The 127,087-nt window shown below is 51.7% G+C and overlaps 1 protein-coding gene across 2 annotated transcripts; it reads right to left on the bottom strand.

The window, feature by feature from the left end:
- Positions 1 to 5,454: 5,454 nt before the first annotated feature.
- SLC38A3 (solute carrier family 38 member 3) lies at positions 5,455 to 95,584 on the bottom strand. 2 transcript variants are annotated; one of them, XM_069736026.1, is made up of 16 exons: positions 95,380 to 95,584; positions 55,067 to 55,176; positions 54,880 to 54,958; positions 54,447 to 54,562; positions 47,930 to 48,003; positions 47,759 to 47,851; positions 47,599 to 47,680; positions 16,237 to 16,319; positions 16,043 to 16,101; positions 15,277 to 15,453; positions 13,833 to 13,912; positions 11,220 to 11,320; positions 10,660 to 10,784; positions 8,904 to 9,048; positions 8,583 to 8,686; positions 5,455 to 6,133 (listed from the first exon to the last, which is right to left on the bottom strand). In XM_069736026.1, exons 2-16 carry the CDS (start codon positions 55,153 to 55,155, stop codon positions 6,029 to 6,031), a joined length of 1,512 nt encoding a protein of 503 aa, XP_069592127.1. In that variant the 5' UTR covers positions 55,156 to 55,176; positions 95,380 to 95,584; the 3' UTR covers positions 5,455 to 6,028. The 2 variants fall into 2 exon arrangements, with proteins under 2 accessions (XP_069592127.1, XP_069592128.1); XM_069736027.1 differs by lacking the exon at positions 95,380 to 95,584 and having other exon boundaries at positions 55,067 to 55,271.
- Between the last annotated feature and the right edge of the window lie 31,503 nt (positions 95,585 to 127,087).

Raw genomic sequence — 127,087 nt, 5'->3', positions numbered from 1 at the left:
GTTTGTTTCTGACCAAATACTTATTTTCCACCATAATATGCAAATAAAATGTTAAAAAAACAGACAATGTGATTTTCTGGATTTTTTTTCTCAGTTTGTCTCCCATAGTTGAGGTCTACCTATGATGTAAATTACAGACGCCTCTCATCTTTTTAAGTGGTGGAACTTGCACTATTGCTGACTGACTAAATACTTTTTTGCCCCACTGTATATATACACAGCTGTATGTGAGGAGCCCCCTCTAGTGGTGACTGTATATATATATATATATACACATCTGTATGTGAGGAGCCCCCTCTAGTGGTGACTGTATATATATATATACATCTGTATGTGAGGAGCCCCCTCTAGTGGTGACTATATATATATATATATACACATCTGTATGTGAGGAGCCCCCTCTAGTGGTGACTATATATATATACACAGCTGTATGTGTAGTGGTGGTACATACACTAGCCCACATGGTGATATGGTGGCTCAGTGGTTAGCACTGTAATATATAGGGCATCACGGTGGCTCAGTGGTTAGCACTGTAATATATAGGGCATCACGGTGGCTCAGTGGTTAGGCGCCATAGTGTATATACAGAATCCTTCTTTGGCTCAGTTCACTTTCATTCATTGCTTTCCAATGAAAACTTGACAGTTCCATTCCCAGTGACTCCATCGGCTTCATTAAAGTGAATGGTTCAGCGGAGAGAAGTGCTGACATTGATCCGCGGTTACAGCTGACCGTGCGCTGACGTTCATTTTTTTCACTCGCATATTCCGCAGCTTTACAGCATTGGCTTCAGCGCCATTCATTGACAGCAAGTGGAAATCTTTAAAAATCAGCCATTAATGTTTGTCACAAAGTTGCAGAACGTTGTCATGTGATTATTTCTTTCCTGAGTTGTTTGCTGACATTTGTCGGTGATTGTGTAGAAGAGATTGTCAGCTCCGTGGGCGAGGACCCGCTGCTGCCCCTATAATTAATCATTAACAGCTTGTGAGTTTTGTGCCCGTCAATCCGCAGCTTATCTCGTTATTAGGAAACAAGTGTCGGGTCAATGGAATGAAGGACGAGCCAGAGTGAGGCATCATGGGAAATGGGACAGAGAGATGTGGACCCCCACCAGCCGCACCATGTGTGGGAACATCTCCCCTCTGCCCACATTAATGCACCGACACTGCGGTACCCAAATCCTGCCCTGCACGCGCACCGTCCACATCTGCATCATTCACATCTGCCCAGCACCGTCCACATCTGCCCAGCACCCGCCCTGCACCGTCCACATCTGCCCAGCACCCGCCCTGCACCGTCCACATCTGCATCATTCACATCTGCCCAGCACCGTCCACATCTGCCCAGCACCCGCCCTGCACCGTCCACATCTGCCCAGCACCCGCCCTGCACCGTTCACATCTGCCCAGCACCCGCCCTGCACCGTCTACATCTGCCCAGCACCCGCCCTGCACCGTCCACATCTGCCCAGCACCCGCCCTGCACCGTCCACATCTGCCCAGCACCCGCCCTGCACCGTCCACATCTGCCCAGCACCCGCCCTGCACCGTCCACATCTGCCCAGCACCCGCCCTGCACCGTCCACATCTGCCCAGCACCCGCCCTGCACCGTCCACATCTGCCCAGCACCCGCCCTGCACCGTCCACATCTGCCCAGCACCCGCCCTGCACCGTTCACATCTGCCCAGCACCCGCCCTGCACCGTCCACATCTGCCCAGCACCCGCCCTGCACCGTTCACATCTGCCCAGCACCCGCCCTGCACCGTTCACATCTGCCCAGCACCCGCCCTGCACCGTCCACATCTGCCCAGCACCCGCCCTGCACCGTTCACATCTGCCCAGCACCCGCCCTGCACCGTCCACATCTGCCCAGCACCCGCCCTGCACCGTTCACATCTGCCCAGCACCCGCCCTGCACCGTCCACATCTGCCCAGCACCCGCCCTGCACCGTCCACATCTGCCCAGCACCCGCCCTGCACCGTCCACATCTGCCCAGCACCCGCCCTGCACCGTTCACATCTGCCCAGCACCCGCCCTGCACCGTCCACATCTGCCCAGCACCCGCCCTGCACCGTCCACATCTGCCCAGCACCCGCCCTGCACCGTCCACATCTGCCCAGCACCCGCCCTGCACCGTCCACATCTGCCCAGCACCCGCCCTGCACCGTCCACATCTGCCCAGCACCCGCCCTGCACCGTCCACATGTGCCCAGCACCCGCCCTGCACCGTCCACATGTGCCCAGCACCCGCCCTGCACCGTTCACATGAGCCCAGCACCCGCCCTGCACCGTTCACATCTGCCCAGCACCCGCCCTGCACCGTCCACCTCGGATGTCCATGAAATGTCAGTGCAGCACATCCTCAGTGAGGAACGACCGCAGCACCGATCTCTCTCCTTTGTTACAATGTGTCAGTGCCGATGACGGATCAGTCTGAATCACAGACCGAGTTGCTGACTGATCGCCCCGATCCCTCACAGTCAGCACCCGACTCCTGACCTGATAGGAGTAGTGGGGTCAGTACATGATGGGGGGCGTAATAGGAAGACGCGGAGGGTCCAGCAGATCCTGTTAGATTTTATTCACATGATTCGGTAAATTCTTGGTACAAACTGTTCCCTTCTCCCGAATACGAACCTCAATGTTCACCCGCTGCCCCTCCCCCGCCACACACCCGCCGGGGGGAGGGGCCTAATCATCTGCTATACATTAATACAAACTAGTTACAAAATGTAAAAAGAACAAAACATTAAATTACAGTTTCCAGCGTCTCCTAGTGATGAGGTCGTCGGTGGCGCCCACCCTGGAGTGGATGCGGGTCACACCGCGCTCGGTCACACGATTCGGCCCCGCCGACTACGATGCAGGACGGCGACTCCCCCGATCCTCGATCATTAATGCTGCCCCGACCTGGTGCAACCTGGGAAAACTAAAGGGTGACTCCACCCAGTTGGCCGTTAGGAGGGGAGTTCTGCCATAATCTGCGCCTCACTATTGTCTGCTGGTTGCAGCCAGATAATAATAATAATAATATTATCACCTCTGCAATAAATACAGAGAAGCTGATTCTGATGGGAGGGGGACATATAGGCTAATGGCTGAAGGTGATGAGCTCGGGGCATCTGTGGAATTCAACCTCTGATCTGACCTGGCTGATAACAGGGAATAATAGCCTGTCAGTACAGAGCCTGTGTATATACCCTGTGTATATACCCTGTGTATATACCGCAGAGCGGCCGTATACCCTGTCCCAGGTCCCGGACGGCGGCATGTGACACGTTGTGATCAGCGAGTCCATGTGAAGAGCAGCCGACCGACCCGGCACTGCAGGGGTTACTGGATTTTGGCTCCTGTCAGCGGCCCCCCGGCCCCCCCGGCTTTTCTTCCACTCACAGGAACTTCGACAGAATATTAAACAGTTTCCAATTGTTCTGCTGAGTTTCACTGAGGCACGAAATGACCCAGGGCGACACCAGGAGCCCCCGCGAGGCTGTCAACACAGGAGCCCCCCGCGAGGCTGTCAACACAGGAGCCCCCCCGCAAGGCTGTCGACACCAGGAGCCCCCGCGAGGCTGTCAACACCAGGAGCCCCCGTGAGGCTGTCGACACCAGGAGCCCCCGTGAGGCTGTCGGCGACATCAGGAGCCCCCGTGAGGCTGTCAACACCAGGAGCCCCCGTGAGGCTGTCGGCAACACCAGGAGCCCCAGTGAGGCTGTCGGCAACACCAGGAGCCCCCGTGAGGCTGTCGGCGACACCAGGAGCCCCCGTGAGGCTGTCAACACCAGGAGCCCCCGTGAGGCTGTCGGCGACACCAGGAGCCCCTGTGAGGCTGTCGGCGACACCAGGAGCCCCCGTGAGGCTGTCAACACCAGGAGCCCCCGTGAGGCTGTCGGCAACACCAGGAGCCCCCGTGAGGCTGTCGGCGACACCAGGAGCCCCCGTGAGGCTGTCGGCGACACCAGGAGCCCCAGTGAGGCTGTCGGCAACACCAGGAGCCCCCGTGAGGCTGTCGGCGACACCAGGAGCCCCCGTGAGGCTGTCAACACCAGGAGCCCCCGTGAGGCTGTCGGCAACACCAGGAGCCCCCGTGAGGCTGTCAACACCAGGAGCCCCCGTGAGGCTGTCAACACCAGGAGCCCCCGTGACCCCCGTGAGGCTGTCGACACCAGGAGCCCCCGTGAGGCTGTCGGCGACATCAGGAGCCCCCGTGAGGCTGTCAACACCAGGAGCCCCCGTGAGGCTGTCGGCAACACCAGGAGCCCCAGTGAGGCTGTCGGCAACACCAGGAGCCCCCGTGAGGCTGTCGGCGACACCAGGAGCCCCCGTGAGGCTGTCAACACCAGGAGCCCCCGTGAGGCTGTCGGCGACACCAGGAGCCCCTGTGAGGCTGTCGGCGACACCAGGAGCCCCCGTGAGGCTGTCAACACCAGGAGCCCCCGTGAGGCTGTCGGCAACACCAGGAGCCCCAGTGAGGCTGTCGGCGACACCAGGAGCCCCCGTGAGGCTGTCAACACCAGGAGCCCCCGTGAGGCTGTCGGCGACACCAGGAGCCCCTGTGAGGCTGTCGGCGACACCAGGAGCCCCCGTGAGGCTGTCAACACCAGGAGCCCCCGTGAGGCTGTCGGCAACACCAGGAGCCCCAGTGAGGCTGTCGGCAACACCAGGAGCCCCCGTGAGGCTGTCGGCGACACCAGGAGCCCCCGTGAGGCTGTCAACACCAGGAGCCCCCGTGAGGCTGTCGGCGACACCAGGAGCCCCAGTGAGGCTGTCAACACCAGGAGCCCCCGTGAGGCTGTCGACACCAGGAGCCCCCGTGAGGCTGTCGGCGACATCAGGAGCCCCCGTGAGGCTGTCAACACCAGGAGCCCTCGTGAGGCTGTCGGCAACACCAGGAGCCCCAGTGAGGCTGTCGGCAACACCAGGAGCCCCCGTAAGGCTGTCGGCGACACCAGGAGCCCCCGTGAGGCTGTCAACACCAGGAGCCCCCGTGAGGCTGTCGGCGACACCAGGAGCCCCCGTGAGGCTGTCGGCGACACCAGGAGCCCCCGTGAGGCTGTCGACACCAGGAGCCCCCGTGAGGCTGTCGACACCAGGAGCCCCCGTGAGGCTGTCGGCAACACCAGGAGCCCCCGTGAGGCTGTCAACACCAGGAGCCCCCGTGAGGCTGTCGGCGACACCAGGAGCCCCCGTGAGGCTGTCGGCGACACCAGGAGCCCCCGTGAGGCTGTCGGCGACACCAGGAGCCCCCGTGAGGCTGTCAACACCAGGAGCCCCCGTGAGGCTGTCGGCAACACCAGGAGCCCCCGTGAGGCGGTCGGCGACACCAGGAGCCCCCCGTGAGGCGGTCGGCGACACCAGGAGCCCCCGCGAGGCTGTCAACACCAGGAGCCCCCGCGAGGCTGTCAACACCAGGAGCCCCCGCGAGGCTGTCAACACCAGGAGCCCCCGCGAGGCTGTCAACACCACCAGATGTGCCTGGATTTCATACACATTGCCTTTTGTGTGCCCCTCACAGTCCCCTTCCCAGAGCTCGGCCACCTCTGCAGGACGTCTTCAGATGGATTTCCTCTTGGCTTCCTTCATTCTGTGCCCCCGCTGTATGAGAAGCCCCCACATCTATGGGGCATTTCATTGGAGACCTTGCCAGTGTGACCCCTGCACTGGGCTCCATCAGATCGGGGGGCTCCAATGTGATGACATCATGTGACTGAAGCCCATTATATCCATCATCTTCCTAGGTTCTTTAGTAAAGTTCCCTCCTGTTAGTCTCCTTTTGCGGAGGTCCTTATTCCGTCAGACCACCAGGAACCCTTAATCACCAGCCCTCTGGATGACAGGAGGACAGATTTTGGGTGCATATGTTAGTTCTGTTACTTTACCCCCCACACCTCCGGGGACACGATATGGAGCCCTTCCCCACCATGGCGGCAGATGTCCCAGCAGCGTAGTGACAGTGCGTAGCTAAGTCCTGGGGTGCGGAGGGGTTCGGGATGCCGGGGTGGTCTACGGGGACTACGGGTTAGTGGCTTCCACTGCTTTTGCTGTTTCCACTCGTCCAGTCGATGATGATAAAACTGAGGCTCATGATCATGAAGAGAACACCGAGGCCGGCAAAGCAGGCAGCCTGTGAGGACAAGAGGAGTTGTCAGAGGCTCGTCCCGAATACGGGGACATGCGGGATGTAGGGAGGCGCTGGTCCGGGATACAGGGAAATGCGGGATGTAGGGAGGCGCTGGTCTAGGATACGGGGACATGCAGGATGCAGGGAGGCGCTGGTCTGGGAAACGAGAACATGCGGGATGTAGGGAGGCGCTGGTCTGGGATACGGGGACATGCAGGATGCAGGGAGGCGCTGGTCTGGGAAACGAGAACATGCGGGATGTAGGGAGGCGCTGGTCTGGGACACGGGGAAATGCAGGATGTAGGGAGGCGCTGGTCTGGGACACGGGGAAATGCGGGATGTAGGGAGGCGCTGATCCGGGAAACGAGGACATGCGGGATGTAGGGAGGCGCTGGTCCGGGATACAGGGAAATGTGGGATGTAGGGAGGCGCTGGTCCGGGAAACGAGGACATGCGGGATGTAAGGAGGCGCTGGTCCGGGAAACGAGGACATGCGGGATGTAAGGAGGCGCTGGTCCGGGAAACGAGGACATGCGGGATGCAGGGAGGCGCTGGTCTGGGACACGGGGACATGCAGGATGTAGGGAGGCGCTGGTCCGGGACACGGGGAAATGCGGGATGTAGGGAGGCGCTGGTCAGGGATACGGGGAAATGCGGGATGTAAGGAGGCGCTGGTCCAAGATACGGGGAAATGCGGAATGTAGGGAGGCGCTGGTCCAAGATACGGGGACATGCAGGATGTAGGGAGGCGCTGGTCTGGGACACGGGGACATGCAGGATGTAGGGAGGCGCTGGTCCGGGACACGGGGAAATGCGGGATGTAGGGAGGCGCTGGTCAGGGATACGGGGAAATGCGGAATGTAGGGAGGCGCTGGTCCAAGATACGGGGACATGGGGGATGTAGGGAGGCGCTGGTCTGGGATACGGGGACATGCAGGATGCAGGGAGGCGCTGGTCTGGGAAACGAGAACATGCGGGATGTAGGGAGGCGCTGGTCTGGGATACGGGGACATGCAGGATGCAGGGAGGCGCTGGTCTGGGAAACGAGAACATGCGGGATGTAGGGAGGCGCTGGTCTGGGACACGGGGAAATGCGGGATGTAGGGAGGCGCTGATCCGGGAAACGAGGACATGCGGGATGTAGGGAGGCGCTGGTCCGGGATACAGGGAAATGCGGGATGTAGGGAGGCGCTGGTCCGGGAAACGAGGACATGCGGGATGTAAGGAGGCGCTGGTCCGGGAAACGAGGACATGCGGGATGTAAGGAGGCGCTGGTCCGGGAAACGAGGACATGCGGGATGTAAGGAGGCGCTGGTCCGGGAAACGAGGACATGCGGGATGCAGGGAGGCGCTGGTCTGGGACACGGGGACATGCGGGATGTAGGGAGGCGCTGGTCCGGGACACGGGGAAATGCGGGATGTAGGGAGGCGCTGGTCAGGGATACGGGGTCATGGGGGAACGTAGGGAGGCGCTGGTCAGGGATACGGGGACATGGGGGGTGTAGGGAGGTGCTAGTCCGGGATACGGGGTCATGGGGGATGTAGGGAGGCGCTAGTCCGGGATACGGGGACATGGGGGGTGTAGGGAGGCGCTGGTCCGGGATACGGGGACATGGGGGATGTAGGGAGGCGCTGATCCGGGATACGGGGACATGCGGGATGTAGGGAGGCGCTGATCCGGGATACGGGGACATGGGGGATGTAGGGAGGTGCTAGTCCGGGATACGGGGTCATGGGGGATGTAGGGAGGTGCTGGTCTGGGATACGGGGTCATGGGGGATGTAGGGAGGCGCTGGTCAGGGATACGGGGACATGCGGGATGTAGGGAGGCGCTGATCCGGGATACGGGGACATGGGGGATGTAGGGAGGTGCTGGTCTGGGATACGGGGTCATGGGGGATGTAGGGAGGCGCTGGTCAGGGATACGGGGACATGCGGGATGTAGGGAGGCGCTAGTCTGGGATACGGGGACATGCGGGATGTAAGGAGGCGCTGGTCTGGGATACGGGGACATGCGGGATGTAAGGAGGCGCTGGTCTGGGATACGGGGACATGCGGGATGTAAGGAGGCGCTGGTCAGGGATACGGGGACATGGGGGCTGTAGGGAGGCGCTGGTCCGGGATACGGGGACATGCGGGATGTAGGGAGGCGCTGGTCTGGGATACGGGGACATGGGGGGTGCAGGGAGGCGCTGGTCAGGGATACGGGGTCATGGGGGGGTGTAAGGAGGCGCTGGTCCGGGATACGGGGACATGCGGGATGTAGGGAGGCGCTGGTCTGGGATACGGGGACATGCGGGATGTAGGGAGGCGCTGGTCTGGGATACGGGGACATGCGGGATGTAGGGAGGCGCTGGTCTGGGATACGGGGACATGGGGGGTGTAGGGAGGCGCTGGTCAGGGATACGGGGTCATGGGGGATTGAGATGCTCGCCCGGATGAGGGCACCTACCAGGATTTTGGGCGGAGATTTGGTCGGTTCTTTGTCTTTGGGCATTATACGAATGTAGAAGATGGCAGGGAAGATGAAAATCAGACACGGAGCGGAGGTGGCGCCTGCAACGAGAGGAAGATGAAGACATGAAGAGACCAAAACAGACCCATCTCAATGATGGACGCTATATCCGATCACTATAGCCTTGCAGACCTCGGCCCCTGGGGGCCAGACCGGTTATAGGCCGCCTGACGCCCCCATTGTATCAGACCCCCCGTCTGACTACAGTCCATCGTCTCCGGATGCAGGAAGGATCACAGCGTCTTATCTACTTCTCACCGATGACGCCGAATATTCCCAGGATGGTCGGGGCAAAGATAACCAGCAGATTAATGAGAGTCAGCAGCACCACGGCGATGAGGCTGTGCCGGAGCCAGCTGAACTCCTTGTCCTGGAAGAGCATGTGCTGAATGGCACGGCGGACCTGGGGAGGGTAGGAGAGAGCGGCATTAATGAGGAGAAAGACTGCACATCGTGCTGCGCCATCAGAGCCTGCACCACCTCCTATAGTTTCCACAGAATACATCACACCTCCAGCCAGCACCCTCCCAATACACATTACACGCCAAGCCAGCGCCCCCCACAAGATACAGTACACCCCCAACCAGCACCCTCCACAAGATATAGTACACCTCCAGCCAGCACCCTCCCAATACACATTACACGCCAAGCCAGCGCCCCCCACAAGATACAGTACACCCCCAACCAGCACCCTCCACAAGATATAGTACACCTCCAGCCAGCACCCTCCACAAGATACATTACACCTCCAGCCAGCACCCTCCACAAGATATAGTACACCTCCAGCCAGCACCCTCCCAATACACATTACACGCCAAGCCAGCACCTTCCACAACATACATTACACCTCCAGCCAGCACCCTCCACAAGATACATTACACCTCCAGCCAGCACCCCCCACAAGCTACAGTACACCCCCAGCCAGCACCCTCCACAAGATACAGTACACCCCATCCAGCACCCTCCACAAGATACAGTACACCCCAGCCAGCACCCTCCACAAGATACAGTACACCCCAGCCAGCACCCTCCACAAGATACAGTACACCCCAGCCAGCACCCTCCACAAGATACAGTACACCCCAGCCAGCACCCCCCACAAGATACATTACACCTCCAGCCAGCACCCTCCACAAGATACAGTACACCCCAGCCAGCACCCTCCACAAGATACAGTACACCTCCAGCCAGCACCCTCCACAAGATACATTACACCTCCGGCCAGCACCCCCCACAAGATATAGTACACCCCCGGCCAGCACCCTCCACAAGATACAGTACACCCCAGCCAGCACCCTCCACAAGATACAGTACACCCCAGCCAGCACCCCCCACAAGATACATTACACCTCCAGCCAGCACCCCCCACAAGATATAGTACACCCCCGGCCAGCACCCTCCACAAGATACATTACACCTCCAGCCAGCACCCCCCACAAGATATAGTACACCCCCGGCCAGCACCCTCCACAAGATACAGTACACCCCAGCCAGCATCCTCCACAAGATACATTACACTTCCAGCCAGCACCCCCCACAAAATATAGTACACCCCCGGCCAGCACCCTCCACAAGATACATTACACCTCCAGCCAGCACCCCCCACAAGATATAGTACACCCCCGGCCAGCACCCTCCACAAGATACATTACACCTCCAGCCAGCACCCTCCACAAGATACATTACACCTCCAGCCAGCACCCCCCACAAGATATAGTACACCCCCGGCCAGCACCCTCCACAAGATACATTACACCTCCAGCCAGCACCCTCCACAAGATACATTACACCTCCAGCCAGCACCCTCCACAAGATACATTACACCTCCAGCCAGCACCCTCCACAAGATACATTACACCTCCAGCCAGCACCCCCCACAAGATATAGTACACCCCCGGCCAGCACCCTCCACAAGATACATTACACCTCCAGCCAGCACCCTCCACAAGATATAGTACACCCCCAGCCAGCACCCTCCACAAGATACATTACACCCCCAGCCAGCAGCTCTTACCGGGAATAAGACGATGGGCACAGTGAGGGTGACGGCGGTGAGAACGGCCACACGTACACAGAGGATCAGGATGTCGAATGTATCCACGTAGCTGTAAGTGTGCAGGAGCTCTGTCTCCACATGGTCTGGAAACGTCAAAGAAGAAAGTGAGGGAGGATGGGGGGAGTAGTTCTATAGAATCTCCATAAACTCTCTAAACACTGGTTCAGTGTCCATATCCGATTGTAGGGCAGCTATTTCCACCATCAGAGTGTTGGACAACAAGCTTGCTGACTGTTTCCATTAACCTGCTCACACTGCTGACAGATTCCCACGCTGGATTCTGTCTGGACAATCTCCCGTGATAGTTTGCTACAATGTGTCAGTGCAGGAAACATATGAGGCTTTTTCCAGTCCTGTTCCCTACGTCGTCCTCCATGACGGGAGACGCATCGCATGGATGCAGTATATAAGAGCCCTGCCGTCGCCTCGGCCCCGGCTCCTGCAGAACATCACGCTGAGCGGCATGACACCGTGTGCACCCTCCTCCCGGGTCCCCATCCCATGAACTCACAACCTACCATAGAAGGTGAGGTATCCGAAGAGAGCGGCCAGGAAATACATGCAATACATGACAGCGATGGACACATTGGACACTTGCTGCATCTTCTTCTTGGAGGCGCTGACAAGAGAAAACCAACAATCATCAGGCACCTGCCCGTAATAAGGGATTGGAGCGGTGAGGGGTCATAAGGGGTCCGGAGCAGGCTGTCAGCCCCAGGCTCCAATGCACAGGCCCTACATGTCAGCGCACAGGAGGGTCAGGGGCAAATCCCATGCCTGGAGCCCCACCAATCCCAGAGAAGCTGCGCTCCCGGCCAGGACAGGGCTCTGGGTCACGACAGGGCTCCGGGACAGGACTCCAGGACAGCACAGGGCTCCGGGACAGGACAGGGCTCTGGGTCACGACAGGGCTCTGGGTCACGACAGGGCTCCGGGTCACGACAGGGCTCTGGGTAACGACAGGGCTCTGGGTCAAGACAGGGCTCCAGGACAGGACAGGGCTCCGGGACAGGACTCCAGGACAGGACAGGGCTCCGGCACAGGACAGGGCTCCGGGACAGGACAGGGCTCTGGGTCACGACAGGGTTCTGGGTCACGACAGGACTCCAGGACAGGACAGGGCTCCGGGCCAGGACAGGGCTCTGGGTCACGACAGGGCTCCAGGACAGGACTTCAGGACAGGACTCCAGGACAGCACAGGGTTCCGGGACAGGACAGGGCTCTGGGTCACGACAGGGCTCCGGGACAGGACTCCAGGACAGGACAGAGCTCCTGGTCACGACAGGGCTCCAGGACAGGACTCCAGGACAGGACTCCAGGACAGGACAGGGCTCCGGGACAGGACAGGGCTCTGGGTCACGACAGGGCTCCGGGATAGGACTCCAGGACAGGGCTCCGGGTCACGACAGAGCTCCGGGACAGGACTCCAGGACAGGACAGGGCTCCGGGACAGGACAGGGCTCTGGGTCATGACAGGGCTCAGGGACAGGACTCCAGGACAGGACAGGACTCCAAGACAGGACAGGGCTCCGGGCCAGGACTCCAGGACAGGACTGGGCTCTGGGCCAGGACAGGGCTCCGGGACAGGACTCCAGGACAGGACAGGGCTCCAGGACACGACAGGGCTCCAGGACAGGACTCCAGGACAGGACTCCAGGACAGGACAGGGCTCCGGGACAGGACAGGGCTCTGGGTCACGACAGGGCTCCGGGACAGGACTCCAGGACAGGACAGGGCTCCGGGACAGGACAGGGCTCTGGGTCACGACAGGGCTCCGGGACAGGACTCCAGGACAGGACAGGGCTCCGGGTCACGACAGGGCTCCGGGACAGGACTCCAGGACAGGACAGGGCTCCGGGACAGGACAGGGCTCTGGGTCATGACAGGGCTCCAGGACAGGACAGGACTCCAGGACAGGACAGGGCTCCGGGCCATGACAGGGCTCCGGGACAGGACTCCAGGACAGGACTCCAGGACAGGACAGGGCTCTGGGACAGGACTCCAGGACAGGACAGGACTCCAAGACAGGACAGGGCTCCGGGCCAGGACTCCAGGACAGGACTCCAGGACAGGACTGGGCTCCGAGCCAGGACAGGGTTCTGGGTCACGACAGGGCTCCGAGACAGGACTCCAGGACAGGACAGGGCTCCGGGCCAGGACAGGGCTCTGGGTCATGACAGGGCTCCAGGACAGGACAGGACTCCAGGACAGGACAGGGCTCCGGGACAGGACAGGGCTCCAGGACAGGACAGGGCTCCAGGACAGGACTGGGCTCCGGGCCATGACAGGGCTCTGGGTCATGACAGGGCTCCGGGACAGAACTCCAGGACAGGACTCCAGGACAGGACTGGGCTCCGGGCCAGGACAGGGCTCTGGGACAGGACTCCAGGACAGGACTCCAAGACAGGACTCCAGGACAGGACTGGGCTCCAAGCCAGGACAGGGTTCTGGGTCACGACAGGGCTCCGAGACAGGACTCCAGGACAGGACAGGGCTCCGGGCCAGGACAGGGCTCTGGGTCATGACAGGGCTCCAGGACAGGACAGGACTCCAGGACAGGACAGGGCTCCGGGCCATGACAGGGTTCTGGGTCATGACAGGGCTCCGGGACAGGACTCCAGGACAGGACTGGGCTCCGGGCCAGGACAGGGCTCTGGGTCACGACAGGGCTCCAGGACAGGACAGGACTCCAGGATAGGACAGGGCTCCGGGCCAGGACTCCAGGACAGGACAGGATAGGACTCCAGGACAGGACAGGGCTCTGGGTCACGACAGGGCTGCGGGACAGGACAGGGCTCCGGGTCACGACAGGGCTCCGGGTCACGACAGGGCTCCAGGGCAGGGCAGGACTCCAGGACAGGACAGGGACTCCAGGAAAGGACAGGACTCCAGGACAGGACAGGACTCCAGGACAGGACAGGACTCCAGGACAGGACAGGGCTCTGGGTCACGACAGGGCTCCGGGACAGGACAGGGCTCCGGGTCACGACAGGGCTCCGGGTCACGACAGGGCTCCAGGTCACGACAGGGCTCCAGGTCAGGACAAGGCTCTGGGACAGGACAGGGCTCCGGGCCAGGACAGGGATATGGGTCAGGACAGGACTCCGCACCCCGAGCTCCAATATACTCACTCTTTCAGCTCTGTGTATATAGGGAGGACCTCGGGGTGACACACAAAGGCAAACGCCATGATGGGAATGGTGTACGCTGTCTACAGAAAAACAAGATACAGAAATAAGCACCAAGAAAGGACATCAGAATGTGTAAAAGATGCTGTACACACATCACACGACTACACACATCACAAGACCACATACAAAACTACACACACACCACACGACTAAACACATCACACTGTACACACACCACACATCACACTGTACACACACCACACGACTAAACACATCACACTGTACACACATCACATGACTACACACATCACACTGTACACACACCACACGACTACAAACATCACACTGTACACACACCACACAACTACACACATCACACTGTACACACATCACAAGACTACACACATCACACTGTACACACACCACACGACTACAAACATCACACTGTACACACACCACACAACTACACACATCACACTGTACACACACCACACGACTAAACACATCACACTGTACACACATCACATGACTACACACATCACACTGTACACACACCACACGACTACAAACATCACACTGTACACACACCACACAACTACACACATCACACTGTACACACACCACACGACTAAACACATCACACTGTACACACACCACACATCACACTGTACACACACCACACGACTACACACATCACACTGTACACACATCACATGACTACACACATCACACTGTACACACATCACAAGACTACAAACATCACACTGTACACACGTCACACGACTACACACATCACAAGACTACATACACGACTACACACATCACACTGTACACACGTCACACGACTACACACATCACAAGACTACATACACGACTACACACATCACACTGTACACACGTCACACGACTACACACACACATCACACTGTACACACGTCACACGACTACACACATCACAAGACTACATACACAACTATACGCATCACACTGTACACACATCACACGACTACACACACACACCACACTGTACACACGTCACACGACTACACACATCACAAGACTACATACACGACTACACACATCACACTGTACACACGTCACACGACTACACACACACACCACACTGTACACACGTCACACGACTACACACATCACAAGACTACATACACGACTACACACATCACACTGTACACACGTCACACGACTACACACATCACAAGACTACATACACGACTACACACATCACACTGTACACACGTCACACGACTACACACACACATCACACTGTACACACGTCACACGACTACACACATCACAAGACTACATACACAACTACACACATCACACTGTACACACATCACACGACTACACACACACACCACACTGTACACGCACGACTCTACAAGTCGGTATTTTATGGCCGCCGCAGTCTCGTGATTGTTACCTGTGAGTTCAGTGTGAACATCTTGGCTGAGCATTCTCCGCTCTCTGGCTCTGCTACATCTGTGTGACCGTTCTGATAGATGTAGTCACCGGACGTCAGGCTCGTGTTCCCGAGCATCGTGTGGTTCATGCTGTCCCAGGACAGGGGACATGGGATCTGGAACTTCTTATATATGACCTGAGATAGGTGAAATGTGGACGTCACACGGGGACTCGGCACCGCGGCCATACAAGAAGTGAGTTCCCAGTCACTCAGGAGAAATTAACAACACCATGGTATATTCAGTGCAGTGAGGGTCACGCTTGCTCTGGAGTTGCCATGGCACTGCAATGTTCTGACTCCGTTATCACTAAGAAACACAGGTCACATGACAGGAAGTGCACAGAGTCACTCCTCTGATGCTATGGTGACCCCAGAGCGAGCACAATACTTCACACCCGGAGCTGCAAAACGTAAAAAATAAAAACAATAGTATAAAATCTTATTATTTTCTCCTCTGGGTGTCAGTTACATCCAATGGAGGAGAGAGTGAAGCAGCCATTGATTTCCTGCAGAGCTCTCATGACATGAAGCCACACGAGCCCCGGGAGACCCTGCGCCAATATTGTTGGAACAACACTGGAGACGAGTATAGTGGCTATTATTTTACATTGGGGAATATGATGACTGAGAGATGAGTTGTCTGAGTAGTCGACGGCCCTCTTAAGGAAGACATTCTGGAATCTGTAGTCCCCCTTGTGTGCTGTATAGTACACCGTTCACTTACGGAGCACAAGAAGAACACCATACAGCTGAGGGAGAAGCCGCTGGCATATCCGAGGTAACCTGGGGAGAGACAGAAGGCTCGTAATCAGCAGATGTTCATCACTCGGCCATTATACTGCAATCAGCCTGCCTGGAGTACAGTACTCTCTGTTATCAGCCCGGCTGGTTATCTGTCCGCAGACACTGTACACTCACCCAGCTGCTTCATTAACGCCAGTGGCAGGATGATGGAGATCGATACTATAATCACCAGATAATTTCCGTCCATGTACCAGTCCCTGCAAGAAGACGAGGCAAGAGCATGAGATGGAGGAGAAGAAGAAATAACGAGAGGACAGAACTCAAAGAGAACAAGATGGCGACAGGTACAGGTAGTGCAAGACAGCTTTATATACAGTGTGACCAATATACGGAGTAACACGGCTGTACATATACAGTGTGACCAATATACAGAGTAACACAGCTGTACATATACAGTGTGACCAATATACGGAGTAACACGGCTGTACATATACAGTGTGACCAATATACAGAGTAACACGGCTGTACATATACAGTGTGACCAATATACAGAGTAACACAGCTGTACATATACAGTGTGACCAATATACAGAGTAACACGGCTGTACATATACAGTGTGACCAATATACAGAGTAACACGGCTGTACATATACAGTGTGACCAATATACAGAGTAACACGGCTGTACATATACAGTGTGACCAATATACAGAGTAACACGGCTGTACATATACAGTGTGACCAATATACAGAGTAACACAGCTGTACATATACAGTGTGACCAATATACAGAGTAACACGGCTGTACATATACAGTGTGACCAATATACGGAGTAACACGGCTGTACATATACAGTGTGACCAATATACAGAGTAATACGGCTGTACATATACAGTGTGACCAATATACGGAGTAACACGGCTGTACATATACAGTGTGACCAATATACGGAGTAACACGGCTGTACATATACAGTGTGACCAATATACGGAGTAACACGGCTGTACATATACAGTGTGACCAATATACAGAGTAACACGGCTGTACATATACAGTGTGACCAATATACGGAGTAATACGGCTATACATATACAGTGTGACCAATATACGGAGTAACACGGCTGTACATATACAGTGTGACCAATATACAGAGTAACACGGCTGTACATATACAGTGTGACCAATATACAGAGTAATACGGCTGTACATATACAGTGTGACCAATATACGGAGTAACACGGCTGTACATATACAGTGTGACCAATATACAGAGTAACACGGCTGTACATATACAGTGTGACCAATATACAGAGTAACACGGCTGTACATATACAGTGTGACCAATATACAGAGTAATACAGCTGTACATATACAGTGTGACCAATATACGGAGTAACACGGCTGTACATATACAGTGTGACCAATATACAGAGTAATACAGCTGTACATATACAGTGTGACCAATATACGGAGTAACACAGCTGTACATATACAGTGTGACCAATATACGGAGTAACACAGCTGTACATATACAGTGTGACCAATATACGGAGTAATACGGCTATACATATACAGTGTGACCAATATACGGAGTAACACGGCTGTACATATACAGTGTGACCAATATACAGAGTAACACGGCTGTACATATACAGTGTGACCAATATACAGAGTAACACGGCTGTACATATACAGTGTGACCAATATACAGAGTAATACAGCTGTACATATACAGTGTGACCAATATACGGAGTAACACGGCTGTACATATACAGTGTGACCAATATACAGAGTAATACAGCTGTACATATACAGTGTGACCAATATACGGAGTAACACGGCTGTACATATACAGTGTGACCAATATACGGAGTAATACAGCTGTACATATACAGTGTGACCAATATACAGAGTAACACGGCTGTACATATACAGTGTGACCAATATACAGAGTAACACGGCTGTACATATACAGTGTGACCAATATACAGAGTAATACGGCTGTACATATACAGTGTGACCAATATACAGAGTAACACGGCTGTACATATACAGTGTGACCAATATACAGAGTAACACGGCTGTACATACAGTATGACCAGTATATGGAGTAACACGGCTGTACATATAGTATGACCAGTATATGGAGTAACACGGCTGTACATATAGTATGACCAGTATATGGAGTAACACGGCTGTACATACAGTATGACCAGTATACTGAGTAACACGGCTGTACATATAGTATGACCAGTATGTGGAGTAACACGGCTGTACATACAGTATGACCAGTATACTGAGTAACACGGCTGTACATATAGTATGACCAGTATATGGAGTAACACGGCTGTACATACAGTATGACCAGTATACTGAGTAACACGGCTGTACATATAGTATGACCAGTATACTGAGTAACACGGCTGTACATATAGTATGACCAGTATATGGAGTAACACGGCTGTACATATAGTATGACCAGTATATGGAGTAACACGGCTGTACATACAGTATGACCAGTATATGGAGTAACACGGCTGTACATACAGTATATGGAGTAACACGGCTGTACGTATAGTATGACCAGTATATGGAGTAACACGGCTGTACATACAGTATGACCAGTATATGGAGTAACACGGCTGTACATATAGTATGACCAGTATATGGAGTAACACGGCTGTACATATAGTATGACCAGTATATGGAGTAACACGGCTGTACATATAGTATGACCAGTATATGGAGTAGCACGGCTGTACATACAGTATGACCAGTATACTGAGTAACACGGCTGTACATATAGTATGACCAGTATATGGAGTAACACAGCTGTACATACAGTATGACCAGTATACTGAGTAACACGGCTGTACATACAGTATGACCAGTATATGGAGTAACACGGCTGTACATATAGTATGACCAGTATATGGAGTAACACGGCTGTACGTATAGTATGACCAGTATACAGAATAATACAGCTGTACATACAGTATAACCAGTATACAGAGTAGCACGGCTGTACATACAGTATGACCAGTATATGGAGTAACACGGCTGTACGTATAGTATGACCAGTATATGGAGTAACACGGCTGTACATATAGTATGACCAGTATATGGAGTAACACGGCTGTACGTATAGTATGACCAGTATATGGAGTAACACGGCTGTACATATAGTATGACCAGTATATGGAGTAACACGGCTGTACGTATAGTATGACCAGTATATGGAGTAACACGGCTGTACATACAGTATGACCAGTATATGGAGTAACACGGCTGTACATACAGTATGACCAGTATATGGAGTAACACGGCTGTACATATAGTATGACCAGTATACTGAGTAACACGGCTGTACATATAGTATGACCAGTATATGGAGTAACACGGCTGTACATATAGTATGACCAGTATGTGGAGTAACACGGCTGTACAAATAGTATGACCAGTATGTGGAGTAACACGGCTGTACATATAGTATGACCAGTATATGGAGTAACACAGCTGTACATACAGTATGACCAGTATACTGAGTAACACGGCTGTACATATACAGGTCCTTCTCAAAAAATTAGCATATAGTGTTAAATTTCATTATTTACCATAATGTAATGATTACAATTAAAACTTTCATATATTATAGATTCATTATCCACCAACTGAAATTTGTCAGGTCTTTTATTGTTTTAATACTGATGATTTTGGCATACAACTCCTGATAACCCAAAAAACCTGCCTCAATAAATTAGCATATCAAGAAAAGGTTCTCTAAACGACCTATTACCCTAATCTTCTGAATCAACTAATTAACTCTAAACACATGCAAAAGATACGTGAGGCTTTTATAAACTCCCTGCCGGGTTCATTACTCAAAACCCCCATCATGGGTAAGACTAGCGACTAGTGTTGAGCATTCCGATACCGCAAGTATCGGGTATCGGCCGATATTTGCGGTATCGGAATTCCGATACCGAATTCCGATACTTCCCGCGTATCGGATACCGGAATCGGAAGTTCCCAGAATTCAAACAGAACGCAGCAGCCAATGAGGAATGATTGGAAGTGTGGGCACATCCTGTTTAGCATGGTGGGCATGTAAGTACTGGCAAGGCTGTGATTGGCTGCTGAAATGATGTCACTCTGCACTATAAAAAACGCTGCCGCCATTTTGCGCTCACTCTGCTGTGATTTCAGTTAGGGACAGGACGCTGTGTTCTAACTGAGGGCCAGTTGAGCTTGCTAATTGCTTTATTTTCCTTTCCAAAGGCTAATTTAGCAAAACGCTGTGTGTTCTTCACTGTTCACCTTGCTCTTGCCTTGCAGCGCTGTTTTAACAGCGTTCTGCAAGGTCTCTGTGTGTGTGTGCAGCTCACTCTGTAGTCTGTGTGCAGCCATATACCCGGTTGTATTCAGCTCAGGGGGGGTTCACACTGCCTCACACAGTTGTCCTTTTTTGCTCATAGTGCAGCCTGCTGCACATTTTTTCTCAAATTTCCTATTAGTGTTTTTCCACCAGTCTCCAGCTCAATTGTGGAAAAACACTACATAGGATAACCTAGAGGGTTTTTTTTGGGCCTTGCAGCGCCGTTTACGGCTGTCTGCACGGTCTCCGTGTGAGCCCAGCTCGCCCTGTAGTCTGTGTGCAGCCATAGCCGGTTGGATTCAGCTCAGGGTGCGTTACTGCCTCATACCTTGAAAAACAATTTCCTTTTTTTCAAATAGTGCAGCCTGTTTAAAATTTAAAAAAAAAAATTCCTATTAGTGTCTTTCCACCCGTCTCCAGCTAAATAGTGGAAAAACACTACATAGGATAACCTAGAGGAGGGTTTTTTGGCCTTGCAGCGCCGTTTACGGCTGTCTGCACGGTCTCCGTGTGATTTAAACTAGCTCTGTAGCCCGATCTGCACAAAAAAAAAAGTAAAGTTCACCAAACACAACTTAACACTTGTGTAGGCCACATTTGAAAAATAATAAAGTTTAGTCCACAATTTACAACATTAGTGTTTCTTACACCTGTTAGGAGGAGCATTACAGGAATAAGCACACTAAGGCCTTAGTACTTTTCTGCTTATCTTTATCTGTCAACCAAGATGAAGAGGGCAGGGAGTAAGGCACGTGGGCGTGGGCGCGGAGCAGGGAGAGGAGCAGGGAGAGGACGTGGTGATTCTGTGCCTGCTGCGGGCGCCGGTGACTCGTCGTCACTCAGTTTCAGCAGGGAACAGTCCTTCATGCGCAGCTTTGTCGGAGAGCGCCGTGCACCGCTGCTGCGTGAAGACCAAATTGAAGCCGTTGTCGGGTGGATGGCAGCTAACGCCTCGGCATCGACTTCAGTTAGTGCCACATCCTCTCAGGCACAGAGCACTGGAGAGCAGCCATCTGTCTCTTCACCACCTGCCAAATTGGCCAGGCAGTCAGAGAGCCCAGGACAGGAGCCGTCTCTACTTCTGTTCTCTGAATCTCTTGGCTTGGAAACAGGGGGCCAGCCAAGCAGCATTGGAGAAATGGAAGAAGAGGCAGTGTGCAGTGATGCCCAACAGCTTTTTCTCTCTGACTCTGAAGAGGCAGGTGGGCCAGTGCCTCCGGTGACCACAGCGCAGTACGCATCTGATGATGAAACTCAGGTGCCGCTTTCTGATGCGTACTGTGCTGCCGAGACTACCCAGGAGGAGCAGTTGGTGGCAGAGGGTAGTGGAGATGATGAGGTCCTTGACCCATCGTGGCGTGAGGAACAGGAAGGTGGTGGGAGCAGCTCTGAGGAAGAGCTTCCCCTTACGGGCCAATGAGGGAGAGGGAGGGGGAAGACTGCGGAGCCTGTAGCCTCCACTTTGGCACCCGTTAGGAGCCTGTCTCTTTCCAAAGCCAAAAAGGGCGCTCTCAAGACTTGCAGTGCCTGGTCCTTTTTTGACACAGTTGCAGATGACATTTGTTTTGTCAAATGCAAGCTGTGTCATCATAAAGTAAAAAGAGGGAAAAATGTCAGCAACCTCAATACCACAAATATGTGGAAACATGTGCGGACCAGGCACGCGGTGGAGTTACAGAAACACAGTGAAGACGTAGGCCAACCAACAGCGGCAGCTACCACCTCTTCATCTCGTGTTGCCTCTTCCTCCACTGTTGTCCAGAGACCTAGTGTAATTCCACCCACAGCACCACCTTCCCAGTCATCCTCACAATCCCAGTCTACTCTACAGCCATCGGTAGTACAGGCATGGGAGAAAAGGCGGGCATTCTCGGCCAACCACCCCCGAGCACAGGCTCTGAATGCAGGCATTGCCAAACTGTTGTCCCTGGAAATGCTCTCGTTCAGGCTGGTGGAGACTGACAGCTTCCGTGACTTGATGGCATTGGCAGTCCCACAGTACAAGGTTCCCAGCCACTTTTATTTCGGCAGGCAAGCTGTCCCTGCCCTGCACAGGCATGTTGAGGCAAACATAAAACATGCGCTACTGAACGCCGTCAGTAGCAAGGTCCACCTCACCACCGATGCGTGGACCAGTCAGCATGGACAGGGGCGATATGTTTCCCTCACTGCCCATTGGGTTAATGTTGTTGAGCCAGGTACAGATCGTGCGAGTGGCGCAGGACGTGTCCTGCCCACTCCAAGGATTGCAGGAATCCAGTCTGTACGCATCGACTCCTCCTCTTACACCAGTTCCTCAGATTCCTCTCTGCAGGATCCGTCACAGTCCACCTCCACATGGACCCGTGAACGTTTACCTATGACCGACATGAGCACAGCCGTGGCCAAACGTCAGCAGGCCGTCTTGAAACTAGTTTCATTGGGGCATCGAAGCCACACAGCGCAGGAGCTCTGGAATGCCATCAAGCAGGAGAGCGATGTGTGGTTACTGCCAGCGAATCTCCAGCCAGGCATGGTAGTGTGTGACAATGGCCGAAATCTGGTGGCAGCTTTGGCCCTTGGCAACCTCACTCACATCCCATGTCTGGCACATGTGCTCAATTTGGTTGTGCAGAGTTTTCTGAGGGACTATCCGGATCTTGATGCCCTGCTGCAAAAGGTCCGCCTAGAGTGTGCTCACTTGCGGCGTTCCAGCTTGGCCAGATCCCGCATTGCTGCTCTGCAGCGCCGATTCCGCCTTCCGGAACACCGTATCATATGTGACCTACCTACCCGGTGGAATTCCACGTTACATATGTTGGAGCGGTTGTGTGAGCAGCAGCAAGCAGTTATGGAGTACCAGCTGCATCAGGCGCAAAGAAGTCGCAGTCAGCGCCGATCAGACTTCACAACCACAGAGTGGGCCACTATGAAGGACGTCTGCCAGGTTTTGCGTCCTTTTGATTATTCCACGCGGATGGCAAGTGCAGATGATGCACTAGTCAGCATGACTGTCCCCCTTATCTGCCTGCTTCAGCAAACTTTGCAAGGGTTAAGGGATGATGTTGTGGAAGAGGTGGAGGATGAGGAGTCACCTTTTCCATCAGCTTCTGGAGAGTCAGCGCCACGTGGTTCCTCACAAAGGGGTACGCAGGGGCCAATTTGTGAGGAGGATGAGGAGGAGTCAATGGAGGAGGAAGAGCTCCGTCCAGAGGAGGGAGCGACACAATTGTCCAGTGGTCAGTGTGTACAGCGAGGGTGGGGTGATGACGAGCGGGCAGAGATCATGTCTCAAGCAGGGGACAGCGTTTCTGGGCCAGTTGGCACTCTGCAGCACATGGTGGATTTCATGCTGCAGTGCCTGAGAAACGACCGCCGCATCGACCACATTCTCAACATGCCTGATTATTGGGTGTTCACCCTCCTCGATCCTCGCTACCGGGACAACGTCCAAAACCTCATCCCTGCGTTGACCCGGGAGCGTAAATTGCGGGAGTACCACGACACACTGGTGAATTCCATCATCTTCTCCTGTCCAACTGAGAGGAGTGCTGCTAGTGCTTTACAAAGCAGCTCAGTGCGTCGAGGCAGTGGGGGAGGCTCTGCCCAAAGAGGGAGCAGAAGCAGTGCCTCTGCCCAAGGCAAGACCAGTATGGCACAACTGTGGCAAACTTTTGTGTGCCCGCCCCAAATGTCTACACCATCACCGGCGGCTCCAGTCAGCAGGAGGCAACGGTTCCGTCAGATGGTGACAGACTACATGGCTTGCCCTCTTACTGTACTCCCAGACGGCTCTTCCCCGTTCAAGTTTTGGGTCTCTAAGCTGGATACATGGCCAGAGCTAAGCCAGTATGCATTGGAGGTGCTGGCTTGCCCTGCGGCTAGTGTCTTATCGGAACGTGTCTTTAGTGCCGCAGGTGGTGTACTAACAGACCGTCGCATGCGACTATCCTCCGATAACGTTGACCGGCCTACTTTCCTGAAAATGAACCAGGCCTGGATCTCGCAGGAATTTGCCACTCCTCTGCCTGATTAAGTAATTGGGTGTCATCCAGGTCTCCTGCTGTGTTCATCTTTCTACCACCTGAACTGCTATTCCTGGGCTCCAACACCGCCAGTTGCGACTCAGAAGTGCAGGCTGCACAGTAAAAACATACGACCCAGTGTTATTGGGTTTCAGTAACGTCAGCTGATCCCCAGCTGTGTAGCCGGCAATGTGTCCTGCGACCGCCACGCTGGCACAACAACCTAAATGTAAGGGAACCTGAACCCTCCCCCCCCCCCCGTCGTTTGTTACTGAAAGAGCCATCTTGTGCAGCAGTAATGCTGCACAAGGAAAAGGTAGCTCTTTTTTTTTAGCTCTTTGCACACGCAGAACTTAACACTTATAAAACGTGTTCACTGATACCGTTATACTGTCCCGGAGCTGGGACTTTCCTTCGCAATGTGACGCAGCACAGCCGTCATTCCTACCCCCTTGGTGCCATGTGCTGCCTCCTCAGCGTTGTTTTAAGCTGTCACGGAGCCTGCGCTGTTCTGTTATCCCTTGGGCATGCCCTATTTGCGCTGCCTGTCTTCTGACATAATTTGGTGTCAGGCTGGCTGCGCCTGTGCGGCCGCGCTGCCCGAGATCCCGCCTCGCTGTGTCTTCTGATTGAGTCACACTGCGGGCCTGGGATCCATGGCCATGCGCAGTGCATATCTTCCCCTCGGGCTCTCGCTCATTTCCCTCCGCCTTCTTTAGACTGTGCGCCGTCAGCTGATCCCTAATAGCATGCCACGGCCGTGACACCGCACAGTCTGAAGAAGAGGGAAGGAGGGGAGTGAGAGTCGAGGATATGCACTGTGCATGTCCATGGTTCCAAGGCCCGCAGTGGGATTACGTTGGACGAGACTGCGAGGTGGGATCTGGAGCAGCGTGGACGCACAGGCAGTAACAGCCTGACACCAAATTATGTCAGAAGACAGGCAGCGCTAATTGGGCATGGCCAAGGGCTAACAGAACAGCGCAGGCTCCGTGACAGCTTAAAACAACGCTGAGGAGGCAGCACACGGCACCAAGGGGATAGGAATGTCAGTTGTGCTGTGTCCCATTACGAAGGAAATTCGCACCTCCGGGACGGTTTAACGGTATAAGGGGACACATTTTTAGTGTTTACTTCGGTGTTTGCAAGGAGCATAATTAAAAGAACCACCTTTTCCTTTTGCATCGTTAGTGCTGCACAAGATGGCTCTTTCAGCTACAAACGTCTTGGGGGGGGGGGTTAAAGGTTCCCTTTCAACTTGCTCCAATCAGGCTTCGGCCTACACTCTGTTCCTCTGCTCCTCCTGCTGTCCCTGGGCTCTAACACCGCCAGTTGGTGCCTGGAAGTGCTGTATGCACAGTCAACAGTCGCTCCTCTGTTATTGGGGTTCAGTAACGTCAGCTGATCCCCAGCTGTGTGTGCGGCAATACCTCCAATCTGCTCCTCCTGCTGTCCCTGGGCTCTAACACCGCCAGTTGGTGCCTGGAAGTGCTGTGTGCACAGTCAACAGTCGCTCCTCTGTTATTGGGGTTCAGTAACGTCAGCTGATCCCCAGCTGTGTGTGCGGCAATACCTCCAATCTGCTCCTCCTGCTGTCCCTGGGCTCTAACACCGCCAGTTGGTGCCTGGAAGTGCTGTGTGCACAGTCAACAGTCGCTCCTCTGTTATTGGGGTTCAGTAACGTCAGCTGATCCCCAGCTGTGTGTCCGGCAACGTGTCATGCGACCGCCACGCTGGCACAACTAAAATGTAAGGGGACCTGTCCCCCCCCCCCCTAGGCGTTTGTTACTGAAAGAGCCACCATGTGCAGCACTAATACTGCACAAGGGAAAGGTCGCTCTTGAAATTATGCTCCTTGCAAACGCTGAACTACACACTCATGTAATGTGTCCCCTCACACCGTCCAACCGTCCCGGAGGTGGGACTTTCCTTTGTAATGTGACGCAGCACAGCCGTCATTGCTACCCCCTTGGCACCGTGCACTGCCTCCTTAGCGTTGTTTGATTCCGTCATGGACCCTGCGCTGTTATGTTATCCCTTGGCCATGCACAGTTTGCGCTGCCCGTCCTCTGACATCATTTGTTGTCGTCCTGGCTGCGCCTGTGCGTCCACGCTGCCCGAAATAACACCTCGCAGTGTCGTCTAATGTGATCCCACAGTGGGCCTGGTATCCATGGCCATGCGCAGTGCATATACTAGCCTCTCACTCCCCTTCTTCACGCTTCTTCAGACTAGGTGGCGTCAGCTGATCCCTAATAGCATGCCACGGCCGTGACGCCGCACAGTCTGAAGAAGCAGGAAGGAGGTGAGTGAGAGGCGATGATATGCACTGCGCATGCCCATGGATCCCTGGCCCGCAGTGGGACTACATTAGATGACACTGCAAGGTTGGATCTAGGGCAGCTTGGACGCACAGGCACTGCCAGCCTGACACCTACATGATGTCAGAAGACGGGCACCGCTAACTGTGCATGGCCAAGGGATAACATTACAGCGCGGGCTCCGTGACAGAACCAAACAACGTTGAGGAGGTGGCGCCCGGCACCAAGGGGGTTGGAATGACGGCTGTGCTGTGTCACATTACAAAGGAAAGTCCCACTTCCGGGATGGTTTGACGGTGTGAGGGGACACATTATATGAGTGTGTACTTCAGCGTTTGCAAGGAGCATAATTTTCGGAGCCACCATTTTCCATGTGCAGTATTACTGCTGTACAAGATGGCTCTTTCAGCAACAAATGCCTGGGGGGGGGGGTTAAAGGTTCCCTTTCAACTTGCTCTACTGCAGGCTTCGGCCTACACTCTGCTCCTCTTTGATTCCCTGGGTTTCAACACTGTCAGTTGCCACCTGGAAGTGTTGTCTACACAGAAAAAACACTAGGTGATGTGTCAGTGGGGTTCAGCACCGCCAGCTGTTCCCCTGCTGTGTAGTCGGCAACGTGTCCAGCACAAGCCACGCTGGCACAACAGAACAAAAGCTGCCACCAGTGCAGGCTTCGGCCTACACTCTGCTCCTCTCCTCCTCCTGCTGACCCTGGGCTCAAACACCGCTAGTTTTTGCCCGGAAGTGCTAGCTGCACAGAGAAAAACACCAGCCAATGTGTTAGTGGGGTTCAGCACCGCCAGCTGTTCCCCTGCTGTGTAGCCGACATCGTGTCCAGCACAAGCCACGCTGGCACAACAGAACAAAAGCTGCCACCAGTGCAGGCTTCGGCCTACACTCTGCTCCTCTCCTCCTCCTGCTGACCCTGGGCTCAAACACCGCCAGTTTCTGCCCGGACATGCTAGCTGCACAGAGAAAAACACCCACCATTGTGTCAGTGGGGTTCAGCACCGCCAGCTGTTCCCCCGCTGTGTAGCCGGCATCGTGTCCAGCACAAGCCACGCTGGCACAACTGACCAAAAGCTGCCACCAGTGCAGGCTTCGGCCTACACTCTGCTCCTCTCCTCCTCCTGCTGACCCTGGGCTCAAACACCTCCAGTTTCTGCCCGGAAGTGCTAGCTGCACAGAGAAAAACACCAGCCAATGTGTCAGTGGGGTTCAGCACCGCCAGCTGTTCCCCTGCTGTGTAGCCGGCAACGTGACCTGCAAACGCCACGCAGGCACATGAACTGAAATTGAAGGGAGCCTGCCCCACCCCCCCAGGTGTTTCTATGTATAACAGCCACCTTGTACAGCAGTACTGCTGCATTTGTACAAGGTGGCTGACTTTTTCTCCTTGCCCACGTGGAACTCAACACGTACAAAATGTGTCTCATTAGAGACCATTCCACTGTCCCTGAGGTGTGACTTTCCTTTCTAATGACACGCAGCACCCCCATTGTTAGCGCTGCCCGTCTTCTGACATCATTGGTTGGCTGGCTGTGCCTGTGCGTCCGCCCTGCCCGACACAACGCCCCTCGTTGTCTCATATATTTTGACTGCGAGGGTGTGATTGATGGGCACGAGCAGTGCATATCTTCGCCTGTCTTAACTCATCTCCTTCCACCTTCTTCAGACTGTGCAGCCTCATGGCCGCGGCATGCGAGAAGGGATCAGCAGAGGCCGCCCAGTCTGAAGCAGGTGTAAGGACGTGTGTGAGCGGCCAAAATATTTACTGCTCAAGGCCACGAATCCCAGCACCGCAGTGTGACTTTATGAAAAGACACTGTGGGTCTGGGATTTATGGCCATCGTTAACCGCACCGGCCAACATGAAATGAGGTCATAAGACGGGCAGCTCTAACAGGGCATTGCCAAGGGATAACACAAGAGCGCAGACTCCTGTACAGCAAATAACAACGCTCAGGAAGCTGCGCCAAGCACCAAGGCGTTATTTGGGACACCTGTGCTGCGTCTCCTAAAAAAGCCAAGTCACGCATCCACTACAGTTGTACGTGTACGTCTTTCATTCAGCGTGTGCAAGTAGACAAATTAATAGAGCAACCTTTCACTTGTGCAGCATTAATACTGCACAAGGTGTGTCTCTTGTAGTTTGTAACACCTGAGGGGGGGTTAAAGGTTTCCTTTGAAATTGGTTCAACTAGGCTTCGGCCTACACTCTGCTCCTCTCCTCCTCCTCCTGCTTCACCACGGGCTCTAACATCGCAAGTTTTTGCCCGCAAGTGCTAGCTGCACAGAGAAAAACACCCGCCATTGTGTTAGTGGGGTTCAGCACCGCCAGCTGTTCCCCCGCTGTGTAGCCGGCATCGTGTCCAGCAAACGCAACGCTGACACAAAGCTGCCTCCAGTGCAGGCTTCGGCCTACACTCTGCTCCCCCTGCTTACCCTTTGCTCCAGCACCGCTAGTTGGGGCTCTAGGAAGACAATCTTTAATAGGCAACGCATCTGGGTTCCAGCACCGCCAGCTGGTTCTCGGCAGTGTTTTTGTCACTGGTACTCCCTCGTGCCAAACCTGGTTCCAGCACCGTCAGCTGTTTCCGGGTAGTGTCAAGCTCACTGAGACGCCTATGCTTGCCCCGTCGTGGTGCTGTCGGGTTAGCCAACTCCAGGGTGCCTCCAGTTTAGGAGCTTCCTATGTGGGCTGTGTGAACTGGTAGTCAAGGCTGGTTCTGTAGTGCCAGTAGGCCCAGCTCCCCCTGTAGGACTGTTGGGGTTCGGTAACTGCGGCTGCCTCGCGGCCTAGCTGTTCTCTCCTCTCCTGTGGACCTTCGGGTCCACCACCTGGTTCCAGCACCGTCAGCTGGTTCCAGGCCGAGCCTTTGGCTTAGGTGCCTCCTCCTGGGTATCCGAGTTCCGCCAACGCCAGGCGGTCCTTGGTAGTGCTTTTAAGCGCGGGCACCTACAGCTTAGTAACCGGGTTCCAGCACCGCCAGCTGGTCCTCGGTGCCATTGGCTCTTGCACACTGGGGCAACGCATCTGGGTTCCAGCACCGCCAGCTGGTTCTCGGCAGTGTTTTTGTCACTGGTACTCCCTCGTGCCAAACCTGGTTCCAGCACCGTCAGCTGTTTCCGGGTAGTGTCAAGCTCACTGAGACGCCTATGCTTGCCCCGTCGTGGTGCTGTCGGGTTAGCCAACTCCAGGGTGCCTCCAGTTTAGGAGCTTCCTATGTGGGCTGCGTGAACTGGTAGTCAAGGCTGGTTCTGTAGTGCCAGTAGGCCCAGCTCCCCCTGTAGGACTGTTGGGGTTCGGTAACTGCGGCTGCCTCGCGGCCTAGCTGTTCTCTCCTCTCCTGTGGACCTTCGGGTCCACCACCTGGTTCCAGCACCGTCAGCTGGTTCCAGGCCGAGCCTTTGGCTTAGGTGCCTCCTCCTGGGTATCCGAGTTCCGCCAACGCCAGGCGGTCCTTGGTAGTGCTTTTAAGTGCGGGCACCTACAGCTTAGTAATCGGGTTCCAGCACCGCCAGCTGGTCCTCGGTGCCATTGGCTCTTGCACACTGGGGCAACGCATCTGGGTTCCAGCACCGCCAGCTGGTTCTCGGCAGTGTTTTTGTCACAGGTACTCCCTCGTGCCAAGCCTGGTTTCAGCACCGTCAGCTGTTTCCGGGTTGTGTCAAGCTCACTGAGACGCCTATGCTTGCCCCGTCGTGTTGCGGTCGGGTTAGCCAACTCCAGGGTGCCTCCAGTTTAGGAGCTTCCTATGTGGGCTGCGTGAACTGGTAGTCAAGGCTGGTTCTGTAGTGCCAGTAGGCCCAGCTCCCCCTGTAGGACTGTTGGGGTTCGGTAACTGCGGCTGCCTCGCGGCCTAGCTGTTCTCTCCTCTCCTGTGGGCCTTGGGGTCCACCACCTGGTTCCAGCACCGTCAGCTGGTTCCGGGCCGAGCCTTTGGCTTAGGTGCCTCCTCCTGGGTATCCGAGTTCCGCCAACGTCAGGCGGTCCTTGGTAGTGCTTTTAAGCACGGGCACCTACAGCTTAGTAACCGGGTTCCAGCACCGCCAGCTGGTCCTCGGTCGTGCCATTGGCTCTTGCACACTGGGGCAACGCATCTGGGTTCCAGCACCGCCAGCTGGTTCTCGGCAGTGTTCTTGTCACAGGTACTCCCTCGTGCCAAGCCAGGTTTCAGCACCGTCAGCTGTTTCCGGGTTGTGTCAAGCTCACTGAGACGCCTATGCTTGCCCCGTCGTGGTGCTGTCGGGTTAGCCAACTCCAGGGTGCCTCCAGTTTAGGAGCTTCCTATGTGGGCTGCGTGAACTGGTAGTCAAGGCTGGTTCTGTAGTGCCAGTAGGCCCAGCTCCCCCTGTAGGACTGTTGGGGTTCGGTAACTGCGGCTGCCTCGCGGCCTAGCTGTTCTCTCCTCTCCTGTGGACCTTCGGGTCCACCACCTGGTTCCAGCACCGTCAGCTGGTTCCAGGCCGAGCCTTTGGCTTAGGTGCCTCCTCCTGGGTATCCGAGTTCCGCCAACGCCAGGCGGTCCTTGGTAGTGCTTTTAAGCGCGGGCACCTACAGCTTAGTAACCGGGTTCCAGCACCGCCAGCTGGTCCTCGGTGCCATTGGCTCTTGCACACTGGGGCAACGCATCTGGGTTCCAGCACCGCCAGCTGGTTCTCGGCAGTGTTCTTGTCACAGGTACTCCCTCGTGCCAAGCCTGGTTTCAGCACCGTCAGCTGTTTCCGGGTTGTGTCAAGCTCACTGAGACGCCTATGCTTGCCCCGTCGTGTTGCGGTCGGGTTAGCCAACTCCAGGGTGCCTCCAGTTTTGGAGCTTCCTATGTGGGCTGCGTGAACTGGTAGTCAAGGCTGGTTTTGTAGTGCCAGTAGGCCCAGCTCCCCCTGTAGGACTGTTGGGGTTCGGTAACTGCGGCTGCCTCGCGGCCTAGCTGTTCTCTCCTCTCCTGTGGACCTTCGGGTCCACCACCTGGTTCCAGCACCGTCAGCTGGTTCCAGGCCGAGCCTTTGGCTTAGGTGCCTCCTCCTGGGTATCCGAGTTCCGCCAACGCCAGGCGGTCCTTGGTAGTGCTTTTAAGCGCGGGCACCTACAGCTTAGTAACCGGGTTCCAGCACCGCCAGCTGGTCCTCGGTGCCATTGGCTCTTGCACACTGGGGCAACGCATCTGGGTTCCAGCACCGCCAGCTGGTTCTCGGCAGTGTTCTTGTCACAGGTACTCCCTCGTGCCAAGCCTGGTTTCAGCACCGTCAGCTGTTTCCGGGTTGTGTCAAGCTCACTGAGACGCCTATGCTTGCCCCGTCGTGGTGCTGTCGGGTTAGCCAACTCCAGGGTGCCTCCAGTTTAGGAGCTTCCTATGTGGGCTGTGTGAACTGGTAGTCAAGGCTGGTTCTGTAGTGCCAGTAGGCCCAGCTCCCCCTGTAGGACTGTTGGGGTTCGGTAACTGCGGCTGCCTCGCGGCCTAGCTGTTCTCTCCTCTCCTGTGGACCTTCGGGTCCACCACCTGGTTCCAGCACCGTCAGCTGGTTCCAGGCCGAGCCTTTGGCTTAGGTGCCTCCTCCTGGGTATCCGAGTTCCGCCAACGCCAGGCGGTCCTTGGTAGTGCTTTTAAGCGCGGGCACCTACAGCTTAGTAACCGGGTTCCAGCACCGCCAGCTGGTCCTCGGTGCCATTGGCTCTTGCACACTGGGGCAACACATCTGGGTTCCAGCACCGCCAGCTGGTTCTCGGCAGTGTTTTTGTCACTGGTACTCCCTCGTGCCAAACCTGGTTCCAGCACCGTCAGCTGTTTCCGGGTAGTGTCAAGCTCACTAAGACGCCTATGCTTGCCCCGTCGTGGTGCTGTCGGGTTAGCCAACTCCAGGGTGCCTCCAGTTTAGGAGCTTCCTATGTGGGCTGCGTGAACTGGTAGTCAAGGCTGGTTCTGTAGTGCCAGTAGGCCCAGCTCCCCCTGTAGGACTGTTGGGGTTCGGTAACTGCGGCTGCCTCGCGGCCTAGCTGTTCTCTCCTCTCCTGTGGACCTTCGGGTCCACCACCTGGTTCCAGCACCGTCAGCTGGTTCCAGGCCGAGCCTTTGGCTTAGGTGCCTCCTCCTGGGTATCCGAGTTCCGCCAACGCCAGGCGGTCCTTGGTAGTGCTTTTAAGTGCGGGCACCTACAGCTTAGTAATCGGGTTCCAGCACCGCCAGCTGGTCCTCGGTGCCATTGGCTCTTGCACACTGGGGCAACGCATCTGGGTTCCAGCACCGCCAGCTGGTTCTCGGCAGTGTTTTTGTCACAGGTACTCCCTCGTGCCAAGCCTGGTTTCAGCACCGTCAGCTGTTTCCGGGTTGTGTCAAGCTCACTGAGACGCCTATGCTTGCCCCGTCGTGTTGCGGTCGGGTTAGCCAACTCCAGGGTGCCTCCAGTTTAGGAGCTTCCTATGTGGGCTGCGTGAACTGGTAGTCAAGGCTGGTTCTGTAGTGCCAGTAGGCCCAGCTCCCCCTGTAGGACTGTTGGGGTTCGGTAACTGCGGCTGCCTCGCGGCCTAGCTGTTCTCTCCTCTCCTGTGGGCCTTGGGGTCCACCACCTGGTTCCAGCACCGTCAGCTGGTTCCGGGCCGAGCCTTTGGCTTAGGTGCCTCCTCCTGGGTATCCGAGTTCCGCCAACGTCAGGCGGTCCTTGGTAGTGCTTTTAAGCACGGGCACCTACAGCTTAGTAACCGGGTTCCAGCACCGCCAGCTGGTCCTCGGTCGTGCCATTGGCTCTTGCACACTGGGGCAACGCATCTGGGTTCCAGCACCGCCAGCTGGTTCTCGGCAGTGTTCTTGTCACAGGTACTCCCTCGTGCCAAGCCAGGTTTCAGCACCGTCAGCTGTTTCCGGGTTGTGTCAAGCTCACTGAGACGCCTATGCTTGCCCCGTCGTGGTGCTGTCGGGTTAGCCAACTCCAGGGTGCCTCCAGTTTAGGAGCTTCCTATGTGGGCTGCGTGAACTGGTAGTCAAGGCTGGTTCTGTAGTGCCAGTAGGCCCAGCTCCCCCTGTAGGACTGTTGGGGTTCGGTAACTGCGGCTGCCTCGCGGCCTAGCTGTTCTCTCCTCTCCTGTGGACCTTCGGGTCCACCACCTGGTTCCAGCACCGTCAGCTGGTTCCAGGCCGAGCCTTTGGCTTAGGTGCCTCCTCCTGGGTATCCGAGTTCCGCCAACGCCAGGCGGTCCTTGGTAGTGCTTTTAAGCGCGGGCACCTACAGCTTAGTAACCGGGTTCCAGCACCGCCAGCTGGTCCTCGGTGCCATTGGCTCTTGCACACTGGGGCAACGCATCTGGGTTCCAGCACCGCCAGCTGGTTCTCGGCAGTGTTCTTGTCACAGGTACTCCCTCGTGCCAAGCCTGGTTTCAGCACCGTCAGCTGTTTCCGGGTTGTGTCAAGCTCACTGAGACGCCTATGCTTGCCCCGTCGTGTTGCGGTCGGGTTAGCCAACTCCAGGGTGCCTCCAGTTTTGGAGCTTCCTATGTGGGCTGCGTGAACTGGTAGTCAAGGCTGGTTTTGTAGTGCCAGTAGGCCCAGCTCCCCCTGTAGGACTGTTGGGGTTCGGTAACTGCGGCTGCCTCGCGGCCTAGCTGTTCTCTCCTCTCCTGTGGACCTTCGGGTCCACCACCTGGTTCCAGCACCGTCAGCTGGTTCCAGGCCGAGCCTTTGGCTTAGGTGCCTCCTCCTGGGTATCCGAGTTCCGCCAACGCCAGGCGGTCCTTGGTAGTGCTTTTAAGCGCGGGCACCTACAGCTTAGTAACCGGGTTCCAGCACCGCCAGCTGGTCCTCGGTGCCATTGGCTCTTGCACACTGGGGCAACGCATCTGGGTTCCAGCACCGCCAGCTGGTTCTCGGCAGTGTTCTTGTCACAGGTACTCCCTCGTGCCAAGCCTGGTTTCAGCACCGTCAGCTGTTTCCGGGTTGTGTCAAGCTCACTGAGACGCCTATGCTTGCCCCGTCGTGGTGCTGTCGGGTTAGCCAACTCCAGGGTGCCTCCAGTTTAGGAGCTTCCTATGTGGGCTGCGTGAACTGGTAGTCAAGGCTGGTTCTGTAGTGCCAGTAGGCCCAGCTCCCCCTGTAGGACTGTTGGGGTTCGGTAACTGCGGCTGCCTCGCGGCCTAGCTGTTCTCTCCTCTCCTGTGGACCTTCGGGTCCACCACCTGGTTCCAGCACCGTCAGCTGGTTCCAGGCCGAGCCTTTGGCTTAGGTGCCTCCTCCTGGGTATCCGAGTTCCGCCAATGCCAGGCGGTCCTTGGTAGTGCTTTTAAGCGCGGGCACCTACAGCTTAGTAACCGGGTTCCAGCACCGCCAGCTGGTCCTCGGTGCCATTGGCTCTTGCACACTGGGGCAACGCATCTGGGTTCTAGCACCGCCAGCTGGTTCTCGGCAGTGTTCTTGTCACAGGTACTCCCTCGTGCCAAGCCTGGTTTCAGCACCGTCAGCTGTTTCCGGGTTGTGTCAAGCTCACTGAGACGCCTATGCTTGCCCCGTCGTGGTGCTGTCGGGTTAGCCAACTCCAGGGTGCCTCCAGTTTTGGAGCTTCCTATGTGGGCTGCGTGAACTGGTAGTCAAGGCTGGTTCTGTAGTGCCAGTAGGCCCAGCTCCCCCTGTAGGACTGTTGGGGTTCGGTAACTGCGGCTGCCTCGCGGCCTAGCTGTTCTCTCCTCTCCTGTGGGCCTTCAGGTCCACCACCTGGTTCCAGCACCGTCAGCTGGTTCTCGGCAGTGTCTTTTGCTCTTGTACCTTCTGCTCCCCATCCTGGTTCCAGTAACGTCAGCTGGTTCCGGGCAGAGCCTTTGGCTTAGGTGCCTCCTTCTGGGTATCCAAGTTCCACCAACGTCAGGTGGTCCTTGGTAGTGCTTTCAGGCACGGGTACCTCCTGCTTAGTAACCGGGTTCCAGTAACGTCAGCTGGTCCTCGGTAGTTCCATTGGCTCTTGGACCTTCGGCTACCCATCCGGGTTCCAGTACCGTCAGCTGGTTCTCGGCAGTGTCTTTTGCTCTTGTACCTTCTGCTCCCCATCCTGGTTCCAGTACCGTCAGCTGGTTCCGGGCAGAGCCTTTGGCTTAGGTGCCTCCTTCTGGGTATCCGAGTTCCGCCAACGTCAGGCGGTCCTTGGTAGTGCTTTTTAGCACGGGTACCTCCTGCTTAGTAACCGGGTTCCAGTAACGTCAGCTGGTCCTCGGTAGTTCCATAGGCTCTTGAACCTTCGGGTAGCCATCCGAGTTCCAGTTCCATCAGCTGGTTCTTGGCATTTTCTCAGCCTTCTTGTACCTTCTGCTACATTTCCAAGTTGAAGACCCTAAAGTCGACGACCCGGAAGACCACCCCGATGACGACGACGACGACCCGGAAGACCACCCCGATGACGACGACGACGACGGCGGAGACGACGACGGCGGAGACGACGACGGCGGAGACGACGACGGCTGAGACGACGACGGCGGAGATGACGACACTGTAGACGACGACCCTGGAGACGACGACATGAAAGACCGAGAAGCAGAAGAACAAGAGGCTGCAGAACAAAGAGCAGAAGAACATTAAGCATAAGACTTAATATCAGAGCAAAAGATATTATCTAAATTATATGCAGAAGAAGACTAAGCAGTGTATGGGGGTGAGTCCGTTCCTCCTCGTGGTGCCCCTGGATAAAGCCTGATGCTGCAGGCCAAACTGAACGCGGACAAATGTAACTTTTGTGACTGGCAGAACGGAAGGTGTAATCTTCCAACTTTTATAGATAACAACTACGGGAATGCCTGTCACAAATGAGAATATGATGAAGAAGTAGAATAGGAAGAATAATATCAGTGGAATAAAAAGAATATGTAGAATAGGAAGAATAATAATAGTTGAATAAAATGAATATGAAGAATGTAATAAAAAAAAAAGGTAAAGGATGAAGAAGAAGATGAATAAGGTGAAGAAGAAGTTGATGTCAAAGATGCTGATGATGATGAAGATGAAAGTGTGGGAAAAGAAAAAAAAAAAGAAAAAAAAGAAGGGGAAGGGCGTGGAATAGTGAAACATCAATATCTGACAAAAAAAAAAAAATGTACATAGTCAATATCTTTGTCACTCCGAACGTCTTAAAAAAAAAAAAAAACATGCTATTCTATTTGATTGGGATAAACCTCATTGCCTTTAATGTCTCCGCCACCTCCCCAAATACATCTGGCATTATTCTTAGTTGTTTTCCTTCATGTAGAATGAACCTACAAGGCAAGAAAGGGTTTATTTTAATACCGATATTTTGGTCCCATTGACTTGCATTGGGATCGGGTATCGGTATCGGCGATATCCGATATTTTTTGAATATCGGCCGATCCTATCCGATACCGATACTTTCCGATATCGGAAGGTATCGCTCAACACTACTAGCGACCTGACAGATGTCAAGAAGGCCATCATTGACACCCTCAAGCAAGAGGGTAAGACCCAGAAAGAAATTTCTCAACAAATAGGCTGTTCCCAGAGTGCTGTATCAAGGCACCTCAATGGTAAGTCTGTTGGAAGGAAACAATGTGGCAGAAAACGCTGTACAACGAGAAGAGGAGACCGGACCCTGAGGAAGATTGTGGAGAAGGACCGATTCCAGACCTTGGGGAACCTGAGGAAGCAGTGGACTGAGTCTGGTGTGGAAACATCCAGAGCCACCGTGCACAGGCGTGTGCAGGAAATGGGCTACAGGTGCCGCATTCCCCAGGTAAAGCCACTTTTGAACCATAAACAGCGGCAGAGGCGCCTGACCTGGGCTACAGAGAAGCAGCACTGGACTGTTGCTAAGTGGTCCCAAGTACTTTTTTCTGATGAAAGCAAATTTTGCATGTCATTCGGAAATCAAGGTGCCAGAGTCTGGAGGAAGACTGGGGAGAAGGGAATGCCAAAATGCCTGAAGTCCAGTGTCAAGTACCCACAGTCAGTGATGGTGTGGGGTGCCATGTCAGCTGCTGGTGTTGGTCCACTGTGTTTCATCAAGGGCAGGGTCAATGCAGCTAGCTATCAGGAGATTTTGGAGCACTTCATGCTTCCATCGGCTGAAATGCTTTATGGAGATGAAGATTTCATTTTTCAGCACGACCTGGCACCTGCTCACAGTGCCAAAACCACTGGTAAATGGTTTACTGACCATGGTATTACTGTGCTCAATTGGCCTGCCAACTCTCCTGACCTGAACCCCATAGAGAATCTGTGGGATATTGTGAAGAGAAAGTTGAGAGACGCAAGACCCAACACTCTGGATGAGCTTAAGGCGGCTATTGAAGCATCCTGGGCCTCCATAACATCTCAGCAGTGTCACAGGCTGATTGCCTCCATGCCACGCCGCATTGAAGCAGTCATTTCTGCCAAAGGATTCCCCACCAAGTATTGAGTGCATAACTGAACATTATTATTTGATGTTTTTTTTGTTTGTTATTAAAAAACACTTTTATTTGATTGGATGGGTGAAATATGCTAATTTATTGAGACAGGTTTTTTGGATTATCAGGAGTTGTATGCCAAAATCTTCAGTATTAAAACAATAAAAGACCTGACAAATTTCAGTTGGTGGATAATGAATCTATAATATATGAAAGTTTAATTGTAATCATTACATTATGGGAAATAATGAAATTTAACACTATATGCTAATTTTTTGAGAAGGACCTGTAGTATGACCAGTATACTGAGTAACACGGCTGTACATACAGTATGACCAGTATATGGAGTAACACGGCTGTACGTATAGTATGACCAGTATACTGAGTAACACGGCTGTACATACAGTATGACCAGTATATGGAGTAACACGGCTGTACATATAGTATGACCAGTATGTGGAGTAACACGGCTGTACATATAGTATGACCAGTATGTGGAGTAACACGGCTGTACATACAGTATGACCAGTATATGGAGTAACACGGCTGTACGTATAGTATGACCAGTATATGGAGTAACACGGCTGTACGTATAGTATGACCAGTATGTGGAGTAACACGGCTGTACATATAGTATGACCAGTATATGGAGTAACACGGCTGTACATACAGTATGACCAGTATATGGAGTAACACGGCTGTACATACAGTATGACCAGTATATGGAGTAACACGGCTGTACGTATAGTATGACCAGTATATGGAGTAACACGGCTGTACATATAGTATGACCAGTATGTGGAGTAACACGGCTGTACATATAGTATGACCAGTATGTGGAGTAACACGGCTGTACATATAGTATGACCAGTATATGGAGTAACACGGCTGTACATATAGTATGACCAGTATGTGGAGTAACACGGCTGTACATATAGTATGACCAGTATGTGGAGTAACACGGCTGTACATATAGTATGACCAGTATATGGAGTAACACGGCTGTACATACAGTATGACCAGTATGTGGAGTAACACGGCTGTACATACAGTCTGACCAGTATATGGAGTAACACGGCTGTACATATAGTATGACCAGTATATGGAGTAACATGGCTGTACATATAGTATGACCAGTATGTGGAGTAACACGGCTGTACATACAGTATGACCAGTATGTGGAGTAACACGGCTGTACATACAGTATGACCAGTATACCTGTATATACAGTATAACCAGTATACTGAGTAACACGGCTGTACATATAGTATGACCAGTATGTGGAGTAACACGGCTGTACATACAGTATGACCATTATATGGAGTAACACGGCTGTACATACAGTATGACCAGTATACTGAGTAACACGGCTGTACATACAGTATGACCAGTATGTGGAGTAACACGGCTGTACATATAGTATGACCAGTATATGGAGTAACACAGCTGTACAAACAGTATGACCAGTATACTGAGTAACACGGCTGTACATATAGTATGACCAGTATGTGGAGTAACACGGCTGTACATACAGTATGACCAGTATACCTGTATATACAGTATAACCAGTATACTGAGTAACACGGCTGTACATATAGTATGACCAGTATGTGGAGTAACACGGCTGTACATATAGTATGACCAGTATGTGGAGTAACACGGCTGTACATATAGTATGACCAGTATGTGGAGTAACACGGCTGTACATATAGTATGACCAGTATGTGGAGTAACACGGCTGTACATACAGTATGACCAGTATGTGGAGTAACACGGCTGTACATACAGTCTGACCAGTATATGGAGTAACACGGCTGTACATATAGTATGACCAGTATATGGAGTAACACGGCTGTACATACAGTATGACCAGTATGTGGAGTAACACGGCTGTACATACAGTATGACCAGTATGTGGAGTAACACGGCTGTACATACAGTATGACCAGTATACCTGTATATACAGTATAACCAGTATACTGAGTAACACGGCTGTACATATAGTATGACCAGTATGTGGAGTAACACGGCTGTACATACAGTATGACCAGTATGTGGAGTAACACGGCTGTACATACAGTATGACCAGTATACCTGTATATACAGTATAACCAGTATACTGAGTAACACGGCGGTACATATAGTATGACCAGTATGTGGAGTAACACGGCTGTACATATAGTATGACCAGTATATGGAGTAACACAGCTGTACATACAGTATGACCATTATATGGAGTAACACGGCTGTACATATAGTATGACCAGTATATGGAGTAACACGGCTGTACATACAGTATGACCAGTATGTGGAGTAACACGGCTGTACATATAGTATGACCAGTATATGGAGTAACACAGCTGTACATACAGTATGACCAGTATACTGAGTAACACGGCTGTACATATAGTATGACCAGTATGTGGAGTAACACGGCTGTACATATAGTATGACCAGTATATGGAGTAACACAGCTGTACATACAGTATGACCAGTATACTGAGTAACACGGCTGTACATACAGTATGACCAGTATACTGAGTAACACGGCTGTACATATAGTATGACCAGTATATGGAGTAACACGGCTGTACATACAGTATGACCAGTATATGGAGTAACATGGCTGTACATATAGTATGACCATTATATGGAGTAACACGGCTGTACATACAGTATGACCAGTATGTGGAGTAACACGGCTGTACATACAGTATGACCAGTATATGGAGTAACACGGCTGTACATATAGTATGACCAGTATGTGGAGTAACACGGCTGTACATATAGTATGACCAGTATATGGAGTAACACAGCTGTACATACAGTATGACCAGTATACTGAGTAACACGGCTGTACATATAGTATGACCAGTATGTGGAGTAACACGGCTGTACATACAGTATGACCAGTATACTGAGTAACACGGCTGTACATACAGTATGACCAGTATGTGGAGTAACACGGCTGTACATACAGTATGACCAGTATACTGAGTAACACGGCTGTACATACAATATGACCAGTATATGGAGTAACACGGCTGTACATATAGTATGACCAGTATATGGAGTAACACAGCTGTACATACAGTATGACCAGTATACTGAGTAACACGGCTGTACATATAGTATGACCAGTATGTGGAGTAACACGGCTGTACATATAGTATGACCAGTATATGGAGTAACACAGCTGTACATACAGTATGACCAGTATATGGAGTAACATGGCTGTACATATAGTATGACCATTATATGGAGTAACACGGCTGTACATACAGTATGACCAGTATATGGAGTAACACGGCTGTACATATAGTATGACCAGTATGTGGAGTAACACGGCTGTACATATAGTATGACCAGTATATGGAGTAACACAGCTGTACATACAGTATGACCAGTATACTGAGTAACACGGCTGTACATATAGTATGACCAGTATGTGGAGTAACACGGCTGTACATACAGTATGACCAGTATACTGAGTAACACGGCTGTACATACAGTATGACCAGTATGTGGAGTAACACGGCTGTACATACAGTATGACCAGTATACTGAGTAACACGGCTGTACATATAGTATGACCAGTATATGGAGTAACACGGCTGTACATACAGTATGACCAGTATATGGAGTAACACGGCTGTACGTATAGTATGACCAGTATACTGAGTAACACGGCTGTACATATAGTATGACCAGTATATGGAGTAACACGGCTGTACATATAGTATGACCAGTATGTGGAGTAACACGGCTGTACATATAGTATGACCAGTATATGGAGTAACACAGCTGTACGTATAGTATGACCAGTATACTGAGTAACACGGCTGTACGTATAGTATGACCAGTATACTGAGTAACACGGCTGTACATATAGTATGACCAGTATATGGAGTAACACGGCTGTACATATAGTATGACCAGTATATGGAGTAACACGGCTGTACATACAGTATGACCAGTATACTGAGTAACACGGCTGTACATACAGTATGACCAGTATGTGGAGTAACACGGCTGTACATACAGTATGACCAGTATACTGAGTAACACGGCTGTACATATAGTATGACCAGTATATGGAGTAACACGGCTGTACATACAGTATGACCAGTATATGGAGTAACACGGCTGTACGTATAGTATGACCAGTATACTGAGTAACACGGCTGTACATATAGTATGACCAGTATATGGAGTAACACGGCTGTACATATAGTATGACCAGTATATGGAGTAACACAGCTGTACATACAGTATAACCAGTATACTGAGTAACACGGCTGTACATACAGTATGACCAGTATACTGAGTAACACGGCTGTACATATAGTATGACCAGTATATGGAGTAACACGGCTGTACATACAGTATGACCAGTATATGGAGTAACACGGCTGTACATACAGTATGACCAGTATACTGAGTAACACGGCTGTACATACAGTATGACCAGTATACTGAGTAACACGGCTGTACATATAGTATGACCAGTATATGGAGTAACACGGCTGTACATACAGTATGACCAGTATATGGAGTAACACAGCTGTACATATAGTATGACCAGTATGTGGAGTAACACGGCTGTACATATAGTATGACCAGTATGTGGAGTAACACGGCTGTACATATAGTATGACCATTATATGGAGTAACACGGCTGTACATACAGTATGACCAGTATGTGGAGTAACACGGCTGTAGATACAGTATGACCAGTATATGGAGTAACAACTGTACATGTCAGGAGGGACGAAGGGACGAAACACGCGTTGGGGTGCTTTGGGGATCACCACACGCAACGGACCACCCTAATGTAAGTGCTATTAGTTAATAGATGTTATTTTGGTCTCATGAGCACGTAGTATACAGCTAATATAGCGCAGTCTATGGGACTACATGATACAAGTATACTAAGCACTACATATATAGGGTTTCTTGGTCATGTGGGTGTTTCCCCACACTTTGGTTAAAGTAGTGACCTGAGTTGTCTTATTGAATTCTTTGATTCGCTTTGTACCATATTTGTCTAAACTTTGTTTAGCTTACCTTAATAAAGACTATATCTTTTACTTGGCACAGTATACTGGATTTCTTGTGATTATATACAGTGTGACCAGTATACAGAGAAACACGGCTGTACATACAGTGTGACCAGTATACCGAATAATACAGCTGTACATACAGTGTGACCAATATACACAGAAACAAGGCATACATACCGTATACAGTATGACGGGGATCCTATACACAGGCAGACAGTGACGCTATGTGACAGGTGAGGGGTTTGGGGCGCACATCGAAGATAAACTCTTTGATATGATTGGATGTGAAAAGGTGACATGCTAAATCATTGGGGGGTACTTGTACATTGTGGCCAGGCCCCACCGTGACTTTGGGCACACACATGGTGTCAGGACAGGGGGCAGCCACTAACTGGGCGTAACTCGGGCACTCCCCCGCCCCCATGGGTGCCTGCCAGCTTCTCTGTAATTTTCCACTTCTCCCCGTCTCATGTCTCGTTATTTTTAGGTGCTGTGAGTTAGTACAGACTGGACAGCATAACTGGATCTCACCAAGAAAATGCTCATTGGGGGCGACCAGTTACGAATCATACAACAAACCATTCACAACTATCACACTGTGCAAAACTCATGTGCACACTGTGCGGAGGACAAGAATGGGGATGAGGTGAGGGAGGGGGCAAGATATGATTTCAGGAAGGCAAAAAGATGGGACAGAAAACCTCACATAATACCAAGCCCAATAGAATTATTGGTGCTGAAGTGCAGACAATGCAACACTCGCTGATACAATGTAACATCCACAACACTCGCTGATACAATGTTACATCCACAACACTCGCTGATACAATGTAACATCCACAACACCCGCTGATACAATGTAACATCCACAACACCCGCTGATACAACGTAACATCCACAACACCCGCTGATACAACGTAACATCCACAACACCCGCTGATACAACGTAACATCCACAACACCCGCTGATACAACGTAACATCCACAACACCCGCTGATACAACGTAACATCCACAACACCCGCTGATACAATGTAACATCCACAACACCCGCTGATACAATGTAACATCCACAACACCCGCTGATACAATGTAACATCCACAACACCCACTGATACAATGTAACATCCACAACACCCGCTGATACAACGTAACATCCACAACACCCGCTGATACAATGTAACATCCACAACACTCGCTGATACAATGTAACATCCACAACACCCACTGATACAATGTAACATCCACAACACTCACTGATACAATGTAACATCCACAACATCCGCTGATACAATGTAACATCCACAACACTCGCTGATATAATGTAACATCCACAACACTCACTGATACAATGTAACATCCACAACACTCGCTGATACAATGTAACATCCACAACACTCGCTGATACAATGTAACATCCACAACACCCGCTGATACAATGTAACATCCACAACACCCGCTGATACAATGTAACATCCACAACACTCGCTGATACAATGTAACATCCACAACATCCGCTGATACAATGTAACATCCACAACACCCGCTGATACAATGTAACATCCACAACACTCGCTGTTACAATGTAACATCCACAACACTCGCTGATACAATGTAACATCCACAACACCCGCTGATACAATGTAACATCCACAACACCCGCTGATACAATGTAACATCCACAACACCCGCTGATACAATGTAACATCCACAACACTCGCTGATACAATGTAACATCCACAACATCCGCTGATACAATGTAACATCCACAACACCCGCTGATACAATGTAACATCCACAACACTCGCTGTTACAATATAACATCCACAACACTCGCTGATACAATGTAACATCCACAACACTCGCTGATACAATGTAATATCCACAACACTCGCTGATACAATGTAACATCCACAACACCCGCTGATACAATGTAACATCCACAACACTCGCTGTTACAATATAACATCCACAACACTCGCTGATACAATGTAACATCCACAACACTCGCTGATACAATGTAACATCCACAACACCCGCTGATACAATGTAACATCCACAACACCCGCTGATACAATGTAACATCCACAACACTCGCTGATACAATGTAACATCCACAACACTCGCTGATACAATGTAACATCCACAACACTCGCTGATACAATGTAACATCCACAACACCCGCTGATACAATGTAACATCCACAACACTCGCTGTTACAATATAACATCCACAACACTCGCTGATACAATGTAACATCCACAACACTCGCTGATACAATGTAACATCCACAACACCCGCTGATACAATGTAACATCCACAACACCCGCTGATACAATGTAACATCCACAACACCCGCTGATACAATGTAACATCCACAACACCCGCTGATACAATGCAACATCCACAACACTCGCTGTTACAATGTAACATCCACAACACCCGCTGATACAATGTAACATCCACAACACTCGCTGTTACAATGTAACATCCACAACACCCGCTGATACAATGTAACATTCACAACCGCTGATACAATGTAACATCCACAACACCCGCTGATACAATGCAACATTCACAACCGCTGATACAATGTAACATTCACAACACCCGCTGATACAACGTAACATCCACAACACCCGCTGATACAATGTAACATCCACAACACCCGCTGGTACAATGTAACATCCACAACACCCGCTGATACAATGTAACATCCACAACACTCGCTGATACAATGTAACATCCACAACACCCGCTGATACAATGTAACATCCACAACACCCGCTGATACAATGTAACATTCACAACCACTGATACAATGTAACATCCACAACACCCGCTGATACAATGTAACATCCACAACACCCGCTGATACAATGCAGCATCCACAACACCCGCTGATACAATGCAGCATCCACCACACCCGCTGATACAATGTAACATCCACAACAACCGCTGATACACTGTAACATCCACAAGACCCGCTGGTACAATGTAACATCCACAACACCCGCTGATACAATGTAACATCCACAACACTCGCTGATACAATGTAACATCCACAACACCCGCTGATACAATGCAGCATCCACAACACCCGCTGATACAATGTAACATCCACAACCGCTGATACAATGTAACATCCACAACACCCGCTGATACAATGTAACATCCACAACACCTGCTGATACAATGTAACATTCACAACACCCGCTGATACAATGCAGCATCCACAACACCCGCTGATACAATGTAACATCCACAACCGCTGATACAATGTAACATCCACAACACAACATATGTTACATTGTATCCGCTGGTGTAGTGGATGTTACATTGTATCATCGGGTGTTGTGTTGTGGATGACACATTATATCATCGGGTGTTGTGTTGTGGGTATTACATTGCATAAGCGAGTTTTATGTTGTGGATGTTACATTGTATCAGCGGGTGATGTTGATGTTACATTGTATCTGCGGGTGTTGTGTTGTAAAGGTTACATTGCATAAGCAAGTTTTATGTTGTGGATGTTACATTGTATCAGTGAGGGTTGTGGATGTTACATCGTATGAACGAGTGTTGTGTTGTGGATGTTACATTGTATCAGCAGGTGTTGTAGTTGTTACATTGCATCAGTGTTGTCGATGTTACATTGTATAAGCGAGTGTTGTGTTGTGGATGTTACATTGTATCATCCATAACGCAGCACTCACTTATACAATGTAACATTCACAACACCCGTGGATACAATGTACCATGCACAACACAACATCCGCTAATACAAAAGTAACAAGGCAGCCTTGTATTATCTCTGCTGATACAATGTCACCTCCCTTGTCATACATACAACCTATCGCTCTGGCGGGACAGACAGATATGGGGCACGGTGAGATTTGCAGGCTGAGGAGTGGGATCCATTCTGGTCACTTGCAATAAGAGAAGCTTTGAGGACAGGCGGACGTGCTGAGGGTTATTTATTTTTAGGGGGGCGGTGGAGTGGTTGGGGCTGGCCAGCAATCTGCAGCTCTTGGGTTTGAGGGAAGGTGTTGAGAGATCTCAGAGTCGCCAAAAAATCCTCTAATTAAAAGCGACTCTGCAGAAAGAACGGAGAGAATGAAACATGAAGCACCGAGAGCAGTCACTGTGCAGCACGTGTCTCCGGCAGAGGACACATCTGCCTGCCGGGGAAACCAGTCCCAAGAGATCATGCGTGACTGGTGCCGAATGCGAACTGGTGAGACCACAGGGTCTACACAGAATCACTGTGACCATGTGCACTCAGAGGTAAAGGGGCCGATATCCTGAATGTGGTCGCTGTGGATGTCAGGGTCTCGGCACCGGGTCTCGATGTTTTCAGCAGCTGCAGCATTACAGACCCTGAGGCCGGCAGCGTGACTTACGTGGTCTTCTCTGGCAGGTTCAGGAACGTCTGGATGACCAGGGGAAGCTCGGATTTCACGATGTACAGGTAGCTGGACATGGCTACGGAGAGACAGAGAACGGTGTGAGGTGCGCGAGCGCTCGTCTGCACAATGTCACAGCGACCTCTGCACTACTCACCTCCAATGTTCTGCAGAGTTATAGCAATGGCAGCCGCCAACTTTCCAGGGGTCCCGAAGGCTTTGTACCCCAACTGCTCATAGGCTCGTATCCCTGCAACACACAGGAGGCGATTACTCGCCAGGTCATGGGCCGAGACTATGGCGGAGGGGCATCAGAGGCCACACTCACCTACAATGCCCGAGGACTTGAGCAGCAAGTGGATGGAGTAGGTGGACAGCAGAGCCACGGCCGTGAGGAGGAACCTGCAAGATGGAGAAAGAAGAGCCAGTTAGGAGCCGGCGCCGCGGTGTCAGACGTACCCGGACATCTGCCCAGCATGGAGGCAAACCGCCGAGCTCAGGGTCAATTGGTGTCAGGGGCTACTCGCAGGGACGCGGAGCGTTACAGGGAGTCAGAGCTCTTAATACTGACACACTGTAACAAAGCCATCAGCTGGGAGCAGAACAAGGGCAGAGTGATGGCTGCAGATCTTCAGATTAAGGAGGAGGAACACTCGGCATGTGTAGACCGCTGCTCGTCCTCAGGTACCTCCAGTCATAAAGGGGGATATTCCAGACTCTCAGGATGAAGAGCGGAGACGAGCGGCGCCTGCGCGACGTTAGTGCCGCCAGATTATGTTTCTGTCCCTGAACTGTGGGAAAGTACAGCTGGCACTGAGAAAGCGGCCAGGAGATAAAAGGAAAACTGTGACCCGAACCCTGCAGAGGCCCCGCAGTGCAGCAGCCAGGTGTACACCGCTCCGACAGAAACACGGTGTCCTGATGCCACCACAAATCTCCCTCACACATTCTGGGGTCCACAGTACGAGGACACATGAAGAATCCCGGCCTTACATCACCAGACCCCTCAGCAACCACGCTCCGACCAAACAACAGCACGTCTCTAAACCCGAGCCAACCCAACAGCGCACCATCTGAGGACCGTACAGGGGCGCAACGATCGCGGATGGGGGCATTATACCAGGATGGGGAGGGACATTATACCAGGATGGGGGAGGAGCATTATACCAGGATGAGGGGGAAGGGGACATTATACCAGGATGGGGAGGGACATTATACCAGGATGGGGGAGGGACATTATACCAGGATGAGGGGGAAGGGGACATTATACCAGGATGGGGAGGGACATTATACCAGGATGGGGGAGGAGCATTATACCAGGATGAGGGGGAAGGGGACATTATACCAGGATGGGGGAGGAGCATTATACCAGGATGGGGGCATTATACCAGGATGAGGGGGAAGGGGACATTATACCAGGATGGGGAGGGACATTATACCAGGATGGGGGAGGAGCATTATACCAGGATGGGGAGGGACATTATACCAGGATGGGGGAGGAGCATTATACCAGGATGGGGGCATTATACCAGGATGGGGGCATTATACCAGGATGGGGGGGAAGGGGACATTATACCAGGATGGGGAGGGACATTATACCAGGATGGGGAGGGACATTATACCAGGATGAGGGAGGAGCATTATACCAGGAAGAGGGCATTATACCAGGATGAGGGGGAAGGGGACATTATACCAGGATGGGGGAGGAACATTATACCAGGATGAGGGGGGAAGGGGACATTATACCAGGATGGGGCAGGGACATTATACCAGGATGCAGGAGGGACATTATACCAGGATGAGGGGGAAGGGGACATTATACCAGGATGGGGTCATTATACCAGGATGGGGAGGGACATTATACCAGGATGGGGGAAGAGCATTATACCAGGATGGGGGAGGAGCATTATACCAGGATGGGGGAGGAGCATTATACCAGGATGGGGGCATTATACCAGGATGAGGGGGAAGGGGACATTATACCAGGATGGGGAGGGACATTATACCAGGATGCAGGAAGGACATTATACCAGGATGGAGAGGAACATTATACCAGCATGAGGGGGAAGGGGACATTATACCAGGATGGGGAGGAGCATTATACCAGGATGGGGAGGGACATTATACCAGGATGGGGGAGGAGCATTATACCAGGATGGGGAGGGACATTATACCAGGATGGGGGAGGAGCATTATACCAGGATGGGGGCATTATACCAGGATGAGGGGGAAGGGGACATTATACCAGGATCGGGAGGGACATTATACCAGGATGCGGGAAGGACATTATACCAGGATGGGGAGGAACATTATACCAGCATGAGGGGGAAGGGGACATTATACCAGGATGGGGGCATTATACCAGGATGAGGGGGAAGGGGACATTGTACCAAGATGAGGGGGAAGGGGACATTATACCAGGATAGGGAGGGACATTATACCAGGATGAGAGGGAAGGGGACATTATACCAGGATGAGGGATCATTATACCAGGATGGGGGAGGGACATCATACCAGGATGGGGGAGGGACATTATACCAGGATGGTGGAGGGGCACTATACAAGGATAGGGGAAGCAAATATTATAGCTTGATGCCCAGAATTGGGAAGGTCAATAAATGGGGGTGAATACGTATGTCTTTATAGGATCTAAAACACTACAAGGGTGCATACATATGACATATATGCAGTTGGGGGCAGAGGTCCAAATTTTTCAACGGGGCCCAATCGAACTAGTTATGCCAATGGAAGCTTACACCACCATCTGACGACGTTACCGTACACAAGGTACCAGGGCACCATTTGATAGCCTCACCCTTTGCATTGCTGCCCCTTATCCGTTCTGCCACCCTGCCATCGGCTTCAGTCCTGTGTCCACAGATCAGATTCATGTCTGATCAGTGCGGGGATGGCGCTTGGCTCCGCGTGGTTGGGCCGGGTATTGACATCAGACTTATTAATGACCGATGACAGAATCATGAACCTCGCTCCATCCTGCTCCCCGGAGCCGTCTCCATGCTGCATTGTGACTGCATCAGGAGGGTCTTCCCCACAGAGAGAGACTCCCAGACAAGGGGGCACAGAGTGACGGGCAATGATAGGGAGCAGCGTGACGGGCAGTGATAGGGAGCAGCATCACGGGCAGTGATAGGGAGCAGCGTGACGGGCAATGATAGGGAGCAGCATCACGGGCAGTGATAGGGAGCAGCGTGACGGGCAGTGATAGGGAGCAGCGTGACAGGCAGTGATAGGGAGCAGCATCACGGGCAATGATAGGGAGCAGCGTGACGGGCAGTGATAGGGAGCAGCGTGACAGGCAGTGATAGGGAGCAGCATCACGGGCAATGATAGGGAGCAGCGTGACGGGCAGTGATAGGGAGCAGCGTGACAGGCAGTGATAGGGAGCAGCATCACGGGCAATGATAGGGAGCAGCGTGACGGGCAGTGATAGGGAGCAGCGTGACGGGCAGTGATAGGGAGCAGCATCACGGGCAATGATAGGGAGCAGAGTGACGGGCAGTGATAGGGAGCAGCGTGACGGACAGTGATAGGGAGCAGCGTGACGGGCAGTGATAGGGAGCAGCATCACGGGCAATGATAGGGAGCAGCGTGACGGGCAGTGATAGGGAGCAGCGTGACGGACAGTGATAGGGAGCAGCGTGACGGACAGTGATAGGGAGCAGCGTGACAGGCAGTGATAGGGAGCAGCATCACGGGCAATGATAGGGAGCAGCGTGACGGGCAGTGATAGGGAGCAGCGTGACGGGCAGTGATAGGGAGCAGCGTGACGGACAGTGATAGGGAGCAGCGTGACGGACAGTGATAGGGAGCAGCGTGACAGGCAGTGATAGGGAGCAGCATCACGGGCAATGATAGGGAGCAGCGTGACGGGCAGTGATAGGGAGCAGCGTGACGGGCAGTCATAGGGAGCAGCGGCACGGGCAGTGATAGGGAGCAGCATCACGGGCAATGATAGGGAGCAGCGTGACAGGCAGTGATAGGGAGCAGCGTGACGGGCAGTGATAGGGAGCAGCGGCACGGGCAGTGATAGGGAGCAGCGTCACGGGCAGTGATAGGGAGCAGCGTGACGGGCAGTGATAGGGAGCAGCGTCACGGGCAGTGATAGGGAGCAGCGTGACGGGCAGTGATAGGGAGCAGCGTGACGGGCAGTGATAGGGAGCAACGTGACGGGCAGTGATAGGGAGCAGCGTGACGGGCAGTGATAGGGAGCAGCGTGACAGGCAGTGATAGGGAGCAGCGTCACGGGCAGTGATAGGGAGCAGCGTGACGGGCAGTGATAGGGAGCAGCGTGACGGGCAGTGATAGGGAGCAGCGTGACGGGCAGTGATAGGGAGCAGCGTGACGGGCAGTGATAGGGAGCAGCGTGACGGGCAGTGATAGGGAGCAGCGTGACAGGCAGTGATAGGGAGCAGCGTGACGGGCAATGATAGGGAGCAGCGTGACGGGCAGTGATAGGGAGCAGCGTGACGGGCAGTGATAGGGAGCAGCGTGACAGGCAGTGATAGGGAGCAGCGTGACGGGCAGTGATAGGGAGCAGCGTGACGGGCAGTGATAGGGAGCAGCGTGACAGGCAGTGATAGGGAGCAGCGTCACGGGCAGTGATAGGGAGCAGCGTGACGGGCAGTGATAGGGAGCAGCGTCACGGGCAGTGATAGGGAGCAGCGTGACGGGCAGTGATAGGGAGCATCGTGACGGGCAGTGATAGGGAGCAGCGTGACAGGCAGTGATAGGGAGCAGCGTGACGGGCAGTGATAGGGAGCAGCGTGACGGGCAGTGATAGGGAGCAGCGTGACGGGCAGTGATAGGGAGCAGCGTGACGGGCAGTGATAGGGAGCAGCGTGACGGGCAGTGATAGGGAGCAGCGTGACAGGCAGTGATAGGGAGCAGCATCACGGGCAATGATAGGGAGCAGCGTGACGGGCAGTGATAGGGAGCAGCGTGACGGGCAGTGATAGGGAGCAGCGTGACAGGCAGTGATAGGGAGCAGCGTGACGGGCAGTGATAGGGAGCAGCGTGACGGTCAGTGATAGGGAGCAGCGTGACGGGCAGTGATAGGGAGCAGCGTGACGGGCAGTGATAGGGAGCAGCGTCACGGGTAGTGATAGGGAGCAGCGTGACGGGCAGTGATAGGGAGCAGCGTGACGGGCAGTGATAGGGAGCAGCGTGACGGGCAGTGATAGGGAGCAGCGTGACAGGCAGTGATAGGGAGCAGCGTCACAGGCAGTGATAGGGAGCAGCGTCACGGGCAGTGATAGGGAGCAGCGTCACGGGCAGTGATAGGGAGCAGCGTGACGGGCAGTGATAGGGAGCAGCGTGACGGGCAGTGATAGGGAGCAGCGTCACGGGCAGTGATAGGGAGCAGCGTGACGGGCAGTGATAGGGAGCAGCGTCACGGGCAGTGATAGGGAGCAGCGTCACGGGCAGTGATAGGGAGCAGCGTCACGGGCAGTGATGGGGAGCAGCGTGACAGACAGTGATAGGGAGCAGCGTGACGGGCAGTGATAGGGAGCAGCGTGACGGACAGTGATAGGGAGCAGCGTGACGGGCAGTGATAGGGAGCAGCGTGACGGGCAGTGATAGGGAGCAGCATGACGGGCAGTGATAGGGAGCAGCGTGACGGGCAGTGATAGGGAGCAGCGTGACGGGCAGTGATAGGGAGCAGCGTGACGGGCAGTGATAGGGAGCAGCGTGACGGGCAGTGATAGGGAGCAGCGGCACGGGCAGTGATAGGGAGCAGCGTCACGGGCAGTGATAGGGAGCAGCGTGACGGGCAGTGATAGGGAGCAGCGTGACGGGCAGTGATAGGGAGCAGCGGCACGGGCAGTGATAGGGAGCAGCGTCACGGGCAGTGATAGGGAGCAGCGTGACAGACAGTGATAGGGAGCAGCGGCACGGGCAGTGATAGGGAGCAACGAGACGGGCAGTGATAGGGAGCAGCGGCACGGACAGTGATAGGGAGCAGCGTCACGGGCAGTGATAGGGAGAAGTGTGACGGGCAGTGATAGGGAGCAGCGTGACGGGCAGTGATAGGGAGCAGCGTCACGGGCAGTGATAGGGAGCAGCGTGACGGGCAGTGATGGGGAGCAGCGTCACGGGCAGTGATAGGGAGCAGCGTCATGGGCAGTGATAGGGAGCAGCGTGACGGGCAGTGATAGGGAGCAGCGTGACGGGCAGTGATGGGGAGCAGCGTGACGGGCAGTGATGGGGAGCAGCGTGACGGGCAGTGATGGGAAGCAGCGTGACGGGCAGTGATGGGGAGCAGCATCACGGGCAATGATAGGGAGCAGAGTGACGGGCAGTGATAGGGAGCAGAGTGACGGGCAGTGATAGGGAGCAGCGTGACGGGCAGTGATGGGGAGCAGCGTGACAGACAGTGATGGGGAGCAGCATTCTGACAGTGTCACAACCTCTGATTGCTGTCAGGGAATGGTAACATATAATGTACATAGTTAATGAATACCTACTCTGACCTTGTTCTGCTCGCACAGCTGAGGTTTGTTACAATGTATCTGTGCAGAGAGAACTAAACACAGCAGGATAAATGACTCTCCTCTCTGGACTCCAGGCTGATCGCTCCTACTGTACTGACACACTGTAACAAAGCCAAAAGATCTGGGAGTTGGACTTGGAGAAACAGTGTTCCCCCCCTTCCCTTAGGTTGCTTGTCACAGCCAGCAAGCAGAGGTATTGAAGATAGTAAGAAAGTGAAACAGTCCATGACAAAGTTGCAGAATTTTCTGTTAATCTATATTTACATGGGACTGCAGATGGGAGTATTGGCGGCTTCTACAGTCATACGACTGCATACAATGGGAGACACTTACAGGAAGAGAAGGACGCCCGTGTTTGCCATGGCATATGCCAGTCCCAGGATGCCGCTGCCCATGATGGCGTTGCTCAGGTTGAAGATGGACATTCCGAATGACGTCTTCCCCTCGAACTGTAAAGACACCATGATGAGAGTCGTCCATGAGCCATGGAGGCTGCGTGCAGCACACGGCAGGAGCAGGGTGTGTACCAGTCACAGCCACAGATTACGCCGACCGGGAGATGGCGCCCTGCTCTCCTGACACCACCATACTGAGCTCACTAAGGTGGTCGCCTCCCTCCCCCGCTCAGGTAGGCACAAGGGTAACCCCTGTGTGGGGAATTTCTCCTGAACTGCAGAGTGGTCCAGGATCAGTTCCTGAGCCGCCCCATCATGTGCAGAGGCTATGGGGTCTGGTCACACGGCTCCGGCCACCACTGGCTACGTACATCTGTGAATCGCGGCTTCTCTTTCCCGGATGGGTGAGGGAGGAACTCTTCCAACTCTTGGTTTTCGGCTCCAGTATAACTAAATAAAGCAGATTTTACTGTGGTTACTGTGGTGCGGTCTTGGGGGCACCAGGCTCATAGGGAGATGGCAGTGGTGCAGGAACACAGCGCACAACGCGCATCTTACCTTGGTTCTGGCGTCTCCGTTCCCAGCGCTCCATTGGATTTTTCACACAGCCGCATGTCCACCATTTCCGTCTGTGGAGGAAGCTCCATGTCTGGACACCGCTCACTGCTCTGTAAGAGATAATCACGGGTCAGAGGGTGGACTACTAAGGAAAGTGAGACACCACACAGGGCGAGCCACCACAGAAGGCAGACCACCACAGAGAGGAGACCACCATGGAGAGCGGGTTACTACAGAGAGGAGACTACCATGGAGAGTGGGCCACCACAGAGAGAAGACCACAGAGAGCAGACCATCATGGAGAGCGAGCCACCACAGAGAGCAGACCACCATGGAGAGCGGGCCACTACAGAGAGGAGACTACCATGGAGAACGAGCCACCACGGAGAGCAGACCACCATGGAGAGGGGCCACCACAGAGAGGAGACCACCATGGAGAGCGAGCCACCACAGAGAGCAAACCACCACAGAGAGTGAGCCACCACAGAAGGCAGACCACCACAGAGAGGAGACCACCATGGAGAACAGGCTACCACAGAGAGGAGACCACCATGGAGAGCGGGCCACCACAGAGAGCAGACCACCATGGAGAGCGGGCCACCACAGAGAGCAGACCACCATGGAGAGCGTGCCACCACGGATAGCAGACCACCATGGAGAGCGGGCCACTACAGAGAGGAGACTACCATGGAGAACGAGCCACCACGGAGAGCAGACCACCATGGAGAGGGGCCACCACAGAGAGGAGACCACCATGGAGAGCGAGCCACCACAGAGAGCAAACCACCACAGAGAGTGAGCCACCACAGAAGGCAGACCACCACAGAGAGGAGACCACCATGGAGAACAGGCTACCACAGAGAGGAGACCACCATGGAGAGCGGGCCACCACAGAGAGCAGACCACCATGGAGAGCGGGCCACCACAGAGAGCAAACCACCATGGAGAGCGGGCCACCACAGAGAGCAGACCACCATGGAGAGCGGGCCACCACAGAGAGCAGACCATCATGGAGAGCGGGCCACCACAGAGAGCAGACCACCATGGACAGCAAGCCACCACAGAGAGCAAACCACCACAGAAAGACCACCATGGAGAGCGGGCCACTACAGAGAGCAGACCACCATGGAGAGCAAGCCACCACAGAGAGCAAACCACCACAGAGAGCGAGCCACCACGGATAGCAGACCACCACGGAGAGCGAGCCACCACAGAGAGCAGACCACCATGGAGAGCGGGCCACCACAGGGAGCAGACCACCATGGAGAGCGAGCCACCACGGAGAGCAGACCACCATGGAGAGCGAGCCACCACAGAGAGCAAACCACCACGGAGAGCGAGCCACCACGGAGAGCAGACCACCACGGAGAGGAAGCCACCACAGAAAGCAGACTACCATGGAGAGCGGGCCACCACAGAGAGCAGACCACCATGGAGAGCAAGCCACCACAGAGAGCAAACCACCACAGAGAGCGAGCCACCACGGATAGCAGACCACCACGGAGAGGAAGCCACCACAGAAAGCAGACTACCATGGAGAGCGGGCCACCACAGAGAGCAAACCACCACGGAGAGCGAGCCACCACGGATAGCAGACCACCACGGAGAGGAAGCCACCACAGAAAGCAGACTACCATGGAGAGTGGGCCACCACAGAGAGAAGACCACAGAGAGCAGACCATCATGGAGAGCGGGCCACCACAGAGAGCAGACCACCATGGAGAGCAAGCCACCACGGATAGCAGACCACCACGGAGAGCAAGCCACCACAGAGAGCAGACCACCATGGAGAGGGGCCACCACAGAGAGGAGACCACCATGGAGAGCAAGCCACCACGGATAGCAGACCACCACGGAGAGCGAGCCACCACAGAGAGCAGACCACCATGGAGAGGGGCCACCACAGAGGAGACCACCATGGAGAGCGAGCCACCACAGAGAGCAAACCACCACGGAGAGTGAGCCACCACAGAAGGCAGACCACCACAGAGAGGAGACCACCATGGAGAACAGGCTACCACAGAGAGGAGACCACCATGGAGAGCGGGCCACCACAGAGAGCAGACCACCATGGAGAGCGGGCCACCACAGAGAGCAGACCACCATGGAGAGCGGGCCACCACAGAGAGCAGACCACCATGGAGAGCGGGCCACCACAGAGAGCAGACCACCATGGAGAGAGTGCCACCACGGATAGCAGACCACCATGGAGAGCGGGCCACCACAGTGAGCAGACCACCATGGAGAGCGGGCCACCACAGTGAGGAGACCACCATGGAGAGCGGGCCACCACAGAGAGGAGACCACGATGAAGAACAGGCTACCACAGAGAGAAGACCACAGAGAGCAGACCATCATGGAGAGCGGGCCACCACAGAGAGCAGACCCCCATGGAGAGGGAGCCACCACAGAGAGCAGACCACCACAGAGAGCGAGCCACCACGGATAGCAGACCACCACGGAGAGCAGACTACCATGGAGAGCGAGCCACCACAGGACTACCATGGAGAGCAGGCCACCACAGAGGGCAGACCACCATGGAGAGCAGAGCGGGCCACCACAGAGAGGAGACCACCATGGAGAGCGGGCCACCACAGAGAGGAGACCACGATGAAGAACAGGCTACCACAGAGAGCAGACCACGATAGTGAGCGGGCCACCACAGAGAGAAGACCACCATGGAGAGCAGACCACCATAGAAATCAGACCACCATGGACAGCGAGCCACCACAGAGAGGAGACCACCACGGAGAGCGGGCCACCACGGATAGCGGGCTACTACAGAGAGCAAGCCACCACAAAGAGCAGACCACCACAGAGAGGAGACCACCATGAAGAGCAGGTCACCACAGAGAGGAGACCACCATGAAGAGCAGGTCACCACAGAGAGGAGACCACCATGAAGAGCAGGTCACCACAGAGAGCGAGAGCGGAACAGGCGTCTTTGTACAATCTTCTCTCCTCCTGACCATTCCTGCTCCCTGAAAACAAACAAGATAAGGAGGGCGGAGAGGTGCGGGCAACGCACAGTGTTTCCCACACATATGGCGGCATTCTTACACTTGTTCAGATGGAGTTTTCTGGCCGCGCACATTAAATTGATAATCCCATGATGCACCTGGTGACCGAAGCTGCGCACACAATATTTCACACTGGTCTAGGCCGATCGTGGACAATGCTGGGAGTTGTGATCCCGGAAGAGAAGATCGGCGATAATCTGAATAGAAAGGTACTGCTGGGTCAGTTAAGCTCCAGATGCTCGGGGGTCTCCCTGGCCAGGGAACATATCTGACCACCAGAGACCCCCCACTACCTTACCTCAGCCGCTCTAACATTTTTTATTTTATTTTGTCCGCCTCCCACTATAACCTCACTTATAAAATCCAACCTCCGACATAGCCTCCTCCCATAACTCTAGCCATTATTATCCTTAGCTACTGTTTCTTTAAGAAGTGTCATGTGGGCACAATGTGGAATTATGGAACTGTGCAAACGTGAAAAACTGCAGCAAAAGAAGAAGAAAACTCAAATAGAAGAAGGGTTAATAGTCACTGATCAAGTTACAAAGTGACTAAAGAAGAGGGAAAGTAAATCCCATCATCAGTATATGGTGGCCGCCCATCATCTCCATCATCAGTATCTGGTGACTGCCCATCTCCTCCATCATCAGTATCTGTGACCGCGTGTCTCCTCCATCAACAGTATCTGGTGACCGACTATCACCTCCATCATCAGTATCTGGTGACTGCCCGTCTCCTCCATCATCAGTATCTGGTGACCGCCCGTCTCCTCCATCATCAGTATCTGGTGACTGCCCATCACCTCCATCATCAGTATCTGGTGACCGCCCGTCTCCTCCATCATCAGTATCTGTGACCGCGTGTCTCCTCCATCATCAGTATCTGTGACCGCGTGTCTCCTCCATCATCAGTATCTGGTGGCCGCCCATCATCTCCATCATCAGTATCTGGTGACCGCCCGTCACCTCCATCATCAGTATCTGGTGACCGCCCGTCTCCTCCATAATCAGTATCTGGTGACCGCCCGTCTCCTCCATCATCAGTATCTGGTGACCGCCCGTCCCCTCCATCATCAGTATCTGGTGACCGCCCGTCTCCTCCATAATCAGTATCTGGTGACCGCCCGTCACCTCCATCATCAGTATCTGGTGACCGCCCGTCTCCTCCATCATCAGTATCTGGTGACCGCCCGTCACCTCCATCATCAGTATCTGGTGACCGCCCGTCTCCTCCATCATCAGTATCTGTGACCGCCCATCTCCTCCATCATCAGTATCTGGTGACCGCCCGTCTCCTCCATCATCAGTATCTGTGACCGGCCGTCTCCTCCATCATCAGTATCTGGTGACCGCCCGTCCCCTCCATCATCAGTATCTGGTGACCGCCCGTCCCCTCCATCATCAGTATCTGGTGACCGCCCGTCCCCTCCATCATCAGTATCTGGTGACCGCCCGTCCCCTCCATCATCAGTATCTGGTGACCGCCCGTCTCCTCCATCATCAGTATCTGTGACCGCCCATCTCCTCCATCATCAGTATCTGGTGACCGCCCGTCACCTCCATCATCAGTATCTGGTGACCGCCCGTCCCCTCCATCATCAGTATCTGGTGACCGCCCGTCCCCTCCATCATCAGTATCTGGTGACCGCCCGTCTCCTCCATCATCAGTATCTGTGACCGCCCATCTCCTCCATCATCAGTATCTGGTGACCGCCCGTCTCCTCCATCATCAGTATCTGTGACCGCCCGTCTCCTCCATCATCAGTATCTGGTGACCGCCCGTCCCCTCCATCATCAGTATCTGGTGACCGCCCGTCCCCTCCATCATCAGTATCTGGTGACCGCCCGTCTCCTCCATCATCAGTATCTGTGACCGCCCATCTCCTCCATCATCAGTATCTGGTGACCGCCCGTCACCTCCATCATCAGTATCTGGTGACCGCCCGTCACCTCCATCATCAATATCTGGTGATCGCCCGTCTCCTCCATCATCAGTATCTGTGACCGCCCATCTCCTCCATCATCAGTATCTGTGACCGCCCGTCTCCTCCATCATCAGTATCTGGTGATCGCCCATCACCTCCATCATCAGTATCTGGTGACCGCCCGTCACCTCCATCATCAGTATCTGGTGACCGCCCGTCCCCTCCATCATCAGTATCTGGTGACCGCCCGTCTCCTCCATCATCAGTATCTGGTGACCGCCCGTCCCCTCCATCATCAGTATCTGGTGACCGCCCGTCCCCTCCATCATCAGTATCTGGTGACCGCCCGTCTCCTCCATCATCAGTATCTGTGACCGCCCATCTCCTCCATCATCAGTATCTGTGACCGCCCGTCTCCTCCATCATCAGTATCTGGTGACCGCCCGTCCCCTCCATCATCAGTATCTGGTGACCGCCCGTCCCCTCCATCATCAGTATCTGGTGACCGCCCGTCTCCTCCATCATCAGTATCTGTGACCGCCCATCTCCTCCATCATCAGTATCTGTGACCGCCCGTCTCCTCCATCATCAGTATCTGGTGACCGCCCGTCCCCTCCATCATCAGTATCTGGTGACCGCCCGTCACCTCCATCATCAGTATCTGGTGACCGCCCGTCACCTCCATCATCAATATCTGGTGATCGCCCGTCTCCTCCATCATCAGTATCTGTGACCGCCCGTCTCCTCCATCATCAGTATCTGGTGACCGCCCGTCCCCTCCATCATCAGTATCTGGTGACCGCCCGTCACCTCCATCATCAGTATCTGGTGACCGCCCGTCACCTCCATCATCAATATCTGGTGATTGCCCGTCTCCTCCATTATCAGTATCTGGTGACCGACTATCACCTCCATCATCAGTATCTGGTGACCGACTGTCACCTCCATCATCAGTATCTGGTGACCGACTGTCACCTCCATCATCAGTATCTGGTGACCGCCCGTCTCCTCCATCATCAGTATCTGTGACCGCGTGTCTCCTCCATCATCAGTATCTGGTGACCACCCGTCCCCTCCATCATCAGTATCTGGTGACCACCCGTCTCCTCCATCATCAGTATCTGGTGACTGCCCATCACCTCCATCATCAGTATCTGGTGACCGCCTGTCTCCTCCATCATCAGTATCTGGTGACCGCCCGTCTCCTCCATCATCAGTATCTGGTGACCGCCCGTCTCCTCCATCATCAGTATCTGGTGACCGCCCGTCTCCTCCATCATCAGTATCTGGTGACCGCCCGTCCCCTCCATCATCAGTATCTGGTGACCGCCCGTCCCCTCCATCATCAGTATCTGGTGACCGCCCGTCTCCTCCATCATCAGTATCTGTGACCGCCCGTCCCCTCCATCATCAGTATCTGGTGACTGCCCATCTCCTCCATCATCAGTATCTGTGACCGCCCGTCTCCTCCATCATCAGTATCTGGTGACCGCCCGTCCCCTCCATCATCAGTATCTGGTGACCGCCCGTCACCTCCATCATCAGTATCTGGTGACCGCCCGTCACCTCCATCATCAATATCTGGTGATCGCCCGTCTCCTCCATCATCAGTATCTGTGACCGCCCGTCTCCTCCATCATCAGTATCTGGTGACCGCCCGTCCCCTCCATCATCAGTATCTGGTGACCGCCCGTCACCTCCATCATCAATATCTGGTGATTGCCCGTCTCCTCCATTATCAGTATCTGGTGACCGACTATCACCTCCATCATCAGTATCTGGTGACCGACTGTCACCTCCATCATCAGTATCTGGTGACCGACTGTCACCTCCATCATCAGTATCTGGTGACCGCCCGTCTCCTCCATCATCAGTATCTGTGACCGCGTGTCTCCTCCATCATCAGTATCTGTGACCGCGTGTCTCCTCCATCATCAGTATCTGGTGACCACCCGTCCCCTCCATCATCAGTATCTGGTGACCACCCGTCTCCTCCATCATCAGTATCTGGTGACTGCCCATCACCTACATCATCAGTATCTGGTGACCGCCTGTCTCCTCCATCATCAGTATCTGGTGACCGCCCGTCTCCTCCATCATCAGTATCTGGTGACCGCCCGTCTCCTCCATCATCAGTATCTGGTGACCGCCCGTCTCCTCCATCATCAGTATCTGGTGACCGCCCATCACCTCCATCATCAGTATCTGGTGATCGCCCGTCTCCTCCATCATCAGTATCTGGTGACCGCCCGTCCCCTCCATCATCAGTATCTGGTGACCGCCCGTCTCCTCCATCATCAGTATCTGTGACCGCCCGTCACCTCCATCATCAGTATCTGGTGATCGCCCGTCTCCTCCATCATCAGTATCTGGTGACCGACTGTCACCTCCATCATCAGTATCTGGTGACCGACTGTCACCTCCATCATCAGTATCTGGTGACCGCCCGTCTCCTCCATCATCAGTATCTGTGACCGCGTGTCTCCTCCATCATCAGTATCTGGTGACCACCCGTCCCCTCCATCATCAGTATCTGGTGACCACCCGTCTCCTCCATCATCAGTATCTGGTGACTCTCAGTCTCCTCCATCAACAGTATCTGGTGACCGCCCGTCCCCTCCATCATCAGTATCTGGTGACCGCCCGTCTCCTCCATCATCAGTATCTGTGACCGCGTGTCTCCTCCATCATCAGTATCTGGTGACCACCCGTCCCCTCCATCATCAGTATCTGGTGACCACCCGTCTCCTCCATCATCAGTATCTGGTGACTCTCAGTCTCCTCCATCAACAGTATCTGGTGACCGCCCGTCCCCTCCATCATCAGTATCTGGTGACTGTCCGTCACCTCCATCATCAGTATCTGGAGACCGCCTGTCCCCTCCATCATCAGTATCTGGTGACCGCCCGTCCCCTCCATCATCAGTATCTGGTGACCGCCCGTCCCCTCCATCATCAGTGTCTGGTGACTGTCACGGTAATATGAATATGCTATGTTTTGAGTATATACCTAAAAGGTCCATGGCTTTCAGACACACTCACTGTGGACTTTTCCAACCCCCCATCGCTCTGCCTAGAAAGCTCTTCTGCTCTCTTAGCCTGCAGGCAACTCCCTCCCCCCTGCTATACAGTAGTAATGGGAGACAAGTGTGTCAGCAAGAGCAATTTTTTTGGCTCTGAGCTGCGAAAGCCAGCTTCTCCCTAAATCCCTCGTTCCCCCTCCCGCCTAATACTAGCTAAAACTGGTACAGCCATTCTCAAACTGCATGTATACTGGCACCGATCAGGGCTAGAGATATAAGGATTATATATTCCAGATGTCCACCGAGAGATCTATAGCTCACTGAAATCGTTAGGAGCTAAACCCAACGAGTTGCAAGGAGCGGATTTCTCCGTAAGTCATGTATCTATGTTGTGTTTACGCTTAAAAGAACCCCCCTGACGTGGTGAACATTCTGATCATTGTGTCGTTCTTATACGAGGTTCATAGAGCGAGTTATGTATAGAAATGGTTTGTCATAACTCTAAGAAAGGGGAGGATTCAGCCCTGAGTGAGGTCACCACAGGGGGAGCGCCTTGGTTTTAGGCTGGGAGATAAGTGAGTGAGACATCAGTCTTCACTAGTCTTTGTCCTGGATCTAGCTGCGAGACAGATGCATGATGCATCTAGATGTGTGCCCCTCCCCCACGATACTTGTCTACTTTTATAATACCTTTTTATACTTCTGTAAACACTGCCTATCTTTCTTGGAGTAAAATATATAAAATTACTAGTTTTGTCTCTCCTTGCTCTATAACATACTGTCACGTCCTCTGAAGTGAATTACACTACTAATTTGAGTTGACTCTGGACCCGTTATTAATTTAGAAATCAGAGCTGGTGCCAGCGGATTTGTTCTGTGCGCTTGTGAGGCTTTGTAGCCACTGGTGGCGTTGATAATTATTGTGCCCGCCTGAGTGGGAGTAGTTATATCGCCCTCGCTGCCGTGTGCCCCTTAGCCAGTACAAAGTAAGGCAGCCTTTCTGGTGACTAATTACCCTAGGTGCAGTACCTGGTCTGACCTGATGGTAAGGGGGGCGCCAGAGAGCTGCACGTTCCAAACCGGAACTGGGAAGTGGGATATAGATAAATCCCCTTCAGAAAGAATCAGGGGCAACCCAAACAACCCCGGCTCATGACAAATTTGTGTGAGTGGTGGGGATGATAAAGGTATCCTCCCCGTTGAACCGTTACAGCCATCCCCCCAGTGATGTCACACGACGCCCAACAAGTGATGTCACACGCCGCCCCCGAGTGATGTCACACGCCACCCCCCAGTGATGTCACACACCACCCCCCATTGATGTCCCACGCCGACCCCAGTGATGTCACACGCCGCCCCCCTGCGATGTCACACGCCGCCACCATGTGATGTCACACGTCGCCCCCCCCCCCGTGATGTCCACGCCGCCCCCAGTGATGTTAAACGCCGACCCCTGTGATGTCACACGCCACCCCGTGTGATGTCACACGCCACCCCCCGTGGTGTCACACGCCGCCCCAATGATGTCACACGCCGTCCCCTGTGATGTCACACGCCGCCCCCCGTGATGTCACACGCCGCCCCCCAGTGATGTCACATGCCGCACCCCCGTGATGTCACATGCCGCCCCCGTGATGTCACACGTCGCCCCCCAGTGATGTCACACACCGCCCCCGTGATGTCACACGCCGCCCCCGTGATGTCACACGCCGCCCCCCCTGTGAGGTCACACGCCGCCCCCGTGTGATGTCACACGCCGCCCCCGTGATGTCACATGCCGCCCCCTGTGATGTCACACGCCGCCCCCTGTGATGTCACACGCCGCCCCCCAGTGATGTCACACACCACCCCCGTGATGTCACACCCCGCCCCCGTGATGTCACACCCCGCCCCCCATGATGTCACACACCGCCCTCCCGTGATGTCTTACACGGCCCCCCGAGTGATGTCACACACCGCTCTGCACTCCCTAACCCACTGTGATGTCACACACTGCCCCTGTGATGTCACACACCGCCCCGCGCCCCCTCTCCCACTGTGATGTCACCATAAGGACGCGATGTTCCAGTCTAACAATAGTTTGGAGTTGTGAAAGCAGAACCTGTCGCCCCTGAACTCGTCCTGGCCGCTCCTCCCTGTTTGACACAAATTATCTGATCAAAATCCACTTGTATCCGGAAAACCAAGTGTCACTGGGTCACCACCAGCTGTGTACGATGGCCGCTGACCAGGGAGGCACTGCACGGGGGCCAAATACTGTCCAGAAGCTGAAATATACTGCACGGGGGCCCAAATACTGTCCAGGAGCTCATACATACTGCACAGGGGCCCTTATATACTGCACGGGGGCCCAAATACTGTCCAGGAGAACATATATACTGCACGGGGGCTCATATATACTGCACGGGGCCCAGATACTGTCCAGGAGCTCAAATATACTGCACAGGGGCCCAAATAATGTCAGGGAGCTCAAGTATACTGCACAGGGGCCCTTATATACTGCACGGGGGCCCAAATACTGTCAGGGAGCTCATATATACTGCACAGGGGCCTAAATACTGTCCAGGAGCTCATATATACTGCACAGGGGCCCTTATATACTGCACAGGGGCCCAAATACTGTCCAGGAGCTCATATATACTGCACAGGGGCCCTTATATACTGCACGGGGGCCCAAATACTGTCCAGGAGCTCATATATACTGCACAGGGGCCCTTATATACTGCACGGGGGCCCAAATACTGTCCAGGAGCTCATATATACTGCACAGGGGCCCTTATATACTGCACAGGGGCCTAAATACTGTCCAGGAGTTCATATATACGCACAGGGGCCCTTATATACTGCACGGGGCCCAAATACTGTCATGGAGCTCATATATACTGCACAGGGGCCCTTATATACTGCACAGGGGCCCAAATACTGTCCAGGAGCCCATATATACTGCACATGGGCCCTTATATACTGCACGGGGGCCCAAATACTGTCCAGGAGCTCATATATACTGCACATGGGCCCTTATATACTGCACAGGAGCCCAAATACTGTCCAGGAGCCCATATATACTGCACAGGGGCCCTTATATACTGCACGGGGGCCCAAATACTGTCCAGGAGCCCATATATACTGCACAGGAGCCCATATATACTGCACGGGGGCCCAAATACTGTCCAGGAGCCCATATATACTACACAGGAGCCCAAATACTGTCCAGGAGTTCATATATACTACACAGGAGCCCAAATACTGTCCAGGAGCCCATATATACTGCACAGGGGCCCTTATATACTGCACGGAGGCCCAAATACTGTCCAGGAGCCCATATATACTGCACAGGGGCCCTTATATACTGCACGGGGGCCCAAATACTGTCCAGGAGCCCATATATACTGCACAGGAGCCCAAATACTGTCCAGGAGCCCATATATACTGCACGGGGGCCCAAATACTGTCCAGGAGTCTATGGTGACTTTAATAAACCAGCAGGTGTTTCACTATTCAAGCAAAACAAAGAAGAAAAAGGACCAATAATGGTATGCACAGCCATAGTTTGTACAAAAAAAAGATATTTAGGCCTTTTTTAAATGGTTTTATTCTGTGTTTGTCTTTTTTTGAGGTGTGAATAAAGTATTATTTTTTTTGTACTATCTATGGGTGTGCATACCGTTATTGGTCTAGTCTTTTTACTTCTTTATTGTTTAACAGACCAGGATTTGCACCCTGTCTTATCATTGACACAGGGGTGCACCCCTTATCTGCATATTTATAGGTGTTTCACTATTCAAGAGTTCCTGTGTCTGACCTGAAGAAGGAGCTAAGCGTGTCAACCCCTCACGATATATATTTGTAGCCAGTAGATAGAAAAATATTTACATTTGAGAGTCCTCAGTGGTTGGCGTTGGCACTTTTCATGGCAAACTGAAAAGATGTTGACAAGCCGCAGCTTTAGAGGCTACTCAGGTCTCTTCATCAGGCTGAAAATAACACAAAATCTGAAGAATCACATATTTATACACAACAGGGCACAGGACTAATGCCATAGATAAGACAAGCGAGTGAAGCAGAACGATCATTATAGGAGAGGGATAAAAAGTTATGTCCATAAGTATTGGAACAGTTCATAGATAAGGAGGATGCAAGTTTTATTGTCCTCTGAATGTGATGCCCCCCAAAAGGTCTGAGGAGCAAATCCCTTAATTGATGTAAAAAGACATAAATCCATGTGACACATTCATTCCTGTCCTGAGTGTGTTGCAGGTTGTCATGAGCGTATATTCCCATATTCTTCGGTCTCTTTGAGATTTGAAGTTACCTTTTTATACAAGTAATTTCATGTCCATAATGCTGTGATCGGGGATACAGAAATGTTTGGCCACAGGTAGATCCATTATTTTTTCTCTAATTGTGTGGCGATGAGAGTTCATCCTTGTCCTCAGTTTCTGCCCTGTCTCCCCCACATACAGACCCCCAGTTGGACATTTAGTACAAATAATTAGGTACACCACATTAGAAGTGACGCAGCTGAAAGTCCCTGGGATCTTGTAGTCCTGATGTGAATTGTGATCTTTATCTTGTCCGTGGTCATTATAAATGGACAGGTTTTACATTTTTTCTGGTTACAAGGAAAGGTTCCTGTAGCTGTTGGAGAGGACAGGGAGCTTCTGACAATGATGCTTCTTAGATTTGGGGGCTGCCTAAAACACAGTAGTGGGGGGGTCTGGGGAAATGGATTGTAAGCGGCATCTTTTTGTAGTAAAGGTTGTAATTTCCGTGCAGCTCCCCTTAGCACCTCCAGATTTGGATTGTAGGTAACCACTAGAGGCAGCCGGTTATTTTCTTCTTTAGCTTTGTAATGTAGCAGGTGATTCCTTGATATTCTGGTGGTTCTTGTGATCTGATTTTCAATTGTTCTTGGATGGTAGTCCTGATTCAAAAAGGTCTTTCCGAGGCGACCAAGGTGTTCATCCCTGTCCATGGGTTGGAACATATACGATTGTATCTGATGGCTTGGCTGTAGATAATGGAGTTTTTTATGTGTTTTGGATGGAAACTGTCCCATTTAAGGTATGTTGGACGGTCGATTGGCTTCTGATACAGGGATGTCTCTATTTAATTGTTCTGAAGCTTAATGATGGTGTCCAAAAAGTTAATTTCAGTGCAGGAGTAGTTGAGTGTCAAGTTGATGGTGGGATGAAATTGATTAAACTGTTCATGGAACGTCTTTAGCTGCGGCTCAGACTCCGTCCAGATGATTAAAATATCATCAATGTAGCGGCGATAGACCTGAGGTCTGATGGGACAGGAGGACAAAAATTCTCTTTCAAGCTTGGCCATGAAAATATTTGCCTACTGTGGGGCCATTTTACTTCCCATTGCTGTGCCAGTCTCCTGTAGATAGATCTTACCAAATTCAAAGTAATTGTGGGTGAGGATGAATTTTATAAGTTTCACCACAGAATCCGCATCAGTCCCTGTGTTTTCCAGGAAGACTTTGCAGGCATGTAATCCATCCTGGTGTGGGATATTGGAGTACAGAGATTCCACATCCATGGTGGCCAGGATGGTTCCTTCTGGTAGAGGACCTGTTGCTGTAGGTCAGTTGTGCCCTGATTGAAGCTGGTGTAAGAATATCCTCTACCCATCTACCCTGCTCAGTAAGGTGCCCACACATGAAACTGTTCCAATATTTACGGCCAACTGTTTCTCCCTCTCCCATAATGATAGTTCTGCTTCACTCACTTGTCTTGTCCATTGCATTATTCATGTGTCCTGTTGTGTATAAGATGCGAATCTTCAGATTTTGTATTAGACTAGCCTGATGAAGAGACGGAGGAGCCTCGAAAGCTGCGACTTCTTACCATCTTTTCAGTTTTTTGTTTGTGCATTTACTTGTGTTTCTTCCTGAGGAAGAGGCCTAAGAAGTCTCGAGAGCTGCTGCGTCACATTTATTTTTGTTAGCCATGAAAATGGCTATCTTGTTTTTCCCACTGCCTAAAACGGTACCAAACACTTTTCTATTTTGCATTTAGCCCAGAGAGTTCTCCTTTGGTCTCATCTGACCAGGGCCCCATCTTCCACATGCCCGCTGTGTCACCTACATGGCTTTTTGCAAACTGCAAATGGGATTTCTTTTGATTTAAAAAAAAATGTTTTTCTTCCTTTCACTGTTCAATAAAGTCCAGATTTGTGGATTATATGACTAAGCCCACGTTCGCACTTTCAGTATTTGGTCAGTATTTTACATCAGCTTTTGTAAGCCAAAATCTGGAGTGGGTGATAAAGCAGAGGCGGTGGCGTGTTTCTGTTATACTTGTCCTCGGTTTGTTCCTCTCCAGGTTTTGACTTACGAATAAGTGACGTAAAATACTGAGCAAATTCTGAACGTTCCTTCCACTTGTCCGATGGACAGATGCTCCCACCTTAGCAGTGCACCTCAGCCGCTCCTTCCGGGATCTCCACAGTGACCCTCGGCCTCTCGGCTGCTTCTCTCATCAGTGCTCTCCTTGCTTGGGATGTCAGGTTGGGTGGACGGCCATGTCTTGGGAGGTTTGCACTTGTGCCATCCTCCTTCCATTCATGGATGATGGACTGATTAGTGCTCCGTGAGATGTTCAGTGCTTGGGCTATTTTCTATAACCCAATTCTGCTTTCCTCTTCTCCGCCACTTTATCCCTGACCTGTCTGGTGGGCTCCCTGGTTTTCAAGATGTTGTTTGATCCCTAATGTTCTCATACAAACCTCTGAGGCCTTCACAGAACAGCTGTAGAGGAAATCACACCCAGAGGACGTAATGTACTAATTATGTGACTTCTGAGGGCGAATGGTCACTCATAACTTTATTCAGGTTGATCAGACTACAAGGGGGTGAATACAAATGCACAATGTCACAATTCTCAGATTCATAATTGTAAATTGTGCTAATTAGAAAAATGCTTGTGACTGTGTTGCATCACAGAAAATCCCAATAAAATACATTTACGTTTGTGGGAGTAACATGAAAACATGTGTTCACGGGGTATGAAGACTTCGATACTGCCCAGAAGCTCATATGCCAAAAAGAAACTGTGTCTGTTCCCATAATTCACAGATCAATGCGATGTTCACTAATTTCAGATATTTCCAGAAAGTCCAACTTAAATGTCAGCAAATCACAAGAGGTGACGAAAATCCCAAGAGGCGCCGGGGTTATCAGCGTTCCCGGTATCGGCCAGTGGTCCTGGCAGTCTGCCCCCACAACAACCTGCCGCTGATGTCGCAACCTACAGTCAGGTGAAAGGAGCCAGAATAACAACTCTGGGGGCTGAAAACAAGGAGAGTATGGGCAACAAGGAGAGTATGGGCAACAAGGAGAGTATGGGCAACAAGGAGAGTATGGGCAACAAGGAGAGTATGGACGGTGCAGGCACAGGAGAATCAGTCAGATAAAAAGTCTATTGTCCCCTGGTATCAGCCACTCGGACGGTGCGGGCACAGGAGAATCAGTCAGATAAAAAGTCTATTGTCCCCTGGTATCAGCCACTCGGACGGTGCGGGCACAGGAGAATCAGTCATAACTACAGTCTATTGTCCCCTGTTATCAGCCACTCTTCTGATACATCAGTCAGCCAGAACATAACAGGGGCTCATGTCCTTGATAGCTCAATAAGACTGACTGGCCCTTTAAGAAGATTCTGCACAGTTTTGCTTTTTGAAGTTTTATTATTCAGATTTTATATGTTGAGTTTTATGGAGAAAAGAATTGTAAGCACTGGGGGGGGTCCAGGCTGTGCCAGAGGCTCAGCAGCATCGGTCGGGGGCTCAGGGGCCCCAGCACCTGTTCCATGAGAAAGCAGAGGGTTATGTCAGGGTGTCCCGGGGTTATACTGGGTGTTACTGGTCAGACATTTATAACCAGAAATCCTGTGCAGACCTGACACTTCTCACAGCTGAAGGTTTGTTACAGTGTATCAAAGGAGCAGGACAAATCCCTCGTGTTGTGATACTTTGTTACAATGTATCAGCGGAGGCCCCTGTGCTCACAGCCATTGTCTAGACTGGATACAACTGTGACAAACCCTCAGCCCTGAGAAGTATCATCAGTCAGGACTGGTTTCACAGCATCTGAATGTCAGGAAAAAAGGTTCCATGTCATTGCCAGCAAGCAGAGATCTTGAAGGTTATCCTCTGACGGGATCCAAGGGGCTGGGACCAGGCAGAGCGGCTTCTGGGTGCCCACCCAGCACAGGGGATGTAGCAGTGTCCCCCTAACTACGCTCCTGGTTACGTGGGTGCCGCCATGACACCATTCCATAAACCAGGGGTAACACAGCGTTCACTATGGAGCGCAGCCATGTGTCATACGACACCTCCAGGACCATCCTCGGACCCCCAGAACGCTGTGACCTAGTGTAACCCAGTCCTGCCTGTAGCTGGGGGGGTTGGATCTGCGCTCCCTGAGCTCCGCACTGACCCCATTCTGTATTTATAGGGAGGCATGGCTGCCAGGGACGCCCTCCGCAGTGACGCAGGCCTGGGTGCACGACCCGCAGCCTTCATGCTGATACATGGAGCCTTGGTTTTCCACTGCCAAAATAGGGAACACAGCCGGCATATTCCGAGAGACCCCGCAGCCACCCCAGCTCCACGGCCGCCATGCCCTAACAGGCAGAGGAATCCCGCCACCACTGGGGTCTGATCCTTACAGACCACCATAGACATAACGCAGTGATGAACACCGCGGGGGCGGAGAGCAGCGCCCGTCACTCACAGGAAGTCCAATGTGCGCAGAGGAATGAGCTCCTACAGTACACAACTGCACAAAGTCACCCGAGCAAAGTCTGTGCAGACACTGAACAAGCAGGGAATGCTGGGAGATTTCACCTCTGAACTCTGCAGAAAACAGAATACAGCTTAGTCCTGTATCGAAACTGTAAAATAGTCATCATAGCGGTAACACAATCTGAGGCATCTGGACGCCATGTTCTTCCCACATAGGGACTTTCAGCCAAGTAACGACAAATCAGTCAGGAAAAATGATATCTGCATGCACAGACTAATTATATCATCTCCCGCCCCTCTCACCTTGTCAAACGCAAATAGTGTCCCCCACCCTACTGACCCCCACCCGAATCACGAGCTCCAGAGGCCGACACCGGTGTGACAGTTCTCATATGTGCAAATACAGAGCAACCTTCACCGCATCTACCCTGCATGTAACACCCCGCACCCCAAACACAACACCCCCAGGCATCAACACTGGTAGACAGCGGCCATATACAGGGAACACACAGAGCGTACCTCTAGAAGCTGTGCAGTCACATAACTGACCCAGAGTTACATCCTGTATTATCCTCCAGAGCTGCACTCACTATTCTGCTGGTGCAGTCACTGTGTACATACATTACATTACTGATCCTGTATTATACTCCAGAGCTGCGCTCACTATTCTGCTGGTGCAGTCACTGTGTACATACATTACATTACTGATCCTGAGTTACATCCTGTATTATACTCCAGAGCTGCACTCACTATTCTGCTGGTGCAGTCACTGTGTACATACATTACTGATCCTGAGTTACATCCTGTATTATACTCCAGAGCTGCACTCACTATTCTGCTGGTGCAGTCACTGTGTACATACATTACATTACTGATCCTGAGTTACATCCTGTATTATACCCCAGAGCTGCACTCACTATTCTGCTGGTGCAGTCACTGTGTACATACATTACTGATCCTGAGTTACATCCTGTATTATACCCCAGAGCTGCACTCACTATTCTGCTGGTGCAGTCACTGTGTACATACATTACTGATCCTGAGTTACATCCTGTATTATACTCCAGAGCTGCACTCACTATTCTGCTGGTGCAGTCACTGTGTACATACATTACATTACTGATCCTGTATTATACTCCAGAGCTGCGCTCACTATTCTGCTGGTGCAGTCACTGTGTACATACATTACATTACTGATCCTGAGTTACATCCTGTATTATACTCCAGAGCTGCGCTCACTATTCTGCTGGTGCAGTCACTGTGTACATACATTACATTACTGATCCTGAGTTACATCCTGTATTATACCCCAGAGCTGCACTCACTATTCTGCTGGTGCAGTCACTGTGTACATACATTACTGATCCTGAGTTACATCCTGTATTATACCCCAGAGCTGCACTCACTATTCTGCTGGTGCAGTCACTGTGTACATACATTACATTACTGATCCTGAGTTACATCCTGTATTAATACTCCAGAGCTGCACTCACTATTCTGCTGGTGCAGTCACTGTGTACATACATTACTGATCCTGAGTTACATCCTGTATTATACTCCAGAGCTGCACTCACTATTCTGCTGGTGCAGTCACTGTGTACATACATTACATTACTGATCCTGTATTATACTCCAGAGCTGCGCTCACTATTCTGCTGGTGCAGTCACTGTGTACATACATTACATTACTGATCCTGAGTTACATCCTGTATTATACTCCAGAGCTGCACTCACTATTCTGCTGGTGCAGTCACTGTGTACATACATTACTGATCCTGAGTTACATCCTGTATTATACCCCAGAGCTGCACTCACTATTCTGCTGGTGCAGTCACTGTGTACATACATTACATTACTGATCCTGAGTTACATCCTGTATTAATACTCCAGAGCTGCACTCACTATTCTGCTGGTGCAGTCACTGTGTACATACATTACTGATCCTGAGTTACATCCTGTATTATACTCCAGAGCTGCACTCACTATTCTGCTGGTGCAGTCACTGTGTACATACATTACATTACTGATCCTGTGTTACATCCTGTATTATACTCCAGAGCTGCACTCACTATTCTGCTGGTGCAGTCACTGTGTACATACATTACATTACTGATCCTGAGTTAAATCCTGTATTATACCCCAGAGCTGCACTCATTATTCTGCTGGTGCAGTCACTGTGTACATACATTACTGATCCCCAGAGCTGCACTCACTATTCTGCTGGTGCAGTCACTGTGTACATACATTACATTACTGATCCTGAGTTACACCCTGTATTATACCCCAGAGCTGCACTCACTATTCTGCTGGTGCAGTCACTGTGTACATACATTACATTACTGATCCTGAGTTACATCCTGTATTAATACTCCAGAGCTGCACTCACTATTCTGCTGGTGCAGTCACTGTGTACATACATTACATTACTGATCCTGAGTTACACCCTGTATTATACCCCAGAGCTGCACTCACTATTCTGCTGGTGCAGTCACTGTGTACATACATTACATTACTGATCCTGAGTTACACCCTGTATTATACCCCAGAGCTGCACTCACTATTCTGCTGGTGCAGTCACTGTGTACATACATTACATTACTGATCCTGAGTTACATCCTGTATTATGCTCCAGAGCTGCACTCACTATTCTGCTGGTGCAGTCACTGTGTACATACATTACATTACTGATCCTGAATTACATCCTGTATTATACTCCAGAGCTGCACTCACTATTCTGCTGGTGCAGTCACTGTGTACATACATTACATCACTGATCCTGAGTTACATCCTGTATTATACCCCAGAGCTGCACTCACTATTCTGCTGGTGCAGTCACTGTGTACATACATTACATTACTGATCCTGAGTTACACCCTGTATTATACCCCAGAGCTGCACTCACTATTCTGCTGGTTCAGTCACTGTGTACATACATACATTCTCTGACCGATCCTTCACTGTATGTTTCGCTGGTTCCTCCTCCTCTCACCTTCCCCTTACTGTTGGGGTTCCTCAAGGATCAGTCCTAGGCCCCCTCCTCTTCTCTTTGTATACTGCCCCTATTGGACAAACAATCAGTAGATTTGGCTTCCAGTACCATCTCTATGCTGACGACACCCAACTATACACTTCTTCTCCTGATCTCACGCCTGCCTTCTTAGTAAACACCAGTGAGTGTCTTACCGCTGTCTCTAGCATCATGTCATCCCTCTATCTGAAACTGAACCTGTCAAAAACTGAACTCCTCGTGTTTTCTCCCTCTACTAACCTACCTTTGCCTGACATTGCCATCTCCGTTTGCGGTTCCACCATTACTCCAAAGCAACATGCCCGCTGCCTTGGGGTCATCCTTGATTCTGACCTTTCATTCACCCCCCACATCCGATCACTGGCTCGCTCTTCTTACCTGCATCTCAAAAACATTTCTAGAATTCGCCCTTTTCTTACTTTCGACTCTGCAAAAACTCTTACTGTTTCACTTATTCATTCTCGTCTGGACTATTGTAACTCTCTACTAATCGGCCTCCCTCTTACCAAACTCTCCCCGCTCCAATCTGTCCTGAATGCTGCTGCCAGGATCATATTCCTCACCAACCGTTACACCGATGCCTCTACCTTGTGCCAGTCATTACACTGGTTACCCATCCACTCAAGAATCCAGTACAAAACTACTACCCTCATCCACAAAGCACTCCATGGCTCAGCACCACCCTACATCTCCTCTCTGGTCTCAGTCTACCACCCTACCCGTGCCCTCCGCTCCGCTGATGACCTCAGGTTAGCATCCTCAATAATCAGAACCTCCCACTCCCGTCTCCAAGACTTTACACGTGCTGCGCCGATTCTTTGGAATGCACTACCTAGGATAATACGATTAATCCCCAATCCCCACAGTTTTAAGCGTGCCCTAAAAACTCATTTGTTCAGACTGGCCTACCGCCTCAATGCATTAACCTAACGATCCCTGTGTGGCCTATATTAAAAAAAAAAAAAAATTAATTAACTGGTTCATGCAGCTTTACATGAACACCCAAGCCTTACACTACACTATGGCTGGTCCGAATAACTATAGCAATTGTTACCATCCACCTCTCGTGTCTCCCCTTTTCCTCATAGTTTGTAAGCTTACGAGCAGGGCCCTCACTCCTCTTGGTATCTGTTTTGAACTGTATTTCTGTTATGCTGTAATGTCTATTGTATGTACAAGTCCCCTCTATAATTTGTAAAGCGCTGCGGAATATGTTGGCGCTATATAAATAAAAATTATTATATTATTATTATTACTGATCCTGAGTTACACCCTGTATTATACCCCAGAGCTGCACTCACTATTCTGCTGGTGCAGTCACTGTGTACATACATTACATTACTGATCCTGAGTTACATCCTGTATTATACTCCAGAGCTGCACTCACTATTCTGCTGGTGCAGTCACTGTGTACATACATTACATTACTGATCCGGAGTTACATCCTGTATTATACTCCAGAGCTGCACTCACTATTCTGCTGATGCAGTCACTGTGTACATACATTACATTACTGATCCTGAGTTACATCCTGTATTATACCCCAGAGCTGCACTCATTATTGTGCTGGTGCAGTCACTGTGTACATACATTACTGATCCCCAGAGCTGCACTCACTATTCTGCTGGTGCAGTCACTGTGTACATACATTACTGATCCTGAGTTATATCCTGTATTATACCCCAGAGCTGCACTCACTATTCTGCTGCTGCAGTCACTGTGTACATACATTACATTACTGATCCTGAGTTAAATCCTGTATTATACCCCAGAGCTGCACTCACTATTCTGCTGCTGCAGTCACTGTGTACATACATTACATTACTGATCCTGTATTATACTCCAGAGCTGCACTCAGATTTTAGCTCTGAAGCTGCAGAATAGGGTCAGCAGTCTCGGTTTAGCTCATGCACTGATCTGGGTGATCTGCTTCCTGGGCACAGTTTTGTCTTTCCTCCAGATGTTTTGGGGGTGGCTGATGGAGGTGTGGGGTCCCGTGTGTAGATCTCAGGAAGGATTACGTGCAGGTATTAGGATCTAGTGGGTCCTTTCTTATTTTGCAGACAGAAGGGATTGTCACAGTCGCTGTGGGAAGGAGAACAATGTCTTCTGTAAATCAGTTTCTGGGTTGTTCCCCCCACGGCTCCACTGATTACTGTTTTTAGTGGATGTGTGAGGACTCGTGTGCAGCTGCAGATCCCCCCTATCCAGGTATAACAACAAATCCCGCATCAGAAGCTTATTACAGCCAACAGAAAAATCCCAATACTAGATTATAATTTTCTGCACCTTCTTATGAATGCTGATAAAATGAAGGAGAGCTGCAGTGTAAAGCATGGAGAAACAGCAGCAAACAATGCAGCTCACACCGGGGTTAACCTTTATGTGAATTCCACTGCAGATCTAATTAAAGTAACACAAAGGGTCACAATGGAAAACTACTTTAACGAGCTGATAAGATGCCTCCCGCCCCATTGCACAAGGAGTGTTCATAACTATAGACGCCACAGCAGCAGCACTCCACCGCCATCACATGACAATCATGACATGGGGACCACCAATACTGACGCAGCAGCGCTCTGCCATCACATGACAATCGTGACAAGGGGACCACCAATACTGACGCAGCAGCGCTCCACCACCATCACATGACAATCGTGACAAGGGGACCACCAATACTGACGCAGCAGCGCTCTGCCATCACATGACAATCGTGACATGGGGACCACCAATACTGACGTAGCAGCACTCCACCGCCATCACATGACAATCGTGACATGGGGACCACCAATACTGACGCAGCAGCGCTCCACCGCCATCACATGACAATCATGACATGGGGACCACCAATACTGACGCAGCAGCGCTCCACCACCATCAAATGACAATCGTGACATGGGGACCACCAATACTGACGCAGCAGCACTCCACCGCCATCACATGACAATCGTGACATGGGGACCACCAATACTGACTCAGCAGAACTCTGCCATCACATGACAATCGTGACATGGGGACCACCAATACTGACGCAGCAGCACTCCACCGCCATCACATGACAATCGTGACATGGGGACCACCAATACTGACGCAGCAGCGCTCTGCCATCACATGACAATCATGACATGGGGACCACCAATACTGACGCAGCAGCGCTCCACCGCCATCACATGACAATCGTGACAAGGGGACCACCAATACTGACGCAGCAGCGCTCTGCCATCACATGACAATCGTGACATGGGGACCACCAATACTGACGCAGCAGCACTCCACCGCCATCACATGACAATCGTGACATGGGGACCACCAATACTGACGCAGCAGCGCTCCACCGCCATCACATGACAATCGTGACAAGGGGACCACCAATACTGACGCAGCAGCGCTCTGCCATCACATGACAATCGTGACATGGGGACCACCAATACTGACGCAGCAGCACTCCACCGCCATCACATGACAATCGTGACATGGGGACCACCAATACTGATGCAGCAGCGCTCTGCCATCACATAACAATCGTGACATGGGGACCACCAATACTGACACAGCAGCACTCCACTGCCATCACATGACAATCGTGACATGGGGACCACCAATACTGACGCAGCAGCACTCCACCGCCATCACATGACAATCGTGACATGGGGACCACCAATACTGACTCAGCAGAACTCTGCCATCACATGACAATCATGACATGGGGACCACCAATACTGATGCAGCAGCGCTCCACCACCATCACATGACAATCATGACATGGGGACCACCAATACTGACTCAGCAGCGCTCCACCACCATCACATGACAATCGTGACATGGGGACCACCAATACTGACGCAGCAGCGCTCTGCCATCACATAACAATCGTGACATGGGGACCACCAATACTGACGCAGCAGCGCTCTGCCATCACATAACAATCGTGACATGGGGACCACCAATACTGACTCAGCAGAACTCTGCCATCACATGACAATCATGACATGGGGACCACCAATACTGATGCAGCAGCGCTCCACCACCATCACATGACAATCGTGACATGGGGACCACCAATACTGACGCAGCAGCGCTCTGCCATCACATCACAATCATGACATGGGGACTATCAATTCTGACTCAGCAGAGCTCTGCCATCACATGACAATCATGACATGGGGACCACCAATACTGACTCAGCAGAACTCTGCCATCACATGACAATCATGACATGGGGACCACCAATACTGATGCAGCAGTGCTCTGCTGTCACATGACAATCGTGACATGGGGACTATCAATTCTGACACAGCAGAGCTCTGCCGTCACATGATAATCGTGACATGGGGACCATCAATACTGACGCAGCAGCGCTCTGCCATCACATAACAATCGTGACATGGGGACCACCAATACTGACTCAGCAGAACTCTGCCATCACATCACAATCATGACATGGGGACCACCAATACTGATGCAGCAGCGCTCTGCTGTCACATGATAATCGTGACATGGGGACTATCAATACTGACGCAGCAGAGCTCGGCCGTCACATGACAATCGTGACATGGGGACTATCAATACTGACGCAGCAGAGCTCAGCTGCCGTCACATGACAAATGTGACATGGGGGCTACCAATACTGATGCAACAGCACTCCGCTGCCGTCACATGACTTATGTGACATGGGGACCATCAATACTGACGCAGCAGCGCTCCACCACTGTCACATGACTTACGTGGTATGGGGGCCACCAACACTGATGCAGTAGAGCTCAGCCACCATCACATGACATGGGGACCACCAATACTGACGCTACAGGGCTCTGCCGCCATCACCTGATAACTGGGACATGGGGACCACCAATACTGACGCAGCAGCGCTCCGCCGCCATCACATGACAAATGTGACATGGGGGCTACCAATACTGATGCAACAGCACTCCGCTGCCGTCACATGACTTATGTGACATGGAGACTACTAATACTGATGCAGCAGCGCTCTGCCTCTGTCACATGATAAACGTGGTATGGGGGCCACCAACACTGATGCAGTAGAGCTCAGCCACCATCACATGACATGGGGACCACCAATACTGACGCTACAGGGCTCTGCCGCCATCACCTGATAACTGGGACATGGGGACCACCAATACTGACGCAGCAGCGCTCCGCCGCCATCACATGACAATCGTGACATGGGGACCACCAATACTGAAGCAGCAGCGCTCCACCACCATCAAATGACAATCGTGACATGGGGGACCACCAATACTGAAGCAGCAGCGCTCCGCTGCCGTCACATGACTTATGTGACATGGAGACCACCAATACCGATACAGCAGAGCTCCGCCACCGTCACATGATGAACGTGGTATTGGGACCGCCAACACTGACGCAGCAGAGCTCAGCCACTGTCACAAGACTAACATAACATAGGGACCACCTATACTGACGCTACAGGGCTCTGTCGCCATCACATGACCAACGTGACATGGGGACTACCAATACTGATGCAGCAGCGCTCCACTGCCATCACATGACTTACGTGACATGGAGACTATCAACACTGACGCAGCAGAGCTCAGCCACCGTCACATGACTAACATGACATGGGGACCACCAACACTGACGCTACAGGGCTCTGTTGCCATCACATGACCAACGTGACATGGGGAGAACCAATACTGATGCAGCAGCGCAGCACCGCCATCACATGACTTACGTGACATGGAGACTATCAACACTGACGCTACAGGGCTCTGTCGCCATCACATGACTTACGTGACATGGAGACTATCAACACTGACGCAGCAGAACTCAGCCACCGTCACATGACTAACATGACATGGGGACCACCAACACTGACGCTACAGGGCTCTGTCGCCATCACATAACTAACGTGACATGGGGACCACCAACACTGACGCTACAGGGCTCTGTCGCCATCACATGACTAACGTGACATGGGGAGTACCAATACTGATGCAGCAGCGCTCCACTGCCATCACATGACTAACATGACATGGGGACCACCAACACTGACGCAGCAGAACTCAGCCACCGTCACATGACTAACATGACATGGGGACCACCAACACTGACGCTACAGGGCTCTGTCGCCATCACATAACTAACGTGACATGGGGAGTACCAATACTGATGCAGCAGAACTCAGCCACCGTCACATGACTAACATGACATGGGGACCACCAACACTGACGCTACAGGGCTCTGTCGCCATGACATAACTAACGTGACATGGGGAGAACCAATACTGACGCAGCAGCGCAGCACCGCCCCTTCCATATCATGTCAGTCTTCCACACCTGCCATCACAGGACACTGATGCAGCAGTGCTGGATCGGTTGCAGGGAGTCCTGGGCGCATCTTGACCCATGAGCCGGAATATCTTCTAATTCGGAGCCCAAATCCTCTGCACAGCTCCATGCGAAGTGGCTGGTATGGAGACACCACTAGAGGGAGCTCTCTGTGTACTGATTATACATGGACCTCAATGATAAATCTGTCTTCAGTGAGTGCCCCCTGGTGGTGGCTGCAGGCACTGCACTGGTTTATCACTTCTGCTGTAGATAATTCCTGTCGACCAGAGTCTGCTGGTACAGGAGCCGTGAGGCGGAGTGTTTCGGTTGCCGGGGGCGATGGACTAGAGGACAATTCTGTGGTGTAAATTATTGTGAATCAGTTGGCCCCTCCTAGGCCACACCCCATTACTAAACCACACCCGCTTTTCAAAAAGATGCTAGAAATGGTATAAAAATGCCAAAAACGACAAAATGTTGTGTAACAATGTGCCAATTTCTAACCTGAGTTTTCTGGTCAGGTAGTGGCAGAAAATGTGAATGCACGCTATTGTTCCCTGTTATCAGCCATTTCCTGAAGAACAAGTGTAAGGTGAGGATGTGGCGGTAAGAAGTAGGAGAGCAGCCATATTGGATTCCTGCAATGAAGCCCCCTCAAGAGAACGGGTAGGTAAACCAAATACAGATGGCGGCCCCTGGCCCCGCACTCGTCCGCGCTGCGCACAATATTTGCATTAATACTGAAGCACTTGTGGAATGTGAGGAGGATGAAGGCGCGGATACGGCCGGGGGCTGTCACAGCGCATGTACACACTGCGTCCCTCACTGCGGTTTACAAAAGAAGACCCCCCCATGTCAGTGACCCGGACACGTGGCAGGATGTGGCTCTCCCTGAGGTAAAAAGTCAGCGCGCTCCGTAACCTGCCCCCTCAGGAGGTAACGGCAACAGCCAGCCCGGTGGGGGGCAGCCATCAGCAGAAACGACAAGGAATAAGACGAAGAAACGCCAACAGGCAGGAGAAGCCAATGTGTCGGGTCTCCCCATACATTAGCGGCCACGACAGCTGAGGGGACAGCTGGCAGGATCCCGGCGCAAAGCCGTCACCGTCCGACACCAAATCCTCACATTCACCCCGTCAGTGGTGGGAGCGGCCGCACCTTCTGCCTGACTGTAAAGACCTTTAGTGCCTCGCGTAAAAGCTCCTCCTGTCTAGTCCCAGCCTTGTTGCCATTTATGAACGCCATGCGATGATCATATCCATCGGCGAAATCACGTCTCAGCCATTCTGCCATCTTACTGCTTCTCCTCTAGGTGACTGACATCACCTGAAGAGTCCGCCAGCACCCAGCAAGACCGCCAGCACCCAGCAAGACCGCCAGCACCCAACGAGACCGCCAGCACCTGACGAGACCGCCAGCAAGACTGCCAGCACCCAGCAAGACCGCCAGCACTTGACGAGACCGCCAGCACCCAGCAAGACCGCCAGCACCCAACGAGACCACCAGCACCTGATGAGACCGCCAGCAAGACCGCCAGCACCCAGCAAGACCGCCAGCACCCGACGAGAACGCCAGCACCCGACGAGAACGCCAGCACCCGACGAGACCGCCAGCACCCGACGAGAACGCCAGCACCCGACGAGAACGCCAGCACCCGACGAGAACGCCAGCACCCGACGAGAACGCCAGCACCCGACGAGAACGCCAGCACCCCACGAGAACGCCAGCACCCCACGAGAACGCCAGCACCCCACGAGAACGCCAGCACCCACGAGAACGCCAGCACCCCACGAGAACGCCAGCACCCACGAGAACGCCAGCACCCACGAGAACGCCAGCACCCCACGAGAACGCCAGCACCCCACGAGAACGCCAGCACCCCATGAGAACGCCAGCACCTGATGAGTCCGCAAGCACCCGACGAGTCCGCCAGCACATGACGAGTCCGCCAGCACATGACGAGTCCGCGGCTGTAAAATTCGGGAACAAAGTTGATTCCACTGCAGGACGCGGATTACAATTCTCCTTGTGGCTTCATTTCATCCCCATTGGGCAGTGTCGGACTGGGGCAACAAGGGCGCACCAGTAACGCTGACTTTGGGGGTCACTGCTCAGCTTGATGCAAATATTATCTTTCTGTCTTTCACAAATTTACTTCTATATAATAATAAGCGAGGTGGGTTGTTGCATGATGAGATCCTGCTGTTCTCTGTACACAGTGAATGATTGTATATGGCTGACTACTCACTGCTCGTGTTGGGGGTAAGAGGCTTATTCTTGCATAGGAGCCCACCGGAGGATTCTCATGTTATCCTGTAGGCCTGTCTGACCCGGCCGTTAGGTCATGTTCACACTGCAGGTCCAGCCCCAAAAACTCCTGAAAGATTCTTCTTAATGGATGTAAAAAAAAAAACACAACATGCCCTAAAAGGGCTTAAAACAGAACTGCAGCAGTTTTATTTCAGCACTGGAGTGCTGCCACTAATCTACAGTCCCTGACCCGCACCGCCATCTTGGGACTGCAGCCCCGGACTGACCAGAAGTCTGAGGTGACGTCCACAAGCTCTCAGTGTAAGTCTGTGGACGCCTCGCTCTGGTCCAGCGTCGCCATCTTGTCACTGCAGGTCCGGACTGACCAGAAGTCTGAGGTGACGTCCACAAGCTCTCAGTGTAAGTCTGTGGACGCCTCGCTCTGGTCCAGCGCCGCCATTTTGTGACTGCAGGCCCGGACTGACCAGAAGTCTGAGGTGACGTCCACAAGCTCTCAGTGTAAGTCTGTGGACGCCTCGCTCTGGTCCCACGCCACCATCTTGTGACTGCAAGTCCGGACTTACCAGAAGTCTGAGGTGACAGTCACAAGCTCTCGATGTAAGTCTATGGGCACCTCGCTCTGGTCCAGCGCCGCCATTTTGTGACTGCAGGCCCGGACTGACCAGAAGTCTGAGGTGACGATCACAAGCTCTCAGTGTAAGTCTGTGGACGCCTCGCTCTGGTCCCACGCCACCATCTTGTGACTGCAGGTCCGGACTTACCAGAAGTCTGAGGTGACAGTCACAAGCTCTCGATGTAAGTCTATGGGCACCTTGCTCTGGTCCAGCGCCGCCATTTTGTTACTGCAGGCCCGGACTGACCAGAAGTCTGAGGTGACGTCCACAAGCTCTCAGTGTAAGTCTGTGGACGCCTCGCTCTGGTCCCACGCCACCATCTTGTGACTGCAGGTCCGGACTTACCAGAAGTCTGAGGTGACAGTCACAAGCTCTCGGTGTAAGTCTATGGGTGCCTCGCTCTGGTCCAGCGCCGCCATCTTGTGACGGTCACAAGCTCTTGGTGTAAGTCTACGGGCACCTCGCTTTGGTCCAGCACCGCCATCTTGTGACTGCAGCTCCGGACTGACTAGAAGTCTAAGGTACTAGATTAGACAGGGAACGTAGATTAGTAGAACCACTCCAGCGCTGCAATAAAAAGAATACCTGATGGAGTGGTGCTTAACACAAGTGCTAAAAACACAGAAAACATCCCAGAAAAATTTTAAATAGCTTCAGGACAAAAAATTCCCACATCTCTACAACCTGAATGCGCCAAATTTAATGCTTGTTTAAAAATGATTGTTCTCAGCAGCAGATCGTCCTGTGTAATCTGTGCTGCAGATTGATATTCTAAGTGCACAGAATGACAGTATTAATGATCGTTCAGTGCACATGAAAGGGCGACCTGTCTAAATAGGTCATCTTACGCGGAGAGCATGGTCCTACGCGGAGCTGATCCGCACGCTCCCTTCTGATGCTGGATTTTACCCTTTGTAATTCTAAACTATTGTCTCTGTGCATTGATGGAGGTCACAGCACTGGGTGGGCTGAGCTGTGCAATCTCTTTATCTGTTCTCTCTGAAAACTATCGGTGTGGCTGTTTCAAGATGCACAGTTAAGGAGGCACTTGAAGAAAAATAGGCCGCATGGCCGAGTCACCAGAAGAAAGCCATTACTGCACAAATGCTACAAAGTATCTCGCCTATAATACGCAAAACAGCACAGAGACAAATCTCAAAACTTCTGGAACAAGGTGATTTGGATTGATGAGACCAAAACTGAACTTTTTGGCCACAACCATAAACGTTACATTTGGGGAGAGGTCAACAAGGCCTATGATGAAAGGAACACCATTCCTACTGTAAAGCTTGGAGGTGGCTCGCTGATGTTTTGTGGATGTGTAACCTACAAAGGCACTGGAAACTTGGTCAAAGTTGAAGGAAAGATGAATGCAGCACGTTATCAGCAAATATTCGAGGAAAATTTGCACTCATCAGCCCGGAATCTGCGCAAAGGGACGTACTTGGATGTTCCAACATGACAATGATCCAAAACACAAAGCCAAGTCGACCTGTCATTGGCTGCAGCAGAACAAAGTGAAGGTTCTGGAGTGGCCATCTCAGTCTCCTGACCTCAATATCATTGAGCCACTCTGGGGAGATCTTAAGCGCGCAGTTCATGCTAGACAGCCCAGGAGTTTACAGGAACTGGAGAGTTTTTGCCAAGAAGAGTGGGCAGCTTTACATCTGAGAAAATAAAGACCCTCATCCACAATGACCACAAAAGACTTCAGGCTGTCATTGATGTTAGAGGTGGAAATACACGGTATTAAGAAATGGGGGATGTGAACTTTTAATCAGTGTTATTTGGATGTTTTGGGATGTCGCTATGATATAAAAAGAGAAGACACAGTAGTCTGACAATAAATGGCTTCACCCAACCACTCTTCATGAGTGGAGAAAAAGTTTTGGTGTTATCATTCGTATTCTCTGAAAAAAGGCCAAGAAATCAAAAATTCTGTGGGGGTGTGTAAACTTTTGCGCACAACTGTATCTATATTTGGATTCTGTAGGTGATGGTTGTCTATATAGGGGCACTATTGATAAAGGCCAATGCTCACATCACCACAGTCACAAGGATGAAGCAAACACGCTGCTGCTTCTGGATGACGCTTGTTGTTACTTCGGTGAATGGGAAGATTAATGTGTAACCCGCTGCAAATGTAACGCAGCCGCCGCTGTGGATGATGCAATTGTGTGCTCGCAGGTATCAGCCAAAACAATCTGACTATGAACAGTTCAAGGTAAATAGTAAGGAACCGTTACGGGAGCAGTCAGCATGTGTGAGGGAGACGTATACACAGGAGGGTCGGCGCGGGCTTACTGGATCTGTCGCCGTACAGCACATCCTGGACATGTCGGGCAGTGTGCTGCTGACAACAAGGATTCGGCAGGTGATGGCTGACAACTCTACATGGGCCGAGAGTCGGGATCGTGCACTCGCTCGCTGACAGTCTAAAGAGGCTAACAGAACGGAGATTCCTGGAAGCGGCAAAGTTTGCGGGGAAACGGTGATGGCTTCAGGGGAGTCGCTCCCCAGGTATAAAGCTGCTCGGTATGTACAGATGAGGTGGCCATAAACATTCCTCGCAGGAACCTGCACACGAGAGGGATGGGGAGTAAGTACTGGCATCACTTGGACGTTGCGCTTTATTCCTCCCTATTTTCAAGCTCTCTGTGGCTCATGGCTTTAGCTACTACCTGTGATGATACACGTTGTGGCTTTATTTCCTGCATTAGACAGATCTCAATAAAATAAGACAAAATTACATATTTTTTGGAATTCTTTTTCATTATTTTTTAGTAACCTTATAGGAACAAAAAAAAGGAGCTTCATTGCCCTCTAGAATACACGGACATAGAAATACACTGTTATGTACAGCTGTATCTCTATGTACCAGCATCATCTGCCTGAGGGATCAGAGTCTGCGCTGAAGTATAGAACATCCTCCCAGTGATGTCAGTGTAGCCGGTGGCTCGTAGACTCATCTACTGCCAGCAATGATGGAGGTTTGATTCTCACAGAACAAGACCAGAATCCTTTATTTAATGTAATTGCAGAGCTTTCTGCTCTGCCCCCGAGGAAGAGGAGCTACAGAGAGATAAAAAGGAGAGAAAAGGAAAGCGGAAGCCGGGACAAGATCCTTCCATAGCGAGACTGAGCCCTCCAATGGGGACGTTGCTGCAGAATGCAGGGCGGTGGGAGCTCTATGTAGGTCACCGCCATACGTTACACAGCTCCACTCAGTAATTCTTACATCATACAGCAGACTTACGATCATTTTCTGGGATGTATCACCCCGTCCCCCCCACTCTGTGCAATATTCACTTACACCCGCACAACAACTAAACTCTTTATCTGACTGAGCTCTGCGCCTGGCATCAGATCTGAAGTTGCAGAAACCGTATCCACAAGAAAAGTGATGTCTTCTGCATTAAAGGGCAAAAGCCAAGCAGAGAAAGGTGGCAGCCTGAAAATCAGAAGTCACAAGAAAGAACATAAAATGACCAACGGTACGTGCACAGTGCAGGAAGAACTGGACAGCGCAGGACGCATAGCTGCACAGGAGGAAAGAGCAGTGTGAACGACGCAGGGCAGGCGGTGCAGCACGGGATGCACAGGGCAGAGCACTCAGCGCGGCAGCACGGGATGCACAGGGCACAGCACTCAGCGCAGCGGCACAGGATGCACAGGGCAGAGCACTCAGCGCGGCAGCACGGGATGCACAGGGCAGAGCACTCAGCACGGCAGCAGAGGATGCACAGGGCAGAGCATTCAGAGCGGCAGCACAGGATGCACAGGGCAGAGCACTCAGCATGGTGGCACAGGATGCACAGGGCAGAGCATTCAGCGTGGTGGCACAGGATGCACAGGGCAGAGCACTCAGCGTGGCGGCACGGGATGCACAGGGTAGAGCACTCAGCGTGGCGGCACAGGATGCACAGGGCAGAGCACTCAGCTGGTGGCACGGGATGCAAAGGGCAGAGCACTCAGCGTGGTGGCACGGGATGCAAAGGGCAGAGCACTCAACGTGGTGGCACAGGATGCACAGGACAGAGCACTCAGCGCAGCGGCACAGGATGCACAGGGCAGAGCACTCAGCGCGGCGGCACGGGATGCACAGGGCAGAGCACTCAGCGTGGCGGCACGGGATGCACAGGGCAGAGCACTCAGCGTGGCGGCACAGGATGCACAGGGCAGAGCACTCAGCTGGTGGCACGGGATGCAAAGGGCAGAGCACTCAGCGTGGTGGCACGGGATGCAAAGGGCAGAGCACTCAACGTGGTGGCACAGGATGCACAGGACAGAGCACTCAGCGCGGCGGCACAGGATGCACAGGGCAGAGCACTCAGCGCGGCGGCACAGGATGCACAGGGCAGAGCACTCAGCGCGGCGGCACGGGATGCACAGGGCAGAGCACTCAGCGTGGCGGCACGTGATGCACAGGGCAGAGCACTCAGCGTGGCGGCACAGGATGCACAGGGCAGAGCACTCAGCTGGTGGCACGGGATGCAAAGGGCAGAGCACTCAGCGTGGTGGCACGGGATGCAAAGGGCAGAGCACTCAACGTGGTGGCACGGGATGCACAGGACAGAGCACTCAGCGCGGCGGCACAGGATGCACAGGGCAGAGCACTCAGCGCGGCGGCACAGGATGCACAGGGCAGAGCACTCAGCGTGGCGGCACGGGATGCACAGGGCAGAGCACTCAGCGCGGCGGCACAGGATGCACAGGGCAGAGCACTCAGCGCGGCGGCACAGGATGCACAGGGCAGAGCACTCAGCGTGGCGGCACGGGATGCACAGGGCAGAGCACTCAGCGCGGCGGCACAGGATGCACAGGGCAGAGCACTCAGCGCGGCAGCACAGGATGCACAGGGCAGAGCACTCAGCGCGGCAGCACAGGATGCACAGGGCAGAGCACTCAGCGCGGCAGCACGGGATGCACAGGGCAGAGCACTCAGCACGGCAGCAGAGGATGCACAGGGCAGAGCATTCAGAGCGGCAGCACAGGATGCACAGGGCAGAGCACTCAGCATGGTGGCACAGGATGCACAGGGCAGAGCATTCAGCGTGGTGGCACAGGATGCACAGGGCAGAGCACTCAGCGTGGCGGCACGGGATGCACAGGGTAGAGCACTCAGCGTGGCGGCACAGGATGCACAGGGCAGAGCACTCAGCTGGTGGCACGGGATGCAAAGGGCAGAGCACTCAGCGTGGTGGCACGGGATGCAAAGGGCAGAGCACTCAACGTGGTGGCACAGGATGCACAGGACAGAGCACTCAGCGCGGCGGCACAGGATGCACAGGGCAGAGCACTCAGCGCGGCGGCACGGGATGCACAGGGCAGAGCACTCAGCGTGGCGGCACGGGATGCACAGGGCAGAGCACTCAGCGCGGCGGCACAGGATGCACAGGGCAGAGCATTCAGCGTGGTGGCACAGGATGCACAGGGCAGAGCACTCAGCGTGGCGGCACGGGATGCACAGGGTAGAGCACTCAGCGTGGCGGCACAGGATGCACAGGGCAGAGCACTCAGCTGGTGGCACGGGATGCAAAGGGCAGAGCACTCAGCGTGGTGGCACGGGATGCAAAGGGCAGAGCACTCAACGTGGTGGCACAGGATGCACAGGACAGAGCACTCAGCGCGGCGGCACAGGATGCACAGGGCAGAGCACTCAGCGCGGCGGCACGGGATGCACAGGGCAGAGCACTCAGCGTGGCGGCACGGGATGCACAGGGCAGAGCACTCAGCGTGGCGGCACAGGATGCACAGGGCAGAGCACTCAGCTGGTGGCACGGGATGCAAAGGGCAGAGCACTCAGCGTGGTGGCACGGGATGCAAAGGGCAGAGCACTCAACGTGGTGGCACAGGATGCACAGGACAGAGCACTCAGCGCGGCGGCACAGGATGCACAGGGCAGAGCACTCAGCGCGGCGGCACGGGATGCACAGGGCAGAGCACTCAGCGCGGCGGCACAGGATGCACAGGGCAGAGCACTCAGCGTGGCGGCACGGGATGCACAGGGCAGAGCACTCAGCGCGGCAGCACAGGATGCACAGGGCAGAGCACTCAGCGCGGCAGCACAGGATGCACAGGGCAGAGCACTCAGCGCGGCAGCACGGGATGCACAGGGCAGAGCACTCAGCACGGCAGCAGAGGATGCACAGGGCAGAGCATTCAGAGCGGCAGCACAGGATGCACAGGGCAGAGCACTCAGCATGGTGGCACAGGATGCACAGGGCAGAGCATTCAGCGTGGTGGCACAGGATGCACAGGGCAGAGCACTCAGCGTGGCGGCACGGGATGCACAGGGTAGAGCACTCAGCGTGGCGGCACAGGATGCACAGGGCAGAGCACTCAGCTGGTGGCACGGGATGCAAAGGGCAGAGCACTCAGCGTGGTGGCACGGGATGCAAAGGGCAGAGCACTCAACGTGGTGGCACAGGATGCACAGGACAGAGCACTCAGCGCGGCGGCACAGGATGCACAGGGCAGAGCACTCAGCGCGGCGGCACGGGATGCACAGGGCAGAGCACTCAGCGTGGCGGCACGGGATGCACAGGGCAGAGCACTCAGCGTGGCGGCACAGGATGCACAGGGCAGAGCACTCAGCTGGTGGCACGGGATGCAAAGGGCAGAGCACTCAGCGTGGTGGCACGGGATGCAAAGGGCAGAGCACTCAACGTGGTGGCACAGGATGCACAGGACAGAGCACTCAGCGCGGCGGCACAGGATGCACAGGGCAGAGCATTCAGCGTGGCGGCACAGGATGCACAGGGCAGAGCACTCAGCGTGGCGGCACGGGATGCACAGGGTAGAGCACTCAGCGTGGCGGCACAGGATGCACAGGGCAGAGCACTCAGCGTGGCGGCACGGGATGCACAGGGCAGAGCACTCAGCTGGTGGCACGGGATGCAAAGGGCAGAGCACTCAGCGTGGTGGCACGGGATGCAAAGGGCAGAGCACTCAACGTGGTGGCACAGGATGCACAGGACAGAGCACTCAGCGCGGCGGCACAGGATGCACAGGGCAGAGCACTCAGCGTGGCGGCACAGGATGCACAGGGCAGAGCACTCAGCGTGGCGGCACGGGTTGCACTGTACAAGACGCATAGCAGCCATTTCTCGCCAAATTCAACAAATATTGGGTTTAGCATGTGAGACTCAGACATTTATTTGATGTTCATAAAGGAGCCAACAGTAATAACTAAAGCCCAGGTTGAAAGGCCCCCTGGGGCCGTTATAGTACACTCTGGACACTTAACCACTGAGCCGGCAGCTGCTAATCTCTGGAGCCTGCTGTGAGGTATGAGAACATTACATTAATATATATTAAATACATAGAAAATACATAGAAACCCCCAACACGGGATTAAGCACTCAGTTCTGTGCACAGAATGGCTGATAACAGAGAGCAGTTAATCACACTGATTACAGATGACCGTTATTGGTCCTAAAAGACTGACAGTAAGTGGGGTATAGGAGACCCCCCAAACTTATAAAACAAGGGTGACGACTAAAGATCACATGCTGGGGGAAACCACTGCTGAGGAATGCTTCCATTACCCTTTCCACAACCCTGACATCCATCCTCCATTATCAGCTGAACACCCCCAACATAAGTGTTGTGCCCTCCATTATCAGCTGAACACCCCCAACATAAGTGTTGTGCCCTCCATTATCAGCTGAACACCCCCAACATAAGTGATGTGCCCTCCATTATCAGCTGAACACCCCCAACACCAGTGCCGTGCCCTCCATTATCGGTGCTGTGCCCACATTATCAGTGCTGTAACCCCCATTATCAGTGATGTGCCCTCCATTATCAGTGATGTGCCCTCCATTATCAGTGCAGTGCCCCCCATTATCAGTTATGTGCCCTCCATTATCAGCTGAACACCCAAACATCAGTGATGTGCCCTCCATTATCAGCTGATCACCCCCAACATCAGTGATGTGCCCTCCATTATCAGTTGAACACCCAAACATCAGTGATGTGCCCTCCATTATCAGCTGTTCATCCCCAACATAAGTGATGTGCCCTCCATTATCTGCTGATCTACCCCAACATGAGTGATGTGCCCTCCATTATCAGCTGAACACATCCAACACCAGTGCTGTGCCCTACATTATCGGTGCTGTGCCCACATTATCAGTGCTGTAACCCCCATTATCAGTGATGTGCCCTCCATTATCAGTGATGTGCCCTCCATCAGTGCTGTACCCCCCATTATCAGTGCTGTGCCCTCCATTATCAGTGCTGTGCCCTCCATTATCAGTGCTGTGCCCTCCATTATCAGCTGAACACCCCCAACATCAGTGCTGTGCCCTCCATTATCAGTGCTGTGCCCTCCATTATCAGTGCTGTGCCCCCCATTATCAGTGCTGTGTCCTCTATTATCAGTGATGTGCCCCCCATTATCAGTGCTGTGCCCTCCATTATCAGTGCTGTGCCCTCCATTATCAGCTGAACACCCTTAACATCAGTGCTGTGCCCTCCATTATCAGTGCTGTGCCCCCCATTATCAGTGCTGTGCCCTCCATTATCAGCTGAACACCCTTAACATCAGTGCTGTGCCCTCCATTATCAGTGCTGTGCCCCCCATTATCAGTGCTGTGCCCCCCATTATCAGTGCTGTGCCCCCCATTATCAGTGCTGTGCCCCTCCATTATCAGTGCTGTGCCCTCCATTATCAGTGCTGTGCCCTCCATTATCAGTGCTGTGCCCTCCATTATCAGCTGAACACCCAACATCAGTGCTGTGCCCTCCATTATCAGTGCTGTGCCCCCCATTATCAGTGCTGTGCCCCCCATTATCAGTGATGTGCCCCCCATTATCAGTGCTGTGCCCCCCATTATCAGTGATGTGCCCCCCCATTATCAGTGCTGTGCCCTCCATTATCAGTGCTGTGCCCTCCATTATCAGTGCTGTGCCCTCCATTATCAGTGCTGTGCCCTCCATTATCAGCTGAACACCCCCAACATCAGTGCTGTGCTCTCCATTATCAGTGCTGTGCCCTCCATTATCAGTGCTGTGCCCCCCATTATCAGTGCTGTGCCCCCCATTATCAGTGCTGTGCCCTCCATTATCAGTGCTGTGCCCTCCATTATCAGTGATGTGCCCCCCATTATCAGTGCTGTGCCCCCCATTATCAGTGCTGTGCCCTCCATTATCAGTGCTGTGCCCTCCATTATCAGTGCTGTGCCCTCCATTATCAGCTGAACACCCCCAACATCAGTGCTGTACCCTCCATTATCAGTGCTGTGCCCTCCATTATCAGTGCTGTGCCCTCCATTATCAGTGCTGTGCCCCCCATTATCAGTGCTGTGCCCCCCATTATCAGTGCTGTGCCCTCCATTATCAGTGCTGTGCCCTCCATTATCAGTTGAACACCCCCAACATCAGTGCTGTGCCCTCCATTATCAGTGCTGCGCCCTCCATTATCAGTGCTGCGCCCTCCATTATCAGTGCTGCGCCCTCCATTATCAGTGCTGTGCCCCCCATTATCAGTGCTGTGCCCCCCATTATCAGTGCTGTGCCCCCATTATCAGTGATGTGCCCTCCCCATTATCAGTGCTGTGCCCTCCATTATCAGTGCTGTGCCCTCCATTATCAGTGCTGTGCCCTCCATTATCAGTGCTGTGCCCTCCATTATCAGCTGAACACCCCCAACATCAGTGCTGTGCCCTCCATTATCAGTGCTGTGCCCTCCATTATCAGTGCTGTGCCCCCCATTATCAGTGCTGTGCCCCCCATTATCAGTGCTGTGCCCTCCATTATCAGTGCTGTGCCCTCCATTATCAGTGATGTGCCCCCCATTATCAGTGATGTGCCCCCCATTATCAGTGATGCGCCCCCCATTATCAGTGCTGCGCCCTCCATTATCAGTGCTGCGCCCTCCATTATCAGTGCTGCGCCCTCCATTATCAGTGCTGTGCCCCCCATTATCAGTGCTGTGCCCCCCATTATCAGTGCTGTGCCCCCCATTATCAGTGATGTGCCCCCCATTATCAGTGCTGTGCCCTCCATTATCAGTGCTGTGCCCTCCATTATCAGTGCTGTGCCCTCCATTATCAGTGCTGTGCCCTCCATTATCAGCTGAACACCCCCAACATCAGTGCTGTGCCCTCCATTATCAGTGCTGTGCCCTCCATTATCAGTGCTGTGCCCCCCATTATCAGTGCTGTGCCCCCCATTATCAGTGCTGTGCCCCCCATTATCAGTGATGTGCCCCCCATTATCAGTGATGTGCCCCCCATTATCAGTGATGTGCCCCCCATTATCAGTGATGTGCCCTCCATTATCAGTGCTGTGCCCTCCATTATCAGTGCTGTGCCCTCCATTATCAGTGCTGTGCCCCCCATTATCAGTGCTGTGCCCCCCATTATCAGTGATGTGCCCCCCCCATTATCAGTGCTGTGCCCTCCATTATCAGTGCTGTGCCCTCCATTATCAGTGCTGTGCCCTCCATTATCAGTGCTGTGCCCTCCATTATCAGCTGAACACCCCCAACATCAGTGCTGTGCCCTCCATTATCAGTGCTGTGCCCTCCATTATCAGTGCTGTGCCCCCCATTATCAGTGCTGTGCCCTCCATTATCAGTGCTGTGCCCTCCATTATCAGTGATGTGCCCCCCATTATCAGTGATGTGCCCCCCATTATCAGTGCTGTGCCCTCCATTATCAGTGCTGTGCCCTCCATTATCAGTGCTGTGCCCTCCATTATCAGCTGAACACCCCCAACATCAGTGCTGTGCCCTCCATTATCAGTGCTGTGCCCTCCATTATCAGTGCTGTGCCCCCCATTATCAGTGCTGTGCCCCCCATTATCAGTGCTGTGCCCCCCATTATCAGTGATGTGCCCCCCATTATCAGTGATGTGCCCCCCATTATCAGTGATGTGCCCCCCATTATCAGTGATGTGCCCTCCATTATCAGTGCTGTGCCCTCCATTATCAGTGATGTGCCCTCCATTATCAGCTGAACGCCCCCAACATCAGTGCTGTGCCCCCCATTCAGTGCTGTGCCCTCCATTATCAGTGCTGTGCCCTCCATTATCAGTGCTGTGCCCTCCATTATCAGTGCTGTGCCCTCCATTATCAGTGATGTGCTCCCCATGATCAGCTGATCACCCCCACGTGTGCCCGGGACATTGTGGGGTTCCCGAAGCCAAACACCAACCACCAGGAGGCGCCGATCCGACAGATATTGATCAGACATCGGTCTATAATTCCAAGGAATATCGTCTGATCTCTCCCAACTCGGACAAACGATCATCAGCAGCGACATTCACCCCGAACAGGACACCCGCAGCCTGCCCTCCGTACACCGGCTCTCTGTACAGCTGTCCGCCCCATCACCGTGCTCGGCTCCGGCTGTACTCACGTGTAGTGTTCGGGAGAGGGTGAGGACGGTCCGGGGCTCACTCAGTGCCGGAGACTGCGGTCTGGACGGTCCGGAGGTCAGTGCCGGAGGCTGCGGTCTGGACGGTCCGGAGGTCGGTGCCGGAGGCTGCGGTGAGGACGGTCCGGGGCTCACTCAGTGCCGGAGGCTGCGGTGAGGACGGTCCGGAGGTCGCTGCTGGAGACTGCGGTCTGGACGGTCCGGAGGTCGGTGCCGGAGGCTGCGGTGAGGACGGTCCGGGGCTCACTCAGTGCTGGAGGCTGCGGTGAGAACGGTCCGGAGGTCGCTGCTGGAGGCTGCGGTGTGGACGGTCCGGGGCTCACTCAGTGCCGGAGGCTGCGGTGTGGACGGTCCGGAGGTCGGTGCTGGAGGCTGCGGAGAGGACGGTCCGGAGGTCGGTTTTGGAGGCTGCGGTGTGGACGGTCCGGGGCTCACTCAGTGCCGGAGGCTGCGGTGTGGACGGTCCGGAGGTCGGTGCTGGAGGCTGCGGTGTGGACGGTCCGGAGGTCGGTGCTGGAGGCTGCGGCTCGGTCTGACGGTGGCGGCGCAGTGTGCCCAGTGTGAGGGTGACACAGGCACTGACAGCATTTAAAGCTCCATCACAGAGAGTCCGGGGGCCGCAGAGTTAATGATTGCTGGCTCCGCCCACTGGGAGCTGGGGGGGGGGGGGGGCAATAGTTACTTTGTGTCCCAACAACTCTGCACCTCCAACATCAGGATCAGAAACTGTAAACATAAAGATCCCAAAACAAGGAGAGAGGATACAGTGTATATACACTGCTGAAAAAAATAAAGGGAACACTAGAATCCCACATCCTAGATATCTCTGAATGAAATATTCCAGTTGTAAATCTGTATTCATTACATAGTGGAATGTGTTCAGAACAATAAAAGCTAAAAATGATCAACATAAATCACAACTAATATCCCACGGAGGTCTGAAGTTGGAATGATGCTCAAAATCAAAGTGGAAAATGAAGTTACAGGCTGATCCAACTTCAGGGGAAATGCCTCAAGACAAAGAAATGATGCTCAGTAGTGTGTGTGGCCTCCACGTGCCTGTATGACATCCCTACAACGCCTGGGCATGCTCCTGATGAGGCAGCGGATGGTCTCCTGAGGGATCTCCTCCCAGACCTGGACTAAAGCATCCGCCAACTTCTGCACAGTCTGTGGTGCAACGTGACATTGGTGGATGGTGCGAGACATGATGTCCCAGATGTGCTCAATCGGATTCAGGTCTGGGGAACAGGCGGCCAGTCCATAGCTTCAATGCCTTCATCTTGCAGGAACTGCTGACACACTCCAGCCACATGAGGTCTGGCATTGTCCTGCATTAGGAGGAACCCAGGGCCAACCGCAGCAGCATATGGTCTCACAAGGGGTCTGAGGATCTCATCTCGGTACCTAATGGCGGTCAGGCTATCTCTGGTGAGCACATGGAAGGCTGTGCGGCCCCCCAAAGAAATGCCACCCCACACCATTACTGACCCACTCCCAATCCGGTCATGCTGGAGGATGTTGCAGGCAGCAGATCGCTCTCCACGGCGTCTCCAGACTCTGTCCCGTCTGTCACATGTGCTCAGTGTGAATCTGCTCTCATCTGTGAAGACCACAGGGCGCCAGTTGCAAATTTGCCAATCCTGGTATTCTGTGGCAAATGCCAAGCATCCTGCACGGTGTGGGGCTGTGAGCACAACCCCCCTCTGTGGACATCGGGCACTCAGACCATTTTCATGGAGTCGGTTTCTAACCGTTTGTGCAGACACATGCACATTTGTGGCCTGCTGGAGGTCATTTTGCAGAGCTCTGGCAGTGCTCCTCCTGTTCCTCTTTGCACAAAGGCTGAGGTAGCGGTTCTGCTGCTGGGTTGTTGCCCTCCTAAGGCCCTCTCCATGGCTCCTGGTGTATTGGCCTGTCTCCTGGTAGGGCCATCAGCCTCTGGACAGTATGCTGACTCAGGTAGTGCAGCTCATCCAGGATGGCACATCAATGCGAGCTGTGGCAAGAAGGTTTGCTGTGTCTGCCAGCGTAGTGTATCCCGCTTTCCAGTTCCGCTTCGGAACTTGCAGCTCTCCGGCGCCCCCCTTACTCTCAGGTCAGTCAGGGAACTACACCTAGGATAATTGGTCACCGGATGGCCACTTCACTGTGGACTGGCTAGCAGGCACGCTGCAGCGAGGGAATTATAAATGCTCAGGCCGCAGCCAGACAATAGCTTATAAAACCCCGTTCCGTCACTGCCAACTCACCTGCCAAGCCCAGAACCCACTTTGCAGCCACCAGCTCAGATTTCTCCACAGAGGGGTTCAGAGCCAACCCAAAATAGTAACGTAATTAACTTCAGAAAACTTTGTATTCATTAATGCTTTTTGCATGCTGTGGGATTGATCCCGACTTCTAATTTAACCCTGTTCTATGGTGCCCTCCATCCTTTGTTCATAACTTCAGAAGACTTAGGGTACGTTTTAGAGCAAGGGAACGAAGCTAGTAAATATTATAACTTTTACTCCATAAAAAGATTAAGGCAGTGTTTATAAAAGGTATATCAAGATTTTACAAGATGAGACAATTTAAAGTATGTACAGCAATTATAAAAAAAAAATAGGGATTAAAACAGAAAGTAACACTCACATGTGCTCAGATCATTTCAGCTAACCATGCTGGTGGGTGGAGTCAAATATCCCAGTTCATCCGAGTGTCTGGATAGTGTGAAGTCCCAGGCAAGAATGAAGGTTGGGTTGAGTGCCGTGCCTTATATTTGCAGGCTTGTGACATAACTAAAGAGGCTGGTTTACCTGCACCGTCCCATCTCCTCAAAATTACAGATTTTACCAGCAATACTTATAATTCTCATAACTTGGCTCACGAATCTAGCAGAGTAACGGCACACACCTCACTAATCTTATTTTGAAATTAGCTTTCTAATTATTCCAAATTCATACTAGTTGTTCCACACGGTTCAGGAGAAATCTGAACTTTGTACTCGTTGTGTTTAGCTGCTTTCACTTACAGTGGTTGACAGATCTACCGATGAAAATTCGCAATATGCACTCATTATTTTTCTAGCCCAAATCGGTGGCCCAATATCATACTATAATAGAACAAAGAGAGACTATACCAATTTTAGCTGGCACTAGATGGGAGAATTGTCTACCGCAGCTACAAGGGCAATAAACATTCTTTTGGTGGGAGGGAATGAGAGGTTTGGGATTCACACACACACACTCACAATGTTGTAGATAAACTTGGCACACGTGGTTAAATGAAAGTGAGATTTAATTGAAAGAGAGTACATACAATATTGACGTTTCGGTCTCAGGTTAGACCTTCATCAATGTACCTCTCTTAGAGTATTTCATAGATTGACGTTCTAATAGGAGATTAATCCCTCTGCTTGTGGCTGGTACAGCTATAAATAGCAGGCTACACTTGGCGCCGATGCTGTGCTGTGCGGACGCGGCAGCCACCGCTCGACACTCAGGACGAGCGGTGGATGCCGCGTCCGCACAGCACAGCATCGGCGCCAAGTGTAGCCTGCTATTTATAGCTGTACCAGCCACAAGCAGAGGGATTAATCTCCTATTAGAGCGTCAATCTATGAAATACTCTAAGAGAGGTACATTGATGAAGGTCTAACCTGAGACCGAAACGTCAATATTGTATGTACTCTTTCAATTAAATCTCACTTTCATTTGACCACGTGTGTGCCAAGTTTATCTACAACATAAGTACGGTTTGGGCACCTACTTGTGCACCACAATTTATAGTAGTGCCTACGGCTATCTTATATACACACACACACACACACACACACACACACACACACACACACAGCAGCAGAAACGAAGAGAGGGGGGTCGGACTAGCCCACAGTGTGTGTGATAACAAGGAAAACTAAAAATCATATTATACATTATCGTCACACCTCCCCTTCTGGTGTGTGCTACATAGTAACATAGTAACATAGTAACATAGTTAGTAAGGCCGAAAAAAGACATTTGTCCATCCAGTTCAGCCTATATTCCATCATAATAAATACCCAGATCTACGTCCTTCTACAGAACCTAATAATTGTATGATACAATATTGTTCTGCTCCAGGAAGACATCCAGGCCTCTCTTGAACCCCTCGACTGAGTTCGCCATCACCACCTCCTCAGGCAAGCAATTCCAGATTCTCACTGCCCTAACAGTAAAGAATCCTCTTCTATGTTGGTGGAAAAACCTTCTCTCCTCCAGACGCAAAGAATGCCCCCTTGTGCCCGTCACCTTCCTTGGTATAAACAGATCCTCAGCGAGATATTTGTATTGTCCCCTTATATACTTATACATGGTTATTAGATCGCCCCTCAGTCGTCTTTTTTCTAGACTAAATAATCCTAATTTCGCTAATCTATCTGGGTATTGTAGTTCTCCCATCCCCTTTATTAATTTTGTTGCCCTCCTTTGTACTCTCTCTAGTTCCATTATATCCTTCCTGAGCACCGGTGCCCAAAACTGGACACAGTACTCCATGTGCGGTCTAACTAGGGATTTGTACAGAGGCAGTATAATGCTCTCATCATGTGTATCCAGACCTCTTTTAATGCACCCCATGATCCTGTTTGCCTTGGCAGCTGCTGCCTGGCACTGGCTGCTCCAGGTAAGTTTATCATTAACTAGGATCCCCAAGTCCTTCTCCCTGTCAGATTTACCCAGTGGTTTCCCATTCAGTGTGTAATGGTGATATTGATTCCCTCTTCCCATGTGTATAACCTTACATTTATCATTGTTAAACCTCATCTGCCACCTTTCAGCCCAAGTTTCCAACTTATCCAGATCCATCTGTAGCAGAATACTATCTTCTCTTGTATTAACTGCTTTACATAGTTTTGTATCATCTGCAAATATCGATATTTTACTGTGTAAACCTTCTACCAGATCATTAATGAATATGTTGAAGAGAACAGGTCCCAATACTGACCCCTGCGGTACCCCACTGGTCACAGCGACCCAGTTAGAGACTATACCATTTATAACCACCCTCTGCTTTCTATCACTAAGCCAGTTACTAACCCATTTACACACAATTTCCCCCAGACCAAGCATTCTCATTTTGTGTACCAACCTCTTGTGCGGCACGGTATCAAACGCTTTGGAAAAATCGAGATATACCACGTCCAATGACTCACCGTGGTCCAGCCTATAGCTTACCTCTTCATAAAAACTGATTAGATTGGTTTGACAGGAGCGATTTCTCATAAACCCATGCTGATATGGAGTTAAACAGTTATTCTCATTGAGATAATCCAGAATAACATCCCTCAGAAACCCTTCAAATATTTTACCAACAATAGAGGTTAGACTTACTGGCCTATAATTTCCAGGTTCACTTTTAGAGCCCTTTTTGAATATTGGCACCACATTTGCTATGCGCCAGTCCTGTGGAACAGACCCTGTCGCTATAGAGTCACTAAAAATAAGAAATAATGGTTTATCTATTACATTACTTAGTTCTCTTAGTACTCGTGGGTGTATGCCATCCGGACCCGGAGATTTATCTATTTTAATCTTATTTAGCCGGTTTCGCACCTCTTCTTGGGTTAGATTGGTGACCCTTAATATAGGGTTTTCATTGTTTCTTGGGATTTCACCTAGCATTTCATTTTCCACCGTGAATACCGTGGAGAAGAAGGTGTTTAATATGTTAGCTTTTTCCTCGTCATCTACAACCATTCTTTCCTCACTATTTTTTAAGGGGCCTACATTTTCAGTTTTTATTCTTTTACTATTGATATAGTTGAAGAACAGTTTGGGATTAGTTTTACTCTCCTTAGCAATGTGCTTCTCTGTTTCCTTTTTGGCAGCTTTAATTAGTTTTTTAGATAAAGTATTTTTCTCCCTATAGTTTTTTAGAGCTTCAATGGTGCCATCCTGCTTTAGTAGTGCAAATGCTTTCTTTTTACTGTTAATTGCCTGTCTTACTTCTTTGTTTAGCCACATTGGGTTTTTCCTATTTCTAGTCCTTTTATTCCCACAAGGTATAAACCGCTTACACTGCCTATTTAGGATGTTCTTAAACATTTCCCATTTATTATCTGTATTCTCATTTCTGAGGATATTGTCCCAGTCTACCAGATTAAGGGCATCTCTAAGCTGTTCAAACTTTGCCTTCCTAAAGTTCAGTGTTTTTGTGACTCCCTGACAAGTCCCCCTAGTGAAAGACAGGTGAAACTGCACAATATTGTGGTCGCTATTTCCTAGATGCCCGACCACCTGCAGATTTGTTATTCTGTCAGGTCTATTAGATAGTATTAGGTCTAAAAGTGCTGCTCCTCTGGTTGGATTCTGCACCAATTGTGAAAGATAATTTTTCTTGGTTATTAGCAGAAACCTGTTGCCTTTATGGGTTTCACAGGTTTCTGTTTCCCAGTTAATATCCGGGTAGTTAAAGTCCCCCATAACCAGGACCTCATTATGGGTTGCAGCTTCATCTATCTGCTTTAGAAGTAGACTTTCCATGGTTTCTGTTATATTTGGGGGTTTGTAACAGACCCCAATGAGAATTTTGTTACCATTTTTCCCTCCATGAATTTTGACCCATATGGACTCGACATCCTCATTTCCTTCGCTAATATCCTCCCTTAAAGTGGACTTTAGACAAGACTTTACATAGAGACAAACCCCTCCTCCTCTCCGATTTTTACGATCCTTTCTAAACAGACTGTAACCCTGTAAGTTAACTGCCCAGTCATAGCTTTCATCTAACCATGTCTCGGTTATTCCCACTATGTCAAAGTTACCTGTAGATATTTCTGCTTCTAGTTCTTCCATCTTGTTTGTCAGGCTTCTGGCGTTTGCGAGCATGCAGTTTAGAGGATTTTGTTTTGTTCCAATCTCCTCACTGTGGATTGTTTTAGAAATGTTCTTACCTCCCTTCTGAGTATGTTTTCCTGGGTCGTCTTTGTTCGAGTCTAATGTTTTTCTTCCCGTCCCCTCTTCTTCTAGTTTAACGCCCTCCTGATGAGTGTAGCGAGTCTTCTGGCGAATGTGTGTTTCCCAGGTTTGTTGAGGTGTAGTCCGTCTCTGGCGAGGAGTCCATCATACCAGTAATTCACACCGTGGTCCAGGAATCCAAATCCTTGTTGTCTGCACCATCGTCTTAGCCAGTTGTTTGCATCAAGGATCCTGTTCCATCTCCTGGTGCCATGCCCGTCTACTGGAAGGATAGAAGAAAAAACTACCTGTGCATCCAGTTCCTTTACTTTCTTCCCCAACTCTTCAAAGTCCTTGCAGATTGTCGGTAGGTCCTTCCTTGCCGTGTCATTGGTGCCAACATGTATCAGAAGAAATGGGTGGACGTCCTTGGAGCTGAAGAGCTTTGGTATACTATCGGTCACATCCTTGATCATCGCACCTGGAAGGCAGCATACTTCTCTTGCAGTTATGTCCGGTCTGCAGATGGCTGCTTCGGTGCCTCTCAGTAGTGAGTCTCCCACCACCACCACTCTTCGTTGCTTCTTGGCTGTACTTTTTTCTGTCACTTGTTGCTGTGTGCCCTTTTCTTTTTTGCTTGCTGGTATTGCTTCATTCTTAGGTGTGCCATCTTCATCCTCTACAAAGATTTGATATCGGTTCTTCAGTTGTGTGGTTGGTGATTTCTCCATGGTCTTCTTGCTTCTTTTGGTCACATGCTTCCACTCATCTGCTTTTGGAGGTTCTCTGACACTTTTTGCACCTTCTGTGACCAGTAGAGATGCTTCTGTTCTGTCTAGAAAGTATTCATTCTCTTTGATGAGTTTCAAAGTTGCTATTCTTTCTTCCAGACCCCGCACCTTTTCTTCTAAAAGGGCCACTAGTCTACACTTCTGACAGGTGAAATTGGATTCTTCTTCTGGTCGATCTGTGAACATGTAGCACATGCTGCAGCTCACCATGTAGGTTGTCACATCTGCCATGTTGCTCCTAGATCCTGCTGACTTGCTGTGTGTTTTCCTTCTTGTGTAATCTACTCAGCCAAGCTCTCTTGCAATAATGTCCTACAGGCAAAAATTACGGCGCGCGGTTTGGTGATGCTTTCGAAGCAGCTGGTCCCGGCTGTACCCAACGATCTTCTAGCTTAGGGAGACTTCGCTTCTCCCAGAAGGCACCTGGAATATGCAAATTAGCCTCCTGAAGCTTGAATCCCTGGTTTGGTGATGCTTTCGAAGCAGCTGGTCCCGGCTGTACCCAACGATCTTCTAGCTTAGGGAGACTTCGCTTCTCCCAGAAGGCACCTGGAATATGCAAATTAGCCTCCTGAAGCTTGAATCCCTGGTTTGGTGATGCTTTCGAAGCAGCTGGTCCCGGCTGTACTCAACGATCTTCTAGCTTAGGGAGACTTCGCTTCTCCCAGAAGGCACCTGGAATATGCAAATTAGCCTCCTGAAGCTTGAATCCCTGGTTTGGTGATGCTTTCGAAGCAGCTGGTCCCGGCTGTACCCAACGATCTTCTAGCTTAGGGAGACTTCGCTTCTCCCAGAAGGCACCTGGAATATGCAAATTAGCCTCCTGAAGCTTGAATCCCTGGTTTGGTGATGCTTTCGAAGCAGCTGGTCCCGGCTGTACCCAACGATCTTCTAGCTTAGGGAGACTTCGCTTCTCCCAGAAGGCACCTGGAATATGCAAATTAGCCTCCTGAAGCTTGAATCCCTGGTTTGGTGATGCTTTCGAAGCAGCTGGTCCCGGCTGTACCCAACGATCTTCTAGCTTAGGGAGACTTCGCTTCTCCCAGAAGGCACCTGGAATATGCAAATTAGCCTCCTGAAGCTTGAATCCCTGGTTTGGTGATGCTTTCGAAGCAGCTGGTCCCGGCTGTACCCAACGATCTTCTAGCTTAGGGAGACTTCGCTTCTCCCAGAAGGCACCTGGAATATGCAAATTAGCCTCCTGAAGCTTGAATCCCTGGTTTGGTGATGCTTTCGAAGCAGCTGGTCCCGGCTGTACCCAACGATCTTCTAGCTTAGGGAGACTTCGCTTCTCCCAGAAGGCACCTGGAATATGCAAATTAGCCTCCTGAAGCTTGAATCCCTGGTTTGGTGATGCTTTCGAAGCAGCTGGTCCCGGCTGTACCCAACGATCTTCTAGCTTAGGGAGACTTCGCTTCTCCCAGAAGGCACCTGGAATATGCAAATTAGCCTCCTGAAGCTTGAATCCCTGGTTTGGTGATGCTTTCGAAGCAGCTGGTCCCGGCTGTACCCAACGATCTTCTAGCTTAGGGAGACTTCGCTTCTCCCAGAAGGCACCTGGAATATGCAAATTAGCCTCCTGAAGCTTGAATCCCTGGTTTGGTGATGCTTTCGAAGCAGCTGGTCCCGGCTGTACCCAACGATCTTCTAGCTTAGGGAGACTTCGCTTCTCCCAGAAGGCACCTGGAATATGCAAATTAGCCTCCTGAAGCTTGAATCCCTGGTTTGGTGATGCTTTCGAAGCAGCTGGTCCCGGCTGTACCCAACGATCTTCTAGCTTAGGGAGACTTCGCTTCTCCCAGAAGGCACCTGGAATATGCAAATTAGCCTCCTGAAGCTTGAATCCCTGGTTTGGTGATGCTTTCGAAGCAGCTGGTCCCGGCTGTACCCAACGATCTTCTAGCTTAGGGAGACTTCGCTTCTCCCAGAAGGCACCTGGAATATGCAAATTAGCCTCCTGAAGCTTGAATCCCTGGTTTGGTGATGCTTTCGAAGCAGCTGGTCCCGGCTGTACCCAACGATCTTCTAGCTTAGGGAGACTTCGCTTCTCCCAGAAGGCACCTGGAATATGCAAATTAGCCTCCTGAAGCTTGAATCCCTGGTTTGGTGATGCTTTCGAAGCAGCTGGTCCCGGCTGTACCCAACGATCTTCTAGCTTAGGGAGACTTCGCTTCTCCCAGAAGGCACCTGGAATATGCAAATTAGCCTCCTGAAGCTTGAATCCCTGGTTTGGTGATGCTTTCGAAGCAGCTACGGAGGCAGAACATCTCGGTACTCCGCCATGCACACCTCAGCCGATTCACCCTGGCGGGACAACCCATGCTCCCTGCCCATTTTGAGTTTGATGGTGAAGTCAAACTGCTGAAGGGCAAGGCTCCAGCATAGCAACCTTCCGTTGGTTCCACACATGTCTTTTAGCCAGCGCTGAGAGTTGTTGCCAGTCACCACAGTGAAGGTGCGACCATACAAGTAGGGCTACAAGTGCTGCAGGGCCCAGACTATGACCAGGCACTCCTTCTCGATGGTGGAGTAGGTCACTTCCCTCGGCAGAAGTTTCCAGCTCAGGTACAACACAAAGTGCTCTTGGTCCTCCGAGTCAACCTGGCTGAGCACAGCACGGAGGCCAAACTTGCTGGCATCGGTCTGCACCAAGAATGGTCGACTGCTGTCGACTGCTTTCAACACAGGGGCGTTGCACAGTGCTGTTTTCAATGCCTGGAAGGCCCCCTCACAGCCGTTGGTCCAGTTGACGATGTGAGGTAGCTTCTTCCTGGTGAGGTCCGTCAAGGGTTTTGCCAGGCTACTATAGTGCTGTATGAAGCGCCTATAGTACCCTGCAGTGCCCAGGAAGGACATCACCTGTTTCTTGGTCCTGAGGGTGGGCCAGTTCATGATCACTCCCACTTTCTCAGGCTCTGGCTTTAGGCTGCCTGAAGCTTATCCTTTGGTACAAGGACCAGCACCCGCACCTTTTGACCTAGTGGTAGGTCTGCTCCTGGGCATTCTGGTCGTACCAGTGCTTCTGATCAGCCTGAGTGTTGTGAATTCTGCTCTTGGGCTCCCTCCGGTGGTTGTTGATGGTAATGCAGTTATTCCTGAGCAGCAGTCTTGGACAGGTGTTTCTGCTAATTGCAATTCAGACTGGGGTATTTAGCTGTGCAGGACTCATTAGTCCTTGCCAGTAGTCAATGTTCCTTTGGAAGTGTTGGTCCTCTGCCTGGCCCCTCCTGCTTGCTGCCAATTCAGCTAAGATAAGTGTTTTCTTCATTTTTTTAGACACACTGCTGTGTGTTTATTTTCTGTGCTTATCTTGTTTCTATTTTGTTCCTGCTAGACTGTGCCTGTTGTTTTTCGCAGTCTAGTTGGACTCGCTGGAGTCGCAGATATACTCTCCACATCTTTAGTTAGGTGGTGGAGTGACGTGGCTGAGCACTCCTGCACCTGTGGACACATCAACCTTTGCCGAAAAATGGTTATCAGGTTCAGTTGGCACATTTACATCAGTTTCAGCAACATCCCTAGAGAAAAACTGGTTATCAGATGCATCATTACTAGATAAAGCATCGTCAGGTAGCACATGCGATTTCCCATCATCATCATTCTCAGGGTTAACGTTACCCTTATTAGCAGATTGGGGAGGGGTGTCAGGGACGTAGTATGCAACCATCCTCCCAAAATCAGTCCCCAATAAAACATCAGTGGGCAAGTTATCGGATAGCCCCACTTCCTCCACCCCGCTCCAGGCACCCCGATCTATATAAACCCGGGCCATCGGTAAGGGACAGCTGATGCCCCCAATCCCGGTGACAGTCAGGGTTTTCCCCGGAATAATCTCTACAGGGGCCGCCAGTTCGGGTCGGATGAGGGTCCGTTCAGCCTCGGTGTCCATGAGGCCTGTAGCAACATGGCCCTCCACGGTGACATGCTGCACGTTGTCACACACCCTCCCAACCACACCACCCACCAAAAGAACTGCTGCATTAGGCCCTGGGGCCTTGGCTGGGGGGTTCTTCTGTTTCGCTGGACAGTAGGCACTGATATGACCAGTCAGTTTGCAGGAAAAACACTGGTGGGTCGGTGGTAGGTCTGGTGCTGTTGGCAACAGGGACGGGGCCTCTGGTGTGTTGGCTAGCAGGGGCACTGACGTTGGTTGCAGGCTTACCCCCTCTCCAGCTGGCAGTGACTGGCTTCCGCACTTCCGATCTACAGTTGGCCTCATAGGCATCGGCAATCTGCGCTGCTTTCGTCACGTCTTTGCGTACTCTGTCCATCACGAACTGTTGCACCTCAGCTGGGCAAAGATGTAAGAACTGGTCTTTGATCATCAGGTCCCACAGCTGTGAAAAGGTGGTCACTGACAGTCCTTGGGTTCACTGGTCAAAGTGGGTCGCGAGACATTGCGCCACATCACTGTAACTGTCGTGTGGGCCACGTTGGAGGTTCCGGAACTTTCTACGGTAAACCTCGGGTGTAAGCTGGTACTTGCTTATCAGGGCCTGCTTGACGGCCTTATAGTCACCATCTTGTTCTTCAGGGAGGGCAGCAAACGCCTCCAGAGCTTTGTCTCTCAGCCCTGGGATAAGGTATCGTGCCCATTGGTCCCCAAGCAACCCGTACTGTCTGCAGGTTTTTTCAAAGGCCCGCAGAAAAGTGTCCAAGTCCCTGTCCTTTTCCATCACAGGAAAGTGCTCGGGCCGGGGCTTCGGTATCTGAGCGCTGTTGGGCTCCGGGCGGTGGAGGGTATCATTCCCTGCCGGACCATCTCCAGTACATATTATCGCTGGGCTTGATGCTCAGCCTGGGCATCCTGCCGGTATTGCTGAATCAGCTGCAGACGTCCATCATGGTCGTCAGCGGGGAGTTGTTCCAAGGCCGCCAGCAGGTGGGGGTCCAATTCGCCCTGGTTGCTAGTAAGGCCGGCATTCAGTGCAGCACCACCTCTGTTTGGGCCGGGTTCTGCACCCGCTGGGCTCTGGCTGTTTTCCCGTTGCACCAGAGCTACGACTAGTTGGCCTTTGTTTTTGTTTGTGGTGTCGATCTGCCACACCCTGCAAAGGGCAATAAGAGTGTCCTTCTTAAGCTGCTTATACCACTCTTCTCCCATCGCAGCCATGGTTGCCAAATAAAAGATAGGATAGAAAAATTAAGATAAGGGTAGGGGATAATTACCTGTACACACAATTGTCTCAGGACTAATAAACACTGAGTTCATTCTCCAGACTATTGCTGGGATGAGGGATGATTGCTCAAACTAGATCATTAATGCTCTATGATCCCACCGCTCTGCCACCAATATGTCACGAATCCCACCATGCTGCCACCAATAGGTCACGGATCAGGGGGTGACCTTTGGCCAGCACACGGCTATCACATGTGCAGGGGGGCTTATCTTAGTTATCCCACCACTGCTACAATGTGAGGAAAACACAAACAAGGCTATTGACCTACCATTTTACTGCAGAGGCTTATTTTAGTTATCCCACTGCTGCTACAATATAACACGAACTGCAGGGATTTATGTGTATTCCGCTTTCCAGTTCTGCTTCGGAAATTGCAGCTCTCCGGCGCCCCCCTTACCCTCAGGTCAGTCAGGGAACTACACCTAGGATAATTGGTCGCCGGATGGGCCGCTTCACTGCGGACGGACTAGCAGGCACGCTGCAGCGAGGGAATTATAAATGTTCAGGCCACAGCCAGACAATAGCTTATAAAACCCCGTTCCGTCACTGCCAGATCGCGTGCCTAGCCCGGAACCCACTTTGCTGCCACCAGCTCAGATTTCTCCACAGAGGGGTTCAGAGCCAACCCACATTAGTAGCGTAATTAACTTCAGAAGACTTAGGGTACGTTTTAGAGCTAGGGAACGAAGCTAGTAAATAGTATAACTTTTACTCCATAGAAATATTAGGCAGTGTTTATAAAAGGTATATCCAGATATTACAAGATGAGACAATTTAAAGTATGTACAGCAATTATAAAAAAAGGATTAAAACAGAAAGTAACACATGTGCTCAGATCATTTCAGCTAACCATGCTGGTGGGCAGAGCCAAATATCCCAGTTCATCAGGGAGTCTGGATAGTGTGAAGTCCCAGGTAAGAATGAAGGTTGGGTTGAGTGCCGTACCTTATACTTGCAGGCTTGTGACATCACTAAAGAGGCTGGTTTACCTGCACTCTCCCCTCTCCTCAAAGTTACAGATTTTACTAGCAATACTTATAATTGTCATAATTTGGCTCATGAATCTAGCAGAGTAACGGCATACACCTCACTAATCTTATTTTGAAATTAGCTTTCTAATGATACCAAATTCGTACTAGTTGTTCCACACTGTTGAGGAGAAATCGACACTTTGTACTCGTTGTGTTTAGCTGCTAGCACGTACAGTGGTTGACAGATCTACCGATGGAAATTCGCAATATGTACTCCTTATTTTTCTAGCCCAAATCGGTGGCCCAATATCTTACTATAATAGATCAAAGAACCTCATGTCTTTTGAGAGAGACTATGCCAGTTTTAGCTGGTACTAGATGGGAGAATTGTCTACCGCAGCTACAGGGGCAATAAACATTCTTTTGGTGGGAGGTAATGAGAGGTTTGGGATTCACACACACACAGCAGCAGAAGCGAAGAGAGAGGGGTCGGACTAGCACACAGCGTGTGATAACAAGGAAAACTAAAAATCATATTATACATTATCGTCACAATATATATATATATATATATATATATATATATATATACACATCTGACATATGAAGACTAAACATTGGAGACACACATGGACAAAATTGTTGGTCTGTTCTGATAAAGTAAGAAAATGCCACACTGGACACTGAAATAAGTTAAAACTGTAGGAATTTTCAATTTAAATTTCCTGAATATTGGTAATGACAATCAGACTTCGCTTGTGAATTGTAGTTGAACAGAAAAAAGAAAAGAAAAATACAAAATAAACTAATGAAAATGGTCTGGACACAAATGATGGCTTCCTTAGAAAAGATTGAAAATAATGTGACCCTAGGGACCTGTTATACTATGGAGCATCCTGCAATTGATATCACAGGTGTCTACAAACTGAAAAGTAGTCACTGTGCTGTTTGTTATCATGGTTGGACCACACCAAACATGGAGCAGAGAAAGCTGAAGAGAGAAGAAGATTAGAAAGATAATTATAGGCAGTCTATAAAATGATGGACTGGGGAGGTAAACTGGAGAAGGCGACTGCACACCCGAGACCCAAGGAGCCGTCTGCTCAAGAGGACCTGCCAAAATATACTCACGGGGAGTCACCCAAATGGCTTTTGTCAGTTTCCACTTAATTCAGTGACCGATGTGGAGTTTTCATATGTCACCAGAAGCGACCGATATTTCGTCCACGAGTGTATCTGTATATACTCCCGGCACATAGACACTGGCTACAGTATATAAAAACAGAATTGTGAAAATAACGCTGGCGGGGACGGCTGCCATCATAACTACAATAAGCCTGACCGTGCATTCCAGTACATTGCTGGTGCCATTCACCCATACACTATAAGGTCTACTGTACACTATGTGGTCTACCGTATAGTGACCGTGGGTGACCGTATAGTGTATGGGGGAATGGCCCCAGCAATGTACTGGAATGCACGGTCAGGCGGAGGACAGTTCTGGAGTGCAACCCTTGGATGTCATTGAGGATTGTCCCACCGATTACCTCTCTAAGGGTCAGACTGCACCTGAGTCCTGGCTGGGTGACCGCCCTGGTCATCTGATTAGCCCCATACAATCCCAACAATGGAGAACAAGCAATGTGTGGATCAAAGAACACAAACAAAACCTGGAGCCTCCACCTTATCTGCAGCCATTGTGCTACAGTACATGTCATATATGGGCCCAGAGATCTCATCATGGGGCCACTGGTGCAACCTGGGAAATAAGGAAGGTGGAGGATAAACATCCCCTTTAGAGTGCTCAGTGTAATGTTTGTGTTTGTACTGCAGGAGGCGCTCTTCTACACAAGGACATGAGATGTTGCAATGGCTCCTAGAGATTGCGGTATATCACATATGTGGCTCCATTGTGGAGGGTGGTGGTTACTGAATCCCACAACCAAGTTCATGCCGCGTTTGACCCCAACGTCACAGACCACATCGGGGTAACTATATGCTCTGTCGTTTCACAAAGGCCAAAAATGATGTCCGAAAGCGCACACAGTGACTCCATCTGCCCCATTACAGTCCATGACCCTGTCGCCCCATAGACCCAAATCCCATTTCCCAGGGCCTCAGAGGGACCCGGCCTTAGACACCAGGGCCCGGGAGTGAATCCCACTGATGCTATAATAAACGTATCATTCCTGCGTTGTCAGAGAGAAGACTAATAAAGTTAGAGCTTTTTGTATGTTTTGTGCTCTATTGTACACATTTTTATTACTGGTCTTTTATGTTTTTCTCCAGGTTTTGCTTTCTCATCATTTCTGCAATTAGCATAGAGAGAATCTGCAGAATCAGGTTAGTTATGATGTCTGATCCCACAATACTTACAGTTCTCAGCCAGTTTATTGGCTGATAGTTAAAGTTTAGTATTAACCCTGGGACAATTGTGTGATGTGTCACGAATCTGCCGCCAAGGACGTCAGATCTTCGAGACACAACAAGCCTCAGACAAGATAGGATCTTATGTATCTCTGTATACAGGGAGCTCCCCCTAGTGGTGGCTGCAGACAGGATCTTATCATGTATCTGTATACAGGGAGCTCCCCCTAGTGGTGGCTGTAGACAGGATCTTATCATGTATCTCTGTATACAGGGGGCTCCCCCTAGTGGTGGCTGCACACGGGATCTTATCATGTATCTCTGTATACAGGGAGCTCCCCCTAGTGGTGGCTGCAGACAGGATCTTATGTATCTCTGTATACAGGGAGCTCCCCCTAGTGGTGGCTGCAGGCAGGATCTTATGTATCTCTGTATACAGGGAGCTCCCCCTAGTGATGGCTGCAGACAGGATCTTATCATGTGTCTCTGTATACAGGGAGCTCCCCCTAGTGGTGGCTGCAGACAGGATCTTATCATGTATCTCTGTATACAGGGAGCTCCCCCTAGTGGTGGCTGCAGACAGGATCTTATCATGTATCTCTGTATACAGGGAGCTCCCCCTAGTGGTGGCTGCAGACAGGATCTTATCATGTATCTCTGTATACAGGGAGCTCCCCCTAGTGATGGCTGCAGACAGGATCTTATCATGTATCTCTGTATACAGGGAGCTCCCCTAGTGGTGACTGCAGACAGGATCTTATCATGAATCTCTGTATACAGGGAGCTCCCCCTAGTGATGGCTGCAGACAGGATCTTATCATATATCTCTCTATACAGGGAGCTCCCCCTAGTGGTGGCTGCAGACAGGATCTTATCATATATCTCTGTATACAGGGAGCTCCCCCTAGTGGTGGCTGCAGACAGGATCTTATCATGTATCTCTGTATACAGGGAGCTCCCCCTAGTGGTGGCTGCAGACAGGATCTTATCATGTATTTCTGTATACAGGGAGCTCCCCCTAGTGATGGCTGCAGACAGGATCTTATCATGTATCTCTGTATACAGGGAGCTCCCCTAGTGGTGACTGCAGACAGGATCTTATCATGTATCTCTGTATACAGGGAGCTCCCCCTAGTGATGGCTGCAGAAAGGATCTTATCATGTATCTCTGTATACAGGGAACTCCCCTAGTGGTGACTGCAGACAGGATCTTATCATGTATCTCTGTATACAGGGAGCTCCCCCTACTGGTGGCTGCAGACAGGATCTTATCATGAATCTCTGTATACAGGGAGCTCCCCCTAGTGGTGGCTGCAGACAGGATCTTATCATGAATCTCTGTATACAGGGAGCTCCCCCTAGTGGTGGCTGCAGACAGGATCTTATCATGTATCTTTGTATACAGGGAGCTCCCCCTAGTGGTGGCTGCAGACAGGATCTTATGTATCTCTGTATACAGGGAGCTCCCCCTAGTGGTGGCTGCAGACAGGATCTTATCATGTATCTCTGTATACAGGGAGCTCCCCCTAGTGGTGGCTGCAGACAGGATCTTATCATGCATCTCTGTATACAGGGAGCTCCTCCTAGTGGTGACTGCAGACAGGATCTTATCGTGTATCTGTATACAGGGAGCTCCCCCTCGTGGTGGCTGCAGACAGGATCTTATCATGTATCTCTGTATACAGGGAGCTCCCCTAGTGGTGACTGCAGACAGGATCTTATCATGTATCTCTGTATACAGGGAGTTCCCCCTAGTGGTGGCTGCAGACAGAATCTTATCATGTATATCTGTATATAGGGAGCTCCCCCTAGTGATGGCTGCAGACAGGATCTTATCATGTATCTCTGTATACAGGGAGCTCCCCCTAGTGGTGACTGCAGACAGGATCTTATCGTGTATCTGTATACAGGGAGCTCCCCCTAGTGGAGGCTGCAGACAGGATCTTATCATGTATCTCTGTATACAGGGAGCTCCCCCTACTGGTGGCTGCAGACAGGATCTTATCATGTATCTCTGTATACAGGGAGCTCCCCCTAGTGGTGACTGCAGACAGGATCTTATCATGTATCTCTGTATACAGGGAGCTCCCCCTAGTGGTGACTGCAGATAGGATCTTATCATGTGTCTCTGTATACAGGGAGCTCCCCCTAGTGGTGGCTACAGACAGGATGTTATCATGCATCTCTGTATGCAGGAAGCTCCCCCTAGTGGTGGCTGCAGACAGGATCTTATCATGTATCTCTGTATACAGGGAGCTCCCCCTAGTGGTGGCTGCAGATAGGATCTTATCATGTTATCATGCATCTCTGTATACAGGGAGCTCCCCAGAGTGGTGGCTGCAGACAGGATCTTATCATGTATCTCTGCATACAGGGAGCTCCCCCTGGTGGTGACTGCAGACAGGATCTTATCATGTATCTCTGTATACAGGGAGCTCCCCCTAGTGGTGACTGCAGACAGGATCTTATCATGTATCTCTGTATACAGGGAGCTCCCCCTAGTGGTGGCTGCAGACAGGATCTTATCATGTATCTCTGTATACAGGGAGCTCCCCTAGTGGTGGCTGCAGACAGGTTCTTATCATGTATCTCTGTATACAGGGAGCTCCCCCTAGTGGTGACTGCAGACAGGATCTTATCATGTATCTCTGTATACAGGGAGCTCCCCCTAGTGGTGGCTGCAGACAGGATCTTATCATGTATCTCTGTATACAGGGAGCTCCCCCTAGTGGTGGCTGCAGACAGGTTCTTATCATGTATCTCTGTATACAGGGAGCTCCCCCTAGTGGTGACTGCAGACAGGATCTTATCATGTATCTCTGTATACAGGGAGCTCCCCCTAGTGGTGGCTGCAGACAGGATCTTGTCATGTATCTCTGTATACAGGGAGCTCCCCCTAGTGGTGGCTGCAGACAGGATCTTATCATGTATCTCTGTATACAGGGAGCTCCCCCTAGTGGTGGCTGCAGACAGGATCTTATTATGTATCTCTGTATACAGGGAGCTCCCCCTAGCGGTGGCTGCAGACAGGATCTTATCACGTATCTCTGTATACAGGGAGCTCCCCCTAGTGGTGGCTGCAGACAGGATCTTATCACGTATCTCTGTATACAGGGAGCTCCTCCTAGTGGTGGCTGCAGAGAGGATCTTATCACGTATCTCTGTATACAGGGAGCTCCCCCTAGTGGTGGCTGCAGACAGGATCTTACCATGTATCTCTGTATACAGGGAGCTCCCCCTACTGGTGGCTGCAGTCAGGATCTTTTGATGTATCTCTGTATACAGGGAGCTCCCTCTAGTGGTGGCTGCAGACAGGATCTTATCATGTATCTCTGTACACAGGGAGCTCCCCTTAGTGGTGGCTTCAGTCAGGATCTTATCATGTATCTCTGTATACAGGGAGCTCCCCCTAGTGGTGGCTGCAGACAGGATCTTATCATGTATCTCTGTATACAGGGAGCTCCCCTTAGTGGTGGCTGCAGTCAGGATCTTATCATGTATCTCTGTATACAGGGAGCTCCCCCTAGTGGTGGCTGCATACAGGATCTTATCATGTATCTCTGTATACAGGGAGCTCCCCCTAGTGGTGACTGCAGACAGGATCTTATCATGTATCTCTGTATACAGGGAGCTCCCCCTAGTGGTGACTGCAGACAGGATCTTATCATGTATCTCTGTATACAGGGAGCTCCCCCTAGTGGTGGCTGCAGACAGGATCTTATCATGTATCTCTGTATACAGGGAGCTCCCCCTAGTGGTGGCTGCAGACAGGATCTTATCATGTATCTCTGTATACAGGGAGCTCCCCCTAGTGGTGGCTGCAGACAGGATCTTATCATGTATCTCTGTATACAGGGAGCTCCCCTTAGTGGTGGCTGCAGTCAGGATCTTATCATGTATCTCTGTATACAGGGAGCTCCCCCTAGTGGTGGCTGCAGACAGGATCTTATCATGTATCTCTGTATACAGGGAGCTCCCCCTAATGGTGACTGCAGTCAGGATCTTATCATGTATCTCTGTATACAGGGAGCTCCCCCTAGTGGTGGCTGCAGACAGGATCTTATCATGTATCTCTGTATACAGGGAGCTCCCCCTAGTGGTGGCTGCAGACAGGATCTTATCATGTATCTCTGTATACAGGGAGCTCCCCCTAGTGGTGGCTGCAGACAGGATCTTATCATGTATCTCTGTATACAGGGAGCTCCCCTTAGTGGTGGCTGCAGTCAGGATCTTATCATGTATCTCTGTATACAAGGAGCTCCCCCTAGTGGTGGCTGCAGACAGGATCTTATCATGTATCTCTGTATACAGGGAGCTCCCCCTAATGGTGTCTGCAGACAGGATCTTATCATGTATCTCTGTATACAGGGAGCTCCCCCTAGTGGTGGCTGCAGACAGGATCTTATCATGTATCTCTGTATACAGGGAGCTCCCCCTAGTGGTGGCCGCAGACAGGATCTTATCATGTATCTCTGTATACAGGGAGCTCCCCCTAGTGGTGGCCGCAGATAGAATCTTATCTTGTATCTCTGTATACAGGGAGCTCCCCTTAGTGGTGGCTGCAGACAGGATCTTATCATGTATCTCTGTATACAGGGTGCTCCCCCTAGTGGTGGCCGCAGACAGGATCTTATCATGTATCTCTCCATACAGGGAGCTCCCCCTATTGGTGGCCGCAGACAGGATCTTATCATGTATCTCTGTATACAGGGAGCTCCCCCTAGTGGTGGCCGAAGACAGGATCTTATCATGTATCTCTGTATACAGGGAGCTCCCCCTAGTGGTGGCTGCAGACAGGATCTTATTATGTATCTCTGTATACAGGGAGCTCCCCCTAGTGGTGGCTGCAGACAGGATGTTATCATGTATCTCTGTATACAGGGAGCTCCCCCTAGTGGTGACTGCAGACAGGATCTTATCACGTATCTCTGTATACAGGGAGCTCCCCCTAGTGGTGACTGCAGACAGGATCTTATCACGTATCTCTGTATACAGGGAGCTCCCCCTAGTGGTGGCTGCAGACAGGATCTTATCACGTATCTCTGTATACAGGGAGCTCCCCCTAGTGGTGACTGCAGACAGGATCTTATCATGTATCTCTGTATACAGCGAGCTCCCCCTAGTGGTGACTGCAGACAGGATCTTATCATGTATCTCTGTATACAGGGAACTCCCCCTAGTGGTGACTGCAGACAGGATCTTATAATGTATCTCTGTATACAGCGAGCTCCCCCTAGTGGTGACTGCAGACAGGATCTTATCATGTATCTCTGTATACAGGGAGCTCCCCCTAGTGGTGGCAGCAGACAGGATCTTTTGCATCTCTGTATTCGGAGAGATGCCCCTGCAGTAGCGTTCCTCAGTCTATTGCTGTAAAACCATTATGAAAGTTGTCAGGGTGCATATAACATTGGTGCTCAGGAGGTAATGCGGTCCACTCCCACCTCTTAATCAGCAGTCTACTGTCACAGATGTTCTTTGACTGTAAGGGGCTCATATACAGTTCTTGCACAGGGGACCCTTTCTGTTGCAGTGGGTTGGGGGCTGCTGCAGGTCCTGGGGTCCCCTGCTCCCCTCCCCCAGTGGCCTCTAATCCTGTACTGATTATGTGGGTCCTTTAGTGATTGTGTTCGGCTGTGAGAAGATCTCGGCTTTTTCAGATGTGTTTTATATTTGCAGCAGGGAAGCGGGATGAATTCATCCATTATAATGCGCTGTGCCGGAGCGGGGGCTGCGGGGGTCTGTCTGCTCCGATTAATTTTCTTCAGTTTCTGTCAGGGGCTATAATCCAGCGCATGCCTTTAGATCCCCGTTCTTTTCATGTATTGGAATACGCCGACACCACCTAGTGGTCAGAGAATCATGTAAAAGACCATGTCTGACCGACCAGCGTGCCCGACCTGTGCAAGACTACGACTCCCAACATATGCAAACAGTCTAGGAGCAAATTCTTCTCACAGCTGAGGGTTTGCTACAATTGGATGAATTAGAGAAAACCAGAAACCACTTACCAATCAGGACAGCCATCTTTGTGTCTGTGGGACTGACGAACACCAGGACTCTTGGCATCGGCAAATATGGCAGGGTACGACGCACCGTACACCAAATGACCACCGCGCCTAGACCAGGATACGACACAGTATACCCAGTGACCACCGCTCCTAGGAAGGAGTACGGCACGGTATACCCAGTGACCACCGCTCCTAGGAAGGACTACAGCACGGTATACCCAGTGACCATCACTCCTACGAAGGAGTACAGCACAGTATACCCAGTGACCACCGCTCCTAGGAAGGAGTACAGCACGGTATACCCAGTGACCACCGCTCCTAGGACAGGGTACGGCACAGTATACCCAGTGACCACCGCTCCTAGGAAGGAGTACAGCACGGTATACCCAGTGACCACCGCGCCTAGAACAGGGTACGGCACAGTATACCCAGTGACCATCACTCCTAGGAAGGAATACGGCACCGTATACCCAGTGACCATCACTCCTAGGAAGGAGTACGGCACGGTATACCCAGTGACCACCGCTCCTAGGAAGGAGTACGGCACGGTATACCCAGTGACCACCGCTCCTAGGAAGGAGTACGGCACGGTATACCCAGTGACCACCACTCCTAGGAAGGAGTACAGCACCGTATACCCAGTGACCACCGCTCCTAGGAAGGAGTACAGCACGGTATACCCAGTGACCACCGCTCCTAGGAAGGAGTACAGCACGGTATACCCAGTGACCATCACTCCTAGGAAGGAGTACAGCACGGTATACCCAGTGACCACCGCTCCTAGGACAGGGTACGGCACAGTATACCCAGTGACCATCACTCCTAGGAAGGAGTACAGCACGGTATACCCAGTGACCACCGCTCCTAGGACAGGGTACGGCACAGTATACCCAGTGACCATCACTCCTAGGAAGGAGTACGGCACGGTATACCCAGTGACCACCGCTCCTAGGAAGGAGTACGGCACGGTATACCCAGTGACCACCGCTCCTAGGAAGGAGTACGGCACGGTATACCCAGTGACCACCACTCCTAGGAAGGAGTACAGCACCGTATACCCAGTGACCACCGCTCCTAGGAAGGAGTACAGCACGGTATACCCAGTGACCACCACTCCTAGGAAGGAGTACGGCACGGTATACCCAGTGACCACCGCTCCTAGGAAGAAGTACAGCACGGTATACCCAGTGACCATCACTCCTAGGACAGGGTACGGCACAGTATACCCAGTGACCACCACTCCTAGGAAGGAGTACGGCACGGTATACCCAGTGACCACCACTCCTAGGAAGGAGTACGGCACGGTATACCCAGTGACCACCGCTCCTAGGAAGGAGTACGGCACGGTATACCCAGTGACCACCGCTCCTAGGAAAGAGTACGGCACGGTATACTCAGTGACCACCACTCCTAGGAAGGAGTACGGCACGGTATACCCAGTGACCACCGCTCCTAGGAAAAAGTACGTCACGGTATACCCAGTGACCACCGCTCCTAGGAAGGAGTACGGCACGGTATACCCAGTGACCACCACTCCTAGGAGTACGGCACGGTATACCCAGTGACCACCACTCCTAGGAGTACGGCACGGTATACCCAGTGACCACCGCTCCTAGGAGGGAGTACAGCATGGTATACCCAGTGACCACCGCTCCTAGGAAGGAGTACAGCACGGTATACCCAGTGACCATCACTCCTAGGAAGGAGTACAGCACGGTATACCCAGTGACCACCGCTCCTAGGAAAGGGTACGGCACAGTATACCCAGTGACCATCACTCCTAGGAAGGAGTACGGCACGGTATACCCAGTGACCACCGCTCCTAGGACAGGGTACGGCACAGTATACCCAGTGACCACCGCTCCTAGGAAGGAGTACAGCACGGTATACCCAGTGACCATCACTCCTAGGAAGGAGTACAGCACGGTATACCCAGTGACCACCGCTCCTAGGACAGGGTACGGCACAGTATACCCAGTGACCACCACTCCTAGGAAGGAGTACGGCACGGTATACCCAGTGACCACCACTCCTAGGAAGGAGTACGGCACGGTATACCCAGTGACCACCGCTCCTAGGAAGGAGTACAGCACGTTATACCCAGTGACCATCACTCCTAGGACAGGGTACGGCACAGTATACCCAGTGACCACCGCTCCTAGGAAGGAGTACGGCACGGTATACCCAGTGACCACCACTCCTAGGAAGGAGTACGGCACGGTATACCCAGTGACCACCGCTCCTAGGAAGGAGTACAGCACGGTATACCCAGTGACCACCGCTCCTAGGAAGGAGTACAGCACGGTATACCCAGTGACCATCACTCCTAGTGTTCTGTCTTCCTCCACGTAGGATGCTGTGTGGATTCCAACATACAGCTAAACCTTCATCCACATCCCAGTAAACAGACTGTGTTGATGCTTAAGTCTTATTTATTAGGGTGATGATAACCAAAACTATAACGTTGAACAACAATGGTGGACAGTATTCATGGAAGATGATCGAATAGTGAATGATGTTGATGTACAAAGTGGATGTTCAGTGAATAATCATAGTGGATGACTGATCATAGTGGATGACTGGTGAAAAAAAACTGTAAAGAATAACAGCATTTCAGTATATGCACACAGGGTGCAATCACATAAATAACTGGGACATAACAGCAAGAATTATACAGAGTGCATTACACAGTAATTCTAACAGCACTGCCCTATTCCATACAAGAATGCATCTATCTAAATGCAGAGTACACATTAACCTAACTGCAAGCTGCAAAGCACATCTGCCTAACTATATCTGACTATAGGAGCTGCATAAGGCTTACATACAAACACAAACATAAGATGCATTAAACCTTTATAAATGTACCGAGATCCGTTAGGACAGGGGTAAGAAAGTAAGCGAGACAGGAGCACGTGTGCCTCTCTGCAGATCTGAGGAAAAATGGCTACTGAAGCTTGTCTTCACAAGAAGAATGTGGGTGGAACTAACCCATAAGACATTGCTCTTAGGAGGGAAAGGTTGGTAAACAACATGAAAAGTAGGCAGCTGATGACCTCCAGTGGCCACAAGTTGAATAACATGATAATTAACTCTCTGCACATTAAGATGGGCAGAACACTCCCCGCTTGGCGTCAACAATTAGGTTCTTTTGGGGAAAATAATAATACAAGCTTGGTAACGGGTCTGAGGAACAGTTTGTTTTCTCCAAGCTTGCACACTCTGACCTCTTCTTTCCGCACTTTCCCATCTTTACTGGGCAGGGTCTTAATGACTAGGCCGAGTGGCCACTCGTTCCGATGTGACTGACTGTCTTTGACGAGTACAACATCGCCAGATTGAATGTTTGGGCGGTCTTTCTGCCACTTTGTCCTGCTTTACAGAGTGGAAAGATACTGTTTCCTCCATCTATTCCAGAAGACGTTGGACACGCTTTGTACCTGCCTCCATTGTCGTCTGTAGAGGTCTTTGTCATTGAATTCTCCGAGTGGAGCTTTCGGGGCACAGGTTTTCTGTGTGAGTAACATTGCAGGAGTAAGGATGGATGGATCTCCAGAATCACTAGAAAGTGCTGTCAGTGGCCTGGCATTCATGATGGCTGAGACCTCTGCCAAGAACGTGGATAAACTCTCTTGTGTAAGTCTGGTGTTAGCTTGCAAGAAGATAGAGTCTAATATTCTGCGTGCTATCCCTATCATCCTTTCCCACGCACCTCCCATGTGCAAAGAGTGTGGTGGATTGAAGGTCCAGGTACATCCTTGCTCACCTAGATACCTTTCCACATTATCGATGTCCAGATTGGAAGGGATTTGGAGTTCTCTTGCCGCTCCGACGAAATTCGTACCTCGGTCAGAACGAATATGCTTCACAGGTCCTCTGATTGCGATGAAGCGTCGAAGTGCGTTTATAAAACTTGATGTGTCCATCGATTCGATTACTTCGATATGAACGGCTCTGACGGACAGACATGTGAATAGAACCGCCCAACACGTTGCTTCCGTAAGTATTTTTCTAGTCCGTCGTGTAGCCACAGACCAAGGACCGAATACATCTAGTCCAACGTTGGTGAAGGGAGGTTCAGAACTGAGTCTGTCGGGTGGAAGATTGGCCATCTTCGGATTTTGGAATGTGCCCCGGAGTTTGCGACACGTAACACAGTCAAAGATGAGTTTGCTCACTCTTCTCTTAGCTCCAACTATCCATAGTCCAGCTGCCCTTAGGTTTCCTTCAGTGAACAAACGGCCTTGGTGTCTCACCAAGACATGATGGTGTTGAATCAGCAGGGTTATTACGTGATGACGTCCAGGAATTATCACCGGGTGCTTCTCTGAAACTTCTACCTCAGCTTCTTGAAGACGACCACCGACTCTCAGCAGCCCTTCTTGATCGACAATCGGATCGAGCTTCCTCAGCCCACTGACCTCAGCAATGGGTTGTCCTTTGTTGAGGTTGTCTATTTCTCTGCCATAGGTTTCTCTTTGTACGGCACGAAGTATTATAACCTTGACTCTTTCCAGGTCGGGAGCAGTAAACGCAAGCCTGCAGTGATGCCAACCTTTACAACGTCTCTGGCTATCAGGTAGTGCTGACTTGTAGGACTGGGTTACATGAAATAGACAAGCTATAGCTCGAACAAGTGACTTCCATGTGGAGAACCTGCTGAACCGGTGAGATTCGAGGTGGCAGCTTGAAATCTCTGTATGTAGAGCAGACACTTGAGGTCGGATCTCTTTGTGTCTGGACCCACTAGTTCGAAAGTTTCAGGCCTGCTGATGTGGGACATCGAACGGTACAAAGAGGTAGGACCTGTGAACCATGAAGTGTCCTTCAGATGACTGGGTGCAACGGATCTAGTTGCTTGGTCCGCAGGATTGTGATGAGTAGGTACGTAGTGCCACTGATTAGGGTCGGTGGATCTTCTTACCCGAGGTACCCGGTTGCTGACGTAGACGTAGAAGCGTCGTGTCTCGTTACAGATGCACCCCAGTACCACCTTGCTATCGGTGTAGAACTCTGCATCCCCGATCTTCAGGCCCATCGCATCCGAGACCAGCTTGGCCAACTCAACTGCGAGGACAGCAGCACAGAGTTCCAGTCTGGGTATCGTGTGTTCACGAAGTGGCGCCAATTTCGTCCGGCTCATAACGAACCCGATATGGCACTGTCCGCTTACGTCTGTGGATTTGAGGTACGCTACTGCTGCAATCGCTTTGACTGATGCATCACAGAAAATACAAAGTGTTTGCGTTTTGACCTCTGTGGATGGCACAGGAGCATGGTCGTTTCACACGAAGGTTGGTCAGGGCTTCAAGAGACTTCCTCCACTCTGCCCACAGGTCAGCCTTTCCCGCTGGAAGTGGATCATCCCAATCAGTAGTGTCTTGGGTGAAGTCCCTAAGCATCAGCTTTCCTTGGATGGTTACTGGAGCTACGAACCCCAAGGGGTCGTATAAACTATTCACGAAGGAAAGAACTCCTCTGCGCGTGAAGGGTTTCTCATCCTTGCTGATCTGAAAGGTGAAGGTATCTGTCTTCAGGTCCCACAGCAATCCAAGGCTCCGCTGCATAGGAAGGGGGTCGATGCTGAGGTCTAAATCCTTTAGATCGCTGGAATAGTCTTCAGAGGGAAAGGCTTCCATCAACTCTCGGCTGTTGGAAGAAATCTTGTGTAACCTTAGGTTAGACTGAGCGAGCATGTCACGAGTCCTCTTTAGTAGACTGATTGCGGCCTCACTTGTCGGTGTGGACTTCAAACAGTCATCCACGTAAAAATCCTTTTCCACAAAGGACCTGACGTCTGAGCCATACTCTTCTTCACCCTTTTTGGCAGAATGTCGGAGGCCGTAGATTGCGACCGCTGGGGAAGGACTGTTCCCAAAGATGTGTACCTGCATCCGGTACTCTGCGATGTCTTCGTCCGGGTCGTTGTCACGGTACCAGAAGAACCTCAGGTAGTTTCTGTGTTCCTCTTTGACGAGAAAACAGTGGAACATCTGTTGTATGTCGGCCATAAATGCCACTGAATCTCTACGGAAACAGAGTAATACTTCCAGAAGTCTGTTGTTGAGGTCTGGGCCCGACAGTAAGACATCATTCAATGACACGTCTTCGCATTTGGCACTTGAGTCGAATACCACTCTAATTTGACCTGGCTTCTTAGGATGGTACACTCCGAAGATGGGCAGGTACCAACACTCCTCTCCGTGTCGAAGTGCAGGTGCAATCTCTGCGTGGTTGTTCTGGAATATCTTTCCCATGAAGGTAAAGTTCGTCTCAGGTGACTTCTGAAGCTTGTGTCTTAGGGAGATGAATCTGCTGTAGACCAATTCCTTGTTGTTGGGTAGGCGTCTCCTCTGAGGTCGAAATGGTAGAGGTGCGACCCAACTATTCGCCGTATCCTTGACTATTTGTTCATCCATGATGTCCAGGAATATCTTGTCTTCTATAGACATCGCTACCTTGTTGTCTTTCTTCGTCCTGTGGAAGACTGTACATCCTATGTGGTCTTGTTCACCTTCACAGGCATGGTCTTCGTTGATAGGAACTGAGAAAGGGCAAGGTAGGGGAGTGCTGCTCGGTAGTTCCTTTACCAGCAGACTATTGTGACACGGCTGGAAGAGAGATGGACGTCCATTTTCTAGTGTGCTGGTAAGCATACTGTTGACTGAGACCGGCTTGTGTGCTCCTCCTAGACAGACATCTCCTACAATGACCCATCCAAGGTCTTGCCTCTGCACGTATGGAGCATTCAGTGAGCCGTTGATATATTCTCTAGTCTTGTGGACTCGTAGTATATCTCTTCCCAGAAGTAAAGCTATTGGCGCTTCTGGTTCCAACTTAGGTATCAGGTGGGCTATACGCTTCAGGTGGGGGTGATACGTTGCCACCTCTGGTGAAGATATCTCAGACCTGTTGTCAGGAATCTGGTTGCACTCCAGGATGGTCGGTAGTGACAGACAGGTCTGGCCATCCATGGACTCCACTTTGTATCCGGTTGCTTTCCTCCCCGCCGTCTCGACGGTACCTGAACATGTCCTAAGGGAGTAGGGAGAACCGGGGCCTACAATGCTGAAGTTGTCAAAGAAGATGGACCTGGCTAAAGACCTATTACTTTGGTCATCTAGGATTGCATATATCTTGAGCTCTTTGTCTCTGTGGCCTGTTGGATAGACTCGGACAAGGCAGATTTTTGAGCAGGATCTTCCTCCCTTGAGTCCCTTACAGATCTCCGTACATTGAGAGGTGACCGCAGGGGTGTCTTCGTCGGTGTTCTTCTGTTTCTCATCGTGCTCCTCTGCTTGTGACAACACTCCTGGAGGTGGTCCAGGATGCAAGGCTGTATTGTGATCCCTGCTGCTGCATTCTGCACATTTCACGCTAGCTCCACAGTTCCTGGCGAAGTGAGAGGTCGTAGCACAGCATTTGAAGCAGATGTTGTTTTCCTTGAGGAAACCTTTGCGATCCTCTAAAGTCTTCTCCCTGAAGGCTCTGCACTTTAGTAGAGGATGTGGTTTCCTGTGTAGAGGACACTGCTTACTGACATCCTGAGGTTTGCTCTCTTCCGTAGGGGGCTTAGTTGTCTTGTGTGGAGGACCTGTGGAATCAATATCAGTTTTATGGACTGCCACGGGTGTCTTACTGGGTTTGACACCAGGGGTAGTGGAACATGACAGAGTGAAATCAAAACTAGGGTCATTTCTGATCTTGGCTTGCTGGGTGACAAACTCAACAAATACAGTAAAAGGAGGGAATGGTACGTTATGAATTTGATTATACCGTGAACCATGTATAATCCACCTTTCTTGAAGATTGTAAGGAAGTTTTTGTACTATTGGATTGACACCCCTAGCAGTGTCTAAGAATGCCAATCCAGCCAAGTGACCTTCCTTCTGGGCGACCTGTAACTCTATCAATAAATCATTCAATTCTCTAAGTCTTTGATAACCCTTGGGCCCTATCTTAGGGAAATCATCAATTCTTTTGAATAAAGCATTCTCTATTACTTCTACGGACCCATAGCATTCATAGTAACATAGTAACATAGTTAGTAAGGCCGAAAAAAGACATTTGTCCATCCAGTTCAGCCTATATTCCATCATAATAAATCCCCAGATCTACGTCCTTCTACAGAACCTAATTGTATGATACAATATTGTTCTGCTCCAGGAAGACATCCAGGCCTCTCTTGAACCCCTCGACTGAGTTCGCCATCACCACCTCCTCAGGCAAGCAATTCCAGATTCTCACTGCCCTAACAGTAAAGAATCCTCTTCTATGTTGGTGGAAAAACCTTCTCTCCTCCAGACGCAAAGAATGCCCCCTTGTGCCCGTCACCTTCCTTGGTATAAACAGATCCTCAGCGAGATATTTGTATTGTCCCCTTATATACTTATACATGGTTATTAGATCGCCCCTCAGTCGTCTTTTTTCTAGACTAAATAATCCTAATTTCGCTAATCTATCTGGGTATTGTAGTTCTCCCATCCCCTTTATTAATTTTGTTGCCCTCCTTTGTACTCTCTCTAGTTCCATTATATCCTTCCTGAGCACCGGTGCCCAAAACTGGACACAGTACTCCATGTGCGGTCTAACTAGGGATTTGTACAGAGGCAGTATAATGCTCTCATCATGTGTATCCAGACCTCTTTTAATGCACCCCATGATCCTGTTTGCCTTGGCAGCTGCTGCCTGGCACTGGCTGCTCCAGGTAAGTTTATCATTAACTAGGATCCCCAAGTCCTTCTCCCTGTCAGATTTACCCAGTGGTTTCCCATTCAGTGTGTAATGGTGACATTGATTCCTTCTTCCCATGTGTATAACCTTACATTTATCATTGTTAAACCTCATCTGCCACCTTTCAGCCCAAGTTTCCAACTTATCCAGATCCATTTGTAGCAGAATACTATCTTCTCTTGTATTAACTGCTTTACATAAGCTCGCCACGACCTGTAGTTTTCGGCTTTGTCAGTGAACTTTACAAGTCCTTTTGTTACCAGTTCTCGGCGGGCAAAGAACTTTGCCAAGTCTATGGTGGCTTGATCAGTGTTGGTACGAGCCGGTATGTTATAGCCATGTCTAGTGTGTGGTGCGTTACCATACCTGTGAGACGCTCTTGGCTTCGGACAGTCTGTATAGTACCTTTCTGGTGAAGAAGATGTCTCTTTAAGGTGAGGTGGGAGCTGTACCTTCTTCTCAGTGGAACGGTAGCTGTGGTCGACTCCTCTGTGTTGGACGTCTTCTTGTTTGTAGTAGTGAAGTTCGGGGTTGGATCGATGATAATCGGCGTAGGCTGATCGTTGTAGTCTGTCGAGGGTGTTGTCCATGCTGGAGTGTCGATGAACGTACTCTGCGACGCACTGAGCTGGATCTTGCTGCTCTAGATCTGTTCCAAGAACGTTGCTGCGTCTCTCATAATCAGGATCCTTCATGGCTTCCAAGTACTCTGCCTTAGCT

Source organism: Ranitomeya imitator, chromosome 8 (assembly GCF_032444005.1).
Source record: "Ranitomeya imitator isolate aRanImi1 chromosome 8, aRanImi1.pri, whole genome shotgun sequence".
NCBI classification, from domain to species: Eukaryota; Metazoa; Chordata; class Amphibia; order Anura; family Dendrobatidae; genus Ranitomeya; species Ranitomeya imitator.
The sequence above is the reverse complement of the archived record's forward strand: the minus strand, read 5'-3'. Positions and strand labels throughout refer to the sequence as shown.

Coding starts and splice junctions, on each gene's coding strand:
- SLC38A3 (XM_069736026.1), bottom strand. CDS start 55,155: ATGGAGCTTCCTCCACAGACGGAAATGGTGGACATGCGGCTGTGTGAA. Junction 54,563..54,879: donor AGAAGCCGCGATTCACAGAT/GTACGTAGCCAG, acceptor GTGTCTTTACAG/TTCGAGGGGAAGACGTCATT. Junction 16,320..47,598: donor AACCTGCCAGAGAAGACCAC/GTAAGTCACGCT, acceptor GTCTTCTTGCAG/GGACTGGTACATGGACGGAA.